Source organism: Diabrotica undecimpunctata, chromosome 9, assembly GCF_040954645.1.
Source record: "Diabrotica undecimpunctata isolate CICGRU chromosome 9, icDiaUnde3, whole genome shotgun sequence".
Classification (NCBI taxonomy): domain Eukaryota; kingdom Metazoa; phylum Arthropoda; class Insecta; order Coleoptera; family Chrysomelidae; genus Diabrotica; species Diabrotica undecimpunctata.
Genome location: NC_092811.1, coordinates 33,148,064 through 33,292,242, shown reverse-complemented (window position 1 = coordinate 33,292,242; position 144,179 = coordinate 33,148,064). Strand labels below are relative to the sequence as shown.

General features: G+C 33.6%; 1 protein-coding gene across 2 annotated transcripts; it reads left to right on the top strand.

Annotated features, from left to right (window-relative positions):
* The first annotated feature begins 50,138 nt into the window (after positions 1 to 50,138).
* Positions 50,139 to 120,138, top strand: LOC140449790 (probable multidrug resistance-associated protein lethal(2)03659). Of its 2 annotated transcripts, none has more exons than XM_072543143.1 (11): positions 50,139 to 50,306; positions 61,061 to 61,165; positions 78,175 to 78,405; positions 85,058 to 85,485; positions 94,574 to 94,730; positions 98,757 to 100,031; positions 102,980 to 103,394; positions 108,184 to 108,334; positions 115,103 to 115,333; positions 116,328 to 116,839; positions 119,454 to 120,138. In XM_072543143.1, exons 2-11 carry the CDS (start codon positions 61,080 to 61,082, stop codon positions 119,919 to 119,921), a joined length of 3,954 nt encoding a protein of 1,317 aa, XP_072399244.1. In that variant the 5' UTR covers positions 50,139 to 50,306; positions 61,061 to 61,079; the 3' UTR covers positions 119,922 to 120,138. The 2 variants fall into 2 exon arrangements, with proteins under 2 accessions (XP_072399244.1, XP_072399245.1); XM_072543144.1 differs by lacking the exon at positions 50,139 to 50,306 and adding an exon at positions 53,768 to 53,919.
* The last annotated feature ends 24,041 nt before the right edge of the window (positions 120,139 to 144,179 follow it).

The window sequence follows — 144,179 nt, the reverse complement described above, 5'->3', positions numbered from 1 at the left end:
TACATGGAAAAGACTGAGGGAAACCTATGTCCAGCAGTGGATAGATCCGGGTTGAATGATGATGATGATGATGATATCTTACGGTAAACTAATCGTGGGTCAAGACAATCCTAACATGCGAATTTCAGTTCAGATTCCTTCAATTCAGTTTCAATTCAACACCCCAGGGTGTTTCAAAAAGGTATGTCATAAATTTAATCACAAATTCCGGGGACAAAACTAAATTGATTGAATCCAACTTACCTCAGTACAAAAGTGTAAACAAAAAAGTTACAGCTCTTTGAAGTTACAAAATAAAAATTGTTTTTTTGCATTATCTCCTAAAATACTCTAAATTTTGTAATAAAAATGGACACGTTACTTTCTTGTTCTGAAAGCATTTCTCATACAAAAGAAGCAACAAAATCTAAGTGCACAGAAAATTTTTAGGGGGGGTTTGCAGCCGTAAATCTGCCCAAACTATTGAGTACGTTCAAATCAAATGAATTATGTGGCATCATTAGTTTAACACATTATTTTTAAAACTTTTTTGCTTCATTACTTTTTCGGAAAACTAGTTTTTTCCTAGTTGGCCATAAAATTACAATTAGTTTCTACAGATACACTAATTGCAAACAGTTGCATCAATAATAGTCAATAATTTGAAGCTACCATTTATTCTGTTAATAAGATTAATATTAAAAATTTTGATATTACAATGGCCTACACATTTCAGAAAATGGCAGATATGCATTTAACTTTGGGTAAGTTGGATCAGATTAAATTATGATTTCAATAAACTTTCGGGAATATCGTAGGTGAATATCAAGGAAATAGTGAAAATGAAATACACCCGATAGACGATTATTTCTGACCATTAATAGTCGTTTACGGGAAACAAGTACATTCAAACCGCAAGTTGCTGGCAATATTGGTTATCCAATAATGGATGCAACTGATGAAGACATTTTAGAAATCATTGAAGAAGTCCCTGGAACAAGTACAAGGGCAATAGCGGCTCAACTAAATGTTCCTCACGTAAGGGTTTGAGGGCGTTTGAAGGATCAGCTGCTGAAACCGTATCACTTACCAACGGTTCAAGAGTTATTGGTTGAAGATTATTCCAAAAGGATTGCATTTTGCGATTGGCTGTTAATGGAAAACACTCGAAATGTTCATTTTATTAGAAATATTTACCTTCAGTAGAAATGGAATAACAAACCATCATAACCAGCACATTTGGGTCGACGAAAATCCTCACGCCAAAAAAACGACTCATCACCAAAGGACTTCCAAAGTTAATGTTTGGGCAGGAATTGTGGATAACAATCTAATAGGCCCAGTATTTCTTCCCAACAATTTAAATGGTAATAATTATTTGCAGTTCTTGGCAAACGATTTACAAGAGTATTTGGAAGAAGTGAATATTGCAATAAGGCGAAATATGTGGTTTATACAAGATGGCGGGATATAAGGTTAGAACTACGCCTGAGAATGCTTCGATGTTACGTGTTCTCTACTCTACTTTATGGCTTGGAAGCGTGGACACTAAAACAAGGTCCATCTGAATAAGTTGGCCGCCTTTGAAATTTGGTGTTACCGAAAAATCCTACGAATATCATGGATTCAAAGTTCGAGTATGTCAAACGTGGAAGTAACTAGAAGGATAGGAAATTAGGCGGAAATAATATTAACTATCAAAAGACGAAAACTTGAGTACTTAGGACATGTGATGAGAGGGCAAAAATACGCATTATTACAACTTATTATGCAAGGCAAAATCCGAGGAAAGCGAAATGGCTTAACAACTTAAGGGAATGGTTTGAATGCAGTAGTGCAGAACTTTTTAGAGCGGCAGTCAACAGAGTCCGCATAGCTATGATGATTTCCAACCTTCGACAGAAGATGGAACTTAAAGAAGAAGAAGACAAGATGGCGCTCCAGCGCTTTACAGTAATAAAGTCCGGAAATACCTTTGCAGGCAGTTTCCTGGTCGGTGTATTGGAAGGGGTCGTGACGCACCTATTTCTTGGCCCCCCAGAAGTCCAGGTCTTAACCCCACGGTTTTTTGCTTTTGGGGGTTTATGAAAGAGAAAGTGTATTCTGTAACAATAGAGGACGAACAACAATTGAGGGTGAGAATAATTAAAGCTGCAAATCAATTTCGTCAGAAAAATATGATTTTTCAGCGCATTCGGTTTTCCTTATTCAAAGGATACCGAATGTGTATTGAAGAAAATGGGGGTCATTTTGAACATTTATTGTAATATCATATTTATAGAGGTAATAAACATGTTTTGTACTTGTTAAATTATTTAAGCCATTTATTTAGTTGCACGTAATTTTTTAAAGGATAATGAAGAGGGCCATAACTCAATAAAAACTGTTTTTTGAAAAAAGTGAAAAAAAAGATTTGAACGCACTCAAACGTTTGGGGGATTAAGGGCTGCACACCCCCCTTAAAATTTTTCTGTGCGCTTAGATTTTATTGTTTCTTTTGTATGAAAAATGCTTTCAGAACAAGAAAGTAACGTGTCCATTTTATTACAAAATGTCAAGTAGTTTAGGAGATAATGCAAAAGAACCATTTTTATTTTGTAACTTCAAAGGGCTGTAACTTTTTTGTGTACACTTTTGTACTAAGGTAAGTTGGATTCAATTAATTTATTTTTGTTCCCGGAATGCGTGATTTAATTTATGACATACCTTTTTGAAACACCCAGTATATAAAGAACCACCTTTATTTCAGTATATCCGCCTACAGTATCTTCAATGGGATTTATTTAAGATGGAAGAAAACGACTTCCAAATACAGCAAGAATTCAGAGGAAGAGACCTATTAGAAAACCAAGAAAGTGATGGGAGGATGATGTGGATGAGGACGCCAGAAATCTCCTTTCTAGTCGATCATGGAGGAGCATTTCGACAGACCTTAAAGAATGGAGAGGTTTGCTGTGGGACCTAGCACTCGAATTGGGCTCTAGAGCCAAAGGATGGATAAATAGAACAACAAAAGAAAGACTGTAGAACTGTTGCAAGACGAGTTGTGCTTAATCTTTGTGAACTTTGGACATAAAAGAAATCAGAATTATAAAAGCTACAAGTATCAGAAAGAAAATCGTTACGTACAATATATAAAAGAAAGATAATTGCCGATATATGAGGAAGAAGAACGAATACAGAGAGTATAGAATTGTACGATAGTCCATCAATAATATTACAAAAAAGCCCAAAAATAAGAAGGCTGGACATGTAAAAAAGACTTTCTGAAAAAAGAGCAATTAACAAAATTTTGAGAAGAGACCCAATTGGAAAAACTATAAAAGGATGACGTAGAAGATAATGGATAGATGCGCTAAAAGACGATTTAAAATAGCTTGAGATAAGAGACTCTAAAAAATTCGTATAGAGAAAATCTGAAGAGAAATTGTTGACCAATATTTGGTGTTTCGCGGTCCAACGAAAACGTTAATTATCATAATAGTTTTTCAACATAACAAGTTTAATTGTTTGAGTAAAGAAAATATTTGAAGCAAGTAAAGCGTTGTTTTAAATACCTAATGTTGAACTTTCCTATGAAAACAATTACTTTCATGTGTTTGTATTGGTATTTACTGATCGTTTTATTATTACAGCACTCAAACGGTAAACAACAATTTCCTATAATAACTAAACACAATTTCACTAATTAAAAGCTAAATAAAGGCTTGGAGTATAATATTTAGTAGCAAATAGGATATAGACATGTTTCAATTGTGTAGTGCTTTAAAAAGTGATGTATATTTCTTTAAAATGATAATTAAAATAGGAAAATATTGGGGACCTTTTCCTATTGGAGAAGAGTACTTTGAGAAAATATTCCATTTCACTATTATATTAGTATATTCTGTCGTTTCAGTTACAAGCATGGTTTTTCAGTTCACAGAAAATGTTTCGAATTTTAAATTGAATTTTAGTGATAGCTGTTTGGTCGCTTCAAACTTTTTCATGGTTAGTTTTTACCATTTATACTATACACACTATGGCAAATACCGACATAGAAACAACTGGAAATGTTTTTTCCAAAATATGGAAGTTCTAGAATCATTTTCGACTGACGTAAAGACATCTGTACATCTTTTAAAAATTGTTTCCATTCTTGCAATATTTTTTTTTCCATATCTTATAATGTTTGATACTGGTGATGTTATAAATTTTATGAAGTGGTATACAATAGTTGCCAATATATTTTGGAGCACATCCAATTTTCAGTACCTCTACTTTGTGGTATTTTGGTGGCAAACTAGCAGCATACTTTCTGCTAGATATAACTTACTTAAAGATTTTCTGACTGAAACTTATATAATTAAAATTGGGGATATAGTTTTGCGACAAAAAAGAATAAAAGAAATAATAAATACCTTGGTAACACTTCAAGAAAGCGTAACATTGCTAAACAAAGCAGCTGGATTTTTTATTCTAAGTTCTATTGTAATGTGTTTCGTAGGTCTTTTATCTTGTTTCAACTTTACTTTGTTATCATTAACATTTCTAAATATTTCAATTAGTCAATTATGGTGGTATTTTCTATCATGCTGTACGTATATGGTAAGTAAAGAAAAATCATATCGTTTATGTGTAATATTATATACAGGGTGCGGCCAATTAGAAATATCTCGAGAACGAAAAGTAACTGACTCATGAAAATTGGAATGAAGGGGTTTTGAAGAGTGACCTATTTAATGAAAATATTTTCATCTATTTGCTACTTCCAGTTATACCCTAATATGCTTATAACTTCGTTTTATTTAATGGGACACCCTGTATATTTTTAAATTTTAGAAATATTCACGTTATTCTGAACATTTTTTGTTAATATTTCCCTATTCCTATTGTTAACTGTTTTTATATTACCACTATACTGCCCTCCTAAGCCAAAAGGGCGTATCTCAAGTTTTTGTTATTTTCTGTTCTTTTCACTTTAGTGTTGCTATGTACTAACCAGAACTAAGCGAAAAAGCCGTATCTCAACTTGAAACAGGCTAAAAACGCTAAGAAAAAAAGGCACATCTCAATAAATTGTTCAGATCGTAAGCCAAAAAGTCATATCTCAAGTTACTTAGCGAAAAAGGTCTTTCTGTGAGTTGAGACTCTTTGTTTTAGAAACAAATAACCTGAAATGGCAACTTTCCTTAGCGAATACGACCTATCTCTGAGATATGCCTAATTCCCTAAGGATTGTAACACGTGCCAGATGGCGAGGTGAGCGCGAGAGTACCTAACTCAGCTGATTCATTTTTATTTGAGTTTGTGTTTTTTAGTTGGAGGTTATGTTTGGTTTTTGTGACAATTACTAACTTTTAGTTCCTTTGGTGCAGAATCAAGTCTATGTTCATCAATAGTTATGTTGTTAATTGTTTATTATTTAATTTTTTATTTGTAACTTACTAATCTCAGTTCCAAAAATTGCAATATTGAATGGTAAGTAGCAGAAAACTACAAATATACTTTCATTTTTGAATCAACCTAAGGTTGAATTGTTTTCGTATGATTGGCTTAAATGGTTGCTTCTAATCATATTTAGGTTACAGCTTTTAGGACAGTTTTTAACTAAACAGAAAAGTAATAATAAAGTTAAGTTAGGCCTAGGCCGACCTAACCATATCCTTTTGGTAGCAGTTTTGGCAAAGCCTTAACAATCTATTTATTTATTAAATTGAAATTTAATTTAGAGCCCTTAATAAGAACAAAAATTATTTACATAAAAAAATGTAGTGGTGGCATAACTGCACGTGAATATTTCAACGAATTTCGTTTGGCTGATCGCAATGCTCAAACAAAATGAATTTAGGACTAAATTTTTACTTATGTAGTCAATATAACTTATGTATGAAAGCTGACGGTTAACAGAGGTGACGGTTAATAGAGAGACGGATAATCGAGGTTCCACTGTATATAGTTTGGTTGTACTATGTTTAATTAACTCTGGAGGGATGTTACTTGGACTAGGTGCTTTGTTATTTTTTAGAGATCTACATACATCTTCCACTTCTTTTGTTGTTATTCGTATGGACGAAGTTAAAATATTTATATTTTGTGTTTCGTTGCTGTCTATAGATTGTGGTCTATCTTCCCTTAGAAGTTTCTCAAAATATTGGTCCCAGTCATTTATTGTTATTGTTGACACTATGTCTCTCTTCTTATTTTGTCGTAAAGATTTTAAGACTCTCCAACTTTCTGTGCTTCTTTGTCCTCCTAGATGTGAATTTATTATGTTACACTTTTGTTGCCATGCTTCATTTTTCTTCCGACATGTCATTTTTCGTACTTTAGTTTGAGACTCCTCGTAGATTATTTTATCCGTTATATTCTTTGTAGTCACAAATTTTTGATATTGGTCTCTTTTCTTCTTTATTTTTTGTTCTATTTCTTCATCAAACCAATATGGAAGTTTTCTTTGATTCTGGATTTGGTATCCAATGGCTTTTTGCTGCATCCTGGAGACACCTTTTTATGTGAGTATAATGTCCTTCATTATCATTAAATTGTTTATTTTCCAACTTTTGATTTAATCTATTTCTCTATAATTCTTTCGCGCTTTCTTGTTCTAAGCTGATTAGGTTATACCTTTTCTGTATTTCTTTCTTCCTTTTATTTCCTTCTTTTTCTTTTTTAGGTTTATTTACTCCAAATGTGATCTTAGCTTTTAATAAGTCATAATCGCGTCCACAGGTAGCTCCTCTCAATACTCTTACATCTTATACAATCATATTTGTCTTTTGTCGTATGATTGTGTAGTATATGATTGATTTTAACCCTCTCATATTTTACATCCATGTGTATTTGTGTATGTCTCTGTGTTGAAAAAATCCATTTGCAATTTTCATTTCATTTTGTTGTTCGCATCATGATATTAATCTGGTACCATTATTATTTACGTGGTCCTCTCCGAATTGATCCAAAAATGTGTTATGAGGTTTTTTCCAGTTCTGCTGTTGTCTCCCCGAGATGTGCCAACATATGCAACCTCTAAATTCAATTTCTCAAAAAAATCGTTTTTAATGTTCACTGGTGCGTCATCATTTACTGCATATACATACATCCAAGATTGTCCATTTGTGTGCTCTAATCGTAAGGTTCATTTTTATCATTTTCTCGTTTATGGCCTCCCAAGTAGTTATATATTCCTTAAATTATTACGTATTAATATGGCAACACCTTGTTGAGCTCTTTTCTCCTTTGGTACCCCGCTGTAGAAGTGATTATATTCTCCGATGTTTTCTGATCCTTGGCCCTTGTGTTTTGTTTCAGTGATTACTGTAATGTCCAATTTCAGCTTACTCATTTCATACATTATTTCATTTATTTTAGGTCTAAAACCTTGCACGTTTCAAGTTCCGAAATTCATACCCTTTTTTCGTAGCGTATATCGTCGTTTGTTGATCGATTCGTTCCGAGGTCTTTTGCTGTGTTTTTAACATTTTATTTTTTTTCTGAGTAACGGGAAGTTAGCCCGATGCCTCTACCGCCGACTTGGAGGGCCAGGATTAATTTTGGAGTTTTCCTTCTCCTAGACAATTTGTTTTCACTACAGATTAAGAGCATCATCTACCCTTCGTCTGTAATCCTAGACAAGAAGCCCTTACAGGGTGCTATCAACCGGGCCAGTTGAACCCTGGTTTTTGAAGTTATACTTCTATACGCGCGCTTCACGTTGGAAATTTGTATGGGAGTGAATCGGTGAAATCATTACAAATCTAAGATAATGAGTAAGAGAGAGACATAATATATATTTCTCTCTCTTCCTCTCTCGAGAATAAAAATGTTCCTTTTGTATATATATTTAATATTATATATTATATATATATATATATATATATATATATATATATATATATATTCTTATTTATGTGATATGTTTTGTATTTTTTATTAAATGTTCATAATTATTTTAGACTTTTGTATTTCAAAATAATAATTTCAATAAATCACTGTATGACCGAGAACTGTCAATTTTGAAATACGTTTGTGTCATGTCTAATTGTGAAATAATTCACGTGTTTGGTTCATACGCTGGTGTATGTGAGTTCGAATCCCAATATGAATTTCATTTTTTATTTTTGAATAATTTAAAAACCCCACAATAATTTTATTAAATATATGTAATATACGCAAAAATGCTAAATTTCAAAATAAAGTGAAAATTTACAACATAATCCGAGTTGTTGGCTTTTGAAGTTATACCACAGTATAGACAACAACCATTATTCCCACTCCGCTTTGGCGCGAAAGTTCGCTCAATTTTACTCGCGCAGACAGCAACGCCATTTTCTCTGGTGTCCGAAAAATTTGACGGCTCTCATTGGTCATTGGCCATTGTCATTTGTCATAGATAAATAATATAGAGGCCATTGTATTTGTTTACTTTTTGTGTATTTATAGATACAAATATTTTTGTGTGGATATTTAATGAAAAAATGTTTAAGAATTCCATAGTTGTGAAATATGTGGCAGATACTTAAAAAGTTTAACTAATTTGTGAGATATTATTGTATATTCGTATTTAACGGATATGAAAATAGAACTGGTGAGACATATGGTAATCTAAAAATGCCTACTGGTGATTTTGTTAACTTTATTAGTATACTTGACTGTCTCTTTCACAAGAATTTTGACATATTAGCTGTACAGCCGAATATTATTAAAACATATGTTTCTCTATTTAGTACCATAAATTTTAGCCACCCTTGTGAACACTTTCCACTAAAATATTGTAGAACTTTATTTAGCTGTGTACGTTTGTACTATTCATTAAAATTCATGAAGAGAAATTTCAAGACTGAAAAACATGAAAATATAACCAAAAGAAAAAATAATAAATTGATTATTTGGAAACATCAATAAAGCATTATTTACTTGTTTATGACAATATAAAAAGTCAAAATACTCTTTTTTTATTACAGTGATCAGATAATATCGATTAATAATTAATATACCTATTTAGGGGTTTTCTTCACATTATCTTATGTTTTTAGTGAGATGTAACTAAAATATCTGATCATATTCCATAAAAATGTATTAGAGTATTACTTCTAATTAATTAATAATTAATTATATTGACATTAATCAAGATCAAGTAAACAACAATGTAAAATATCATTCAAGATCACATTTGAACAAAAGCAATTGTTTATAGAATAATCCGTACTCCTAAATTGCTTTAGCTAATTTCTTTTCATATTCCTTTGGCATATTAATTGCAAAGCCGAATATTATTAAAATAAAATATTGTATAACTTTATTTAGCTGTGTATGTTTGTACTATTCATTAAAATTCATGAAGAGAAATTTCAAGACTGAAAAACATGAAAATATAACCAAAAGAAAAAATAATAAATTGATTATTTGGAAACATTAATAAAACAATATTTACTTGTTTATAACAATATAATAAGTCAAAACACTCTTTTTTATTACAATGAACAGATAATATCAATCAATAATTAATATACCCATTTAGGGGTTTTCTTCACATCCTCTTGTGTTTTTATTGAGATGTAACAAAAATATCTTATCATATTCCATAAAAATGTATTAGAGCGTTTCTTCTAATTAATTAATAACTAATTATATTGACACTAATCAAGATCAAGTAAACAACAATGTAAAATATCATTCAAAATCACATTTGAACAAAAGCAATTAATTATAGAATAATCCATACTCCTAAATTGCTTTAGCTAATTTCTTTTCATATTCCTTCCCGTTCACTTCTTTAGAATTTACATTTCCATATATCTCATCACAGAACTAATTATGGTTCAAATATAGGTATGATCTGACTTCTCATACATGCAAATCAGTGCTCATGAGATATAATTTGTTTAACTTCTGAAATTTTAAACTACAAAATGATACTTTGTAAACTTAATGTGTACTTGTTTTATACATTTATATTTGATTTTTATCTGTAATTGTATTTATCTACAATGTATTTTTGTCTAATTTTGACAGTAGGTCTGTCACCTTTGTTATTATTAAATAAATAAATGTAATATCTAATGCAACATGTAATAATAAATGAAGTTCATTTAAAAATTTATTTTTTATTTCCACAAATACATTCTTAACATTAACAGGATGACGCTACTTTTAGCACTTTGTACGATTCCATTAGACGTCTAATGTACATCAACAAGGATTGTAAGAAAAAACTCAAAGAAAAATTGTGCTATGAAGTACAGTTATAAAATTATGGAAGGAAAACCATTATTTAAATAAAAAATTCAGAAAACATTCTGTACATTCTACAGAAAAGAAATGTGTCGATAATGTGACAATTGAGACTACATGGCACTTACATCTAAATTTTGTCCTTCGTTAAATTTAGCTAATTTCATAAATGTTCAAATTTTCCAGTCTAGAAAAAAGGCAAGAGGTAGAAGATTAGTAATCAGTTTAAACAGGATGTCTCTTAATGTACTTCAAGGGGCCAAAAGTTTTACAAAAATGTTTTGTGTAGCAAATTTTGTTTACCCAGCCCTAATATATTATTTAAAAATAATATACCAGACAGCTACTCAAAAAGTGTAACTAATTTGTCGGCTAAAACTGTATATCAATATGTTAATGTATATAAAAATAGAACCGGTGACACATTTGGTAATCTAAAAATCCCTACTGGTGATTCTGTTGAATTTATAAGTAGGTATACTTGACATTCTCTTTCAAAAGAATTTTGACATATTAGTTGTAAAGCCGAATATTATTAAAACATGTTTCTCGACTTGGTACCATAACTTTTAGTCACCTTTTAAACAAAGTCCACTCAAATATTGTACAACTTTATTTAGCCGTGTACGTTTGTACTATTTATTAAAATTCAATAACAGAAATTTCAATACTCAAAAATATGAAAACAAAACTAAAAGAAAAAATAATAAAATGATTATTTGGAAACATCAATAACACATTATTTAATCGTTTATATCGAAATAACAAGACAAAATAGTCTATTACAATGACCAGGTAAGATCAATCACTAATCAATATACCTATTTAGGAGTTTTGTTCACATCCTCTTGTGTTTTTAGTGAGATATAATTAAAATATATTAAATGAAATCGTAGGCTTCCACGGCCAGAGTCAGAATTATAGTTTATTCGTCTTCCGGGTTTGGACCGTGTCATTTGTGAGTGACCCAAAAGTGGGTTCATCTCTCCTGAACCCACTTTTGGGTCACTCACAAATGACACGGTCCAAACCCGGAAGACGAATAAACTATAAAATATATTAACTGATTCCAAACTCTGTATTTGAATTTTGAAATGAAACTTTGCATTTTATTCTACTTTATAACCATACAGCTTTAAAACTAGCATATTTATTAAAAACTGTTGCATAACTCTCCATTTGATTTTTTTTTTTGATAGTGTATAAGACAGTTTTGTAACAAATAGTTGTTAAAGAACGTTAGAAAACAAAATCATAAATACAACGTAGTGAAACAAACAATTTTAGTTTTTTTTTTAATTTCTCGAAGAATGAAAGAGTAACAAAAAAAGTTTTGAAATTGGTTGAAATTAAAATCAATGTCGTTAAATAAATTTTCAAAATAAATCAAAGTCGGCTCTGTCGCGTCCATATGTGCAGTGCCAGTCCACGGTTTTCATCCAAACAATATGGCGTCAAGGTCACCGAATTTTGACTAAAAAGATCAAAGGTACTGCGGTAGAGTGAGAATACTGGTTGATATTTATACTGTGGTTATACTTCTAGACGCACGTTCGACTTTAAAAATTTGCATGGGAGTGAATCGGAAATTTGCACGGGAGTAACAAGCCTCGTTAGGCATGTTAAATTATAAATTAAAACTTGTAAATATCTCAAGAAAGTTCAAATGTGTACTTATATACACAACAAACAACAATTAAATATTGTATTTATCAATGTCAGATAAATTGACAGTTATATCACCAAACAATATTTTTTGACGTGACAACGTCTTAAATTAGGTTGTGGCTCGGAGTCATTCATGAAAAAGTGTAACGCCCGCTCACGTCTGTTACAGTGAGTCACCGAACGAGAGAGAGGCCCGCCGGACCGGCGAATGTCTTGCGTCTCTCTCCCACTCAAACATGATCGGTCCGCTGCGCGCGCAGCACTAGAGAATTAGGCGCGTTGAATCGGTGCGTGCTTCCGTGCTTGTGTCTCTGTCAGTGTTGTTCCGTCTACCGATTTTTCGGTAGATCTACCGAATTTGATTCCTATCTACCGATCTACCGAACTGCCCCTTGAATCTACCTAATTTTAAAACAAATATCACAATGACTTAAAAATAAATTCGGATAATACAATTTATCTTTTTATTTCTGTTACCATCAAAAAACTTTTCAGTGTAACCTAATACTTGGTATTTTTAATACGTTTGTATTAAAATTCATTTGATACTTCCCTATAGTGTTTAAAAATATATTTGCAAAGATGCAAAGAAAGCGAAATACCCCGAGATTCAAGTTCGTAATTTTATACCTAATAATAACATATTGTATAAACATCATTCCGTAATCATAATCATTCACACACGTCTCTTCAATTCTCAAAGAATCTCAAGTATCAAGTGATAAATTATTAGCTAAATGACGGTGTGTGTGCTGTCGGTTTTCTTTGACTGCCGACTTAATCCATTAGCAGATAATGGTTGTTACATCTATTTGAACCAGAACGTTTTAACTTTCTGTAAATATTATGACCTATAAATATTTCTCAAAATATTATTAAACCTTATTTGTATCATAATAGCTGATGTGAGCATTTGGTCCCAATAATTTGATTCTTTATGAACCATTAAGTCGCCACCATAATGGGAATCTTTTCTATTTTTAGTTTTATGGAAAAAAGTTATTCTTTCTAAAAAGTTCTGAATGATCTAAAACTTAGAATACAATCATCAGATATTAAATTTTTTTAGTAATATAGGCAGTTTATAAAAAAATATGAATTTTATGTTCATATTTTTTGACAAACCTCGTGTATATGGCTCAAAAAATTTAATTGATGATTGATTTTAGGTTTTAGGTCATAAAACTAAAAAAAAATTCCATTATGGTGTTCACTTAATTGGACGCACTGTATTATAATATATATATATATATATATATATATATATATATATATATATATATATATATATATTTATAAATAAATATATATATATATATATATACATATATATATATATATATATATATATATATATATATATATATATATATATATATATATATATAATTTACGGCATTGCATATAATCTACGGAAATCTACCGAATTTTGCCGAAGGCATCTCCCGATATTGGATAAGCTCCACGGAACATCACTGGTCTCTGTCTTTCTCGAGCGTTCTTGGCGTTCAAGACACATTACAGCAGAAACACTTCCTTTCATTTCATATTTCTCCTATCATCGTCCTATCCTCAACAAAATCACTCAAATAGAAATTAGTTAAGTTTAAGTTTACATGTACAATGTTTTAGTACACAAAATATATTTCTATAGCATAAAATTTGTGCAATTCTTATTTTCATTCAATTCATTGTTCCTATTGTGCAATTTAATAAAATTCATATCAATAAATATTCTACCGAGAAAAAGACGTTGTCACGTAAAATCTTCGCCCGTAAAACCGACTTTACAGGCAACCGATTTTTTTTATTAATATTGTTATCATGGTAAATTAAACATATGCGTAAGGAAGTTACGTATATTGTCATTTTGAAATACTTATGAAAATTTCATTTTAATTTGTATTAATAATATTATCATGGTAAATTAAACATATGGGTAAGTAAGTTATGTATACCTATTGTCATTTTTAAATACTGATGAATAGACTTCGGCAAATATGCATATTGCATATTTTGCATATTGTGCATATTTTATGCAAATATTTCATATTTTGGCATATTTGTATAAAAGTTTGCATAAAGTGCATAAAAGTTCAGATTTTTATACTGTATTTGAAAATTTTTAAACATACCAATTTATTTCAATTCTTGTATAAAATTTTGTAGTCATTTTAATCAAGAAATGATCTAAGTACGTAATCTCTACAGGTACAAAACATTTACAATTTCAAAGAAGATCAATTTAAGTAGCCCTCAACATTCTTAGAAAGTCTCGGTCACTGAGGCATTCAGTTATTGGATAATCGCTAAGGGTTCGCTCATTTGCATTTTATGATCTAATCCCCAAATATATCTAAAATTTATTGTATCTTAACAGCAGGTAAACGGCTAATAGTTTTGTTCCTAATTTAGGGATTTTCCAAAATTTCCCAGTTTATTGAATTAGGTACCTAAACATTTCTAATTTGATGCTCAGATTTGTAAATCATTTTTGTTTTGATATTCAAAGCGTAGACACTCGTTGTGCGTAACAAAAAGGAAGATTGTGATTTTATAATGCCTAAAACAACCAGTGCTTCAACTTGGATTAAACCTTATAAAGAGCTGTCTATGGGTATGGGAAAAATCTACTGTTCAGTCTGTGGCAAAATTGTAAGTATCTAATATTTTCTATTAAATATCTAATATTTCATACATACAGGGTGTTTCCAAATGACACTTACAACGTTTGACTGTAGATAATTCTCGAAAAATTGAACAAAACGATATAGTTAATGAGGGGTCAAACTTATTTACTTTTCGAGATACAGGGTGTTAAAATTAAAAAAAATTAAATTCTTTTAGTTAATAACAACAATAACTTTAAAACCAATAAACGTATTTACTTGAAATTTAGTACTCGTAGGTTGTTTTTAAATGAAAAATAACTTCCTTTAGTGAGAAAAAATTGTCCATGGTACAATACAATGGTGTGTATTTAGAAAAGTTTTTCACCTTTACTTTTTTTTATGAAGTCAGATATTCTAAAACACAATTATTTTTATTGTAATTGAATTAACAAAAAAAAAACTTTTGTTGAATTTTAAAATAAGTTATATGATGTACTAATGGTTAGTAACAAAAACTAATTTGTGGATTAATACTGCATTTAAAACACTTAGCGAGTGTTTTTTTTTTCCAAACCAGTTATTTGATTAACCAAAAACACCTTGTATATTTTTATATTTTAAAGGTTGGGTTAAAATAAAGGTTTTTATTTTTATTTATAGATAGCATGTGAGAAGAAATTTCAGATAGACCAACATGTGAGAACTGCTTCACACATTGCAAAAAAAGGAAAAATAGGAGGAAAACATCAAACTTCAATGGCTAAATGTTTCCAATCTACTTCAAAAAAATTAGATGAGCAAGAAACTTTTAATGAAGACTTGTGTCGCGCATTAGTGTCTGCAAACATACCGCTTTCAAAATTAGCAAATGTAAATTTTAGTTCGTTTCTAAAAAAATATTGCAAACTTAATGTTCCAAGTGATCGGTCTCTAAGAAGAAATAATGTAAACGGGCTATACTCGTCGGTGTTAATTAATATTAAGGAAGAAATTGCAGATAATTATTTTTACATATCTGTAGACAAAACCACTGATTCCTCAGGAAAGTATATTGCTCATTTATTGATTGGTGTTCTTAAAGAAGATACCTTACCAAAATCTCATCTTATTTCATGCCAGCAACTTGAGAAAACAAATGCTTAACAATTTCGCGTTTTATACAAGAAACTTAGCAACTTTTTTTCTTCCGACAACTATTCCTTCTAATAAATTACTGCTTATTTTATCGGATGCTGCTCCTTATATGGTGAAAGCAGGACAAAATTTAAAAATATTTTTCCCAGATTTAATACATGTTACTTGTGTAGCGCATGGATTAAACAGAGTTGCAGAAGAAATACGAAAAAAGTTTCCTCTTGTAAATACCATGATATCCAGTGTCAAAAAAGTATTTCTTAAATCTCCTATAAGAATTCAACTTTATAAAGAAATGCTACCTAACATTCCTCTTCCACCACAACCTATTTTAACGCGATGGGGAACATGGTTAGAAGCAGCTAATTTTTATGCAGATCATTTTGTTAAAATAAAGAACATAGTTGATACGTTAACAGATGAAAGTTCCCAATCTCTTTTGGATTCTAAACAAACTTTTCAGAGTAACTTGCTTCAACAAGAACTTTCATTTATAAAATCAAATTTTAGTTTTGTTCAAAAAACAATTACTCAGTTAGAATCACCAAAACTGTCATTGTTCGAAAGTACAGCATTAATAAAAGAATTTGCGTCATGTTGTCGGAACGTTAGAGGTAATATTGGAAAAGATATTTTAAAAAAATTTGAAGCTACTATGGAAAAAAATAAAGGTTACCATATTCTTTCTGAAGTAGTCAGTGTTTTAGCTGGAAATATTTCGGAAACAATTAATTTAGAACCAAATGTTTTGGTTAGTTTGAAAAATGCTCCCGTTACATCAGTTGATGTTGAACGAAGTTTTTCCATATATAAATATATGTAGTCAGACAGAAGCCACAAGTTTTTTTTTAGAAAATTTTGAACACCACTTGGTCATTTATTGTTACCATAATTCTAAATAAGTTTATTCATAGTTAAAAATGATGTAGTTACTTAAAATAAATGTAAATCTTAATGAATAGTAGGAAATATTTAGTTATGTACACTTTTTTTTTAAATAAAATTGTTACTATTTTACGATTTTTTTATTTATTTGTATGCATATTTTGTAAAATATTTGCATATTTTCGGGTAAACACGTGCATATTTATGCGCATATTTTCTACATTTTTATTTGCATATTTGCCGAAGTCTACTGATGAATATTATTTGTTTAATATCTTAGCATTTTTAGAATCGGAAACATTTATTTGTTATTATTTCCACTGATTGATTACTTTATTTTTAATTATCAGCGTACTTATTTATATAAAATGGTATATTAAATTAATATTAAGTACATTGTTTCTTTTGTAAACAACTGACCTATATTTGTTTTAATGGAAGCTTAGGTTAGAGTTTTAAAATATTCGGACTATAATCATATTACACATCGCCTTATTAGCCGTGATCGTCTAGTGGACTAGTTGTTCGGATCCCACGTTGTGGCCTTGGTAACCCAGGTTCGAATTCTAGTCACGGCAATGTGCAAACATGTCACGGTGAGGCAATTTTTTATTAAAAACTATTTAAAAAATATTAATCACTGTGTTTAAAACAATAAAATGTATTTTGATCAAATTTTTACAAACAGGTGTATATAAAAAATACTCTAACCCGCTCCAAAAAAAATTTGTTTTGAAAAAATTATTGTTGGAAACGAAAAATTCGATAATAGGGTAGGATTAAAAATGATACTTTTGTTTATCTATATAAAAATAACGATTTTACAAATTTTTAATGGATTTTAGAATAAAAATTTTACAACAGCGATTAATTACTCAATTTTTGAAGTTATATGCGTATATTAAACATATGCGTAAGTATGTTATGTATATTGTCATTTTTTAATACTTATGACTATTGCATTTTAATTTATATTGTATTATTATATTGAATTATGTTGCAGTGTATTGTATTGTATTTTTATATTAATAACAAAATAAACAATGAATTTTACTGCAGAGTATGTGTAAATTTTTTTTGCATTCAACTCCTTTCATACATATATGAAAATAAAAATATACATTTTCATTAAAATATTATTATATTTTGATGAAATCCCCCTATTACAAGTCAAATGTTGTTTATATACAGCAAACGATGCACCATATATCTATATACCTAATTGTGTTTTCTCTTTCTGCTCTCTCTTCCCTATAACATACTCCCATAAAAATTTGTAACGGCGAACGCGTGTATAGAATTATAACTTCTACCGGCAATCCTACTGGACTGCCACACCCGTTTTTTTATAGAGGTGTTACTTCTCTATCCCACCCCTTTTATCCGAGCATGGCACCGGCTGCATCGGTTATAGAGCTACTCAATTCATCCCACGTCAATACAGGCAGAGTTACCCCGTATAATATAATTTCTATAAATAATCACCTTCTAAATAAAATATTTCTTTACCTTTCTTTTTCCCTACAACCATATTCATTCCGGATATTACCATGACACTTAAAGCGAAAACAAATATTTTTCTTAAACATCCTAATCCAATATGACTAATTAAAACCTAAATAAAGAAATTGGGTGTGCTATATCCTGTGGTCACTCTGGCCAATATGTTTGAAATTTTTCGTGTAGTAAGAAGTGATGCACACGTCTTTAAATTTATCGTTAAAATTGGAAAATATTGGGGGCCCTTTCCCATAGAAGGAAATTTATTTGCAAAAACATGCTACTTTGCTATTGCACTAGTGTTTTCGGTTATATCAGTAATTAGTTTGATTTTTGAGTTCAAAAGAAGTACTTCCTTTTTCAATTTGGGAGCTTGTGATATTTTCATATTTTCCTGCAACTTCGTGACAGTTTTAATTCATTACTTATTTTGTACTTATGGAAAATATTTTAAAAGAAACAGCTGGACCGGTTTTTTTCAAAACATGGCAACTTTAGACAAATTTTCAAATGACAGAAATTTAACTTCATATTTAATGAAAATCATTGGTTTTTTGGTGATATATTTTTGTCCAAGCGGTGCAATGAAGGACTCTAAAGGAATTTTAGATTTTACAAACTGGTACAGTAAACTCTCTAATGCTTTTTGGACTCTATCGTCCTTGCAGTTGTTCTATATTGTCGTATTTTGGTGGGAAAGTTGCAATATACTTTCATCTAGATACAAATATATTACGAATACTGTTAGAGACATTTATAGTGAAGATACATGTGTGCGGCAAAAAAGTATGAAAGAAATTACAGATGTTATAGTCGTCCTTCACAAAACTGTCAAGTGTTTAAACAAAGCAGTTGGATTTTCTATTTTGGCTCTACTAGTAATATCTTTTCTGGCTTTACTATCTTGTTTTAATTTATTTTTGTTTATATGGAAATATGAGAATACCTTTAAGTTTCAAATAATTTGGTATTTTCTCTTCTGTGTCTCATTTATAGTAAGTATAATGATTTATTTAATTGTCTTTTACAAAAAAATTTAATGATTATTGTATTTTAATTTAATTTAATTTAAATTAAAGTATAATGATATTTTAATATATTAAATAATTTAAATTATTTAATATATATATATATATATATATATATATATATATATATATATATATATATATATATATATATATCGTCTGCTTACAGGTAAAACATGATAAATGCAGTTTTATACAAAATTCAGTTAGAAATGTAGTTATGTGTAATTTTTAAAGTAGTATCTACTCGTAAAGCCGAATAAGTGATACAATATACCGTTACAAAAATAATGCTGTTTGTAAAAGTTGTAAGTACATATATTTCAAAATAATAAACCAGTTAAAAATAATAAATTTACTTATTGCAGAATGTAGAAAATTGTGTACAGGCAAAAAATTATAAATATGACTATAACTTTTTACTTTTAGCATTAAGCAAAATATTGGGAAGTACTTTCAGAAAAAACATTATATAGGCATTTATTAATTTGAGCTTCGATATTATAAACATGAATAACGTAGTAAATACACTTAATCTATTTTTCTTTATTCATATTTCTACTCGTATTCAAAATTTTTGTTCAACGAAAACAAAATAAATGCATTTATTCGGTTTTGCTGGTAGGAATTTGCAGCAGTTGACGTAATTATTTGGCTTTGTCAATAAAAGCACGCCCTATAACCGTTAATAAAAGTGGTTTTACTGTGTATAATAAGTCTCTGAACTGTTTTGTTTTGTGTTAAACATGTTTTCAAGGGGAAGAAGATTAGTTGATATGGTAAACATGTCCAAATTATCCCAAGGTACGTAATTTATAATTACTATTGTTGCTGTTAGTATTGCTTTTTTGAGGTTAAGTGTTACTTAATTTTTAACAACTAACTGTTATTATAGAGTAATTAATGTAGATCGAAAACTTGAATTGTTTAGTAAAAAATCAATCAAGTTTATATTTTTCTAAAACCTTTTTTGTTAGTTTATAAATATGTAGAGTAAAAAGTTATACCTAATTTGGCCGCTAATTGTTTATTAATTGTTTCAACAATAAAAGCTGTTTTGTATAAACATTTTTTAAAAATATCGGGGAATTCATTATTTTACATTGATCAAAAATGTTTCTATTTTGTTGTTGATTATGCTGAATCCGAATTCGACTTTACACTTGGAAAATTATTTTTTTTAAGCCCTTATACAATATTCTGCGTAACTTGTTTATTATCAATTTTACGAAAAAAAGTTAGACTTCATAAAATGCTCTACATGGTCTAAAATCTACGATGAAACCATCAGATATACAATTTTATCCATTTTATACGAGGTATGTCAAAAAATATGAATTTCGCACGAGAGTAAAGTAAAGTAATTTTTATTATGAAACGTTGTTTAGAATTTAAAACTGTCAGAGACACTCAGTAGATTATTTTATTATTTATGGCTTAAGTCGAGTATTATTGCTTATTAAGTATAAGACGCACTTAAAGGATGTTTATTCTAAATATTAGGGCGACGTGGTTTTTATGTTTATATCTCACGTCGAGAATGTGTAATTAAATTTAACGACTTCCCGCCTTGATTATATTTTTATTTCGGAGAAGCCGTGGCATGTTTATATTAATTTAAAAAGATTGTAAAATCAGTACCTTTGTGAACTTACCACCGATATATTCTTTAGAATTATTTCATTTTAAAACTGCCTGTAATTTTTGAATAGAAGTTATTGTTGATAATTTTGGACTTTTATTCCATCGAACGATATTGATGTAGAACGGGTAGATTTACATTGATACAACCAACATTTGGCGACCGTGACAGGACGGGCAGTTTACGGGAATAATCGTTTTTGAGTATACCGGGTGTGCCGAAAGTGTAGTGATCTAACCGGACACACTTGACCGCACGTTTAATTTGTTGTTGTTCCTATAAACGTGTGTAGTTTGGTCAAGTGTGCATTGTGAATCATGGATCAAAACAAAAAGCACCGTAAAGTGCTTCGTACCACCTTTAATAAATCGGCGAAAGAGTTGGAAGAGCTGTTGTCGGCGCCGGAGGGAAAGGTACGTTTAATCGTGGTGACCTTAGAAATTTTGAAACAAAAATATGAGGATCTAAGGAAAGTTGACAGCGATATATACCAGTGTCTGTTGGAAAGTGATGAAAGTGAAGCAGACTTGTTGGCAGAGATAGATGGTAGCGAAGTTTATCTAAGGAAATTTACCGACCTGAACACACAGGCTGAGGATTTTCTACAGAAGCCGCGGGACGAGCCAGGTGAAGAGGTAGACTCCATGGCCTCGGAAAGTAGTGTAGGCAGCAGATCAGGTAGGCGTAAATTTTAATTACCTACTCTAGAACTTAAGAAGTTTGATGGAAATATCAGAAACTGGTTGCCCTTCTGGTCCCAGTTTCAAAAGATACATAATGATCCGGATATAGATTTAAATGATAAAGTGGAATATCTGGTCCAATGTACGTTAATGGGTAGTCGGGCAAGACAGTTAGTTGATAGTTTTCCAGCCACTGGGAACAATTATGGTAAAATGGTAGAGTTGCTAAAATTAGTAATTAATAACACCTCGTCTGGCAATAAAAGGGATCTATCTTTTTATCTATCTCGAAACTCAATTACGGGCGTTAGAGACACTTGGGATAAAATCAGATAATTACGCGGCGATGCTGTTTCCGTTAGTAGAATCGTGTTTACCATCGGAACTATTGAGAGTTTGGCAACGTATTCCCGAGGGACCCGAGGTCGCTGGATCACAAGCTTTTATAAATACGGTGGGCGTTTCTACTATAGAAAATCGACTTAACAATCTCATGCACTTTTTGAAAAAGGAAGTCGATAATGAACAGCACATTTCTTTAGCGGTGGAAGGTTTTGATCTACCTAGTGCAGCAAATAGAGATGTTAAACGGCCTAGTCAGAAATCGCGGATACCACAAGAAAACTTTTCTACGGCAATGGGTCTAATAAATTCAGAAGTGACAACGAAGTGCCTTTTTTGCCAAAATTCGCACGACAGTACTGGCTGCTTTAAAGCTCAGAAGTTGACCTACGAGCAAAAAAGAAATATTTTGGCACAAAAGGGTGCATACTTTCGATGCTTAAAAATTGGCCATCAAGCTCGAAAATGTCGAGGTCATTTAAGTTGCTTAGTTTGTAGTAGATCACATGTTTCTCTAATGTGTCCGACACTTTCATTTAATAGAACAAAGGCAAATAATTTGGAGCAAAAACAACAAGATGATACGGTAGCGAAAGTCGATCAGGCACTTGCGAATAGTTCTAATACGAACACACAGGTTTTTTTGCAGACGCTACGCGTAAAAATGACTCATTTAGGCAAATTGAGACATGTGCGAGCATTGATTGATACTGGATCGCAGAATCGCTTCATTTCTCTGCAAGCATTACACCAGCCCTACTCCAATATATAAGGAGAAATATGTATGACAGATTTGGTTACTGTTTAGCACAAGGAGGTAGAATATTTGAGCATTTAATTCATTAATCTGCTTTCCTAATTTTTATTTTTTGTTAGGTACCTTTTACGAAGTTTATAGGTTCTTAATTAGGTAGTATTTTTTATGTTTAAGTTTGGAAGAATTTTATTGTTTTTTTTTTTTATTTAAAAGTACAAACGATTCTTATTCTGATTTTTTTCTTCTTTCTTGTCTTATTGTTATAAGCTTTGTCCATAAAATTTGTATACTTTTCAGTGACAATAAGGCATATTACTTATTTATCTATTTGTATTGTTATTAAAGCTCAAAAATAACCAAAAAATTAGTTTTAGAGCATTATAATAAATATAATCTAGAGATGGGATTGCAATGAATCTTAACTCCTATGGTCAACAAAATAATGTCTTTATCTGTATAACATTACAATGTAAGGGTTTATATTCATATTGTACATCCTATTAATGTTTTTAACTTATTAAATGATTCAATTATATTTAGTTTTTTTTTATAAAGGATAATTTTTATGAATCCGAATAATAATCACATATCGGAGAAAGTTAAGGCTGAATTTTAAAGCTAAGGGTGAATTCCAAAATTTGACCAAAATCTATGCGTGTTGAGGATATACAGATCTTTATCGTGGTATAATTGATTATAGTAAATTTATGTAAGAATAATTGAATTTTTTATATTATATATACACCAATGCCCAAAATTAACGCACCACCTTAAATGTACCAAAAGTTTGAAGCTATTTTTCTTCTGAACGAATGATTAGATTTTGATGATGTTTTTTTCATATTATAGGTCTATTCCTAGTAAATCAATGTATTAATGTTTTCTGAAAAATATCAACGTTTTACCCGTATACGGGGTGTAAAAATAAAGTTGTGTTTTTTCATCGTTTTTTGCAACACCCTGTGGAATTTATTAGAAATAAACGCTACATCTTATTATTATTTTGAGATAAATTTTTTCTAAGATTTTCGTGAAAAAATTATCTCGATATCTCTTTCATCAAAGATTATACAGAACTTTAAATGTAACAAGTTTTTATCAACATTTAAAGCAAAGAAACCATTACTTACATAAACTTTATTGACATTTAATACAAATAAAGCTTAAGAAAATATAACCTTAATATTCTTTAACAATTGCCCTTTCCCAAAAACCGGCGGGCGAACTTTCGACACCAAATTGTCTTTGTACCTGGGGTAATCAAAGGGTCAAATTTTATTATAGGAAATTTCGACACCGCGGCGTAAAGCAGGTAGGTAGGTAATTAGCGGCGATGGAAATTTGCACCCAAGCAGGACAAGCGGGTTTTCCCAATATTTATTGTCACGGCGGGGGGCGTGGCACTTGTGTACTTGTGAATAAATTATTTCAGTTGTAATTTATTTCTTGTTTGACGTTGACTTGTGCACGTATACGGATATTTAAAAAATGAGTTTGAGAAAAAAAAAATTCCCGTGGTCGAGATTTATTAGTGGTGGAGCATCATTCGTTCTCGAAACAGAAAGTGTTAAAAAGCGGCGAGATATTTTGGCGCTGCATCCAAGGAAACACTAAGTGTTCCGCAAAATTGTTTACAATAGGCCGTGAGGACCTCACCATCACAAGAAGTGATTTGGTACATAATCATGAAGCCGATCCAAAAAAGCTTGAAGTAAAGATGGATGGTACATTTTCATACAGTACCAAATATTTTCTACAATTATTTACTATACATGGCTTGGAAAATGGACATTATGTTCCTTTAGCATACTGTTTGTTAAAGGACAAATTGTCAATGACATACAAATATTTATTTTCTTTATTAAGGTCTAAGATTTTTGAAACATTTCAATTATCATTAGAGCCAACTGAAATATTTGTGGACTTTGAAAAATCAATTCACTGTGCTTTATTGTATATGTGGCCCAATGCAAAAATTAGTAGATGCCGTTTTCACTTACACCAAAACTGGTTTAAAAAATTCAATCTTTGGGTTTGGTGCAAGAATATAAGGATACAAATTCAGAAATTGGAAAATGGTTAAGGCATACGTTTGGTTCAACTTATTTAAATCCAGCAGAAGTTGAAGAATGCTTTCTTTGTGATTTAATGTCATATAAACCTATAAACGCAACACTTGATATATATGCAGATTATTTACTGGAAAATTACATTTTCGATATCGCTCTATTTCCACTACACATATGGTCTAATCAGAATTCGTCTATTGCGAGGACCACAAATGCCTGTGAATCCTTTTATTCGAGATTTAATTCTTCTTTTTATTCAACACATTGTTCTATTTTTATTTTTATTAAAAAGTTAAAAGAATTTCAAGTAGACACTTATGTCAAAATAAATAGTTTACATATACCAGCAAAAATCAAAGATACTACTGTTAAGGCTAAATTGGCATTTTTGGAGAAAATGATGGATAAACTACGATCCCAACAAATACGTAGGTTAGATTTTATAAAAGCTGTATCTTATCATTCCTATAATAGCAAATAAATCATTGTATACAAGTATATTAACGGTTATAAAGAAATAAAATGCACATTACTTTTATTAAAATAAATAAATTAATTAATTATGGTATTTTATTTATGTCGCAGCTATATTTATTTGGTGTCGAATATACCTGTAAGATAAAAACGGGAATTGGGGCTGGTGTCGAAAATTGTCATTAAATTTTAGTCGCTACCTGCTTAGTGTCGAAATTTCCTACGCCCCCAAAAACACTTAATAACGAGTATTTCCACCACTACATTTAATTACTTCTTCACAGCGGCGAGGCATACTTAAAATCAAGCAGCGTATTTAGTCTTGATCAATTGGATCCCAAACTTCTCTCACCATAACTTCTGTGTCGTCAAGAAAGACATGAGACACAAATTCTCATTAAAAGAAAATTATTTCCTATGTAAGGAGCAAATGAAACTACATGGTTAGACAAAATGTCTAATATACCTTTCACCTGTTAAGAAATATCTTCGTAAAGCAACAAGGTCCGTTTGCGCTGTAAGAGATATTCATTTACCAATACCAAACCATTACAGATCCACCATCGAATAAAGTAATAGGTCGTATATTACACTGTGCGTAGCGTTCTCTTTGCCGTCGATTAACTCTAACACTGAGCTATATAAGCAAGTCCACGGTTCAGCAATGAACAACACGTACTTCCAGTCATCAACATTTCAGTCAAGGTGCTCTCTCGCAAATTGTAAACTACTTCTACAATGATTTACGTTTAAAGCTCCGACTGGTATCCTTATTTGCAGATCTTGTTCTACTCATTTGAATATTATGAACATTTGTCACTTGTATTTGTGAATGTTTCATTGTGACAAAACGTTCTCTTATAGCACAAAGCCTGATAAACTGATCTTGTCGTGGTGTTGTGAGTTTTTCTCTTTTTTATCCACGCCGTTTCGTATGGTCGTTTGTTTCTCGAAAACGTTGAGTGACTCGTGATATTGTAGTATGAAATACCTCTAACCTCAAGCCTATTTCATGATAACTTAAGCCTACATCAGCTAAAGTAATTGCCTGAACACATTAATCTTGGCTCAGATTTCTTGAAATTGAATGTTGAATTTTTACAATTCAATAAAGTGACGTTACGCTTTGAACGTACTTTTCTTTTTTGATAATAAAGATATCGATGATTTTTTTACGAAAATTATTTTAAAAGTATTAAGATTAAGATGTAGCATTTGCTTTAAGTAAATTCCACAGGGTGTTGCAAAATAATATGAAAAATCAAATTTATTTTTACACCCCCTATCTAGGTGAAATGTTAACACTTCCCAGAAAACAATAATACGATAATTACTTAGAAATAGGTATGCAATGAGCAAACAAATTTATTGAAATCCAATCCAGGATACACAAGAAAAATAGCTTAATAATTATGGTAGAGTTGAGGTCGGGCGTTAATTTTGGAGAGTAAAAAATCACGTAATGCTTTGAACATACTTTTCTTTTTTGATAAAAAAACGTATCGTAATGATTTTTTTACCATAATGTTAAGAAAGAATGAAGCGATCTTAAAATATTAATAACATGTAGCGTTTGTTTCTAATACATTCCACCGGGTGTTGCAAAATTAGACGAAAAAACACAACTTTATTTTTACATCCTGTATATAAGTAAAACGTTGACATTTTTTAAAAACATTAATATAGTCATTAACTAGAAATATACCTACAATGTGAAAAATAAATCATGAAAATTCAATTAAGGGTTCAGAAGAAATATAGTTTTAAAATCATGGTCCATTTTAGGTGGTGCGTTAATTTTGGAGAGTAGTATATAAATAACAATATTTAATTCAGTATTTAAAATTTTTAATTTAAATCTTATATTTCTTGTAGGTATTTTCTATCATCGTAATAATGTCTTGTGAAAAAGTGGAGAAAAAAGCATCGGAATTCATCCAAACTTGTATTTACATCCATGCCAGAACAGGAGATGAGCACGCTGCTACTTTAGTAAACTTAGCGAAAGAGCTAAGACCAAAATTTTCAGCAGCTGGATACTTTGATATCAACCAGCGGTTGATACCGATATTTTTTTCTAATCTGTCGACGTACTTGATTATTATCTTACAGTTTAAAATATCCTCTTTGTAATTGATTAGCTGTTATTAAAGTTTTAGTAACTATAAGTTAATAAATTTTTAAAAACCCAAATGTTGATAAATTTTTTATTTTAATGGGCAAAGCAATCTTTTGAATCCTTACATGCTCCTACAATTTAACTTACTAGGTTAATAAACCAATACATAACAACAAAAACTAACTAAATACTTAAAATTATTCTGTAGCTATTTTATTGTGGTATTTTAAAGTAGATACTATTTTATTGGGAATAAGCCACAATTGAAGGTTACAATAAGTTTATTGACGTTTCATTTTCAATTTAGCATAATAATTAGAGCCGCTTCTTTACTTTTTCTTTTTTTACCATTTGTTTCTTTTAGAACTATACTTGAATCATTCCATTGAACCCTATGTTCATTTTCCCATGAGTGTTTACTTATTTGAGATCTATCAAATTCTCTATTTTTAATATAAGATTGATGTTCACTTATTCTAACATTCAATGGCCTTGATGTTTCGCCTAAATAAAATTGATCTCATTCACAAGGAATTGTATAAATACAATTCTTTGTTCTTTCTTGTTTATTGAACTGTAATAAACGCCATCGATGCCAGCTCAAAAGAAGAAGAAATAATAACAAAAAAGAAAGATACAGGGACACAAGCATAGAACTAAAAGACCTGATCAGGGAAAAAACAGAAGAAGACGAAGAGCGTACCGAACAAGGACCCAAAAAGATAAAAGTATTGCAAACGAGCTAAACAGAGAAGTCAAAAGACAACGGCAAAACCATAATAACGAAAGCTGGGACACCTATATCCAGGAGTTAAATCCAACCAATTTCGCGTTCTGGAAGCTATATATGGTCCCATCACTCCACGGTGAAAACGTTATAGTATATACCGAACAAGACAAAGCAGAAGTTCCGAAGACGAAATAGAAAAAGCCTGCAAAAACAACGAACATCTCCACAAACACATTGATTTTACTGAAGAAGTTAAAAATATAGCCAGAAGATTAAAAAGGAAAAAGAGAAGAATATAACTAATACACACCTCCCCCGAAGAAATCAAAGATTTAATAAAGATGTCTAATGCGAAAAAAGCACCAGAACCGGACAACATCACGAACAGAGCCCTTAAAAACCTACCGGCGAAAGCAATAGTATATATTACCAACAATATAACCAGTATACTAAAGTTAAGATACTTCCCGGACAGATGGAAGGAAGCTCACGTGATTATGATAGCGAAACCGGGAAAAAACGGCACTTTTCTACAAAACTACCAACCTATTAGCTTACTATCATCAGTAAGCAAAATAGCATAAAGACTCATACTAACTAGACTCAAAAGAAAAAGAATCAAAAGTTTTGGGATCTATTCTAGAGGCTCAGTTCGGATTCAGGACCGAACACCCCTGCGAACTGCAGGTTTTAAGGCTGACAGAATTCATCACCAAAGGCTTTAACGAACAGTTGTACACAGCAACGGCGTTCCTCGACATAAGTAAAGCTTTTGATAGAATATAGCATCAAAGTCTGCTCTATAAAATGAGCAACCTAGGCTACAGTGAGGCGACGACATGTCTCCTTGCGTTATACCTAGCTAACAGAAGGTTCAGAGTTCGGATAGGATCAACTCTATCCGAGCTCGGAGCACTGGAGGCTAGTGTGCCTCAGGGAGCGGTACTATCGCCGTCTTCTTCTTCTTGTAGTTCCTTCTCTTATCGAAGGTTGGCTATCATCACAGCTATCCGTACCTTATTGGCGGCTGCTCTAAAAAGATCTACTGAGCTGCAACTATACCACTCTATTAGGTTTCTCAGCCAGGAAATTCTTCGTCTTCCTATGGATCTTTTACCCTTGATTTTACCTTACATTATGAGCCTTAATATCTCATATTTCGCACCTCTGGTAATGTGGCCTAAATATACTATCGCCGTACTTATACACAATATACACAGCTGACACTCCAACAGACCCCAGAACATTGGTTAGTCTGTACGCGGACGACACAGACTACGATGTAAGCACAAGAACGGTGCACAGACGGCCTTTCCGGCCTTTGCATTTCCGGATATGTCCGCCATAGTAAGAGTCCACTTTTATGAATTTTGGTCTCCTTTTCATAACGATTAGATTCCGTTTTGTCTTTTTGCTCGATACTCTTTGCTATCATAAGGGCGTCTGGGTGGGTACATCAGGGCACTTGTATATATACGCTCCAATTTTTTCATTGGTAAAACTAAAAGGTCATCCATAACCTCTCTACAAATTTTTAAAGGGATGCCTTATATTGGTATAAATTTATTTATTTGTAAATGTAAATTTATTGTATAAATTTACAAATGACTTCTTTTATTTTCAACTTATTTATTAGTTTTATTTTCGAATATTTCTACGTTTTGTTATTGCCAACATATACAGAACGGTTTTTAAAAGTCCTTTCCCCTTAACTTTTGAACGGAACAATACATAAATAAAATGTTTCTTTATATTTTAGTTTTATTTTATTCGATTTTATTTAAATATATAAACAAATGGTCTGTATCGCTAGCACATACTGTAGAATTAAAAACAAACTGCTTGTGTGACATAAATAAAAGGCATTTCTTAATTTCTATTTTATTTTAATTTAACCCAAGTATGTTGTAGTAAATATTATTTATGTTTGAGAAACACTGACAGAAGAAAGCCAGGCAGGGTCGTTAGTGGGCATTAGTAAAGGCGTTTGATAGTATCGAGATGTGGGTCATAGAACAAGCTATTAATATGTGTAGAATAGATTCGAGATATAGGCAACTAATACATAATATATACGAAAATGCAACTATGATAGTACAACTAGATGAAAATACAAATCCCATCCCCATTAAGAGAGGAGTGAGACAAGGAGACGTAATATCGCCTAAGCTTTTCAGCCCTAGAAGACGTCTTCAAAACTACAAATTGGTCAACCTATGGCATTATCATTAATGGCAACAAGTTAAACCACCTCAGATTAGCTGACGATATAGTGATTAAAGCGAGCACATTCGAGGAACTGCAAATTATGATGGGGGAACTAGCAGCCAGCTCCCAATACGTCGGCCTAAAAATGAATATGAAAAAAACAAAAATAATGACAAACACAGATGACCCCAGACGTATAACTATAAATGGTAGTGCGATAGAACAAATCTAGGAATATATCTACCTAAAAAAGTGCGGAAATTACTAGAAGAGCAAACTAGCATGGGTCTTCTTCTTCTTCGTTGGCGACGATTTGCGTTTTTAGTCTCCATGTTTCTACCCCGTACAATAGTTGCTACCAGACGTAACATTCAACAAACCTCAGTCTCAGCGCAGTATTCAGATTTTTGTCACAGAACAATTATTTGAATTTTAAGAACGCTGCCCTTGTCATTTCTATTCGTACCCGGATCTCTTGGTCTGGATCTAATTCTGTGTTGATGTAAGCTTCCAGATATTTAAATTTTGTCACTCTCTCTATTTGCTGTCCACCAGGAGTTAGTTGTTCATTATTTATTGGACTCCTTGATACTATCATAAATTTGGTCTTATCTGTGTTGATGTCAAGTCCCATTTGAATGCATTCAGTATTTATTGCATCTAGTAAAGTTTGTAGTTCTTCTATACTCTCACCCATAATTACAGTGTCATCTGCAAATCTCATGGTGTTTATGATTTCTCCACCAATTCTTATTCCCTCTTTTCTTTTCCATAAGGCTTTTCTGAATACGACCTGTGAGTACACGTTGAAAAGCGTCGGAGACAAGACGCATCCTTTCTCTGAAGTCTAACTGAGTTTCATCTATCTGCTCCTCACATTTCTTATAAATTCGGTTTTGAACAATTTTCAAGAGAATCTTTAAAGGGTGGCACATTAGGCTTATCAATCTATAGTCATTACATGATTTGGGATTGTTGTTTTTTGGTAGAGGTAAAAATATCGATTTAAGCCATTCTTCCGGGATGTTGCCCTCTACATATATGTGGTTGAAAATTCGGGTGAGTCTCTTTATATTACCGTCATCTAAGGCTTTTAACAGTTCAACTGGAATTTGATCAAGACCCGGTGCTTTTCCTTGTTTTGCATTCTGTAGGGCATTCTTTACTTTTGAGGGTAAAATTTGTAGGTATTGTTTTTCTTCACCTATATCTTGTTCATTTTCTCTCTCGTCATGGAACAGATGGATTATATGTTGTTCCCATACTTTCTTTATTTTGCTCTCTTCAGTAAGTATTTCTCCATTATTATCTCTTGTTATGAGTGTTCTTCTTTGACTGGTGTTGCCTGTAAGTTCTTTCATTTTTTTATGTAAGTTTGAGGTGTCATGTTTGTTGCTGAGTTCTTCCAATTCCTGGCATTTTTTGTTCATCCATCCCTCCTTAGTCTTTCTGATTTCATATTTGATTTTATTCTTGATGGTTTTATATTTATTTTCATCTTTATTTTTGTATTTTCTTTTTCAGTTATTAGCTCAACTATTTCCGGTGTCATCCAGTCTTTTTTAGTGGTTTTCTCTTCTTCGCCTAGGACCTCCTTTCACGCTTTTAGTATGGCTTTTTTCATATCTGCACATTCAACGCTTCCTTCAGTTAATTTATTTATCTCTGCGTTTAGTTGCTGTTGGCAGTTGTCGTCTTTTAGGTTTTTGATGTTAATTTTGGTGGTTTTAACTTTTTTCTCCGGTTTTCTGAGTTTAATGTTGACGTTTGCTAGTAATAGATTATGATCCGTATCTGCATCTGCGCTTGGATAGGTTTTTGCACTTTGTACTCCATTACGACACCATTTGTTAATCGTTATAAAATCTATTTGGTTTCTGATTATATTGTTGGTGTTATCTTTTGGAAAAGTTCACGTGTATAATCTTCGTAAAAGTAGGTCGTAGTATGTATTTGTTATGACTAATTCTTTCTCCTGGCAGTACTGGACTAGTCTGTCTCCTCTTTCGTTTCTTTTACCTAACCCAAAATTTCCTACTATATTTCCAGTTTTTCCTCAACCGACTTTAGCAATAAAGTCGGCCATAATTATTTTTACCTCCTGCTAGCATGGGTAGGATTTGGAAAACTTAGTTGGATACTTAAGAACCGCAAAATACCCCAATACTTGAGTTCAACCAATGCCTCCTTCTTATCATTACATATGGATGTCAAATCTGGAACCTAACCAAGGCAAACATGAATAAACTGGCCACAACAGAAAGAACAATGGAAAGAGCAATGTTAGATATACGACTGTCAGATAAAAAGAGGAACAACTGGGTAAGATCCAAAACAAAAGTCGAGGACATAGTAACAAAAATCGCAAAACTCAAATGGAGCTTCGCGGGCCACACTGCTAGACAAAAAGACCAACGTTGGAATACTACAATACAACATTGGAGACTTTACGAAAGTAAACGACCGAGAGGAAGACCACAGATAAGATGGGTTGATGACATTAAAAGAATAGCAGGAACAAATTGGAAATATGTTGCTCAGGAAAGAGACCGATGGAAGGAGCTGGGAGGGGCCTATGTTCAAACATGGACGACAGAAGGCTAAGAAGAAGAAGACTCAATAAAAGTCATTTATAAGTAGTAACACCCTAAACTCCAATATAAATTAGTATGTATCAATTGTAAATAATTTACACTAATATAGATAGTTGGATCTATGATGATCCATCCGCGCTTTAAGGTATTTTCGTAAAAAAAAACAAAAAAAATCGTTATTAGAGTAGACTTATAGTTTTGACTGTGTAATGTACCCGATAATTTACAAAATGTCATACAATTTTAAAGCTAATACAAGTATACAATATTTACTACACAGAGATGAATTTTGAAATTGGTTAAAATTGGAACGGCCGCGCTTCTAGTGTTCAGGGTCACCTTACGGTCTGGGAGACTAATTATCTGTTTATATGAATAGGTACACTGGATGCAATAGTGGCACATTTGAAATTTTTGCTGTTTTGAGTTTTAATACTTAAAATACCTAGGTTTTTGAAGCTCTACCTTCTAACAATACTGGCATATATAGCTCTCTCATTCCCCGGTAGATAGCGCAAATGACGTTATTGACTTTCCCGCATTTTTGCCACATCTAAGGAGCATCACCGGCTCAACAGTTTAGTACGACGACAACCCTCTAAAAGTGCACAAGGTGAGAGCGTGCAATATTGGCATATTGATTTAGTTGGGTAAGTTTTAATAATTATTATAATGTTATTGTGACAATAATGGCACTTTTAAAAGTGCCACTATTGCATGTGTATATTTATATTAATAAGGGTTTATTTTTGAAGCATCTTCAATAATTGTGCCAATAATGCTAATATTTTTAGAGACCTACTGTTTACTAAGTAGAAATTTATAAAATGTAAATAGTTTTAGTAAAATTTTAGTAACTTTGTTTGAGTAATAACTATTTAACCCTCCGTTAGTCGCTAGGAAAAACTGAGCATCAAGAGTCGCTACGGTGTCTGAGACCGACAATTAAAAAAAATAGTTATTGCTATAATATTCATACAAATATTTTATATTGTATAAAGATTGTCAAATTGTCAATATTTTTGAAAATATTTTATTGAAAAACAACAAATACAAAATGGAAAACACTAGTATAACAATATATTGTTATTATATCAGTGTTTCTAGCATCCCGATCACGAACGGGTATTTCTTTTTGTGTCTATCTGTTTGTTCGTTCTTTCCACAATCATTTCTAACATAGCGTGATTCACAAAATATTTCCAAATATTACTGGGAGTCTTCAAGTCACGTGTAGGTAATCTCGACATCGGCAAACATAGCTACGTAATTTTCTTGTCTTGTTCTAACATTTCGCGGTGGAACGGCCTTTTTTCATCTGTTAACTCCATCTTTTTCAATAAACTCTAAGGTATTACTTCCACTTTCTTCTTCCTCGCCTGTCATATCTTGTTCCGTTTCACTTCCTTCCTCAATTTGATCGATTTCGTTTTCACTTCCCTCATCGTCAAAATAATTTTCATCGTCGGTAGGAACCATTTCCCATAATTCTAACATGAGTTTTTGTTCGGCTTCAAAGGACATCTATAAATAAGAATTGACAAAACTTACCAATAAAATGCAATAATAAGATGCTAAATATTTACCTGATCTGCAAGTTATGCCAACAAGTAATAGCTACACCGTTAGTCTTTACAGAGTCTCGCACCGAAAATAACTATAAAACTCGCACAACTGTATCCAGGCAGATAAGAATGTACACTAACACGAGTTTGGTCGATAGGGAGAGGTACAGAAAGTAGCGATATAAAAATAACAGTTATTTGTAAATCCCGAATGAATAATTCTGTCGTCGGTGTGTGACACCGATAGCGACTAACGGAGTGTTAATACCTTCATTTTGCATAATATCTTACTTCCTACTGTAAACAAAATCGCACCTCAAAGCCAAACAGGGTGGTACTTTTTTCAACACCAATAAACTAAAATATTTCTCTTATTTTAGTGATTATCGCAAGCTATTTTTACTTTTGATGAATAATAAGTCATTTGAAAAAAGTAACGATATTCAGTTACAAACTGCTGTAATAATGGAAGTAAAAAATATGTTGTTGGAAGAAGTTGAAGGAATATAAGATCTGCACACATATCAAAAAGAAAATTCAATAGAAAACCCAATTTTCTCTTTGGTAAATGTAAACACCCCTTTCGAAGAAGATGAAGGTGCCGGTTTTTCAGAGAAAAGAGAAACCAAGCCAAAACTTTCGGCAAACCATATAAGACACTTAATAAAGGTAAACAAATAGCGGCCAGAAAAATCAAACCACCATGTGGAGAACATTACAGATTTAAGTGTGCGACTAAATTTTCTGGGGAAGAAAGAGAAGAACAGCTATTTAGCAAATTCTGGGGTTTGAGCAATATCGAGAAGCAAAGAGCGAACAAACAAAATCTGCGAACAAACAACACTGCGTCCCTGAATTTTAGAAACATAAAATTAGAATGTGCTTACGAAGCGCCTCTAGAGGTAACTCAATGAAAAAATGAAGACCTAGTGAAATTATTGCGGACCACTGCTATTAAAAAGTGCCATGCACATTTTTACAACAGTCTCAATAATCAACCGCAACAAACTTTGCGTTGTTTGTGTCTGTGGCGCACCCAAGGGGAAGGGGTTTTGGGGGTTAAAACCCCCCAAGGCATATAAAGTAAAAAATATATAAAGAATAGCAGGAAAATGTAACTTGTCTTTCACACACAATACAAAAAATCCAAAACGTTAATTGAATAATTAAATTACCACTTTAAATATGTGGAACACAATAAATATTGTATAAATACACGATAATTAATAATATTTTTCATTATATTTAGATATAGATATCTGGGCCGCCTTGTGGACTATCACGGGTTGTGTTCCTCTCCATCTACTGTTAGCAGTAGAAAAGAGACATCTCTATGAGAGAAGAGAACATTTGACAACAGCTATGAAAAATAGAAGAAAGGCAAAGATCAATGGAAATATGGCAACAAGAGTGGAACAACCAGGAAGATGTTGGCCAGTGGACCAAGATGCTGATCCCGAGCCTAAGAGACTGGGTAGATTGTTTGTTATAGGGCGTATCTTCATAGGTTCAGAAAGGCAGATACAGATAAATGCCTATACTACGAATATTCCGACATTGTTACTTACACAATGCTGAAGTGTAATATGTGCACAGTGGAGAGAAACATAATTTATAAAGATATGAATCCTGTGACTGTAAGAGAGATGATCGTGAAGATGACGGGAAGTACAAAGGGAATGAAATAGTGTTCACAATTACATCCGAGCAGTCAATAAAAAGAAAGAAGGAGAAGAGAAACACCAACCGGGCCAACGACAGAGATAAGATCTAATTACTATTTTAATGAGAATAAGCCGCAACTGAAGGAAAAAAATCAGTTTATTGACAGTTTGAATCTTTGATCTTTGATCTTGCACTGATAACTTGTTTATACTGCAACAATTAATAAAAAGAAGAATAGCGGTTGGTTCCGAAGTACATCTAGCCTTCATCGACCTAGAAAAGACGTATGATACAGTTCCAAGACTTAAATTGTGGCACGCTTTACAACAACTCGACATTAGTTCATACCTTTTAGGAATAATCACAGAAGTATACAGGGATAATACTACTTACCTAAAAATCGAAAATAGACTATCAGAGCCAATAAAAGTAACTAAAGGACTAAAACAAAGATGGAGTATGTCACCCTTACTGTTTAATTTATATATTGAGGCAGCCCTCCTAAATTGGAAAAACCACTGACAGGGAATGGGAATTCCCATAGGAAATGACGTACTGTTGTCCCTGAACTTTGCGGATGACCAAGTCGTCCTAGCTCAAGATTCTTATAATCTAGAATTTATGATAAAGCGTCTATACAGAGAATATGTAAAATGGGGGTTACAAGTCAGCATGAAGAAAACAGAATATTTAGTTACCAATTCAGATGCAAGGTTTGAAGTGTTGATAGACGAGGACGCAGAAATCAAACAAGTGGAAAAATTTAAATATTTAGGTGCACTCATTGCTAAGAACGGCTTGGGAGAAACCGTAATTAAACACCGAAATAATCAGGGACGTAAAATTATAGGATGTCTTATTATGGTGGGATCGCAACATTTCCAAAAGGAACAAAAAAAGAATAGGGCAAACCATGGTTGAGTCAGTTCTTTGTTAGGCTCTAAAGTATGGACAATTAATGCAGACCTGAAGAGAAGATTGTTGGAAGTTGAAATGGATTATTTGAGAAGAAGTGCTAGATAATCAAGGCAGGAAAGGAAGACCAACGAATCTATAAGAAATAACATGAATGCACACAAATTCTCAATTCACAAATGGAAGCCCCCTGGAAAAAGAGAAAGGGGTAGACCTCAACGCTCATGGAATGAAGGAATTAGAAGAGCGATGGAATCGAGAGGTTTGGAGGAGGAGCATGCTTGGACCGGAAGGATTGACAAAGGAGAACGGTAATACGGCGATAGCCGTCTCCAAAATGTATTGTATTTACAAGTTGGATTAATGTCAAACGTCAATAAACTTATTTTAACCTATAATTGTGGCTTACTCCCATTAAGATAGTAATTACTGTAAAATGCCACAAAAAATAGCTTTAGAACAATAGATAAGATCTAGATAAGAGAAGGGAGTGTTCCAAAAATGTCGTCAGCCTTACAGCGGCCACCCCACTTTCGGAGTACGTTACGTGCGACAGTCAACTCCGCACAAGTAAGAGAGGGTGGTTTTAGTCGGTAGGCAGAATAATAGATACCTGAATCTTTGGCACTGCTATCTTTAGTACTTTAAACTAAACGAAAACCCAAATTTTAGGGACTCAAAATTTAGGTAGCATAAAAAAATTTCAAAACCCCCCCTCAGATAAATTCTGGGTGCGCCACTGGTTTATGTTGAGATTTTTCCTATTTAAGCAGAAGAAGAATGCACTCTTTTTTATATGGTGTTTGTTTTATTACCTTAGTTTTTTGCAAACTATAATTTTAATGTATTGTCGCACACTTAAAAGCTGTAACAGTGTGTTCAAAGCAAGTTATTATTAACCCTGGTACATCACACTTATTTTTTAAGGCATGAACTTCACACTCGGGTCTCAGAAACCCAAAGCTGTTTTTTATCAAAAAAAAAAAAGAAAATCTGAATATTTGATGGATTTGGGAGAATATCTAATCTTAGTAGAAATGTGTAAAAAAAAATTTAACCATGGTGTGGTATTTCACAAAGAGATACAATGTACATTTGTTGAAATTAAAAAAAAAACATAAAATAATATTCAAATATAAAACATTGTTATTAAAACCAATAAACATTAAATTGAAATTATCATCTACAAAATACACCTGTATAACTATCCTTGTAACAAAAAAATAAACTCTTTTGGTAATATAAGTCTTAGTTATTCTTAGCCAGGTCTTCAGTTTCTTGGATCTTGATGTTCGCATTCACAGCATAGCTGGGCTCTATGTTCCATGCAATATGGTCTGCGACACTCAGAACACGCAAAACTGGTTTTTCTATCTTTTCCTTTTACACAAAAGCAGCATCTAACTTTTTTTGTTAAATGAACATCATGTTGTGGTGGGGGGACTTCAATTTCCAGAATTTCAGAAATTCTTTGCCGCAGTGTTTTTTGTAAAGTAGCCACGGTCAATCGTTTTTGTAGCCATGGTACAATTAGACTCATTCCTAACTGCTTTAGAAAAGATTTTCGATTATTGTTTCTACTTTCCTTCCAGTGGGGATTTGGGAAAGAAAACAAAACCATTACATTTATTCCACTAGCATCAAGTATATTGAAAAAAGTCGTAGCGGCCAACGTCTGGTCTTCCGTGAGGTAGTGTAAGAATGGCAGATCTGATCAAATGTATCTGTTCCTCCCTTCGTTTCATTATACGAATGTATAATATGGAGCTTACCCGTAATAGCATTAAGAGAGTCATCAGAATGCAATGTTGACAGCAAAAGAACAATTTTGTTTTGTTTAGGAGTATATGAAACAAGAGTTTTATTTCTATCAAAAGCAAATAGCGATGTACCTACTTGTTTTTTTTTTGAGGATTGTAGCAGGTATTTCTCTCTTATTTTTTCTAAAAGTACCTCGAAGAGTTAATTGATACTATTCTAACATTTGTCCAGATAAGGGAATTGACGTAAACCAATTATCAACAGTGAGGTTTCGGTTAGCATAACATAATAAGCCGGTACTGATTCATTGTTTTCTGTGGTTACTCTTCCAACGTATGGAATTGCATTGAGCATATAATATGTTTTTGAATCATTTAGCATCATTATTTTTATTCCATACTTATCAGGCTTACTAGCCATGTAGATTCCAAATGGACATTTTCCTCTATATCCTACAAGCTGTTCATCTACAGTACAGTATTCGTATGGTGTATAGTACGATTTACAGTTATTCACAAAAATATTTCCAAATATTACTGGGAGTCTTCAAGTCACGTGTAGGTAATCTCGACATCGGCAAACATAGCTACGTAATTTTCTTGTCTTGTTCTAACATTTCGCGGTGGAACGGCCTTTTTTCATCTGTTAACTCCATCTTTTTCAATAAACTCTAAGGTATTACTTCCACTTTCTTCTTCCTCGCCTGTCATATCTTGTTCCGTTTCACTTCCTTCCTCAATTTGATCGATTTCGTTTTCACTTCCCTCATCGTCAAAATAATTTTCATCGTCGGTAGGAACCATTTCCCATAATTCTAACATGAGTTTTTGTTCGGCTTCAAAGGACATCTATAAATAAGAATTGACAAAACTTACCAATAAAATGCAATAATAAGATGCTAAATATTTACCTGATCTGCAAGTTATGCCAACAAGTAATAGCTACACCGTTAGTCTTTACAGAGTCTCGCACCGAAAATAACTATAAAACTCGCACAACTGTATCCAGGCAGATAAGAATGTACACTAACACGAGTTTGGTCGATAGGGAGAGGTACAGAAAGTAGCGATATAAAAATAACAGTTATTTGTAAATCCCGAATGAATAATTCTGTCGTCGGTGTGTGACACCGATAGCGACTAACGGAGTGTTAATACCTTCATTTTGCATAATATCTTACTTCCTACTGTAAACAAAATCGCACCTCAAAGCCAAACAGGGTGGTACTTTTTTCAACACCAATAAACTAAAATATTTCTCTTATTTTAGTGATTATCGCAAGCTATTTTTACTTTTGATGAATAATAAGTCATTTGAAAAAAGTAACGATATTCAGTTACAAACTGCTGTAATAATGGAAGTAAAAAATATGTTGTTGGAAGAAGTTGAAGGAATATAAGATCTGCACACATATCAAAAAGAAAATTCAATAGAAAACCCAATTTTCTCTTTGGTAAATGTAAACACCCCTTTCGAAGAAGATGAAGGTGCCGGTTTTTCAGAGAAAAGAGAAACCAAGCCAAAACTTTCGGCAAACCATATAAGACACTTAATAAAGGTAAACAAATAGCGGCCAGAAAAATCAAACCACCATGTGGAGAACATTACAGATTTAAGTGTGCGACTAAATTTTCTGGGGAAGAAAGAGAAGAACAGCTATTTAGCAAATTCTGGGGTTTGAGCAATATCGAGAAGCAAAGAGCGAACAAACAAAATCTGCGAACAAACAACACTGCGTCCCTGAATTTTAGAAACATAAAATTAGAATGTGCTTACGAAGCGCCTCTAGAGGTAACTCAATGAAAAAATGAAGACCTAGTGAAATTATTGCGGACCACTGCTATTAAAAAGTGCCATGCACATTTTTACAACAGTCTCAATAATCAACCGCAACAAACTTTGCGTTGTTTGTGTCTGTGGCGCACCCAAGGGGAAGGGGTTTTGGGGGTTAAAACCCCCCAAGGCATATAAAGTAAAAAATATATAAAGAATAGCAGGAAAATGTAACTTGTCTTTCACACACAATACAAAAAATCCAAAACGTTAATTGAATAATTAAATTACCACTTTAAATATGTGGAACACAATAAATATTGTATAAATACACGATAATTAATAATATTTTTCATTATATTTAGATATAGATATCTGGGCCGCCTTGTGGACTATCACGGGTTGTGTTCCTCTCCATCTACTGTTAGCAGTAGAAAAGAGACATCTCTATGAGAGAAGAGAACATTTGACAACAGCTATGAAAAATAGAAGAAAGGCAAAGATCAATGGAAATATGGCAACAAGAGTGGAACAACCAGGAAGATGTTGGCCAGTGGACCAAGATGCTGATCCCGAGCCTAAGAGACTGGGTAGATTGTTTGTTATAGGGCGTATCTTCATAGGTTCAGAAAGGCAGATACAGATAAATGCCTATACTACGAATATTCCGACATTGTTACTTACACAATGCTGAAGTGTAATATGTGCACAGTGGAGAGAAACATAATTTATAAAGATATGAATCCTGTGACTGTAAGAGAGATGATCGTGAAGATGACGGGAAGTACAAAGGGAATGAAATAGTGTTCACAATTACATCCGAGCAGTCAATAAAAAGAAAGAAGGAGAAGAGAAACACCAACCGGGCCAACGACAGAGATAAGATCTAATTACTATTTTAATGAGAATAAGCCGCAACTGAAGGAAAAAAATCAGTTTATTGACAGTTTGAATCTTTGATCTTTGATCTTGCACTGATAACTTGTTTATACTGCAACAATTAATAAAAAGAAGAATAGCGGTTGGTTCCGAAGTACATCTAGCCTTCATCGACCTAGAAAAGACGTATGATACAGTTCCAAGACTTAAATTGTGGCACGCTTTACAACAACTCGACATTAGTTCATACCTTTTAGGAATAATCACAGAAGTATACAGGGATAATACTACTTACCTAAAAATCGAAAATAGACTATCAGAGCCAATAAAAGTAACTAAAGGACTAAAACAAAGATGGAGTATGTCACCCTTACTGTTTAATTTATATATTGAGGCAGCCCTCCTAAATTGGAAAAACCACTGACAGGGAATGGGAATTCCCATAGGAAATGACGTACTGTTGTCCCTGAACTTTGCGGATGACCAAGTCGTCCTAGCTCAAGATTCTTATAATCTAGAATTTATGATAAAGCGTCTATACAGAGAATATGTAAAATGGGGGTTACAAGTCAGCATGAAGAAAACAGAATATTTAGTTACCAATTCAGATGCAAGGTTTGAAGTGTTGATAGACGAGGACGCAGAAATCAAACAAGTGGAAAAATTTAAATATTTAGGTGCACTCATTGCTAAGAACGGCTTGGGAGAAACCGTAATTAAACACCGAAATAATCAGGGACGTAAAATTATAGGATGTCTTATTATGGTGGGATCGCAACATTTCCAAAAGGAACAAAAAAAGAATAGGGCAAACCATGGTTGAGTCAGTTCTTTGTTAGGCTCTAAAGTATGGACAATTAATGCAGACCTGAAGAGAAGATTGTTGGAAGTTGAAATGGATTATTTGAGAAGAAGTGCTAGATAATCAAGGCAGGAAAGGAAGACCAACGAATCTATAAGAAATAACATGAATGCACACAAATTCTCAATTCACAAATGGAAGCCCCCTGGAAAAAGAGAAAGGGGTAGACCTCAACGCTCATGGAATGAAGGAATTAGAAGAGCGATGGAATCGAGAGGTTTGGAGGAGGAGCATGCTTGGACCGGAAGGATTGACAAAGGAGAACGGTAATACGGCGATAGCCGTCTCCAAAATGTATTGTATTTACAAGTTGGATTAATGTCAAACGTCAATAAACTTATTTTAACCTATAATTGTGGCTTACTCCCATTAAGATAGTAATTACTGTAAAATGCCACAAAAAATAGCTTTAGAACAATAGATAAGATCTAGATAAGAGAAGGGAGTGTTCCAAAAATGTCGTCAGCCTTACAGCGGCCACCCCACTTTCGGAGTACGTTACGTGCGACAGTCAACTCCGCACAAGTAAGAGAGGGTGGTTTTAGTCGGTAGGCAGAATAATAGATACCTGAATCTTTGGCACTGCTATCTTTAGTACTTTAAACTAAACGAAAACCCAAATTTTAGGGACTCAAAATTTAGGTAGCATAAAAAAATTTCAAAACCCCCCCTCAGATAAATTCTGGGTGCGCCACTGGTTTATGTTGAGATTTTTCCTATTTAAGCAGAAGAAGAATGCACTCTTTTTTATATGGTGTTTGTTTTATTACCTTAGTTTTTTGCAAACTATAATTTTAATGTATTGTCGCACACTTAAAAGCTGTAACAGTGTGTTCAAAGCAAGTTATTATTAACCCTGGTACATCACACTTATTTTTTAAGGCATGAACTTCACACTCGGGTCTCAGAAACCCAAAGCTGTTTTTTATCAAAAAAAAAAAAGAAAATCTGAATATTTGATGGATTTGGGAGAATATCTAATCTTAGTAGAAATGTGTAAAAAAAAATTTAACCATGGTGTGGTATTTCACAAAGAGATACAATGTACATTTGTTGAAATTAAAAAAAAAACATAAAATAATATTCAAATATAAAACATTGTTATTAAAACCAATAAACATTAAATTGAAATTATCATCTACAAAATACACCTGTATAACTATCCTTGTAACAAAAAAATAAACTCTTTTGGTAATATAAGTCTTAGTTATTCTTAGCCAGGTCTTCAGTTTCTTGGATCTTGATGTTCGCATTCACAGCATAGCTGGGCTCTATGTTCCATGCAATATGGTCTGCGACACTCAGAACACGCAAAACTGGTTTTTCTATCTTTTCCTTTTACACAAAAGCAGCATCTAACTTTTTTTGTTAAATGAACATCATGTTGTGGTGGGGGGACTTCAATTTCCAGAATTTCAGAAATTCTTTGCCGCAGTGTTTTTTGTAAAGTAGCCACGGTCAATCGTTTTTGTAGCCATGGTACAATTAGACTCATTCCTAACTGCTTTAGAAAAGATTTTCGATTATTGTTTCTACTTTCCTTCCAGTGGGGATTTGGGAAAGAAAACAAAACCATTACATTTATTCCACTAGCATCAAGTATATTGAAAAAAGTCGTAGCGGCCAACGTCTGGTCTTCCGTGAGGTAGTGTAAGAATGGCAGATCTGATCAAATGTATCTGTTCCTCCCTTCGTTTCATTATACGAATGTATAATATGGAGCTTACCCGTAATGGCATTAAGAGAGTCATCAGAATGCAATGTTGACAGCAAAAGAACAATTTTGTTTTGTTTAGGAGTATATGAAACAAGAGTTTTATTTCTATCAAAAGCAAATAGCGATGTACCTACTTGTTTTTTTTTTGAGGATTGTAGCAGGTATTTCTCTCTTATTTTTTCTAAAAGTACCTCGAAGAGTTAATTGATACTATTCTAACATTTGTCCAGATAAGGGAATTGACGTAAACCAATTATCAACAGTGAGGTTTCGGTTAGCATAACATAATAAGCCGGTACTGATTCATTGTTTTCTGTGGTTACTCTTCCAACGTATGGAATTGCATTGAGCATATAATATGTTTTTGAATCATTTAGCATCATTATTTTTATTCCATACTTATCAGGCTTACTAGCCATGTAGATTCCAAATGGACATTTTCCTCTATATCCTACAAGCTGTTCATCTACAGTACAGTATTCGTATGGTGTATAGTACGATTTACAGTTATTCACAAAAATGTCGAATAATTCTCGTATAGGTGCAAATTTATCCACTAATTTTCTTTCTGCTCTACTGTCCTTACTATCAAACCTCAGACATAAGGCTATAAATTGGAATCGCTGCTGTGACATCGTCGCCCGAAATATTCCATTACCAAATTTTACTGACCAAAGTTCATCTAAGTTACAGTTAGATACTCGTAATGCACCTGCTAAAAATAACAGCCCAATGAAAGTCTTCACTTCTGTTCTAGTTACTGGTCTTGTGTAACTCTGCTGTCTAATATCATTGCATTTACGAATGACTTCTTCATTTGAGTGCAAAACAATAACATCTATCATTTGTTCGTTGAACAACAAATTCCAAGATTGTTCAGGAGATTGAACTGTGCTCGCTTCTCCTTTGGGCCAGGTAAATGTATTACAATCTTATCTCGTCTTATACGACCCTCTCTTGCTGGTGCTTGTGTGCTCCACCGATGACCATTTTTCCCCAGTATACTAGGAATATTTCTAACTGGTTCATCCACTATTTCGTCTTCATTGTCGCTTTGTTCACTGTTGCTGTCTGACAGTTGCTCTTCAAAGTAATCTTCATCAGACTCGTCCCCTCCAAACATATCGTCTACGATGTCGTTTTCACTCTCATTCTCCCATAAATTGTCTGCCTCTCTCTGTAATTCTACCTCAGTTAGAGGACGACGATTTTCTCTGCTAGTTTATGCCTTTACTCAACTTTTTTCTCTACTAGTTGACGCCGTTATACTAAAATAAATAAAAATAAGTTGAAACAAAATTATTACCGTAAACATCACCCTTGGGTCCGGGGTACCCATGCTTGTACTTCTGGAAATATCTTACCTCGTTGTTTTACTAAATGCACATGTCACATTGCAATGAATGACTCTCTGGGTTTCTGAGACCCAACAGTGCAGTTCCAGGGTTAAAAACATATTTTAAAGGGTTGACTTAGTTATACAAAAATATTATTAGGTAGTATTTTTCTTTTATGGTTATAGTTGTAGCTTTTTGTTTTAATTCACTATACTAGAAACTTATGCAGTCAGTTTTTTCAAAATGTTTAGGTTTTTTATTGTTAGAGTTTGTTTCTTTTCACTTTTCTAGAAATAGGGTATCTTTACAGAAACGAGTTGTAATATTTTGTCGAATAAAAAACCCATTAATAGCATTTTTTTTATTTAATTTTATATTCTTCGTCTTCAATTTGTTACTTATTTTAATAAATGTTTTAACCCTTAACTTGGCGCGCACATAACCGCTGTAAGAAAAGTGTTATTCTTCTTCTTCTTTAGGTTCAAATCCACTAATGGATGTTAGCGATCACATTTTCCATTAATTCTCTATTTCTTGCAATATGTATCAGAGATTGTATGTCGTTAATCCCTGTCCATTGCCTTATGTTTCGGAGCCAGGACATTTTCTTGCGTCCCATTCCTCTCTTGCCTTCAATTTTACCCTCGATTATAAGTTGGAGGAACTGGTATTTTTCATTTCGCATGATGTGACCTAGATACGCCGTTTTCCTTTTCTTGATGGTTTCGAAAAGTTGGCGTTCTTGGTTTATTCTTTTAAGAACATCTATATTTGTGATTTTCGCTGTCCATGGTATTTTTAGGATACGGCGATAGAGCCACATTTCGAAAGCTTCTAATCTGTTTATATCCCTCGTTTTGAGTGTCCAGCCCTCTACGCCATATAGCAGCACTGACCACTAGCACTTAGTAAACCTTAGTCTCAGTTGAAGATCGAACTCTGAACAAGTCAGTACCTTCTTGAATTTTACGAAAGCTTGTCGAGCTTGCTCAATGCGACATTTTACTTCCCTGTCCGATGCCCAGTCTTCAAAAAGCCACGATCCCAGGTATTTAAATTTATTCACTCTTTCAATGGACTTAGTATTCAGTGTTATGGTGGAGTTTTCAAGTGCATCCAAGTTTCTGGAGATGATCATAAATTTGGTTTTTTTGGTATTAATCTCTAATCCCATTCGCTTACTGTATTCTCCGATTATAGTGACAAGTTGTTGAAGATCGACTATGTTGTCACAAATTAAGACACCATCATCAGCATATCGTATGTTGCTGATCAGTACTCCATTCACTTTGATTCCCATCTTTGCATCCTCCAGAGACTCTTGAAATATGGCTTCCAAATAAATGTTAAATAAAAGAGGGGAAAGCAAACATTCCTGTCGAACGCCCCTTCTTATATGTATGGGTTTGGATATAGAATTGTCTATTTTTAACTGTGCCGTTTGATGCCAGTACAAGTTTTCAATGCATCTTATGTCGTTTTCGTCTATATCAACTTTCTTGAGGATCTGCATTAACTTGTGGTGTTGGACACGATCAAACGCTTTTTGGTAATCTAAAAAGCATAGGAACACATCCTTCTTCTGATCGTAACAATTTTGGACCAGCACCTGTGTTGCTACTATTGCTTCTCGTGTTCCTAAACCTTGCCTAAACCCGAACTGGGAGTCACTGATGTCCCATTCACATTTTTTGTATACTCTTTGATGTAGTATTTTTAAGAATATCTTTAAAGTGTGACTCATCAGGCTAATGAGTCTGTGATCCTCACATCTTTTTGCATTGACTTTCTTGGGCAGGGGAATAAAGGTAGAGCGTAACCACTGTTGAGGATAGCAGCCAGTTTCATAAATTAAGTTAAATATTTTGTGTAGTGCTGAAATTCCCCTTTCATCCAGTAATTTGAGTATTTCTGACGGGATTTCATCTGGTCCAGGTGCCTTATTGTTTTTTGAATTGAATATTGCCTTTTCTATCTCCTCTTTGGTGATTGAAGGGCCAGTCAGCTGGTCGTCTGTATAAACTTCACTCATGGGTCTTTCGTCATGGAAGAGCTCCTGGATATAATTTTCCCATATATCAATTTTTTCCTTTTCACCCAAAGTGTTATTGCTTACTGAATATTATCTTTAGAGGGCTCCATTTTCAGAGTCAATTACATTTTTGTTTCTATTTTAATTTTTTTGACATTATATTGACATTGTATCTCATAAAATACACTACTAGGCGTACCGTACATTACAATGTATCTCGCAAGACACATTGCCAGGAATACTATAAAACACGTACTGATGACCAATAGATACATTGCCAGGTTATTAGAAAAATACCTCCGTATCTAGAAACATACATTGCAAAGTTGCATATTTGTCGTTTGGACCAATATATTAAATATTATTGGGTCATTGAATTAAATGAAAATTATCAAATTTTCACAAAAATCGGTGTTCGGTGTACAGAAAAACAAAAAGTCTAACGCAGCAGTTTAAAATTCTAGATGAATCTGCGGCTTAGACTAGAATATGCTGGTGTCTGATCGGCCTATGATGGAGCAGTACGGGAAGAGATAAGGGCTTGCGGCTCGGTGATACTCCTCCATAGATCCCTACCGGACCGGGTATATATATATATATATATATATATATATATATATATATATATATATATATATATATATATATATATCAAATTTTCACAAAATATAATAAAAACATTAAAGAAATCTACAATTGTTTCTTTAGCATTTTCAAGACTTTTAGCAAAACAACTGTAGATTTGTTTAATGTTTTCATTACATTTTGTGATACTGTGTTTTACTTCAATTATTATGAACAGATACCATAAAGTAGGGGTTTAAACCATAAATATAATATTGGATCAATTAATATCAATCATTTACATTTAAAAATTATAAATAAACTACAAAGATGATCAAACATTTATTTTTACAGCTTAAATTCAAAACTTCAAATAAAACTTGGAACACTCAAAAAATAAAAGTAAAAAGTAATAATTATCAGTTGTTAAAAAATAAAAAAATTTAGTTATGAAAATCATAAAAACATTTACGGGATTCCACTAAACATAACCTCGCTTTACATTTTGAACAACTCATAGTTGTTTGTCCTTTGCAACAGTTTCGACATCGTCCTTTGGTTGTAAAAGTTGGAAAGTGTCCAAAAAGTTCTTTTCTAACATCTTCTCCAGGTATATTCTGGACGTGAGTACGAATCTTCTTTTTCGGTGTATTAATTCCGTCGGATCTGCTTTTTCTATTTTTCAATAGAAGGGAATCGACAAGTAATATTCTAAATTCCTTTAGACCCATACCATTTTCTTCGTCATCCAGGAAATTGTTATCTCTGCGATATAAAAGCTAAGCGTTATTGACACATATATCCAGTATTTGGGAAAAAATTGAAAGATACCATCTGTGGCTTTTAAAAGGTATTCGATAAAGCGCAACTAACATATCTGCCAAATCTACGCCACCCATATGTGCATTGTAATGCTTGATAATTATTGGACAGGGTATTTCAATTTTCTTATATAATATACCAAATGTTAATTAATATTTAAATGGGAATAAGCCACAATTAAAGGTTAAAATACATTTATTGACGTTTCAATTTCCACTTCGGAAATCGTTCTCAAAATACGTATTTTGAGAACGATTTCCGAAGTGGAAATTGAAACGTCAATAAATGTATTTTAACCTTTAATTGTGGCTTATTCCCATTTAAATATTAATTAATTTAAAATGCCACAAGAAAATAGCTTCAGAACAATATTAAGAATACCAAATGTTTTTATCACTTTTCTGTTAATCCTCTAATGGGCAAAGTATCTAATAAGATACATTTAGTATTGTTCCGTATACCTGGTAATGTATCCAAAAAGATACTTATTCTATTTTCGTCAGTACCTGCCAATGTATACCCCAGGATACTAACTAACTTTTTGCTTAACTGGCAATGTGTCTTAGGAGATACTACTTTTCAAAGTGATCCTATCTGTTTGTTTATAGACAAATCATGAATATTATTTTATACAATTATTTGCTGAAGACCCAATTAACTATAATTATAGTTTACCAATCCATACAATAACTAATAACATATAAAAAATTAATTTACTTACCGAATGACACAAATTTGCACTTTCTTTGGAAGTCATTTTGAGTACGTCTACACAAAACACTCTCTGATTGTGGCAAAACTCTGTATATGACATTCAAATTAATTTATTGGTTAGCCGAATGCTATAGGGAGAGGGTACGTTTAAAAGCTCGCTGCAAACTTAGTTTATGTAGAGGAAGTACATTTTAATAAATAACGTATCCTGGAGTACACACCGTCAAGTTAAGGGTTAAAGAAAATACAAATGTCAAGAATGGCACATTTTTAATAATTTTAATTTTTTTCTTAAAAATAAAGAAAAAATTTTTTTTTATCATTTTATATGTTTTTTTTTTATAAATAACAAAACTGAGAAAAATATTTAGAACTGACATAAAAATGTTCACGAAAATCTCAATTTACTATTTTTAAATTACAAAACTTGTATTTTCTAGAAAGTCTAATTTATTAGATGTGCCATTATTGCATCCAGTCAGCGAATTGGTTTTCCCTTTTCCTTTGGTTTTACATTCAAATTCTTCATTAGAGATTGAAAAATGTAAAAGAGTACAAAAATATTTATTTCTCAATTTTTTATGATAGTAATATTATCATTAAACATTAAACTGATTTATAACTAAAATAATGACATAGGTATCAGAGAGTATAATCATTTGCTTTTATTAAATTTTGTTTTGATTTTTTTAGTTGTACTTCACAAATACTTTAAACCTTCACTAATGCTTCTACTAATATTATTTGTTTACGTAAAATAAATATGATATAAATATACATTTTGGTAAGTAGATCTACTCATCTAAAAAAGTAAATTACATCATTCAACTCGCTTCTTAAGTAAAGAGCGATAAGGTGATACGTCAAAAGTAATGTGCAAATATAGATTCTTCAATTTATATATACTAAGAACCATAGGTCTTTTTGCTACATTTATTAATAATATCGACCATGTTCAGCGTCTCGAAGTACTTTCCATCCCACACATACATACATATACTTCACACGTCAATTATTTGTTAGTTTTAATAAGTGATTCAAAAACGTTTGCTGATTTATCTGAAGTAAGTAAAAGGATATTTAATAAATTATATTTTATATAGTGATACTGCGAAATTTTACCGATATATATATAATATATATATATATATATATATATATATATATATATATATATATATATATATATATATACAGATTGAACGAATTTAAAACGGAACATACGAAATCAATGTATTTCGGCTCAACTCAGCTCTAGGTGGTTGGCCAACAAAAGGTTGTCAAATAATTATATTATAAAAATCCAATACTTCAGCGGGCTGCTGGATTCTGAATTCATTCAAGAACAAGTCAAAACTCCACCCAAATAGGTTACCTAGAATCACTGAAAAAACTAGACTACACAAGCAGTTATTATGCTGTCAAACCACTTATCGCTTCCGTATAGTCCAAGAGATAGAGCCGAAATTTTGAACTGATTAGTAATATGACATTTCTCTATTGGAATATATTCATTGTAACTGGGTTAAGACTTTGCCTTACAGGCGGACGCCCCTCGTGGTACAGGGGGTAGCTATACAGGGATGAAGTTGTAATTTTTTTCGGAAAAATTAACGATCGATAATATGGCTGAAAATTTGCCCAGAGTAAGATCTTGGTATAACTAGACGAAATCCCAAAGGGCGGACGCGAGAGTGGATACGTAAGGGGTGGCGGACAGGGATGAAATTGCAATTTTTGGGGAAAAATTAACGATAAATAATATGTCCGCCATTTTCATGGCTCATTATTTAGCCCCTAAAAACTCTAAATCCAAAAGAGGGGACAGCTGGGTTGGTACAGAGAGCCATAAAACGGGGTCAAATGTACCACTTGCCTGCGCATTTTAGGTCTCGGTAACAATTTTCAAACTGATTTTATTATGATACTTTTATACCGATTGATTTGAAAATTTTTATGCTCACTTCTGTTACTATTCTAAAAAGCGTCAAGTAGAGTTTTCCTCAAAATTTTCCAAAAAAATTTCCGTAAATGAAAATTTTCGTAATTTTTTGAGGTAAAATCTAATTTGTAGAATCCTTTCGATTTTCTGTCAGTTATACCATGAATTTTTCCAAAAATTTTTTCATCATCGTTTTCAAACGATTTTTCCGATAAGAAAAAAAATTTAGAAAAACTTTAAAAATTTCGTCATTTTTCTCACTCTCACTGATGTCATCACATTCATCATCTTCGTCACTTTCACTTTCAATAATATCACATTCATTATATGCTTCATTTTCAATCACTACTTCTCGAATTGATTCTGGCATCTGAGGTCCACTAAACCATTTGAATTTATATGTTTCATCTTCAAACTTACAACCATGTTATTCAACAATCAATTCTGTTGGTACTTTTTTGTGAGTATTTGTCCAAATATTTGAAATATAATGGACTCGCAGTAGATGTTAGTGTAATTCATCTTGACATGGTGGTAAGCTTGAAGCATCGAAATTTTTTAGTTGTTTTTTTAAAAGGCTCGTTCATATCATGCAACTTATACTGCCGGTTAAATAGTGAAAATCTGACATCGTTTACTTTTCTTTTTGGAAGTGTTCTCGTCAGTCCTGTTCCATATAAGTGACATATGAAAGTTTCTAAGGTTTCAAAAACTTCATTACAATCGAAGTCAGTTTCACCAAGTTGGATAAAAGCATTTTGATACTTATTACATTTAGCGCATGCGTCTAGAATTACTGATCTAAATGGAACGCGCATCATTATTATTTTAATATTTTAAAATAATAATGATGCAAAATTAATGTCCAAACAGAATTTGTAAAATTATAATTAACTAATGAAAAAAAAATTCAATCAATTTGAAAGAAAAATATTGATAATATCTAAGTACAAAGTAAATTTCAAAACTTGATAATTGCACTATTAAATTGATTTTTATTAATAATTATTTGTAAAATGTTAAAGGAATTCTACAAATTGAATTTTACCTATTGATAAATAGAAATAATATATTTTGTATTTGATTATTAATGTAATAATAAATCAAATTTTTCTTATATCTGAACAGCCATTATTTATGCAATATAAATTTAAAAACCTTTTTATTGTAATAAAAAATAAGTAAAATTACTATGTGTATTGTTATACCAAAAATATTTAATAGTTAACATTATAAAATTTCTTTAATTTAATAAAATATCAAATATCAAACATTTATTCAATTAAAAATTAATTCGTAAAATATTTATATTTAAGAAAAAAATGTGATTTGTAAAGTAAATATGACTTTAGTTTGAAAAAAAACATTATCATAATATCATTTTAAAACTACAAAATATTCTATAAAAGATTCAGACGATGACGTAGAATTTTATCAACTGTTGTAGAAAAGTTTTTCTAATTTTTTTTTCTTATCGGAAAAATCGTTCGAAAATTTTTGGAAAAAAATCATGGTATAACTTACAGAAAATCGAAAGGATTCTATAAATTAGATTTTACCTCAAAAAATTACGAAAATTTTCATTTATGGAAATTTTTTTGGAAAATTTTGAGGAAAACTCTACTTGACGCTTCTCAGAATAGTAACAGAAGTGAGCATACAAATTTTCAAATCAATCGGTATAAAAATATCATAATAAAATCAGTTTGAAAATTGTTACCGAGACCTAAAATACATTTGACCCCGTTTTATGGCTCTCTGTACCAACCCAGCTGTCCGCCCTTTTGAATTTAGAGTTTTTAGGGGCTAAATAATGAGCCATGAAAATGGCGGACATATTACTTATCGTTAATTTTTCCCCAAAAAATTGCAATTTCACCCCTGTCCGCCACCCCTTATGTATCCACTCTCGCGTCCGCCCTTTGGGATTTCGTCTGGTTATACCAAGATCTTACTCTGGGCAAATTTTCAGTCATATTATCGATCGTTAATTTTTCTGAAAAAAATTACAACTTCATCCCTGTATAGCCACCCCCTGTACCACGAGGGGCGTCCGCCTGTAAGGCAAAGTCTTAACCCAGTTACAATGAATATATTCCAATAGAGAAATGTCATATTACTGATCAGTTCAAAATTTCGGCTCTATCTCTTGGACTATAAGGAAGCGATAAGTGGTTTGACAGCATAATAACTGCTTGTGTAGTCTAGTTTTCACAGTGATTCTAGGCAACCTATTTGGGTGGAGTTTTGACTTGTTCTTGAATGAATTCAGAATCCAGCAGCTTGCTGAAGTAATGGATTTTTATAATATAATTATTTGACAACCTTTTGTTGGCCAACCACCTAGAGCTGAGTTGAGCCGAAATACATTGATTTCGTATGTTCCGTTTTAAATTCGTTCAATCTGTATATATATATATATATATATATATATATATATATATATACATATATATACATATATATATATATATATATAATATATATATATATATATATATATATTATATATATATAAACTCGAGCGAATATCTTTGCAAATTTTAATAAAATTAAAATAAAACCTATGTGACTTAGCATCGAGACGGCAAGGTGAACAGACGTATTAATTCGAGTTGCTAAGCTATCAATTTTAAAAAAGTAAAACACATTAAGTATTTAGTTAATATTTATTCACTAAAAACAGTGTGATAATCAAGTTTATCTAAGTTCAACGGTTGAATCAGCAAAAATCAGTAAGTAAACAAAGTTTGTATACATATATTTAAGCATTTATTGTCAATCGAAAAACGCCCATCATTTTTCGAAGCCTTGATAAGTTGAAATATCAAAACAAGTTCTTCAGGTCAACAGGACCGCACTCACCCACAAGTTAAATTTTTAATGTGGCGTTCAAATAATGGATAACAAAAATCCGGTGGACCATGTCCCTAACCCTCCTCTGAACCTTCCCATACCTAGTAATCTAACACAATGCAATTCCCAATCATACGCATTAATTACAAAAAAAATCAAACATTACTTGGACAGTATTGTAAATCCTAAAGATATTATTTTCTCCTGACAAATTTCGCAAAATAGAATATGCATTTACTTCTCCTCAAAAGAACTGGTTTCTAACTCAAAGTCAAAAATCAAATTGTCACTGCCCGCAAATTAATCACTCCAATTTAAAGAATTGTTTTATCCATTGTATGTCCTAGTATAACACATTCTATTTTAGAATCAGAGCTAATAAAGCTAGGTCTCAATTTATTGTCTCCTATCAACTTTCTTTAAATAAACGCGTCTCGCTCAGAATTTAGTCATATTCTCAGTTTTCGTCGACAAACGTATATTACTCCAATAGAAAATACTGCAACATTACCAGCTTCTTTCATAATAAATTTCACAATAGATCATACAGAATTTTCTTAGCAACCAACAACCTCGAATGCTTTTCTTGTAAACAATCAGGTTACTTAGCTGCAGTATTCCCACTTCTACCACATAACAAGCCAATTTCATTAGATAAATTTGCCCAATGCACAGAAGCCGCCAACACTCTAGTGTCTAATGATGAATCTTATCAAAACATAAGCACATCTTCAGTTAATTAAAATGTCAATGTAAATTCCAAAAAACAAAATAAAGAGAATACGGAATTAAGGAAAACATCTGAAATGGTAGCCCAAGAAACTACACCGGTTTCCATTAAACGACAAATGCCATAATCTAAACCGTCGCCTAAAGACCTCTAAAAACAACCCACATTTTAAAAACCCTAAAAAAATAAAACCGGAAAAATACGTTCATAATAAAATGCAACCATTACAACAAATGTTTGAAGACAATAAAAACAATTTTACACTGAACTATAACCAGATTTTAAATTTCTTTGCATCGGCCCCACACAACGCAGACATATTGGATCTTCTTAAAACCTATACAGACAATGTACCAGGTTTCCTTAATGGTCTGGACAGTATGTACTCTCAAAGTTCAAAAAAGTTGAAAGCAAAAATCACAAACATTAAAAGAAAACTACACCATCAACTCTATCAATTCAGAACATCTGCAAAAATGAACAGCGAACTATTATTCTCTCAAGTAATCTTAAGTACTTAATATTCAGATCTATAATGCAATGGAACCTTAACGGGTACCACAGCCGTTGCGAATTGTTACAAAAGCAAATTGCTCAACAAACGCCATCAGTTACATACATATACAAGGATTTCCACAGTTTTCACTGTATTCCTTCACTCAACCGTTTTCTCCAATTTTTCCTGTTTAGCCAGTCCCCTTCCTGTAGGTTTCTTCTACTCATTGCTTCGTCCACCTCATCTCTGAAAGATCTTCGGGGTCTGCCTCTCTTTCTTCTTCCTATCGGGCTCCACTCTGTTATTCTATTTATCCACCGATTTTGGTCTGCTCTTCTGACATGTCCGTACCATGTTAATCTCTTCTGTTCGATGTAGTCTATTATGTCGGAGTTCATTCCCATTCTCCTCTTAATCTCCATGTTATTTATTCTGTCTCTTCTTGTTACTCTGCAGCTTCTCCTTAGGAATTCCATCTCTGTTGCTCTTATTTTGTTTTTGGTTTTCTTATTTATTGTCCAATTTTCACACCCATAAGTGAGGATACTTCTTGTCATGGTATTATATATTTTTTTCTTTGTTTTCATGCTGATGTTCTTATCCCATAGTACCGGGTTCAGTTTCGTATGCAGTCTCTTGTTTGTCCTAGTCTATTTTTTATCTCTTCCTCCGTTGTTCCTTTGTTTGATATTATGAAACCTAAATACTTATACTTGTCTGTTCCTTTGATTTGTTTACCTTCATTTATGGCTTACGCCATCAGTTATTTGCCTTCAAAAAATTAATTTCAAAGATTCTTACCATGCTAGGTTAAAAGGTTTTAAATGCTTTTATAAGAATAGGACTACTACAAATAAAGCAAGTAGTAGAGTAGCAATCTGTATCAACCAAATGTATGAAGCAGAACTAATAAGTTTAAATACATAGAAGCTGTTGCAATCAAAATTAATAGTGATATAAAAATCTCAATATGCAACATTTATTCCACCGAGTAAAATTTTTTCAACTGCCGTAATTGAGGAACTACTTCAACAGATCCCATCTCTCCGTATACCCTTGGGAGATTTTAATGTCGATCATTAAAAGGAAAGTGCTAGAATAATTATTTGACAGTAACAATATAAACATCTTGAATACAAGGGAACCTAAAAGATTTAATATACAAACAGGGGAATCCTCAGTTATCGACCTGAGGATATGCGATCCGATCCTACAAATATCTTTAAATTGGGAAGTTCATCCCTATTTGTAAGGTAGTGATTACTTTCTTCTTCCTATAACCTGTTCTTTTAAAACAGCCTTAACAACTTTTCTCTCAAAATGGAAATTAGACCAGGCAAATTGAACACTCTTCTCAGACAAAGTAGATCAAAAACTCCCATATCTCCTTGACCTTAGTACCTTAAATATATCTTCAACCTATGCACAATTCTCTGAGGTACTATTGGAAGCAGGGCACAAAGCAGTCAGAAAAATCACAACTCTAAAATCTGATACATCAGTACTGTGATAAAATGACAAATATGACAAACCCATCAAAAAATACAAGCGAGCTTTTAACAAATTCAGACGATGTCCTACTACACAAAATCAAATAAAATATAACAAACTAAGAGCTAAATCTCGATATAAGATTAAGCAAACAAAAAATAAAACTGGATATCTTTCGTGACATCCATCAAAATCTCTATCTGCATTATGGGAAAAAATTCGTCAACTATCTGAAAACCAGCAAAACGTCCAAATTAGTTTCTTAAAGCACAACACAAGCAATCACAGAAGTTTTTGCTGACCTTTATGAACAAAATTCCAGCACTAACAACTACTCTTCAAGTTTTCTTCAATTTAAATTTAGAAATGAAAAGAAGGAGATAATGATCACAGAGAACACGGATGACTCTAAAAATTTCACCAGATGAACTGGACGATGCATTGTTTGGTATAACAACTGTTCTTCGAGTCCAGATGATATACCAATAATTTTTGTCCAAAAAGTAAGCACAAAAGATAAAACATAGCCCCTTAATGTTTTGAACTAAATGTAAATACAGCACTACTTGCCAAAGTCTTGGTCATAATCATATATTATCCCCATCCCTAAACCTCAAAAATCGAAAACAGATCCCCAGTCCTATAGACCAATATTCATAACATCGTTTACCTGTAAGCTATTCGAAAAGATTATAAACCGTCGCCTTACACGGTTTCTGGAAGATAAAAAGACTAATTATTCAGGAGCAGAACGGCTTTCGTCAAAATAGATCAACGAAGGATAACCTAGTTGATCTTAAATCTGAAGTTTACGAAGCACTCATTAACAAATAACACTGTCAAGCTATTTTCTGCGACATAACAAAAGCCTACGATTGCACATGTAGATATGGTGTAATAAAAAAGCTTCACTCCTGCGGTATTAATAGACAATTCCTAAAATTTATTCAATTTTTTTTTAACGTAGAACATTTAAAGTACCAGCAAATGGAACACTATAATCAACTCAAATCCAGGAAAATAGAGTCCCCCAAGGATCGGTGTTAAGTGTTACTTTATTTCTTGTTGCAGTTAACGATATCTTGAAACAATGTCAACAACCAGTTAAAGAAAGACTGTACACAGACGATTTGGTTCTCGTACTAAGAGGAACAAGTCTAGAAATCCACCCAAATAATCCTTAAAAGCACGTTAGATAATCTCTAGAAATGGTCTGATAAAAGAGGACTCAGCTTCTCTAACCAAAAAAAAATAATTGCTCTTCTCAAAAAAGTGAAAGGAAACTAATCCAATTTTAACATTGAATGGTAACATAGAATCTGATCTTTGTAAAGGCAATAAAATTTCTCGGTCTTACATTTGACATAACATTGGTTTGGAAAAGTCACATTAAAATTCTAAAAGGTACTTGGTAGCAAAGCATTAATATTTTGAAGACACTCAAACATCACCTGGAGCAGCGATACAGCAACTCTTCTACGAATTTTCTCATCCTTAGTTCGATCAAAAGTTGACTACAGTGCTATTACACGACAGTAGCCGTTTCCTTTTAGGTATCTACTGTGCCATTGCGACCTATGCTTTGATTCCCATCAGGATTAGGAGCTAGCAGTTACTTAGTCTACTACTACCTTCTACAACCACAAGATTTTACGACTATGCAGAAGATTAGGGGACATGTTAAGAATATTATTTTTTTTTATTTAAAGAAACAAAGTTGCATCCACCCAAAGGTTATTAGCGACATTCCTGTAACATTTGTAATAATATTAAATTTAACATTTGTAACAATCAATCATTGTTACCATTAATTACAATTTGTGAACAATTGAACATTTGTAACAATTAAGTTAAATTTTGTGTAACATTTATATATTTTAAGTTACCTAATAAATTGTTCGGAACTAAACTTTTGTTGAGGAGTGCTTTCAGGTTATTTGGCAAATTGTAAGACTGTCTTTGATTTACATATTTAGGACAGTCTATCAAGAAGTGCTTTACACTGTCTACTGTATTACATGTTTCGCATTTTGGAGGTTCACTGTTTGAGAAGAGATAGGCATGAGTATACCTACAGTGTCCAAGTCGTAGACGTGTAATAATAGTTTGGCATCTTCTACTTTTGGCTGTGGACTTCCATGAAAAAATATCACTTTTGATGGTTCTGAGTTTCGAACTAGAGTCATTCCACTCCCGATTCCATGCTTTTAACACCTTATTTTTGAAATACACTTTTAGATCGCCTGCGATATTCCGACACTCCGTTTCTGATGCGTCACTGGTGATAGCGTTACGCGCGCTAGTATCTGCTTCTTCATTCCCTGCTATGCGTATATGAGATGGTATCCATAGGAAGTGGACTCTTCTGAAATTTTCTTGAGCTTTCATAATTCGACCCTGATAATTTTCTCAATGGGGTCTTTAGGGTATACATTTTGCATAGCTTTGACTGCGCTGAGGGAGTCAGAAAGGATTAGACAACAAGGGATGTTTTTAATATTTACTTACTTGATGGTTTTGAGCAAACCAAATAGTTCTGCAGTATAGATGCTGGAATTTAGAGGAAGTTTAAATTGAAAAATGTCATTTGGGGTTACCATAGCAAGGCGATGGAAAAAACCATCAATATTCCACTGAAGTAGAGACTTAAATTTAATGTTGGCTTAACTGAGACGTGTCACTTTCCGCTTCCGGTGCCTCACTGTTAAGATAATTATCGGTTTTTTTCCTTATGGACATGAATTTACGTTTTATGGATCTTTCCTTTAAATGGGGATAAACTTGACTGAGCATATGGGACAAACCTGGTAGGTCTGTGGTATATGCTTGAATTGTGTTTATAGGATCTGTTGACCCCGTGATATTCATTAGGAGCATGTTAAGTTGATCAACGTTTAGAGGGAAAAGTAGAGGGTGATTTTCTATAAAGTTTTTAGCAGGGTCAAGTAAGAGAGAAAATGAGAATTCAGAAGTGCTTGCTGAACTAATTTTAGCTTTTTTAGATTTTGCTTGGACTTTAGGTGGTGGAAAAATGTTACATTCTTTTGAAGATGGATCTGCTTCAGGTGAAATAATTTCATCAAAGTTTCTTTTTGGTTGATTAATTATGTGACTGTCCTTATTTGATGCATCTACTTTGTTCGGTATCTCCGGTATATTAGAAATAGACATTGGTTCACACTGAGAAAGGTTTGTGTCATTGGATGCTTGCAATGATATATTTGTTGCGCTGGATACCGATGCTTCATTGTTTTGGTTGGGGTTTAGTTGAGCTAGTGGTTCGGAGCACTGTGAAGCAATGTGTCCTGGCTTCTTGCATCTAAAGCAAACTAAACTGTCTTGAGAAATGAATATTCTCTATGCCGTGTTGTCAAAAACAAGAGTAAATGACTCTGGTAGTGTTAAATTGTGAGGACTGATATAGATTTGTCTTCGAAAACTAAGGATGTGATTGTACTCAGGCATAGAAGCACTTATTTTGAGGAAGGTCATGGGGGAGACAGGGACTATGCCGATTTTTTGTAACTCATTGATTAGCAAGTCGTGTGGTATTGAAGGACATACACCGGAGAGCACAAGTCGTTCCGCTGGTGTAACTAACCTTCTTGCTCTGACAATTTCACCTTGAATTTCTATTTGACCATAATTATTCATAAAATCGTCCACTATTTGTTTATTGGTTAAATACATACATATGCGATTATTAGATAATCTAGAAGAGAAGATTAAATTTTTCGGTTGAATTATATTTCCAAGTGGGAGAAGGTAGTCTTAAAGTTTGGTGTTTTCTAAGGCACTAAAGATAATTGCTTGATACTTTAAAGGAAATTGCACTCTCGACGCTGCCGAAGAGTATGACTGTGATGTGTTTTTTGATTTTGATGGTTTGATGGTCTTATATTGTAGAACTGTTGTGTGATTCCATGTTTGAATTCATTTCGATAAACGTTTGTGAAAAGTAAGTCCGACCCTGTACACCTGCTAAAACAGGTATATGGATCTTTACTAAAAGCGGTTATTTGCTGGTAAAACTGGATTTGTTTATTGATAACAATAACAAATAATTGCAATTTGCTGACTTGAGAACTGCTAATTTAACTGGATAATATGTAAAGAGTTTGTACACTTACAGTTTATTTCAATATATCACTAAGATTCACAAATTATAACTTACATTAAACTTGGTTAATGTTAAAAATATTCGGAGCCCACGTTGAATTAAGAGTATTATTATAGATAATGAAACTCTAAATAAATAAATAGTTACCTAAGAACACATTTTTTATGTAATCTGTATCTTTAGTTGCAGCTAAACCTATAAAATGGAGGAAGTTAAAAATGGTGAGGCTGCAGAGAAAAAGCTTAATCCAAAAGATAGGTCCAATTTTATCTCGAATTTATTATTCTGGTAAGTAAAAGTTAAAAAAAAAGATATTTAGCATTAAATTATTCGTGAAAATTTAGTCCCATTTAATAAATGAAACATGATATTCTTTTTTCTATTCTCTTTTTGTTACTGTTACTGTTACTGAAATTTTTCAATGTTCTTGCTTTGAGTCTTACAATGCTCGTTTCTTTTAATATAATGAACTTTCTTTACTTGTTCATTAAAAGTTATGAATTCCTATTTTTCTATTTGCACACAATACACATACAACACAATATACGTAAATTTCTTTTGCGTTTTATAACAGAGATATAAAGAATTCCTTTACTTACCTAATTACATTGCTAACGACTCAATCCTTATCATGTTAAGACAAACATCCAGGCCTCCAAAGGACGTATAAAACATACCAACTCGATAAGCAAATACAGTTATAGGAGGGAATCATATTTTACAGTATTGGCTGACGAGGACTTTTCGTATTTTTTCTTTTGTGGATCTCAACTTTTACTCTACTCTGTTATTTAAGAAGTATATTTAACAATTGCAGAGACCAGGCATCTTGGATCAATTTTCCGCGTCTCCCGAAAATGGCGTGTTTGTTTACTACCTATTAGGTTTGAATTAGTCTTGTACTTATTTAAATAGTGACTGTATCTTGTATATTATGTTCTACAATGCGATCTACAAGAGATTGAAATTCTGGTAGGATGTTGACCGCAATACCATCAGCGAAAAGGAAGTTTACCAAAAATGAGGGTAACAAAAAAACCATGGAGACGACTCCTACATTTACTCCTGCTATATCAAGGGTTTTAATTCAACAAATAAACACAAAATTCAATATCCTGATTTACCTTCTGCTAAACGATCTGTATGTCATGGACCAGAGATCATTATTTCTCCACCTTTTTTTTACACCATCCCCAATGGAAATCATCAGATAACAGTTAAGACTAAAAAACCGATGGAGACGAATTTAATCCTGAGATAAGCTAACCTCAAAAGTTTATCCAAGCTTAACTAAATGACTTAATGAGAGTCTTAAGCCTATCGAAGCGAAGGATGCGGCACAAATCTTAGGTGTAGGAGAAAGATGTAGCTGGTTCGATGATTTAAAAGTAAATATTTGAAAAATTATAGTTTCACCTTCCTTCATTTGGTAGATAAAAAAATAAATAAACCTCGAAGGACCAGCGACCCATAGGTCGCAAAATTGCGGATTAGTAATAATGTAGTGAGTAGTAAAATTAAAAATAGAATAACTAAAATAAGAATTAAGCTAGAAATATTTTTATTATATTATTGACAGAAATAAATAGAAGTAGCGGAATCGCCAACAAATCACCCTTTTATAATAATAAAACATAAATTTTTACATAAACTGTTTTTAAAACGTACAACTGTTTATATTAATTGTTCTTAAAGCTAAATATATGCGATTCATAGAACAAGAAAGTTTATTGTTTGTTGTATATCCGGCAACCCTGTACTTTGTCGGACCGGCATTTATGAAATGTTGGCTTAAAACTGTAGATTCTCTTCTGTATAAAAGAATAATTTCAGGTACTTACATATTACTTACATATAAGGCTGGCCTAGATATTAACCTCGCGAAAACAGAGTACCTATCTACAAGTGAAGAAGACATAGAAGATCTACAGATTGATGACAACGTAACAATCAAAGTAAAGGATAAATTCAAATACTTGGGGTTTATAATCACGAAAAAGGCAACAACAGAGGAAGAAATTACACAAAGATTAGGACAAACAAGAAAAGCAATCCGACAACTTAACTCAGTATGGTGGAATAGACACCTAAATATTAAGACAAAAACACATATTTATAAAACATTAGTGCGAAGTATTATGACATATGGGGCTGAAAATTGGATCATAAACAAGAAAAACAGCAGTAAGATAGTACCAACAGAGATGGAATGCCTGCGAAGATGCTGTAGAGTAACAAGAATGGATAGGAGAAGTAATGACGAAATAAAGCAAACAACATCAATAGAAATATACATACTAACATACATAGAACAAAAAAGATTAAAGTGGTATGGACATGTAAGAAGAACTAGTGACAGCAGATGGATAAAGAGAAGAACCGAATTGGACCCCATAGGAAGGAGGAAAAGAGGACGACCCCGAAAATCCTGCAGGAACGAAGTAGACGACGCCATGGCGAGAGATATTAGGCCATAAGATAGGCCTAAACGATGGAGAATGGAACAACAGAGAGATATGGCAACGGTTGAGCGAGGGAATGCAGTGGATACTGTAGAATCCCTGAATATATATACTTACATATGCCATGCACAGACACTGAATTTAATATAGTTAATTAACTATTTAATAAAATAAGTTATTTGAAAATTGCTTCTATTTGAGAAGCGTGAGAACTATAACTTGCTTCTATTTGAGAAGCTAAAAAATAATCTGGCTTGAGTGCTTCTATTTGAGAAGGCAAAAACGAAGTGGCGTTAAGAGTAGTTGGGTTTGAATATTTTGACTCTAAACTACTAACAGGCGCAGCTGATACGAAACAGCACGAAGAAGGAATGTCGTGCTGATCGCAGAGTCTCTAATTTCGTAAAATATATTATTGAGAATAATATTAATTATTAGAATAATTAACAATTTATTGTAGAAAGTATAATTATTGTTCTACTAGGATCACGACTGAAAGATAAAAATCTATTTTCTCTAGCTACCATATTGTCGTGGTATAGGAACCGTGAAAAAGAGATCGCGGAATATTTTTCTCAGGAGGGCTCACCAGTTTATTGTCATAATATTCCTGAAGTAGTCATGAAACTGGGAGCTAACAATTACGATTCCACATCATGGTGGTTATTTATTGATTCTTCTAATAGAAGTCTGAAGGGTGTCTTGTTGCACAATGGTAATACTTATGCCTCAGTGCCTGTTGCTCACTCCGTGCATCTCAAACATATGAGAATCTTAAGCTGTTGCTAAAAAAATAAAGTATAGCGCATATTGTTGGCAAATCTGTGGAGATCTCAAAATAATATCCATGCTTTTGGATCAGCAGTCTGGATTCACAAAGTGAACAAATTCCCCTCGTTGGCTCAGTGAAGATGTTCGTTCTGTTGTAATGGAAACACCAAATAATAGTAGCAGAGTTTATTGTTGAGACGTACACTATGGGTGTAGACCCGGGATTACTTTGAGTAGAGACTGATGAAGTTGATCGTTGAAGACTATATGTTCGTTGAGTGAATATTGATTGAATGCTTCTCTAGTCAAGAGATATTAGTTTTATATAAATTCTATTTGGGTCAATATTTTTCGCGTACCTAGCGTGATATGTGTATTTAATTTATGTAAATTGTTTAACTTTGTCAGTACTTTTGACTGATGTCCAAATTATTATTTATAATTGACCAAATGTGTATGTAACCTAATTAACTACGTGTGTGTATTTAATAACAAATAGATTCATTCGGTCTACTGGGTGATAAAATTATACTGTCCAATTTCGGATATGAATTATGAAGATTTGATATTGGACATACTGCGGAATCGGGCAATCTGGCCCAAGTGTCAATACTCAAAGTTTACATATAAGTATTACATAACATAGTAAAATTCAAACATGATAAATTATAAATAGTTTAAGAATAATCAAAATCTTCCAACCGTACCCTAGCTATCAATGTCCGACTCTATCTCTAGATTAAAATTAGGGCAATTGGATGAAAATGTGGAAAGTGGGATGTCAACTTGGGAAGTCGACCGTACATTGTTGTGCCGATTACTAACTAATACAGGTACTTCCTGTTCGTTAGTCTGAGTTTGTGGATTCCCTGAACGACATAGTCGTGCAACAGGACGGTACTTCCATAACGTGAGTATCCCAATTATTACCATTATAGTAATGATCCCGGTGGCCACAAAATAATGCCAATTAGATTCGTGAATCGATCGCCACTGCGTATGCGTCATTTCTTGTTCCAGACTCTCCTCCTCAAGTAACACATGACGTAGCTCTCCTCCTGGTATGTCAAGGTAGGTGTTTAGAGGCGTGTTAAACTTGCGGGGTGTCCTCGCCACCAGTTGGGCCACGGGAGTGATTGGCGACTTCAGGTAACTCGTCACTGCTCTGTCCACCCCACTGCTAGTGGGGAGTAATGTAATATTTTTCGTTTGGGCGATACATTTGGGTGAAAGCTTCAGGAATGTGACTCGTTCCAGTACTCTTTCGCTCCGATTTCCATCGCAAATAATGGATATGTGTATCGTGACTGGCGTGATAACTAGCCAGAGGTTGGGAGTACCCATCTTACTCCATTGAGCTGTCTGTATTGTCCTGGCTACCACTGGACATGTGCTATTCTTAGATCGCTCATAAATTTCTTCTAGTATGCAGTTTGGTTGGGTATCCATGTTTCTTATAGCCGTTGGTGAGCACGCTATCTGCGCCTTTGTCAACAGTAAGCACCTTTCTCTATCTTCCGTGGTCAATTCGAAGTAGTGCAGTGTGTTATAATCTACGACCAGTAGATTCCTTGGGGCGACAAATGTGCGCAACACCGACCCCTCAACGTTAAGTGGTATGGCCGTGACTTTGAGCATACTGTACTTATTTTTCCCTGTCACTATGAAGTAGCCGATGACTGTTATATATCTGTCGTCATGACTGACTTCTGTTTCTATAATGGGTTGTCGTCGTATTTCGACCCCTTGAGGCAGTATCTGCCCTGCTTTCCCTATTAATTTGGTTATTTCACCCGGTTTCACTATATCAATAAAGTGTCCGTGGTTATAGTGAAGGTTTAATATTCCCTCGTAAAATTGAGTATATTCGTTTATGAAGTCCATAACTTGTAATGCTATCGTTTGTATTCGTAACGTGCTATATTCGGTTTCTAGTTTTTGTGCTTTGTCTTCTACTTCGTTAAGTCCTTTAGATATTTCTTGTAGACCTGTGATTAGTGCTTTGTTAAACTTGTTCATTTGCTCGTTTATCCTGTTCTCTGTGTGATTGATTGATGTTATTGTTTCTAACATTATCTTCGCCTGGTGCTGTGATTCCTTTATTAGCTCCTTTTGGTTATTATCTAATGCTTCAATGTTACTGTAGGCTTCGTCATTGACTCCAAATACTGAGGTTAATATTGTTCCTAATATTCCTCTTCTTTCCCTTCCTTTTATTTCTACTGTCAGCCCCTCGCTTACTGACTCCGCCTTTCTTTGTCCTTCCTCCAATTTCTCTATTATATCCTTACAATTCACGATTTTTATCTCATGACACAGTTCTCGTACGCCTTGTATCATATTTCCTATTAGTTGGTGCTCTGTTCGAATTCTTCCTTTTTCGAGTAACACCTTTATTCGAAATGTTCCCCGGTCTATGACGACCTCTCCAAGGTCTTCTGTGAAAAATCCTGGTACCGGATTATATATTTTATACGGTTCTGCCTTTATGGGTTTTAACATCGTTAAAAACATTATAGCTACTAGTATTTTCTTCCATCTTAGTGCTGCTGCCTTTTTCGGCTTTTCCTGTTTCTCTTCTTCCAGTCGTATTAGCTTATGTATGGGTCTTTTAGTCAGTTTCCCGTTTGCCTTTCTCACTGTTACTACTCTGGTTAATCCCTCCGCTCCAGGGTGTGTTTCTGTTACCCTCGCTAATGGCCATCTGCCTGGAGGTGTATCCTCTTCTTTAATTATAACTATTTCTTCTTCTTTTATGTTAGGGTGCGCCTTATGCCATCTATTTCTCTGTTGTAATTGGTGCAGGTATTCCTGTTTCCAAATTTTCCAGACGTCTCTTTTTATTTTCTCCACTAATCTCCACCTCGTCGGCATCTTCAAATAAGTCGTAAGCTCTTCTTCCCGATTTGGTGATATAATTTCTCTCCCTATAAGGAAGTGAGCTGGTGTGAGGGCTATTTTCCCTTCTTCATTCCTTTTTACAGTCTGTCGATACAGTTCTTCACATTCTTGTTCTTCCACTGAGAAACTTGTATCCTAATTTACTTCTTCTAATTCCCAGAAGTTCTTTATTTGTACGTCCATTTCTTGTCTTGATATCATACAGCATACTTCTGCTTTTATATTCTCCCTTTCTCGTGCTATTCCCGAAACTATCCATCCTAGTTTGGTGTTTTGACTCAGGAGTCCATTACTTATTCTGTGCATCCCTTCTGTCAATATGTAACTGTATTCTTATACTCCTAGTAGTAAGTCTATCTTCCCTACCTTGTAATATCTTGGATCTGCCTGTATTGCATTTTTCTCGTTATAGTCCGGTAGAATTATATCCTTTTCCGGTAAATTCCTTGTTATCTTCGGTAGTACTAGTGCTTCTATTTCCATCTCGAAGTCACTTTCGTAATGAGTTTCGATTAAAAGTTTCATACTCCAGTTGGCTGTTTTTTCTCCTGACGAGCCTATCCCGGATATGGTCGCCTGTATGGGCTTCCTTGTTGTTCCTAGCGTCGTCGCAGCTTGTTCCGTTATAAATGCGCATTGTGACCCTTGGTCGATTAGTGCTCTCATTATGTGTGAATCTCCTTTCGCATCTCTTATGCGTACCACAGCTGTCGCTAGTAATGCTTCACCTTCCTTATGGCTTGCACAGTTTACTGAATTCTGCCCTCTTTGCTGGTCGTTGCTATTCCTAGGCCCATTGGTATCTTGTGTATTTTCTCGCCTTCCATTATTTTGTTCTCTGGCGTTGTATGGATTATTATTTCCTCCTCTGTACCTATCAGCTTGGTACCCGTTTCTTCTATTGTTTGAATCTCTTCCATTTCTTTCTTGTGTTTGTTCTCGTTTCGTTTCATTGGAGTTTCTTTTGTTGCTTGTGTTTCCTTTTTCATAATGCAACATATGGTGGTGGTCTCCGCCACAGTGTCTGCACCTATATTGTGAATAACATTGTTTTTCTTTTTTATGTGCTAGGCAGTTTGTACACAATCCTTTTTCTTTTATCATCCTGTTCCGGTCTCTTACATTGAGTTCCTGAAATTCTCTGCAGTTCGGTACTCCGTGATCTCCGTTGCATATCACGCAATGTGTTCTTGGATTCCTAAGAGATCCTCCTTGCTTCTCTTGTCTTTTTTCTGACTCCAGCAGTTCCAGTGTCTGAAATCTTCGCTGTAAGAATGTTTGTGTCGATTTGTACGTCGGTATCTCTCTACTGTCTCCAATGTGGTTTTCGTACAGCCTCCTAGTTTCATTGTCCCATTTCGTTATGATAATTCGGGCTATCAATGGGCTCCACGCTTCCGTGTCTGTTCCTAACCCTCCTATGGCTTCCAGACTTTCGTGGAAGGTGTCATGTAGTGATTTCAATGCTCTAGCAGAAGATTCCTTTACTTCCTGCGCTAGTAGCATCCTGTCTATTAATTTAAACAATATCATCCTTGGGTTCTCATACCTATCTTTAAGCATGTTCCAGGCCACTTCGTAGTTGGCCTCGGATATGTTTAAGTGTTGTATCATTCTGTTGGCTTCCCCTCTTACTTGAGTTTTTAGGTACTGCATTTTTTCTGCGTTTGATAACTGGTCGTTTTCATGTATTACTTTAGTAAACAGATCGTGGAAAGTTCTCCACGTTTCATATCTGCCTTCATACACAAGGATTTTTACCTGCGGCAATGTCACACCGTCCCTCCTCTGTGTGCTTTCTGGCCGTTGCATTCCTGGCCTTATTTTCTTTAAAACTTCCCTGACTTTCCTCTTTAGATGATTTATTCTCTCTACTTCTCCAATATCTGTAGCGTCCAGTTCCTCATTTACTGCTGCTTCAATCATTAGTGTATTCACCTTTTCCATGTATTCTCTTAACTCTGACTGCAATTCTTCATCCTCCTGCAAGTCTTGTTCATTTTCTGGCCGTAATAATTCCTCGATTCTTTGTTTTCTTATCTGTATCTCCTTTACTTTCGGTGCTTTTCCTCTTTTCAGCACCCTTCCATATTCTTCCAACAGGGTTTTCCCCTCAATGTATGTCCTAAATACCTGATCATAGTATTTTGTTTCAAAATATTTTTCTTTCGTTATACCCCCTTCTAGCAGCTTTTCGTGGTTATTTAAAAATTTTGCCCAATATTCTTCTAATTTTTCCTGTCTATCCCGGATGTATTGTTGATTTTTCCGAGATTGGGAATCCTTTTTTGTATTTGAAACGAGTTTCACTATTTCTGTTCCTATTTCCGCTTGCTTAACGTATAGACTCTCCATGATTATTTTAAAAATTTTTACATTCAGCGGTAAATATATTAGACAATACTAAATGTACGTTATGTATTAAATAAGTATACCTGTATTATAACACTTTCTTTTCTATCGGAATGTGCAATTTAGCGAAATATGAGTTTGACCTTGCCTGCTGTGCTATTCTTTGCATTGAGGTAGGTCAAGATGTAATCCACACACTCTTATAATGATATATATACATATATATATATATATATATATATATATATATATATATATATATATATATATATATATATATATATATATATATATATATTGTTATCAAAATAAATGAAATTATTTGCTACGTAATTATTTTAATTTTTCGAATTAAAATATTTAATTGTAATTAAAAGCAAGCTATATGTATGAACGTTTCTTTTTTCAAATTGTCATACAAAATTACTGTTTAGTTAATTATAGTTGTGAATGACGTTTATTTTTGTTTTATCAATTCTCTGTATTATTTAAATGGTATGCATTCTAAAGTACATTATTATACGATTGATAGAGTGGAGATTGTTGTTCTAAATTGTTAAATTGTAATAAAAAAAACTTGTTAAATTGTAAGATTGTAAAAGTTGGAAGATTTTGTAATTATTCAAAAACTTACGGTTTTTTGTGTTCTTAGACGTTGAGGATCCCTCGCTTCTGGTGGGTTCTGCAATCGGTCCTGTCCTTTGGCTGCTCTGCGGCTCTAGTATGGCTCTCGGCTTTGGTACTGCTCTCGGCTCTAATATGGCTCTCGGCTTTGGTACTGCTCTCGGCATAGATTTCATTTTTATGCAATTAAAATGGGAAAATTTTTAAATAGTTTACCTTAAATGATATTTTATAAGGCTTCAAGCTAACTGCAGCCTGCCAGATGACTTTAGCTTTTATATCATAATTTTTACTATTATTGTTTTTACATAATTACATGCTCTACCACATGCAAAAACTTTATTTGCCAGTACTAGATTTTTCCCTTTATTTTCCGTTTGGGGTTGAAAAGATAAAGTTGATGAATTTTTAGAAACCCAGTTTTTAATACTAAATTTACTTTGTACATAAACTAAAAAAATTTAATATGTAATTTAGATATGTTTAACCTCAAATTGGGAGGTCCAAAACTGTCAGATGAAGGCGGTAGATGTCGCGTCAGTCACGCACGGAGCGAATAGGACACCTATTATACTTAAAACGCCTTTTCATGAAAAAAAAAAAAAAAAAAAAAAAAAAAAAATAGTAAACATCGTCATCATCGTTATCATGTAAATCTACAACCTTGGGTTGGTCTTAGCTGACTGGATTATTTTTTCGATTAGCTTGGTCTTTCCTCAATCTGTAGTAAAGTAGAATGTTTATTTTTTGAAGATCTGATTCTATGTGGGTATCTCCACCGAATTAGGGGACGTCCAAATAGCCTTTTTCGTTAGTTTTTAATCTTATAGACACAATCATTATGTTTATGGGGGACTAAGCCACAATTATTGATTATAATGGAAATTATATTTTTAAATAACTCATGTTTGAAGTTTCGATTTCCACTCCGGAAATCGTTTTCAAAAGGACTATTTTAAAAATTCATATACGAAAATGTACAACACAGATGTTATTATCATTAATAATAATAATAATAAATGTCTATAATAACAAATTAATTTTCCTTTACAATAAAATATTATTCAGTAGGACGAGATTCAGTTTGTATACCACTGTGTAAGAGCGGCATACAACTGCTCTTCCACCTAACTTCTCGAAGATAGGATAAATAGGCTATATTTAAATAATGAAATATGTGTTTTACAATAGATTAGAAAAATATTACATAATAAATTTATACATTATTTAACTATTTTTTTAATTCTTAAATTTTTAAATTACTGTTCAGGTAACAACTGCTCATCAATTAATATCTTAAACTTAACATTATTATATAGACAATAGACCAATTTCTAATATTGTAGAACAAGCTGTTTATATCGCAAACAATTGAATACGAAAATAACTGTCTAAACAAATATGTTGTATGTTTAGGTAAAGTGAGGGTATTCTAGTGTCTAAGATTAAGATTATGAACGTCAGTCCTATAAGTTATCCGATTGTACAGGTATGGTGGAACTCTCCCTTGAATGGTTTTATGGTAAAAACATAAAGCATGTAGTTTTCGACGATTTTTCATATTTAGCCACTTGACCAGGGTGAACACATGACTTATCCTTTGAAAATCAAACGCAAACAAGAATTTTGCAATTTCTGTATTTTCCATGAATCAAATTCAGTGAGACATGCATTGTAAAGCACGTCACAATAATTTAATTTTCATAAAATCAGAGCGTTATCTAATAATGACTTGGTGGCTCTACTTAATAAATGACGGCTTCGATACAGTAATTTTAAAACTGCGTAAGCTCTTTGTAAACAAATACTTACGTGATATATAAACCTTAAATCTTCGTCGAACCAAACCTCTAGGCTTTTAATGTTTTTGCTAAAAATTAAATTTTCATTTCGTAAGATAACTCGATTGAGAATTAGGAATTAAGAAATATTTTGATTAATTTTTTCTTCTAAATGTGTCTATCTTCTAGAGGTGTTGGAGACCACATTTACCCATCTTATTCTATTCATAGCAGCTCGAAATAGATCAGTTGGCGTTAGACCAGCCTACTTCCTAAGATTGGCCAGCCAGGATATACGTCTACATCCAAGGCCTCTCCTACGCTCAATCTCGCCCTGTAGAATCAACTGTAGAAGTCGGTATTTATCATTACGCATGATGTGGCTGAAGTAAGCCAATTTTCTATTGTTTACGGTGTTATTAATTTCTTTGTCTTTCCTTAGCCTCTGAAGAATAGTTATATTATTTGTGTGGTGGATATATGAGACCCTCAACATACGTCGGTAGCACCACATTTCAAATGCCTCCAATCGTTTTAAGGCATCTTCTGTAAGGTTCTAGCTTTCTAGTCCATCGAGGAGCACATTAAAGACGTAACATCTAAGAATTCTTATGCGTGTATTGATACTTAAAGATAAGTTGCAGAGAATCTTCTTAAGGCTGTTGAAAGAGCTTCTGGCTTTTTCAATACGAGTTTTTATTTCGTAGCTGTACTCCCAAGTATCCTTAATATTGCAGCACAAATAGCATATTGCTTCCACTTTTTCTAACGGTTAATTGCCTATTGTAATTTAGGCGTTTATGTTTGTGTTCTTACTTCTTCTTCTTCAAGTGCCCTCTCCGCTACGTAGTTTGGCAATCATCATTGCTATTCGTATCTTTGAATCTGTTGCTCTAAATAATTGGTTAGATGTGCACTGGAACCAGTCTCTTAAATTGCGGAGCCAAGATATACGTCGTCTCCCCACGCTTAGTTTGCCCTGAATCTTTCCTTGAATAATTAACTGGAGCAATCGGTACTTTTTCCCTCTCATCACATGACCAAAATATTCCAACTTTCTTCTCTTGATGGTGATCAACAGCTCCCGTTCTTTTTTTATTCTTAGAAGAACTTCACTATTTGTTACTTTGTCTGTCCAAGGAATTTTCAAAATTCTTCTGCATATCCACATTTCGAAGGCCTCTAGTTTATCAATATTGCTCTTGTTTGAAGTCCAAGTCTCTACTCCTTACAGCAGTATCGAGAAGATGTAGCATCTAACCAATTGTATTTTCAGGTTTAAGTTAATGTCATGATTTCTTACTAGTGATCATTATTTTGGCCTTCTTGAAATTTAGTTTCAGGCAGTATTTTTTACATGCTTCTACAACGGTATCCATCATCCTTTGGAGCCCCTGCGCACTATCTGCCAGCAACACTGTATCGTCTGCATATCTAATGTTCTTTATAAGTTGGCCATTTACAGCAATCCCATCCTTTGATTCGTCCAAAGTCTCTCTTAAGATGTTTTGAGAGTATATGTTAAATAATGCCGGTGACAATACGCCGGTGACTATAAGTTTGAGATCAGTCTTATATCCTTACCATCGAGTCCTGATGTTTTCAGGAGATCGATTAGCTTCCCATGTGGACTTTATCAAATGCCTTCTCGAAATCAATGGAAAATGAATACACATCTCAGTTGACAACCCTGGCTCTTTGTATTAGAACTTGCAAACTAAAAAGCGCTTCCCTCGTTCCGAGTCCTGCTCTGAATCTAAATTGAATCCTAATTATTCTATGTTCTTCACTTTTCTAGCCTTGGCTTTTTTAGGAAGTGAAATGAATATTGATAGTAGCCAGTCTTTTGGTAAGTAACCAGTCTCGTAGATGTTGTTGAATAGCTTCGCAAGAGCTGTGATTTGGTATACCTCTAATAGCTTTAAAATTTCACCATGCATCTCATCAGGCCCTGTTAATTTCCTATCTTTAATCCGCTTATTGGCCATAGTTACTTCTTCGTTTGGTATTTCTGGGCCGTAGGGATTGTTTATTTCAGTCGGACTTTTCGAATAATTCTTGCATATATTCTTTCTATGTTTGTAATTTATCTTCAATGGTATTCAAAATCTGGCCTTCAATGTCTACAACTATGTCTGTGTTGTGTTGTTTTCTGGTGTTCTGTACCTCTTTCATTTTTTTGTGCATATGGAAATTGTCATGTTTGCGTTGTAGTGTGTCAATTTGCATACATTTCTCCGTGAGCCAGGCTTATTTTGCTCCTTTTATCTCCTACAGTATAGTCTTATGCAACTTTTGTATTCGTTGTCATTTCTATCTTTTAATTTTCTTCGCTCTTCCATCATCTGCAATATTCTATCTATCATCCATTCTTGCTTTTTTTTTATTTTAGATATTGCAAACATGCAAAATTGTGGTAATAGATGTCTTCATTTCATTCTATAGTTCTTCTATGCCTCTAATAGTGTTTTTAACTATTTTCGCAAAATTCTTATTAATCTCTGTTTTTACTTTTTTCTGAATATCATTTTCTTTTAGTAGTCTTATATCTATCTTAGGACTCATTTACTTATACAATATATTAAGTCGTATGTTGCTATTTACAACCAATAGGCTATGATCTGAGAAGATATCTGCGCCTGGATATGTTTTTGTTGAGGTGGGTGTCGCTGGAGTATCACCGGGTGATTTTCATGTATAAAGCCTTCTTGGGTATAATTTAAAAAGTGTATTCGTTAACAACCAGGAATTGATCAAATTTGCAGTGAGCTTTACAAGAATGGTGGCGATGTCCTACTACAGACACTGCATGAGCTTTTACTTCTTGTTTGGCATAATGAGACCATGCGTTGTGAATGGTCTCAAGGCGTGATATGCACGTTACATAAAAAAGGTAACCAGCTCCAGTGTGACAACTATAGAGGTATAAACCTGTTAACAACTGTTTACAAAATACTAGCAAATATTCTGTACGAAAGGCTGCAAGTTTACACAGTGGGCATAGTTGGTAAATATCAAGCTGGATTCACTCCAGAAAAATCAACAATTGACCAGATTCATTCAATAAGACAGATTCTCGAGAAAACATTAGAATTCAATATTAAAATCCATCACCTATTCGTCGACTTCAAGGCCGCATACGACAGTGTCAAGAGAACAGTGCTATACCAATCAATGCATGAGTTTGGTATACCAGAGAAACTTATCCGACTAACGAGAATGACAATGTCTGACTCAGACAAGGGGATGCTCTGGCTTGCCTCCTATTTAATATTGCCTTGGAAAAGGCAGTCCGAGATACACGAATTAGGGACGGCGGTACTATTTACAATAGATCGATACAAGTTTTAGCATATGCTGATGGCATTGACATAATAGGGCGTAGCAAGCGAGATGTTGAGCAATATCTCCTAGAATTGGAAACAGCGGCGAAACAGGTCGGTCTACTCATCAATGAAGACAAAACCAAGTACATGTTGGTTACAAAGGATCCGATAGCAAATGAGGAACGAGAAACAGTCTTTGGAAGTCATACCTTTGGACGTGTTGACAACTTCACATACCTTGGGTCGCTATTGACTGCTACCAATAAAACAAGCGAAGAAATCAAAAGACGAATAAATCTTACAAATAGGGCATACTATGGACTCCAAAAGCATTTCCACTCAAGAAACATTCAAAAAAGAACTAAAATTATTATATACAAAGCATTGCTGAGACCGGTCCTCACATATGGAGCAGAAACATGGACTCTAACGCAGAAAGATGAAAGATATTTGGGAACATTTGAGCGTAAAATACTCCGAAAAATATTTGAAACTATAAACGACTAAGGGCAGTGGCGCAGAAGATATAATTTTGAATTGTATCAGCTCTTTGATGAGCCAGATGTCATAACGTTCATTAAAACACAGCGACTTAGATGGGCTGGACACATAATACGAATGCCAGAAAATACGATTGCTAAAAAGCTAACCACAGGAATACCCGTAGGAAGAAGAAGTAAAGGCCGACCGCGAATTAGGTGGTTAGATGGAGTTGAAACCGACTTACGGATATTAAAAATCAGAAGATGGCAACATGTTGCCAAAAACCGAACACAATGGCGACGAATCTTAGAGCAGGCCAAGATCCACAGAGGATTGTCGAGCCAAAGATGTTGATGATTCGTTAACAAGCATATCCGTCTCCTGGCAGAATTGTATCCGTCCTTCTCCTCTTTTGTTTCGTATGCCAAGACCATATAACCCCACTACATTCTCGACTGTACCTTGTCCTATTTTGGCGATGAAATCGTCCATCATCATCCAGCCTTTATTTATTACGTCCACTGCTGGATATATGCTTTCCTTAAACTACTCCATTCTTCGGATCGCCCATGATAATAGTAAATTCATGTTTTTTGGTCAGTTTTAGAGAGTCTTCTAGAATCTGATAGAAATTTTCTATTTCTTTTTCAGTGGATTCTGATGTCGGTGCGTAGACCTAAATAATGTTTATATTAGAGGGACTTGAGTTAATTTTCAATACCGCAACTCTGTCTGATATGGGCGTAAATCATGTTACTGCTTTAGCTATTTCCCTTTTTACTATTATCGCTACGCCATTTCTGTTTCTTGTTTTGTCGTCCCCAGAATAATAAATATGGTGTTCATCTATAATTCTTATTCCAGAATTTGGCCATCGAACTTTACTGCATCCTAAAATATCTATGTTCAGGCGAGTCATGTCTTAAATACTATTTACTGCTTTGACTGCTTCGTGCATGCCACGTACCGATCCTTTTAACTTTTGGGACATTATTGGCCGACCGGAGGATTCTTAGCCCTCTCTCCCCACTCAAGGGGTGCCCGGGACCGAGGGCCGTTTGTTTTGGATTTTCAGCCACTGTGATGTCCTGGGGATATCCTTATGGATCTTTAATGTGGTAGTTATCCCGTGGCTTTCCACACCACAATGCCGTTGGCTAATTTAGCTCTTCCGCCTTTGGAGTCAATTTCTCAGCTCCAGGGCAATGAAGTGCCCTACCACATGTCAGTGCTTCCACCCGTAGCTGTTGACCAACAAATGGGGAATTACTTTTACCGGTAATCGTTCGGTTACTTCGCAGTATCACAACCGGTTAAATCATAATTACCGCCTGTGATTATTCAGTATCATACGAGTAAAGAGATTTTTCTCTACCACTTCGATCCTCTAATGACATAGCTGCTGCCGTATGCCATGCTCTCAGTTGATCCGCGGGTGACAAACCCTTATTGACAAAGCCTTATTGACAAAGCCTTATTTCACAAAGCCTTATTCACACCTATCCCACATATCTGTAGGATCTGTAGGACGTTCTCTATCAGCCATTGGGACGCGCCGTGTTGAGGTTGAGAACTACTTCCCCCGAGTGTGTTTTCCAAGAAGTACTGAAGAGCCCCTACTCAATTTAAAAACTCTCCTTCTTGGAAACTACACCGCTACGGTACTATTATTAATTATGTTTTACTGCTTGACATCTATTAGAAAGATAGGATTTCATTAGATCAACTGCTCTCGTTTATAGACCAGTATACTTTAAAATAGAGAATAACATATTCTGCTTAATTGTATCAAAAGCTTTTGAGTAGTCTAGAAGAATTAGGATTGATATTTTGTTTTGGTTATAGGATCTAAAAAAGCATCTGTAATATTTAATAAAGCAGAAAGACAACTTTATCTGGACCTAAAACCAAAAAAAAAGCATTTTTAACTCAATATCGATTACCTTTTCAAAATTTTAGATAATGTAGACAGCACAATTACTGGTTTTAAGCTTATGCTTCCTATAATGTTAGTCTTTGTTAAAGGAATAACATGTGCCCGTTTCTATTTAGTGGAAAAAATTGAATTTGTTAAGCAAAAGGTAATGATATGTGTGATATAAGGTAAAGGAAATGGAATACACAGTTGCAGCGTTAACTTTAGGTTATGTCTTTTCAAAATTGATGGATTCACATACCTGGCCTCGATCTTGTATGCAACAGCATGCTTTTGGTTGAAAAAATTTTAGGCTGGTTGGTTAAACTTTTTTTAAACCTAGAACACCAGTAGCAAACTTGTACTCATTACGTAGATGCCAGAGAGGTGCAGCTCTCTAGTATCTTTATATTTCACGCTGATATTACTGGAACTACTTCGAGGAAGAGAACCTTGTTCGTAATTATTACATTCTTTGTTAATAGGCCTAACGACGAATAGTTCCAATAAATGTCATACATAACAATATGTTTTTTATACTCTTACTAAACATTAATTCAAATTTAGTTGAAACTCAAATTAACTTGTTTGGTTATTATTATCTTTTTTATTGGCGATCTTATTTAATTGACACTGATATTTTATTTAAGTATTCACATTAAAATTATTTTTTGTGTTACAGTTGGTTACTTCCTTATTTTATCAAAGGTTACAAACGAGAATTAACCGAAGATGACATGTATAGACATCGAAGTGTGCACGATTCTAGTAAGCTGGGCCAAAAGCTGGAAGATCGATGGATAAAACATGTAGCTAAGAATAAGAATCCTGCATATTGGAAAGTACTAATGGGAACGTTTATTTGGGAAATATTCGTTCTGAACATTCTTGCTATAACAATAGAAGCAGTAAGGTAAGTAAAGTTCTTACAAAACAAATTAAAATTATTAAAATTGGACAAGAAAGAGCTTCTAAAATCAGTGATTTGGATTCATAGTTTACACAATCTCACTGACTCGAAAAGCATTCATAAAATAACGTGAGCTCAAATGAGTAGCTAGTAATATCAACAGTGCGCATAGTATGGAGAGAGCAGAAAGTGACTCGGATACTTCTTGGTAAGAACTAAGATGAGAATAAAGCTAAGTACGAGGTGGACAAAACAGAACTGACAAGGCAACCAGTGGGATATACGAAATCTCTAATAACATGAGAAAAAAAAAACAATTGCGAATACAAAATAGATTCCAGACGCTGGACGAAGAGATACCAAATGTAGAACTGAAAGTAAATAAAAAATGGCAAAATATAAGAAAAACCATAGAAACGGTAGCAACAGAATGCATAGGAAAAACGAAAAAAGGCAAAAAAAGCGGTTCGACGAGAAATGTGAACAAAGTTTAAAGCTAAAAGCCGACAAAAGAATGAAGGTTCTAAAAACACCAACAGATTAGAATAGAGAAGATTACCATATAGCCCAGTCTGGGCTATATGGTAATATGATATCTGAAGCTTTTAAGACATAGGTGGGGGTTATTAGATGACGAATAAATGAAAAAATACTCGTATTTTTACCTTACGTTTTTTTTTAAACAGTAATTTATGGTTACAATTTGATTTTTTGTCTATAAGTTTTTTCAATTATATTTTACGTAAACAATATTTATATCATTTTTTTATATCATGAATATCTTTATTTTCTCATTTTTTAAATTAAAATTGATTAATAATTTACAGAGATATTGCAAAAAAAAACAATTTTTTGCATTAATTTATAAATTTTATAAATTTTTTTATTAACAAAATAAAATGTTATTAATACATTTGAACATCGAGGAATTACCGTCTTTTAAATTTTTTCGAAATTTCCCTCCGGCCGGTTAAATAGTTTAAAAGTTATTTAATTTATTTTTCCCTGAGGCTAAATATTTAAACTATTGAACTTGCTCTATTAATGATGCTAGACACATTTAGCAAATTTCATAGGATTCTTTAAGACTTAAACTATCTCAGAATTTAAATGCATATTGCGTTTTCATCGAAATTATTTACAAAATAAACGTTTAAAAAAGGGGTATGTTTTTTACTTATAAACAATTGTAATAACTTCTATATTTTTCAAGCTACAGACTTGTACGTACAACCATTAGATAGCTGGTAAAAAAACTCACATTAAAAAAATCCTTCTTTGGCCAATAGAAATGAAGTTAGGGACTATTTTTTAAAAAATCTTATCTTCATTGTTTATAAACATTAAAAAGTAAAATTTGCACAAATTTTGAATAAAAATTTAAACTTTATATTAAAACTTCCAATTGTTCGAAACTTACAGCCCTTCGAAACGAAGGTACTTTCGAAAGATCAGGTAATTCTTTACACATTATATTATTATATTCCTTATATTGATTATATGTTGATTTTCCGGGATTTTTCGAGATTTTCGGCAGGGGCTGAAAATTAGTCATCATTATTAATACTGCGATAGACTCTTACAGCCCAATTAAAAAAAAGTAAGTTTTTATGGTGAATTTCAAATGGACTCAATTTTTCCGAGGTTTCCCATATTTCCCGACCAGTGAAAACTATGTAGTTATTCATATTTCGACGAGCTACCGCAGATTGAAAAAAGAGGCTTCTAGCTGCAATGGAAGCCGAGATAATGTAAATTTATCCTACGTGTTTCAATTTGAAGTTCCGATCACAAAAAAAAACGGAGCTAAAATAGTTATCCCCTCCACTTTCCTATGTCGATCTTTCGAAAGTACCTTCGTTTCGAAGGGCTGTGAGATTTGAAAAATTGGACGAATTTTATAGATATAAGTTTTAATATAAAGTTTAGATTTTTATTCAAAATTTGTGCAAATTTTACTTCTTAATGTTTATGAACAATGGAGATATGATTTTTTAAAAAATAGTCCCTAACTTCGTTCCTAGTGGCCAAAGAAGGTTTTTTTTTTAATGTGACTTTTTTACCAGCTATCCAATGGTTGTACGTACTAGTTTGTAGCTTCAAAAATATAGAAGTTATTACAATTGTTTATAAGTAAAAAACATACCCCTCTTTCAAACGTTTATTTTGTAAATAATTTCGATGAAAACGCAATATGCATTTAACTTCTGAGATAGTTTAAGTCTTAAAGAATCCCACGAAATTTGCTAAATGTGTCTAGCATCATTAATAGAGCAAGTTCAATAGTTTAAATATTTAGCCCCAGGGATATACAAATTATAAATTTTTAAACTATTTGACCGACCGCGGGGAAATTTCGCAAAAATTTAAAAGACGGTAATTACTCGATGTTCAAATGTATTAATCACATTTTATTTAAGTTAATAAAAAAATCAATAAAATTTATAAATTGGTGCAAAAAACTGCTTTTTTGCAAATATCTCCGTAAATTATTTATCAATTTTAATTTAAAAAAACGGGAAAATAAAGATATTCTTGATATAAAAAAATGATATAAATGTTGTTTATGTAAACTATAAGGGAAAAAACTTATAGACAAAAAATCAAATTGTGACCATAAATTATTGTTTAAAAAAAATGCAAGGTAAAATACGAGTACTTTTTCATCTATTCGTCATCTAGTAACCCCCACCTATGTCTTAAAAGCTTCAGAATTCTACGAAAAACTTTTTGACCTTTTTTTTAACCTTTTTTTTTAATATAATTAGAACACAAAACAAGAAAAGTGTTAATAAGAAAGGATTCATAAACGATGGTAGAGGACAATTTCTTACGGATAATATGGATATGCGCTGATAATATAGAAAGAGTTAAGAGTTTATTTATTTAACTACAAAATATATACAAATACTGTTTGTAGCAAGTCAAAAAAAATACGTAGTATATCAAAAAGGAACGTAACTTAAGTATATCATAAACAGGAACACTTATTAAACAGAAAAAGAATTATGGCAAAGTTACGGTAAGCAGTTCAGTGGATGTTCTGCAATGAGTCATAATATATTCTTCTGAGCAGTAAAAGCAATGTTTCAGAAGATATTTTTTTTATAACTTTTTCGAAACTATTACAGTTTAGTTGTTTTACTTTTTGGTAAAATATTGTAATACATAATTATAATTAAGACAATTTTTATCTGAAAGACGTAATCTACAGCTTTGTTCGTAGGTAGTGACAGTTTCGCATAAAATATCAACAGAGTAGGTAGCGGCATTGTTTAAGGTCCTATTTAAACAATGGTAGCGGCTTAATTTTGAATTTGATAAAGAAACGTCGGCAGTGTTCTAAATACCTAATCCCTGCTAAAACACTGATAGCTTTCTTTTGCATTCTAAAAATTTAAAGTTGATTAATGTAATTGATTAAACCATAGTTTAGGTGAGAGTGGAAAAAAGAAAAATATGTCATTTTTAATGTTTCAAAGTTGACAACCCTTGCTAGTTGGCGAATTACAAACAATGAAATTGATAGCTTTTTCTTTAGTTGTGAGATATGAGCCGACCAGTTCGGTCGATTATCTCTGGATATTCCCAATAGTATAACAGTCTCTTTGTTAACTGGATCATTGTGTAAATAATTTGCAGATATAACCAAATTTTGTTTTGTTTTATCAGAGTTAAGTTTTAGTTTGTTTGCAACAAACCATTTGCTAGATTTAGTAGAAACTTCTTTATACGACATTTTTAAATTCCATAGTAATTTAGTTTGAGGATCAAAATGCCGTGTAAAACGCAGTCAAAAGCCTTCGACAAGTCGCAAAGAGAAATTGCTATGCGATTGCCGCGTTCAAGCACCTCAATCACCTCGCTCACAACATTAATTACCGCGTTCGTACCAGAACTAGCACTTCTGAATCCATATTGTGAGTTGCTAAAGTAATTATTTGACTCAATAGGAATAAAATTGTTGTTTAATAACCTTTTTAATCACTTTTCCAAAAGTAGAAACAATGCTTATGGGTCTATAATCGTCAGTTTTTGAGGAATCACCTTTTTGTAGACTTCTGAGTATTTTAGTACTTCTGAAAATACTCCAGTTGATAGAATTAAATTGTAATTAAATTAAAGTGAACGTCCCTACAATTAGAATTACTAAGAGACTTTATTATTTAAGAGACCTCTTCTTCCACAACGGCACGAATAAAGGGACTTGCTCGGAGAAAGATAATTTCTATAATTAAAGACGACATCGGCATTAATAGTAGGAAGAGATATATTCTCTGTAATTGTAGTAAAAAATTGATTTATTTGGTCTGGAGGTAGATCTAAAACCGGACCTTCTGAGACTTTATATTTTAAGGATAATCGGAGAGATGACTTTAGACACTACCGCCTGGTGTTTGCCATATAGATAAGAAGTTATAAGCTTAAGAGGGATACATCTGATTTCATGGTAACATAATTTGTGGAGCAAAATGTCATGTAAAATGTATTCAAAAACCTTCGACAAGACGCAGAGAGAAATTGCTACGCGATTGCCGCATTCAAGCCTCGCTTACAACATTAAATACCGCTTTCGTAGTAGAACTAGCACTTCTGAATCCTTATTGCGAGCTGCTAAAGTAATTATTTGACTCAAAATATAAATAAAATTGTTGTTTAATAACCTTTTCAATCACTTTCCCAAACCTAGAAACAACACTTATGGGTCTGTAATTGTCAGTTTTTCAAGAATCACTTTTTTGTAGATAGGTAGCACTTTTAAGTATTCTAGCACTTCTGGAAATACTCCAGTTGATAGAATTAAATAAATAAGATGAGTTAAAGTTAATTTGTTAATTTTTTTCTAAATTTTGCTATTAATTTTGTAAACGTCCCTAGAATTAGAATTACTAAGAAACTTTATTAGTTGAGAGACAGACCTCTTCTTCCACAACGGGACAAAAAACAGGTCTTGCTAGGAGAAGGATAATTTCTATAACTGAAGAAAATATCGAGTAGGAAGAGATTTAATTATGTTCTCTGCAATTGTAGTAAAAAATTGATTTATTTCGTCTGTAGGTAGATCAGGTTGTACCGAACTGGATCTTTTTTTGTTGTTTATGTACTTTGAACAAATCGGGATCCTTAGTGGTATCTCCAATGTGTTTAATAAAAGAAATATTAGATCTGTAAGATCCTAATTAATTATTAAACCATTGCACGGGTGTTTTTCAGTCGTACTTTTTTAGTGGAAAATGCTTTAATATTAAGCATTATTAAGCATTAAGCAAGTTATAATATTCAGTAAGAAAGACCGTCAAAAAATCAGGATCATTATTATTATCACAGAAAAAGTCCATTTTTGTACTAGCTAGCGCACGTTTAAGCTTCTGTAAACCAGAGGAAGTAATAAACCGTTGAAATATTTGATTATTGTCAACAACTTTATGCTCAGAGTCAATAAATGAAAATTGAACTCGATGGCCAGCAAAATAAGGTTTAAACACGCGCACTCTGTAGATATTTTCAGAAAAATTTTTCATAATGTTGTCGATGCAACTAATATACTGTGATGTGATTCTACTATAATCATTTATACTTACTTTTAGACCAAATAATGTTTTTTATAATAATAGATTTTAAATATTAAAAGAAGGGTCAGATTTAGTTTTAAAATATATATTAAATTCACCAAGTATGATCAGTTTGTCTACTTTACTAAGTAAGGACGTTATGACATTCCCAAAATTCACCAAAAACAAGTCAAAGTCACTCTTACCTGATCCATATCTGATCTGTATACAGTTAAAATATTGGCTTTTATTTAAGGTAAATAAATTGCACAATACTCTGAACTTTGCTCTACATAATATTCATTTAGATTATGAAAAGAATACATTTTCAATACAGACACAGAAAGTACAAGATTTTCTATTACATAAATTGTAACTCCATCTTGTTTCTTTTTTAACCTACAAAAGAAATTAGCTAATGAAAAGCCGGAGATGCTAATTAATTTAAAATTTTCTTCACTTTGCCAGTGCTCCGAAAAACATATAATGTCATATAAATCGACTTTATTTGAAATACACTGCAAATGAACATGAAACATGCTTACCGTACCTTGTCGAATCAGTTTATTTTGATAAAAGTTTATAGAAGCTTCTAGGTTTCTTCCTCCGCCTTCTTTATGTGCTGTATATTTCTTTTGAAGTTAAATCTTCAAACTGCAACTTCTTTGGGCAAAATATTAGATCTTCGTCAATTTTAAGGAAAGGGAAAGATACCTTATAGATATACCTGCTAAAGTAAATTTCGTGTTATCTTCTGTCTAAGATCTATAGAATTTTAGAGTCGCACAAGCACCCATAACATGACCTAAGGACTACTTACGTAGCCAAGCAGACCGACAGTTTTACGTGCCCTCTCACGGCTCCAACCTGCTGTTTAGTCAACATTAAAAATGTACTAACAATAGCGAGTCCTATCTGCTATTAACTCTTTAACTTAGTACATTTTCATTGCTGACTTTTTCACATTATCTACTTATTTTAACATTTCATTCAATAGTTATATAAAGAAGTTTTAAATTTACACCAGTTTATTATATTTGTTTATTTCTTTTTCTTAAGTAAATACTCAATTTTTAGCGCTAAATAGTTTTATTTTTTTTTAGAATGGCTCAACCGTTTATAATATCGAAACTACTAGTGATTTATGAAAAAGATCCCAAAGAAAATATCACCGATGTTTATTTGTACTCAGGCCTAATAGTAGCGACGTCATTTGTCAATGTGGTTCTTGTACATAGATTTTGTTTTGCAATGATGCAAGTTGGTATGAAGATGAGAGTAGCGTCATGTTCTCTAATATACAGGAAAGCTTTAAGGCTCAGCAAATCTGCTTTAGCCGAGACTACCATAGGCCAGATGGTTAATTTACTATCTAATGATGTAGGTAGATTTGACCTAGCTATAGTTCATATTCCTGACTTATATATTGCTCCTATACAAGCACTTATTGTGATGGTATTTTTGTATGTAATTGTGGGATGGACAGGACTTCTTGGAACAATCTTTTTGCTAATGTCTATACCGCTACAGTGTAAGTATCAATATTTCCTTATAACAATATAAAAAAATACTTCAGACCAAAAATGGAAAAGTTAAACAGATTGCTCTAAAACTTTTGAAGCTTATAGTACCTACGATTCCCATTTAGATTTTAGTATAACTAGTGGGTATTTAAAAATATAGCTTTCGAGAGAGAAACTTATCTTTGAAAGTCCATCATTAAATGCATTGGTGGTTTTAGTTTATAATTTCGTATTTCGGTTTTTGAATTTTAGCATACTTAAATGCCCTTATGATATTTTTTGAAACAAACCATTTAATATTAACTTTAATATATGAGAGGACAAAATTTAAAGGCAACACAGACAGAGCTTCTTTATAGTCTCGTTATTCGCTGGTTGCATTTCACCGGCGCTTACCGCACATACAGCGCAGGAGTATGTAACGGCTGGGATCCCGCAGGAATTCGTCTTGGGTCCGACGCTGTGGAGCCTGGCATATGACAAGGTCTTAAACTGCGAATATGGGGAGGGTGTTATCCCCTTCGCATTCGTAGACGACCTTGCTATGCTAGTAGCGGCACGGGATAGGGAGGAACTCTTGCTTAGGATTACGCGTGCGCGTGTCTTCGTTGAGGATTAAATGAGCGAGCATAATCTTTCTCTCGCGGAGGATAAGACGAAGGCTGTAGTACTCACAGGCTACAGAAAGAAAGATAGTGTTGTATTTATGTGCGCCGGAGCGAGAATGATGCCCAAAAAGTACGTCAAATATCTGGGAGTTACACTCCATCGGGGCGGTAGTTGGGGGGAACATTTGAGGGGATCAACCGCAGAGCTATTCAAAAAATGACTGCGCTGGGTAGGATAATGCCCAATATCGGTGGACCCAAATCCGAAAGAAGAAAGGCGCTCTACCGTGTTGTGCAGTCTGTCGTCCTCTAAACAGCCCCAGTCTGGAGTGAGGTGGTAGAAATACCAACTTACAAGAGGCTCATGGTACCCGTCGACAGAACTAGTCTGCTGCGGGTAGCACGTGCCTACAGGACTGTGTCAGCTGCCGCTCTGTGGGTGGTCACCGACTGTGTTCCTTTACATGTAGGCAGGTAAAAGAGCCAGGATTCATAGTCGTAGGGCGAAACATTGGATAGCGGGAGATGACTAAGATAAGACTGACCGAGAGATTTGTTTCAATTGGTCAGTGGCAGCAAGAGTAGGAGGCAACACGTGATGTGGCGGAGTGGACGAAGTCATTAATCCCGAACCTTCGAAGCTGGGTGGACTGTGGGCATAGGCAGCTGAATTATTATTATGTGATGCAAATGCTCACAGGCCATGGCTGCTTCTGCATCTACCTTTTCAGATTTAGGAGGGCACAATCCAATTACTGCCTTTACTGTGGTCTCTCGGATACTGTGAGTGGTGGTGGACGCGAATCCACAAATTTATCAGAGAGCTGCTCTCTTCAAAAGAACGAGAAAAGAGGGAACTCAAGACAGAATTTTAAAACGAGCGAGTAGCACCTCGGTGGGGTTCGAACTGTCGCAGGCCAAAATAGAAGCGAATCAGAGAATTACCACGCGAGAGAGATGACAGCCCCGCTAAAGCAGGGGGTTGAAAATATTTAATGGTTCGTATGGGTGTGATTTTCCCAAAGACTGTGTGAAAAAAAGAATGGTAATCGGGTGACAGCAGGGTATCGGGAGAGATATTTGGCCTTAACCAGCCCTTGCATCCAGGAGAGGTTTTTAGTTGGTCGCCGACCACCTCGGAGTCGTGACGGGACGAAGTGTTAAAGGTCTAACTCACTCGGGCATCTCGTCCTGGCACAATTTCGTTAGGGTATTAGAATCCCGGGTGAGTCACAGGTGTCTGTATGCAGGTTTTCCTTCTTTTATTTAAATATGTAAACAGAAGTCAGGTTATCTAGTTCATCACGCCAAGATGAGGCAAGTACTAAAAGAAGAAGTAATAAACAACCAAGATCTGAAAATAACAAAACCCCAACTGGAATCAAACTGCAAATCTCGAATTGAAGCTGAATAAATTGAATATGTAAACTTCGTGCGTATGGTGAGGCAAGTGGTGGACGCTAAGGACACTTCGATGCATTTATTAAGTCTTAAATGGAAGTTTTCCAATAAAATCCTTTATAAAAAGGTATATAAAAAACCCACTCGGGCTATGTTAAAAAGACAAAACGTTTTCGGAATAAGTATTCCATCATCAGTGTCAATATATTACATGAATGTAGCCCCTAAATATGAGGGTAAAAACCCTTTAAAAATTAATATGTGAAGTTTAGTTTACATTATGTCGTGTTTACAAATAGGATGGTAAAGTTACCGTTGTATTGGTAACATGGTGACATATGACTCTACATTAAGTTGCAAGTCCTGAGACGGTATGTCTACGAGGACTTTATTAAAGCCTTTAATTTATTATCGAGGCTTTATTAAGCTTTAATAAAGTCCTCGTAGACATACCGTCTCAGGACTGGCAACTTAATGTAGAGTCATATGTCACCATGTTACTAATCCAACGGTAACTTTACCATCCTATTTGTAAACACGACATAATGTAAACTAAACTTCACATATTAATTTTTAAAGGGTTTTTACCCTCATATTTAGTGGCTACATTCATATAATATATTGACACTGATGATGGAATACTTATTTCGAAAACGTTTTGTCTTTTTAACATAGCCCGACGGCGTTTTTTATATACCTTTTTATAAAGGATTTTATTGGAACATTTTTTATTATATGGTATACAGCCAACTACAGGAACTTAGTTTCCTTGTGGATTTTAAATGGAAGTATTAAACTAATCTGTGGAAATAAGACTATCTGCTAAAATAGTCCTAAACTATTAAAAAATAATATTAGATTATATTTGGCCACATTTTTGTTAATTTAAACCAACACTGAGTACAATAGAATACTACTTACTTATTGATAAAGGTTAATTTAACTTCGTTATTATTTATAGTATTATTACTAAAATAACAAATAACAGATAAAGGAAACATCATTTCATAATGTTATATTATGTTATTTATTTTCATAATCAGATTAACTCTTAAGTAATTACATCTATGCGACATTTATTTTCCAAGTTCTTATTTTCGACCTTGACAATATTTACACACTTTCTTCAAGTTATCTAGAGTCCTTTGGCAAATTTCCGTTCAAACAGTTTTATGGCTCCCAAAGTAAACTAAAATTTTGTTTTGCAATTCCATTTTTTATTTGCACCTAAATCATTTTTATGTAGGGATTACGGTTATTAAAAAATTCCGGTTTTGGTTATACCATTCTTTTTTTTTTAATTTACGGTGTAACCTGGCGATTATAACGGTCTAAAAAATCAGTTATTCTAACTACTTCCACGAATAGAATATTAGTATCGAGCAGATATCAGTCAAAAGAACGCACACATATAGTACAAAAGCTGATATAAGTTGTCCAGTAGTTGTGGATGATTAAAATCGTCATATGGGTGGGATAGATTATGCTGATCAACTTCGTATCACCTATGGTATGAATCGTATATAAAAAAAATGGGCATCGTTTATTTTGAGGATTCTTGATATTGCATTTGCTAATTCATACATTATACAGTGTGACCTTATTCAAAAGATGAGCACGTTTGAGTTTCGAAGGTCAGTCTCTCAAGGATTACTGAATATGAACAAATGTGAATCAAAGAAGAGAAACTCAATTTGAAACCGTCACAAAAGCGTCGAAAGTACAACTTCAGTGTTTACAACTGGGTCAAATACGAAGGTATTAGAGGCCAGTGTGAGTATTGTAGTGCCCAAGATATCCAGTCACATCCTCACAATAAATGCAGCACATGTGGGGTGTTTCTGTGTTGCAATAAAAAAAATTGTTTTGCGATAAATTTGTAACATCATGTTAATTACATCATATTTAATTACTTTTTAAGAGTAATGTGTACCTTAAGATACTTTAGAACTATTTTGCATACAAAACAATTAAATTTAAAAATATGCAAATAAAATACAATGCCCTATATTTATTTAGGTATTTCCTGATGGTACCCAGAAGATTTTTATTTTTTTTTGTAAATATCACACACACACACACATACACACACATGTGATCAACACTGCCCCTAAGGAACATGTGTATACCATTGTTAAAGTGGGATCCACATATGCGAAGATCAAACTGGTCACACTTCGCTATTGAAGTGGTACCTATCTGACCCCCAGGCTTTTTCTCCACCCCTCCTCAGCGTGTAACTTAGGTGAGGAGGCTTATGATCTAAAAATTACTTTGGGTGCCCTGGGTAATGGGATACCCTCTGTTTTATTGACTGTGGTTAAGCCACCTAACTGTAGGGGTAGCACACATATCGACTTTTCTCCCTATTTACTTTACTGACCCTATAGAATTAACTCTACCTTGACATCGGGACTGGTGTCCCTAAAAGAAAAGTGTGTGTTCTGAACAGAGAGCCACCAGCCTGGGCTGATGACTCTCTGTCCGAAAAGAGTGTGTGTTCGTACGCTCAGCCGCCGATTTGGCAAAATAAAATTTGTTCTCCTCGTCGGCTGGGCATCCGAGTAGGGTCCGGCCACCGAGCCCATGTATGCCGCACATGACCTCGGTGCTCGGAATTCGCGTTTAGATTTGCGTTTTTGGACAAATTAGTATAAAACTTTCGATGTTTTGTAGAGGACATGGTTTTGTTTAGACAGTGAGCGATTTTTTTTCTTTTTTATCCTAACTACTACTAATAATCTAACTTAACTAAGGAGTGTGCATTCCTAAGTGTATACTGCTCTCACACACTCCGTGTATATATTTATTGGGTTTTAAATTTTTCTCCATCTAAACTACTACTATGTGTGCCTGTGTTGGGGTGTGCATTCCAATGTGTATATTGCCCTCATACATCCCGCTGTATATTGTTCTTATATACTATCGTTTTAGTCTTGCCAGATTGAGACTGAGTTGCTACAACCATCCACTTCCTGATTTCTCAGGAAAGGATCCGCTTCACGTTTCTCTCATCATAGGTGCAGGGTCCGTTTCTGTCTGACCTTGGTTGTAAAACAAGGCCTTACAGTGTCATCCCTGCCGACACCATGCGAGTAACCCGATTCTTCGTTTCGTAAAGTTGAACTACGTTTCCGAGAGAAGCCTATAAAGGCAACTTCTCTGCGGTTTAACAATTGGCGACGTGCAAGTACTTGGATGTGATACGAGAAACGATCGTGCGCGAGTAGCGGAGAAATCTTGCATTTTTTACTGCAGATTTCATAGATTTCATAAATTCATATTGTCAATTGTCAAATTGTCATATTTCATATTCGTTTGTTTATTTACACCTTCTGTCACTGAAGAAAATCGGATTTAGTAAATGCTGTGTTATAAGTTATAAAAATACAACAAAAAATTGTCAATTTAAGTTGTATTCGTTTCCAACTTCGAAGCACAAATTACTACAAAGAGAAAAGTGGATTTATATCATAAAAAAGCATAAGTAACATAACCTAAATTATGCATTATTCTTGCGCCCGATTTTTAAGTCAGTTTGAAATAAATAATAAATAAAAGTTCACTTTTAAGTGTAAATTTTAGTTTCATAACACTCACTTAGAGTTCACTTTAACCCAAAAATCAAGTTTAATGTTTAAATGTTATTTTTTTGAAGTTTACAAAAATGCATCAAGTTCAAGTTTTTCTGAAGATGCATTAAGATATATTCGCTGTCCAAAAGTTTACAGGGAAAGAATTAATTGTTCAAACCAATATGATGATATCATGGGCTTAACCTGCTAATTTATGCATTATTTTTAAGCTTTGTTCGTTTATGTGAGGAATAAATAAGTTAAGTTTACTCAGCTAAGTAACAAGACAATTACTCAATAATTACACTATAATCTGATTGTGACTGGCTGAATGATTAACAGCTATGCCATTAAAAAAAGATCAAATAACTTTTTTAAAATATCTTCAAATGTCAAATTTGTTATATCTACACAAATGTATATCTTGGTTTTTTCTATTTGCTAAAACAAAAATTTACAGAAAGTTTTTTGTCTCCCCTGAAAAAATTTATTGCATCCATATTAACAGTAATGCTGTAATTTAATAATATAATAATTTATTTGAAAAAGACAGAAAAGATTTTATTTCACGTTCAAAGCGTCTATGTATCTATTGATACGTATTTCGCTTTAATAAAGCTCATCAGAATAGTTATTCATAGCCGTTCTTAACGTGAAAAATAAAATTCTCTGTCTTATTAGAAGTAACAATAACATGACTTCGTTATGGACGCAATAGCGACATCTGATAGAAAAATCGGTAAGATAGTTTCGAAACAAATCCAGATTTCTGCTTTAATCTGGAGCCTTCTAAAAATTGCAAGACATGACCAGACGATGATAAAGATGTTAAAGAAGACATGGGGAATCTAAAATTTGCATTCCACGACATGTCTATTCATCTAGGCAGAAATCCTAACGAATTTGTTTCTCGTACTCATACAGAGTAGATCCGAAGAAAATGAAAAAGACAGAAAAGATTTTATTTCACGTTCAAAGCGTCTATGTATCTATTGATACGTATTTCGCTTTAATAAAGCTCATCAGAATAGTTATTCATAGCCGTTCTTAACGTGAAAAATAAAATTCTCTGTCTTATTAGAAGTAACAATAACATGACTTCGTTATGGACGCAATAGCGACATCTGATAGAAAAATCGGTAAGATAGTTTCGAAACAAATCCAGATTTCTGCTTTAATCTGGAGCCTTCTAAAAATTGCAAGACATGACCAGACGATGATAAAGATGTTAAAGAAGACATGGGGAATCTAAAATTTGCATTCCACGACATGTCTATTCATCTAGGCAGAAATCCTAACGAATTTGTTTCTCGTACTCATACAGAGTAGATCCGAAGAAAATGAAAAAGACAGAAAAGATTTTATTTCACGTTCAAAGCGTCTATGTATCTATTGATACGTATTTCGCTTTAATAAAGCTCATCAGAATAGTTATTCATAGCCGTTCTTAACGTGAAAAATAAAATTCTCTGTCTTATTAGAAGTAACAATAACATGACTTCGTTATGGACGCAATAGCGACATCTGATAGAAAAATCGGTAAGATAGTTTCGAAACAAATCCAGATTTCTGCTTTAATCTGGAGCCTTCTAAAAATTGCAAGACATGACCAGACGATGATAAAGATGTTAAAGAAGACATGGGGAATCTAAAATTTGCATTCCACGACATGTCTATTCATCTAGGCAGAAATCCTAACGAATTTGTTTCTCGTACTCATACAGAGTAGATCCGAAGAAAATGAAAAAGACAGAAAAGATTTTATTTCACGTTCAAAGCGTCTATGTATCTATTGATACGTATTTCGCTTTAATAAAGCTCATCAGAATAGTTATTCATAGCCGTTCTTAACGTGAAAAATAAAATTCTCTGTCTTATTAGAAGTAACAATAACATGACTTCGTTATGGACGCAATAGCGACATCTGATAGAAAAATCGGTAAGATAGTTTCGAAACAAATCCAGATTTCTGCTTTAATCTGGAGCCTTCTAAAAATTGCAAGACATGACCAGACGATGATAAAGATGTTAAAGAAGACATGGGGAATCTAAAATTTGCATTCCACGACATGTCTATTCATCTAGGCAGAAATCCTAACGAATTTGTTTCTCGTACTCATACAGAGTAGATCCGAAGAAAATGAAAAAGACAGAAAAGATTTTATTTCACGTTCAAAGCGTCTATGTATCTATTGATACGTATTTCGCTTTAATAAAGCTCATCAGAATAGTTATTCATAGCCGTTCTTAACGTGAAAAATAAAATTCTCTGTCTTATTAGAAGTAACAATAACATGACTTCGTTATGGACGCAATAGCGACATCTGATAGAAAAATCGGTAAGATAGTTTCGAAACAAATCCAGATTTCTGCTTTAATCTGGAGCCTTCTAAAAATTGCAAGACATGACCAGACGATGATAAAGATGTTAAAGAAGACATGGGGAATCTAAAATTTGCATTCCACGACATGTCTATTCATCTAGGCAGAAATCCTAACGAATTTGTTTCTCGTACTCATACAGAGTAGATCCGAAGAAAATGAAAAAGACAGAAAAGATTTTATTTCACGTTCAAAGCGTCTATGTATCTATTGATACGTATTTCGCTTTAATAAAGCTCATCAGAATAGTTATTCATAGCCGTTCTTAACGTGAAAAATAAAATTCTCTGTCTTATTAGAAGTAACAATAACATGACTTCGTTATGGACGCAATAGCGACATCTGATAGAAAAATCGGTAAGATAGTTTCGAAACAAATCCAGATTTCTGCTTTAATCTGGAGCCTTCTAAAAATTGCAAGACATGACCAGACGATGATAAAGATGTTAAAATAATTTATTTATTTGTATTTACACTTGCTTTTAATAACATACCGACATAACCTCAATCTTACTTTTTCTTCTTATTCTTTTTTGGGGCTACGTCTATAACTTTTTTCCGGTAACCTAGATCTAACATGAAAGCGCAGTAAATTTTGCTGATTTACGACACCAGGTGTCGCTCTTCCGAACTTGCACGGTCCGAATAGCCAACCTCACATAAACTCTTCTCTTTGGTTGAAAACAAAACGCCAAGTTTGCGCGGCCGTAGCCTCTTAGTACTAATAAGTACTGTTAACCTTGGCGGTTGCTTCTCCCAAAGCGCGCCTGCACGTCCTCACTGTTCGGATGCTCGGGTCGAACTTTGTAAATGTCAATTATTGTTAACAACAACAAATGTTTTTCATTTTACATGTTTTTATATTTTTTGCTTGCCCGGTTTAAAGTGACCTAAAAATTCTATTGCGAGGCGAACCAGTTCTCCGCTCCAGTGTGTAACTTATTTGTTAGAGGCATCAGCCACACTAGAGGTACCTGCCAGAGGTATCTGGAATGTTTATACAAACACTCTATTTCGATTAAAATCGAAACGATTTTACAAATACATTGAGTTAAAACATTATGAGATACACAGTCATATTCCCGTCTTATCAGCATATACACTTCTATTTACTCAAGAGTTTTTTTTAGCATGGTTGGGTAAAAAGACTTCGCAGTTTAGGCTGACAACTGCCACTCGAACCGATGAAAGGGTTAGGCTTATGAATGAAATTATATCTGGAATTCAAGTAATCAAAATGTACACTTGGGAATACCCATTTGCCAAGTTAGTGGAGTATGTGAGAGGGTAAGAAGATCAAGTTTATATTTGGTTCCAAAGCTATTATTAGTATAAATTGCTATAGTTTTTTGGGAATGAGTCACAAATGTACTTATATTTTATGTACTGTATTGATTTGAAACTCAAAAAGTGCTTTTTACAACATAAAAACTTTGTCAAAATACTTCTGTAGAAAATTCCTAAAAATATAATTAAAAAGTTTTTATTTATAGTACCTAATATCAGTAGAATAGTCAGTGGCTTTTAAAACTAACTGATATTAAACATATTAATGTAGAATTTTTTTTATTTACCGCAAATTTACATTCTATTTCTCAAAATATAAAAAGTAATAAGTAAATGTGTTAAAACTTGTTGTCTAGTAATTATCTAGTAAGATCTTCTGGCTAGTTTTTCCCTTTTTCCTTTCTCTGATGGTTGGATTATTCATGTCCTAATTGGTTTTTATGGTATTTTTTTTATAGCCCCTTTTCTATCCGAATTGTCGAATAAAGGCCTCTCCCATTTCTCGCCATTCATCTCTGTTGTGTGCTAGGTGTTTCCACATTGGTCCTGCGACTCTTTTGATATCGTCGCTCCAGCGCATTTGAGGCCTTCCTCTTGGTCTCTTCGCATCGTACGGTCGCCAGTTTCCAACTTCTTTGTTCCATCTACCATCTTCGAGACGTTCCTTGTGTCCAGCCCATTTCCATTTTAATTTAGCTGCTTGTTTCGCGGCGTCCTTTATTTTTGTTTTGTTCCGGATTGCTTCGTTCGTTTGCCGATCTATTAGTGAGATACCAAGCATCTGTCGTTCCATGGCTCGCTGAGTTTTTCGAATCTTGTCCATGTTCGTTTTTGTGAATGTCCAGGTTTGAGCTCCGTAGGTGAGAACGGGAAGGATACAAGAATCGAACACTTTGGTTCGAAGGTTTTGGGGTATCTTTTTGTCTTTCAGTATGTATAAGAGTTTTCCAAATGCGGCCCATCCCATTCTTACTCGTCTACTTATTTCGGTAGTTTGGTTTTCTTTGTTTACCTTGATATTCTGACCCAGATATATGTATACTTCTACATGTTCCACTTTTGTTCCTTGGATGGTTATCGTCGATTGATCATCTTTATTCGACATTAGCTTAGTTTTACTCAGATTTATTTTCAGTCCTTTTTTTATGGATTCCGTATGAAGCTCATCGATCATCGTCTTCAGTTCTTTCCAGCTGTCGGCTATTAGTACTACGTCATCTGCATATCTTAGATGGTTTAAATACTTTCAGTTTATTGATAGTCCCTTTTTATGGTATAAGAACCTATTTTTGTACAATTCTACTCTTGATCTAATTTTATTATTAATGAATTATTTTTTCCATGTATGGTGAAGTTGAAGATGAACCAGGGTGCGGTTATCCTAATGCGTAGTGTTTTAAACAGAAATATTTGTAGTATATTGGCATTAAACTGCCTGTTGTATGTATAGAGTTTAATATCTTATTTTCGCATTGGGTTTAAAATAGGCGTATATATTTTTCTAGGAATTGACAATGGTGACTCTCGTGTAATAAGCCAATTTATTTGTATAGTTTTTGGGACCAGTTGCTGTTCTTTCGCAAAGTATGTTCTTAAAATAAGTTTTCAAGTTTTCCTTCAAATAAGTAAAGTTCTAGATAATTTACTTTTTGTTTTATGTATTGAAATTGTAGTGTTAAAAGTGACAGTGAAGTTGAGTACATTTGTTGTCCCTTATAGTAAATGTTATTTAAGAAGACTTAAGTAGATATTCGTTTAGTACAGGCAAAGTCTAAAAAATGAGCCATTTTGTTTGGACTGTTTGCCAGTAAGTCACTCAAATGATAATTAATATTATACTGTTGTATAACTTCAGTCTATATTTTTAGAATTCCAATCCCCTACTGTTTTAAATGGGGACCTCAGTGAAAAAAGATATTCTTCATACTTTTCAAACGAAATTGTATGTTATGGTGGGGTAGATTACAGCATTACCGCTACTATTAGCGGTCAGTTGTTTAGCTTTAGACCTACAGCAATAATGTGTATGTTGGCATAAATTTCCGAAATAAATTAAGAAATTATCTATTTTATTTGTGACCAAAAACAACTTTATTTCTTGCATGTGGTAAGCTTGATAAGTCATAAGATTTACCACATTTGGCGCATTTAAATGGTATTGAACAGTACGTCCTAGAGTGCCAGTAATTTTGGCAGCTTTTGCTTCCACGCTTCCATATCCTTTGCAATTCTCATCCACTGCTTTCCAGCTACAGCTGTTATATCGTCGATCCATCTCTTTTTGGGTCTTCCCACGCTTCTTTTTGTTTCTCGAGGTCTTCAGAATGTCACTTTATAAGACCATCTGTTGGTGTCTTGTCTTGCTACATGTGCTATCCATTGCCATCTCGTTATCCTTCGTGATGTTTTCTAGGCTGCTGCTTAATATCTTTGTTTTGACGAGATTGTAGCATCTACTAGATCTAGATCGGATCTACTCTGTATAAGTACGAGAAACAAATTCGTTAGGATTTCTGACTAGATGAATAGACATGTCGTGGAATGCAAATTTTAGATTCCCCATGTCTCTTTTTAATATCTTTATCATCGTCTGGCCATGTCTTGCAATTTTTAGAAGGCTCCAGATTAAAGCAGAAATCTGAATTTGTTTCGAAACTATGTTACCGATTTTACTCTAGAAATGTTGATACTAATAACATTGACGAAGAGTCTAGTCAGTTAAAGAGGACTATAAAGTACATTGAACCAATTTGTGTCATGTCAGAATCTTACCACTAGCGGCCATAGCTGTGTCTTCCAATAATCCTGTTCATGTCACATGTGGATTGAACGTAGTCGGAAAAGAAGGTTTTGGTTCCACAGTACTCTGTTTTAAATGTAAAACGGAAGAAAACATACTATTTCAGAGAAATGAGGCCCACAAAATTTTAAAACGTGCAGCTGAAAAAAAGGTTGAGAACACAGCAAAAAAACTGACACCTCTACTTATTGGCAGTAGTGTCCTGATAAGTGTACAGAAAGTGGATCGTGGACATTTGGACACCATAAATATCAATCGAAAAATTGTGGATTTTAGAAATGGAGTTTATAAAATACAGGAAATATTAAAAATTGATTTGTGTGACATGAATTGCACTTGTCAATGGAAAGCTATGATGATGAAATTTTAGATACTCCGATATCTTTGCGAGAAGCTGTGACCATAGAACCAAAGTTTGTGATGCAAGATTTTCAAAAATAATCGTGTAAACCAGCACAAAAACAATGCCGTACCATGGTATGTGCTTGCTTCAAGAAAAAAGTTCTTTGTGGATCTAAATGTGATAGCAGTTTAAGTTGTGTCAATAAATGATTTAAATGTAGCATGAAAATTATTAATAAACTCATGTGTGAACTAAATAACATAATTTTATAAGTAAGACATTATAAGCTAGCCCTTCCATTGTTCAATCAAATGGAAGGGCTAGTCGTGCAACTAGATGACTATCTCAATTAGCTGTTTGAATACAATGGCGTTGTTCAATCAAAGGGCTAGCTGTTTTATCGAACGGCTAATTTAACTATCTGTCTGCGATATATACACCATTTTTGAAGTAATCGTCAATGGTTGATGCGTATGCATTGAGAGAGTGGATTGAATCTTCTTTCTTGTTTATCATTTGATAGAATTTGATGATTATTGATTGGTTCTGAAATATTTAAATGCTGCTGAGTGGACAATCGTTTGATTATGGACCATAAATCTGCATTGCTGGGTTTATCATTGCCATCAAAATGGTTAGATTGTTCAAAATTAGTTGGTTCGATTGTATAACCGTTTAATTTGCATAGATTGACTACATTTGTTGTATGTTATTTGTGGTTATAAATCAAATTATACATAGCGCTTACCACAAGTGCCACACACTACAAAAATACGCTAAGCTCGTCAGTGGGTTTTAAACAGAATGATGCCATTTATAGTAGTTTTCGATATTCTTATTTTAGAATTTTAATACTATATATTATTATTATTTAATGTTTTAGAAATGAAATCAAATTCATCAGGAAAACATCCATTATCCGTGCAATTCTAATGTCCATGGCCATGACTTTAAACGACGTAGCTGTTGCGATATGTTTGGTTACATTTGTTTTGACAGGAAATCCTCTAACAGCTTCCTATGCATTTACGGTTACTTCCTATTATCGTCTCTTGAGCACGCTTACTTACTTCTTGCCCGTGGCCGTTTCTAAATTCTCCGAAATGTGGATATCGATGAAGAGAATCCAGAAATTTTTGCAGTATGATGAACTCAAGTTTGAGATGCTTGAAAATTCACTGAATGGTAAACAAAACGGCAAACAATATTTAAAGGAATTAACTGGTTCTGATAAAGGAAGCATTCATATCAAAAACGCGTCTGCTAAATGGTTGAAGTCACGGTTTGAGAATAATTTAGAAAAGATTAACATGGACGTAACACCTGGTAACTTAGCAGCTGTTGTTGGATCTGTAGGAAGTGGAAAGACAACCTTATTGCACGTAATTATGAAAGAGCTTGAGTTAGAAAGTGGGTCTGTTAATGTAACTGGAAAAGTTTCGTATGCTTCTCAAGAGCCTTGGTTATTTGGAGGTAGTATAAGACAAAATATTCTGTTTGGAGAAACATATGATGACATCAAATACAAAGAAGTAGTACGAGTATGTGCACTGCAAAGAGACTTCACTCTATTCCCATACGGTGATCGAACTTTAGCAGGTGAACGAGGTGTTACTTTAAGTGGAGGTCAAAGGGCTCGAATAAACTTAGCTAGGGCTATTTACAAAGACGCTGATATTTACTTACTAGATGATCCTCTATCCGCTGTTGATACTCATGTTGGCAAACATATATTTGAAGAATGTATTTGTGGCTATCTTGGAAACAAATGCGTCGTCTTGGTCACACATCAACTACAATATTTAAAGAATATAAAGAATATATATTTATTAAAGAATGGAATAGTAGCCGTTTCGGGGTCCTATAATAATATAAGAGATTCTAACACAGATTATAGTAAACTATTGGCTAATTTAGAAGAGGAAGAAGAAGAAATAAGAAGGAAGTCTAAAGTTGTTCAGACAAAAGAGGAAAAAACTAAAGAAGAAGTAGTGCCTGTATTACAAAGAGAAGGTAAAAGTACTGGTAATATTTCTGGACGTGTTTATAGAAAGTATGCTCAAGCTGGTGGACATATCCTTAAGGCTTTTTGTTTATTGATCCTCTTTATACTTAGCCAAGCTTTGTTAAGTATATGCCAGTATTTCGTTACTTTCTGGTAAGTACTTTTAGTAATTATGATAAAATAATCTCTCTTGCCGTTATAGTGAAATACTAAAATATTATACAGTCGTAACTTTTATCGGGAAAAATCTAAAGCAGATTTTTTTATGATGCATTATGCAGTTAATAAAATACTAATCACAGATATTTTCTCAAAAGTACCATTATTCTCTACTTCTACATTTGTTTTTAGACGCCAAGTCGGAAGCATCTGTTCTCTTCTACTCACTCTGTAATTTTTTCTCTCTGAACTGCAGTTGTTACTATCATCACTGTACATTTCTGCTCCCGAAACATCCTCCGTTTTTGATCCACCTGTGTACTAGTTGTGGCCATCAAACTTTGGATCTCTCTTCTGATTAGGTCTATCTGGAAATGAGTTTTGATTCTATATCTAAGGGCAATATGGTCTGGTTGGATCTCCCATATTAGTACAATCGGGATAGCATTTGAGCTTGCATGGTAAGCTGCCCCAAATTTTATTGTAGTATTTAATTATAGTATCTTTACGTCATTTTATTCTTTAATCACGACTGAATTACGCCATCTTGATGTTAAAGAAGAACTTTTTGCTGAACATCTCCATTTTTAAATTTTCGACAAAAATGCAATAGACTAAAATTTTCTACAATTTCTTGTTTACTAATTTTTTCGTGCGAATAATATTTTCCCAGTTAAGGTAAAAATAATGGAAGTAGGGTAACCATACTTATGCCATATAAACAAAAGGTTTAGAAATTCTATCACATCAACAAAAATATATCCAGGCACAGGTGTCTTCTCAGATCATAGTCTTTTGGTTGAAATATCAACATTCGACTTAAAAAAATTATACATTATAAAATGAGGCCCAAGATAGATATAAGACTACTAAAATAAAATGACCAGAAAAAACTAAAAACAGATATTAATAAGAATTTTTGCGCAAATAGTTAAAGACACTACTAGAGACAAAGAAGAACAGTGGAACGAAATGAAGATATCTATTACCACAACTTCGCATGAATATCTAAAATCAAAAAGAGAAAAAAAGCAAGAATGGATGACAGATAAAATATAACAGATGATGGAAGAGCGAGGAAGATTAAAAGGAAAAAATGACAACGAATATAAAAAGTTGCGTAAGACTATACTAAAGAAGATAAAAGGAGCAAAAGAAGCATGGCTGACGGAGAAATGTACGGATTTGAAATACTATAATGCAAACATGGCGATTTTCATATGCACAAAAAAATTAAAGAGGTACAGAACACCAGAAAACAACGCAATACAGACATAGTTGTAGACATTGAAGGCCAGATTTTGACTACCATTAAAGATAATTTCCGAAGATGGAAATAATATATGCAAGAATTAAACGAAGAAGTAACTATGGCCATTAAGCGGATGATAGATAATCACCAGGATCTGATGAGGTACATGGAAAATTTTTAAAGTTATTAGAGGTACATCAAATCACAGCTCTTACGAAGCTATTACACAACATCTACGAGACTGGTTACTTAACAAAAGACTGGCTACTATCAATATTCATTCCAATTCCTAAAAAAGCCAACGCTAGAAAATGTGAAGAACATAGATTAATTAGTTTGATGAGCCATGTACATCCGAGTGAAGTTCAATTTGGATTCAGAGCGGGACTCGGAACGAGGGAAGCACTTTTTAGTTTGCAAGTTCTAATAGAGAGAGCCAGGGATGTCAACTGCGATGTGTATGCATGTTGTATTCATTTCGAGAAGGCATTTGATAAAGTCCCACATGGGAAACTAATCGATATCCTGTAAGGATTATAAGATTGACAAAAAGAGAAATCAAACGATTTCTACCTAGCGAAACCGAATTCAAATTTTTACCACTGTATTTCCTAAAACTTGCGAAACAAACAGCTCGATAAATTACTCGGCAAGGGAATCTAAAATTGAATTCCACATGCCGTTCATCCTGGTCAAAATTCGTAGTGAATTCAGTTTCTGGTACCCCAAACGAAGTAAGTAATAAAACATAATGACGGTATTAGATTTTTATGCCGCTTATACGTATTTCGACCTCTTTAGGTCTCCCCAGAACGGTATAGCCAGTGCTCTGAACCAAAACAAAAATCTCTCCCGTCCTAGACAATAGTTATCAAAATAACTATATACGGACGTAACTACGCCATCTAAAAACAAAAAGAGAAATCAAACGATTTCTACCTAGCGAAACCGAATTCAAATTTTTACCACTGTGTTTCCTAAAACACATTGAATTCGGTTTCGCTAGGTAGAAATCGGTATCATCTCTAGAAGATAGGCACATTTAAAAGAGGAAGACGGGCATCCACTGGCAACTTGTTCCAATATGGTTTCATCTGAGAGTGTTAAATGGATCATGTGACTCTTAAGTATGCACTCTATACTCTATTCTCCTGCAGCTTACTTCGTCTATTTTTTTCAGACAAACGGTTTTTGGAATTACTATAAATAGCATATTGCTGAACGCTCCTTCCACATAGAGGAAGGCTCTCACCACCACCTCCTTATTTTCCAGAACGTACTATACTCTTTGTAGTAGATGTTACAGTACTATATTTCTGTTTATACTTCTGATCTATATCCCTATTGGACATGGTGTATCTGTCTCTCAACAAGTATTTTATCTCTTATATATCTGTCGATATATTTTTGTAATGTCTTCAGTACCAAAAAAATTAGGCGTACTGCTATATGAGACTTTGCCAACACCTGACCCGTTTTGCCAGGTTTTGGTATAAATGCTACCCTTGTTGAACTTCATGCTTTTTATTGCCCCTCACTAATCATCTGAGGCCAGATTAGTATCAAATAATATTAATATCAACACAAATGTCTACCTAACCCTAAAACCTGACACTATTACCTTTATTGATTCTGATGCGTATATCCGAATTACTAATTTATTTAAATATTTATTCTGATTGGTTTATAGGGTCAATATTCAGCAATGGAAATCTTCACAAACTTTACCATCCTATAAGGAAACTGTACTTTTAGAAAATGTTACCACACCGATAGATTTTACCACTCTTTCGCCTTCTACAAATGACACTACAGGCTTTGCTGATTGGTGGTTAACTCCAGTTTTTTTAAGTGAAAACACTGCAATCTACTTCATTGCTCTAAACGTCCTTATGGTAGTTATTATGAATATCAGATCATCTTCGTTTTACGCATGGTCTATAACAGCATCAACAAAAATGCACAACAAAATGTTTGAGAACATAGTTTATAGTCCAATGAGGTTTTTCAATATAAATCCTTCTGGAAGAATTCTTAATAGGTTTTCTAAAGACATCGGTGCTTTAGATGAAGTTTTGCCAATGACTTTCATGGATACTCTTCAAGTAAGTATAGAAATCTTGATTAATCTATATGTAGAAAATAAAATCACAAAAGTATGATATTTACACTATTCATTAGTCGGTGGACAAAAGCAAATAAGTAAAAATGTGCTTTTTACAGGAGAGGTAAAAAATTAAACAAAATTGAAATTTTTTTTTATTTAAATTAATGTGTCTCGGCTGCAAAGACCGTTGACACAAACAATATTGTGTACAATAATTACAAAAAGCACATGTTACTAATTGCTACAGTTAATCTATAAACTTAGAACCTATGACTAAATAATACAACAGTTTTATCACTAAGTTATAAGTTAAAGGTAAAGTACATGGAAAACAAGGGGTCATATTCTGTTCAACAACTGAATGTCTTTCAAGAAACCAATTACGTTAAAGACTTGATCTTCTTCTTCTTCAGATGCAAATCCACTAATGGATGTTAGCGATCACATTTTCCATTAATTCTCTATTTCTTGCAATATGTATCAGAGATTGTATGTCGTTAATCCCTGTCCATTGCCTTATGTTTCGGAGCCAGGACATTTTCTTGCGTCCCATTCCTCTCTTGCCTTCAATTTTACCCTCGATTATAAGTTGGAGGAACTGGTATTTTTCATTTCGCATGATGTGACCTAGATACGCCGTTTTCCTTTTCTTGATGGTTTCGAAAAGTTGGCGTTCTTGGTTTATTCTTTTAAGGACATCTATATTTGTGATTTTCGCTGTCCATGGTATTTTTAGGATACGGCGATAGAGCCACATTTCGAAAGCTTCTAATCTGTTTATATCCCTCGTTTTGAGTGTCTAGCCCTCTACGCCATATAGCAGTACTGACCACACGTAGCACTTAGTAAACCTTAGTCTTAGTTGAAGATCGAATTCGGAACAAGTCAGTACCTTCTTGAATTTTACGAAAGCTTGTCGAGCTTGCTCAATTCGACATTTTACTTCCCTGTCCGATGCCCAGTCTTCAAAAAGCCCCGATCCCAGGTATTTAAATTTACTCACTCTTTCAATGGACTTAGTATTCAGTGTTATGGTGGAGTTTTCCAGTGCATCCAAGTTTCTGGAGATGATCATAAATTTGGTTTTTTTGGTATTAATCTCTAATCCCATTCGCTTACTGTATTCTCCGATTATAGTGACAAGTTGTTGAAGATCGACTCTGTTGTCACAAATTAAGACACCATCATCAGCATATCGTATGTTGTTAATCAATACTACATTCACTTTGATTCCCATCTTTGCATCCTTCAAAGACTCTCGAAATATGGCTTCCGAATAAATGTTAAATAAAAGAGGGAAAAGCACACATCCCTGTCGAATGCCCCTTCTTATATGTATGGGTTTGGATATAGAATTGTCTATTTTTAACTGTGCCGTTTGATGCCAGTACAAGTTTTCAATGCATCTTATGTGTTTTTGGTCTATATCAACTTTCTTGAGGATCTGCATTAACTTGTGGTGTTGGACACGATCAAACGCTTTTGGTAATCTAAAAAGCATAGGAACACATCCTTGTGTTCCTTGAACACATCCAAAGGAACACATCCTTGAAAACATCCAAAGACTTAATCGGGTGAGTTTAAACCGTCTTTGATATTTGACTTAAGTTTATGTTGCATTCTGTATTTTGCGTACCGGGGACACTCGATCAGGATGTGTTTCACAGTTAATACACTTGAGCAGATTTGGCAATTGGGCTTCGGCTCGGACTTCATTAAGTATTAAGTATGTGAGACGGGTATGTCATATTCTTAATCTTCGGATGACAGCTTTTTCTTTTCTAGAGATTGTTGGAAGTTCAAATTTTTCAACAGTCTGCCGAATCCCATGTAATGCACTCTTGATTGTGTTGCAGTGGGTTTGCCAGGTATGATACTGTTGTTGCTTGAATATTTGCTTTAAGTCATTACGGATTTGAATATGTTGGGCTTTTAAGGATTGACTGTTTACACAAGAAGCTTGTTTGGCTGCTTGGTCTGCTTTTTCATTACCGGGGATGCCGATATGGGATGGTAGCAAGACGATAGTGACATTTACACCTTGAAAAGTGAGTGCACTGTAAATACTATGGATTTCTTGAACTAAGGTATGCTGAGAGTATAGACTTTTTATCGATTGTAGTGACGACAGGGAGTGTGTGCATATTGCTTGGTGTTTATCATCTGTTTTTAGTTTTTTAAAAGCTTTTAGTATCGCATAAAGTTGTCCAGTGTATACGCTGCATAAATTCGGTAAAAAAGATGATTTTATTATTTCATCATATGTGGTAACGGCACATCCAACGCCTGCTTCGCTTTTGGAGGCATCTGTTTACAGAATTTTTTGGAATTGGTTCTTGCTTATTATTTCTTCGAAATGTTGCCGTATAATAAGATTTGAGGTTTCATGTTTACTGTATTTTAATAGAGAAGAGATTGAATGTAAGATTGGTCTATTCCAAGGCGGAGTATCCAGGATTGGGAAGGAATGTGTATTAGTAAGGTCGATGGTTTTTCTTAGAGTTAATTTCTGGATATCTATTATTGATTGAATCCTTTGCGAGGTCTCCATAGGCGATGTTGAAGTAATGAAATGGTAGACTGGATTGGATGGATTTGCGGACACGGAAGCAAAGTAAGATTGAAGAAGATACTATCGTCGAATACAGAGAGTCGAGAATAGATTCGAGATATAGGCAACTAATACATAATATATAAGAAAATGCAACTATGATAGTACAACTAGACGAAAATACAAATCCCATCCCCATTAAGAGGGGAGTGAGACAAGGAGAAGTAATATCGCCAAAACTTTTCAACCTAGTCCTAGAAGACGTCGTCAAAACTACAAATTGGTCAACCTATGGCATTAACGTTAATGGCGACAAGTTAAACCACCTCAGATTTGCTGACGACATAGTGATTATAGCGAGCACATTCGAGGAACTGCAAATTATGAGCCAGCCAGCTCCCAATACGTCGGCCTAAAAATGAATATAAAAAAAAACAAAAATAATGACAAACCCAGATGACCCCAGAGGTATAACTATAAATGGCAGTGAGATAGAACAAATCCAGAAATATATCTGCCTAGGCCAAATCCTGACGCTTGACAAAGAGAACCAAAGTGCGGAAATTACTAGAAGAGCAAGACTAGCATGGGCAGGATTTGGAAAACGTAGTTGGATACTTAAGAACCGCAAAATACCCCAATACTTGAGGAGCAAAGTGTTCAACCAATGCATCCTTCCTATCATGACATATGGATGTCAAACCTGGACCTAAACAAGGCAAACATGAATAAACTAGCCTCAACAGAAAGAACAATTGAAAGAGCAGTGTTAGGTATACGACTGTCAGATAAAAACAAAAGTCGAGGACATAGCAATAAAAATTACCAAACTTAAATGGAGCTTCGTGGGCCACACTGCTAGACAAAAAGACCAACGTTGGAATACTACAATACAACATTGGAGACCTTACGAAAGTAAACGACAAAGAGGAAGACCACAGATGAGATGGGTTGATGACATTAAAAGAATAGCCGGAAGAAATTGGAAATATGTTGCTCAGGATAGAGACCAATGAAAGGAGTTGGGAGAGCCCTATGTCAAAATATAGACGACAGAAGGCTAAGAAGAAGAAGAAGAACGTAGCCACCTAGTTTCCAGCTATTTAAAAGGATTTCTTTCAGTATCCTTAGTTCTTAAAACCAAAGGTCCTTCTAATAAAGAAGAGAAACTGAAAAAATCTTTTTATTTCATTTCATAAACTGTAAAGTTTTTGCTGCTAGAGCGGACCAACTGCATCCAGTCATGTGGATGGAAAATCTCCAGTTCAGTCCCTTTCTTTTTTTTTTTTCAACAATGCCATGATCCATATCTTCCTTTAGATGACTGTGTCCTGGTATTGTGAACTTGTGGACTTTAAATTTCAAATTGATTGAATCTTTCATAGTCAGTGTAAACAATGATGTCACATTGATGGGAGTTGTGATGATGGGAGTTTGCGAAACCACTTTCTCAGGTTCTTCAACCAGGAAACCGTCTTCTTCCTACGCTTCTCCTATCCTCTACTTTTCCATGAATTATGAGTCTAAAGATGTTGTATCTTTCGCCTCTCATCACATGTCCGAGATATTGCAATATCCTTTCTTTTATTGTATTTTTCATTGCCCTCTCTCTGCCTATTCTCCTTAAAACTTCTGTATTCCTGATTCTATCTATCAATGGAATCTTTAATAATCTTCTAAATGTCCACATTTCAAACGCGTTAAGTCAATTTATTGTATTCCGGTTTAATGTCCATGATTCAGCTTCATAGTACAATTGAAAAAAGGAGTACCTAATTATAATTAAGTTTTTTAAATATTTCAATTATTATTTAGTTAGTTTTCGTATAACCGTACAAGAAACACAATGTCTATGAATAATTCATAATAATTAGGTACATATTCTGTTTTCATTTTTTTTTTAGTTTTATTATATAAAGGTTTTTCTAAAGGTTTAATAAATAAAATAATCTAATTAAAAAATAACATATCTTGCGTATCCAAAATCGTGTAGATTTTTTATTCGTTATTTAAACTCTTGCTATTGATCTTAATTATATTATGTATTTATATTGTCTTTAACTATTTTGTTAATATTGTCAAGCTATTTTAAGTGGCATCTTCCATTCCTCTGGAATAAAAGGATTTAGTTTTAAATTTTAGGATATCTTCGGATAGGTTTATAAAGCTTCTCGTGTTTTGTGGTATTAATTTATAATGGGGAATTGATGTTAGTATATCATGTATCTGTTTTTAGATTGGCCTCGAGGTAGGTGCGATCTGTTTCGTAATAGGCAGTTTAACCTACTGGATCATGATACCCACTATCTGTATAGGGATACTGTTCTATGTAATGAAGGTCGTATTTTTAAAAACTAGTCGAGATGTTAAGCGAGTGGAATCAGTAAGTAAGTATAAAAACTAGGTAAAATATAATAGAGGTTAGGTTAGTTTAAAGTATACAGGGTGTTTCAAAAAGTTATGTCATAAATTAAATTACGCATTCCGGGTACAAAAATAAATTGATTGAAACCAAGTACCCTAGTACAAAAGTGTACACAAAAAAAGTTATAGCTCTTTGAAGTTACAGAAAAAAACTGTATTGTTTTAATAAGGAAAACCAAATACGCTGAAAAATCATATTTTTTTGACGAAATTTCGTCAGAGGTTATTCTAACCCTCAATTGTTGTTCGTCCTCTATTGTTACAGAATACACTTTCTCTTTCATAAACCCCCAAAAGCAAAAGTCTATGGTGTTAAGACCTGGAATTTTGGGTGGCCAAGAAATAGGTGCGTCACGACCACTTCCAATCCACCGACCAGGATACTGCCTACAAAGGTATGCTCGGACATCATTACTGTAATGCGGTGGAGCGCCATCTTGTAGAAACCACATATTTTGCCTTATTGCAGTATTCACTTTTTCCAAATACTCTTGTAAATCGTTTGCCAAGAACTGCAAAAAATTATCACCATTTAAATTGTTGGAAAGAAATACTGGGCCTATTAGATTGTTATCCACAATTCCTGCCCAAACATTAACTTTAAAAGTCCTTTGGCGATGAGTCGTTTTTTTTTTTCGTGAGGATTTTCGTCGGCCCAAATTTGCTCGTTATGATCGTTTGTTATTCCATTTCTACTGAAGGTAGCCTCGTCGGCAAACAAAATATTTCTAATAAAATTAACATTTCGAGTGTTTTCCATTAACAACCAATCACAAAATCCAATCCTTTTAGGATATTCTTCAACCAATAACTCTTGAACCGTTGTTAAGTGATAGGGTTTAAGCAGCTGATCCTTCAAACGCCTTCAAACCTTACGCGAGGAACATTTAGTTGAGCAGCTATTACCCTTGTACTTATTCCAGAGACTTCTTCAATGACTTCTTAAATGTCTTCATCAGTTGCATCCATTATTGGACGACCACTATTGCCAGCAACTTGCGGTTGGAATATACCCGTTTCCCTTAAACGACGATCAATGGTCAGAAATAATCATCTATCGAGTGTATTTCGATTGGGGTATTTTACTGCATAACGCCTTGCGGCTGCTGCACTATTTCCTTGACATTCACCTACCATATTCCCGATAGTTTATTGAAATCATAATTTAATCTGATCCAACTTACCCAAAGTTAAATGCATATCTGCCATTTCCTAAAATGTGTAGGCCATTGTAATATCAAAATTTTTAATATTAATCTTATTCACACAATAAATGATAGCTTCAAATTATTGACTATTATTGATGGAACTGTTTGTAATTATTGTATCCGTAGAATCTAATTGTAATTTTATGGCCAACTAGGAAAAAACTAGATTTTCGAAAAAGTGATAACAGGCAAAAAAGTTTTAAAAATAATATGTTAAACTAATGATGCCACAAAATTCATTTGATTTGAACCTACTGAAAAATTTGGGGGGATTTAGGACAGCACACCCCCTTAAAATTTTTCTGTGAGCTTAGATTTTGTTGTTTCTTTTGTATAAAAAATTATTTTTGTATACAAAATGTCAAGTAGTTTAGGAGATAATTCAAAAAAACAAGTTTTATTTTGTAACTTCAAAGGGCTGTAACTTTTTTTGTGTACACTTTTGTACTAGGGTAAGTTGGATTCAATCAATTTTTGTCCCCGGAATGCGTGATTTACTTTATAACATACCTTTTTGAAACACCCTGTGGAGTACATAGCAAAACTGAAATATTGATGGGATTTTTTTGCTTGTTTCTGTATATCTGTTCTTTTTTTTGTGATTTAAGTGAAATTATTTTAAGACCAAACCTTGGAGAAAATTTATAGCGGAGACTTTATCAGTTTTAAATAAAAGTAAATAAAAAATTAATTGTCAAATTATTTCGCAAATAAAAAAAAAATAAAACAGAATTTGATTTTAGAACTTGTATAATCCTTTTATTTGTGAAGTTAATTTAAGTCTGTTTTAATTTTTTAAATCATCATTCAATTCTTTATCAACGGCAGTCTTTTAATATATCATTTGACTATTTTTATTCAGGCATTCGGAACTTTGGTAGATCTGCTGTATATAAGTTCTTTACCAATGTCCGATAGACCTTTTATTTTGTCATTGTAAACTCAGAGCTCCTGTATCAAAGCTATATCAAATCATTTCATAGCAACAGTAAGTTCTGTCGAAGCTGTCTCGCTATGCTAAAATTTGCATACAGTACTCTGATTGGAGCGATCGAGACCTCTGATAATTTTGAAGGATACATTTCCAACCCTCTTATTTAGGAGGCCTCTTTAATCGTGTTTGCGAGGATTTGTGCATCCTCCCAGTTTTTCCGTTTTTCCAACAACCAGTATTACGACTTAGGGTTTTGATTTTGCTTCCATAGACGAACCCTGATATTTTTGATTTTGTTCAATCCATAAGACGTTTGGGCTTCTTCTTCTGGTGCTAAATCCACTTATGAATATTCGCTGTAACCATTACAAGTTCATCTCTATCTTCTGCTTTTCTTATAAGCGTCTGTGTGTTTAGCCCGGTCTAGTCGCGAATGTTTTTCAGTCAGCATATTTGTCATCTACCAAGACCCTTTTTTTCTACGATTTTACCCTTCATAATCAGCTGCAACATCTCATACTTCTCATTTCTAAGTAAGTGCCCTAAATATGATATATTTCTTCTTTGAATGGTGGTCAAAAGTTCTCTATCTCTTCCCATTCTGTGCAACACCACTTAGTTCGTAATATGATCGGTCACTGGTATTTTTAAAATTCTTCTAAAAGACCATATCTCAAAAGTTTCCAGTTTTCTCATCAAGTCAACATCAAGCTGCGGCACCATAAAGTGGATATAGTGGATATAACATTTTACAGACTTTTATATTCAGTAATCCAGGTAATATGGTTTTACCACTTATTAATAACCATGGTTTTTGTTTTCTTTGTGTTTATTGTTAAACCAAAATGTTCCCCAGTATCACAAATTTTGTTTAGTAGCGTGTGCAGGTCTCTCTCACTTTCAGATAATGACTGTATCGTCGGCATAACGAATGATATTTATATTTTCACCATATATCTTGATTCCTTCTGTACAGCTCTTAAGTGCTTGTGTGAATAACTTGTCGGAGTATCTATTAAATTGCAATGGTGAAAGTACACAGCCTTATCTCACACCTCTACTAATCTGGTTGCATCTGTGCTATTTCCATCTAATGGTACCACAGCCTGTTGGTTCCAGTAGAGATTTCTTACTATGTTAATACCATTTTTGTCGAGTTCTTTTCGATTTAGAAATTCCATGAGAATGTTATGTTTAACTTAGCTTAATTCAAAAGCTTTGTCGTAGTCTATGAATGCGACGGAAAGATCTTATTGTTTTTCTCGACATTTTGAGCAAAAGTTGTAAAACTATACAAAGCTTGTACTGTTCCGAAGCCATTACATAAAACAAATTGTCTATTATTTATATTCGCTTCACACTTTCTGAATATTTTTGCATGTATAACCTGTAAAAATGTTTTCAATAATTGTGATATTAAGCCGATTAATCTATAGTCACTACAGTGTTTGGGATTCTTGTTTTTGGTAGCGGAACTAATATGGATAGTACCCATTCCGCAGGTATCTCGCCAGATTTATATATGTTGTTAAAGAGGATAGTTATTGCGCTTAAATTGTCTTCATTTATTAGTATAATCAGCTCGATGTGAACTTTATTTTGCCCAGAGGCTCTGCCAAATTTTGAGTTGTTTATAGTACGATAAACTTTAATTTTAATATTATTGGAGCTTCCTCGCTATCAATTTGTGATGGTTCCTTTCTTGTGTCCATGAAAAGATCTTCAATATATTTAGTCCATACTTTTTTATTGAAATTCTGTTACTAGTAGGTTAATTGTTTTTGTCGATTAAGTGGTTAGGTGTGTTTGTTCGTAATTTTCCAGATAATTCTCTGTTTTTTTTATGTATGTTTTTTTTGCGATTCCTCTATTTCATTGCATGTTTACATCATTAACTTTTGTTTCTATATTGTTTTCTTTGTTCCACGATTTCCAGTATTTTTTGAGTCATCCAAGGTTTTCGGCTTTCTTCATTCTTTTGTAGAGTTTCGTTCTGTGTCTTTATAATAGAATCTTTGATTTTGCTTCACATAATGTTCACATTCTCAATGTTTTTCATTTCTTATGTTAATCTTCTCATTTCTTGATTTAGAAAAGTTCAAGCGTTACCACTGGTCATTTGACGCAAGATAAAACACCTGTAAATCAATACTAAAACTTTAATACAATAACTTATTTTTCTTCTTCTTCTTTCTTCTTGTATGTATTTAACGATTTCAAAGATAGATGATAAATGTTAATTTATCATCTATCTTTGTTGCCCTGTATTCGATTATATAAGTAGATGTTTTCGATGGTTTGTATAATATTGATTGGTTTGTTTCTTTCATACAGTACCTCTAAGACATCTTCGACTTGGATGCGTTCGAAAGCCTTTGTAAGGTCTATAAAACATTGATATGCTGGTTTATTGTACTCGATGGCCTTTTCTGTAATTTATCTTAGTATAAATACAGCGCGCGGGGTCTACGCAGGATCTTCCGGATCTGAATCTTTGTTGTTCATCTCCATGTGCGTTGACATGGTTTTCATTAAATCTTTGTTTTACTCCTGGAACTATTTCATTTCCGGTTCGTGCATTAAAGTCACCCATAAGAATTAAGGGTTCTTCATGAGGTATGTCATCCAGGATGGTTTGCAGTTGTTCGTAGAATGCCTCTTGTTCCTTCTTAGGTTTGCAGTCCTCGGGGATATAGATAGATATGACATTTAATTTTTGGTAGTCCATTGTGATGTTGATATGTATTATTCTTTCGGAGATATATGGGCACTTATTTATGTTGTCTTTTTGTATGTTAAACATTTTTATGGACAAGTATACCTACGATTGATCGTGTTCGTTCTACTTTCTTTACTCCACTGTATGCTAGAAAATATTAGTTTTAATCTCTTTGGCTTTAACCTTTCTTCTGGGATTAACTTCTTTCTTCTGGGATCTAACTGGATTGCACAAATGTTTAGGTTTTAATTTATCAACTCTTCTATTATCTCTTGGTCTTTGTTGTTAAAAGAAATAATGTTCCATGTTGCTTGTCTGATTGTGGGATTATTTTTTTTTCGTTTTCCTTTTCTTTGCGTGGTTCGTCATCTTGGGTTCTATCTGGTTCCGACGATTTATATCGGTTGTTTGAGTCTTGTTTTCTTTTACAATGGGTAGGATGCTAACCTGGCCTATCAACCCTCCTCTTACCACCAAGCCTTTGCGCTCGTAACCTCCAGGCAGAGTTTAATACAATAATACAATAACAACCTTAGAAACTATGCCGCCAATTCTTATCGGTACACAAAGCATGGGGTTCAAATTAACGGTTGCAAAAAAATTGGTGTTAATACTGATTCAAAACTTTGTGTATGAATGCCATACTGTACGAACTGCCATACAAAAAAAAAGTTCTTCTTACCTGTGACTCACACATTGTGACTGTGTTTTATATTTTATTCGTTCTGGGTCATATAACATATTAAAAATCTCCCATGGGCTTGTAGACTATTAGAAATTTTTAATTTTATTATCTTTTTTTACCATCAGTTTCATTTTTAAGAAAATGAGGTTATAGTATAATGAGACATCTGCTCCAGGGTAAGTTTTAAAGCCTAGAATGGAACTTCTATATCTTAGATTGGTTAGTATAAAGCCGTCTTCTTCTTCCTCCTTATAAGCAATTCTTCTTGTTCATTGGCGGACTAATACCTCTATGGAAAGTTGTCAATCCATCTTTTGCGCAGTCGTGCGATACTTCTTCTGCCGATTGGTGACTTATCTCTTGCTATTTTGACGATACGGATCTCCCCCCTATACGTTACATTTTCTTCTAATGTCTTCCGATCTTCTGAATCTTTCGATTTCACAGCGTATTTCCTGCATAGTATATAAGCGTATTTCCTATAGTATAAAGTCGATTGGGCATAATGTTATATTCAACTACATTTAAGTGTGCTCCCTCGCAAAGGGCTTCCATAGTCCTCACTATATTACTAGTCCATTCTTTGTGTACTCATTAGCACAGTTCACAGTCTTATGGAACTGCAGAAGTTAGTGCTGACTTGTTTACTCAAAAATCATCATGTTGTGCATCAGGATGGTGATTCATTGTCATTCTGAATACTTTTATGACAGTGCTATAAGACCTGCTTGTTCTTGATTTTTTAGCAACTTTTAGTTGAGAAGGGATGACGGTAATTATCTTGAGGTCCCCTTCCTACCTTGGAATTTTGTTTGTACTTCCACATTGGTTTTATGTAGATTTGCACATTTTCGCTTATTTTGTCATCCTTTTCATCATTTGAGCAGAGTTTGTTTCTCTCGGAACACCTTCTGGCCTAGTATTTGCTCTCTATACAAAATTAGCAACTGGAGTTGCTTCTATGACCGTTACAATTGCCTGGGTTCTATTTTGTTTTATTTTTTTATCTCACTGTCCATACTTGTTCCTACGTGTTGGGCAGAAATACTGTCAGTACGGATAATAAATTAATTTTGTACTCCTATTGCTGATATTAGGAGATGCAAGCTAATTGCAAGTCATGATAAATAAAAAATATTCTATTTGGTTGGTAGATTCATATTTTAAGTTATGCTCTGTTTTTAGCTCGAAGTCCCATTTACACTCATCTAACAGCTACACTTCAAGGACTGACTACTATACGAGCATTCAAAGCTGAAGAAATACTCAAACATGAATTTGACAGTTATCAAAATCATCATAGCGCCGCATTTTTTATGTATCTTGCAGCCACTAGAACATTTGGTTTTTGGCTGGACTTTATATGTGTAATATATATTGCTATGGTTATATTGTCGCTGATTTTCGTCGAAAGCGGTAAGTAAATAAAAACACTGAAACAGATTAGTTTTTAAAGAGTTTTATTAGTATTATTTTATTTTATTTTATTTTATTTTATTTTATTTTATTTTATTTTATTTTATTTTATTTTATTTTATTTTATTTTATTTTATTTTATTTTATTTTATTTTATTTTATTTTATTTTATTTTATTTTATTTTATTTTATTTTATTTTATTTTATTTTATTTTATTTTATTTTATTTTATTTTATTTTATTTTATTTTATTTTATTTTAATTTTATTTTATTTTATTTTATTTTATTTTATTTTATTTTATTTTATTTTATTTTATTTTATTTTATTTTATTTTATTTTATTTTATTTTATTTTATTTTATTTTATTTTATTTTATTTTATTTTATTTTATTTTATTTTATTTTATTTTATTTTATTTTATTTTATTTTATTTTATTTTATTTTATTTTATTTTATTTTATTTTATTTCATTTTAGTTTATTTTATTTTATTTTATTTTATTTTATTTTATTTTATATTTTATTTTATTTTATTTTATTTTATTTTATTTTATTTTATTTTATTTTATTTTATTTTATTTTATTTTATTTTATTTTATTTTATTTTATTTTATTTTATTTTATTTTATTTTATTTTATTTTATTTTATTTTATTTTATTTTATTTTATTTTATTTTATTTTATTTTATTTTATTTTATTTTATTTTATTTTATTTTATTTTATTTTATTTTATTTTATTTTATTTTATTTCATTTCATTTCATTTTATTTTATTTTATTTTATTTTATTTTATTTTATTATATTATATTATATTATATTATATTATATTTTATTTTATTTTATTTTATTTTATTCGTATTAGATTCGATTCGATAATTGATTCGACTAGTTATTTGATTCGATTCGATTTGGTAAGTGATTTTACTCGATTGTTTGTAGTTTTTTAAATTAAAAATTTTTGTATAGGTACAGCAAAAAAATATTATTTTTAGAAACATTTGGAGGAAATATGGGTCTTGCCCTCACTCAAACGTTAGCTTTGACGGGGATGTTTCAGTGGGGGATGCGACAATGGTCTGAACTCGAAAACCAAATGACTTCAGTGGAAAGAGTTCAAGAATACGCTGACTTAAAACACGAAGAAGATAATTATACTGTAGAAGTAAATGAGACATGGCCAGAGCTAGGCCAAATAGAATTTAAAGATATGACACTTCAGTATTCGCTTGATGATCCTCCAGTTCTTAAGAATCTCAGTTTTGTTATTAAACCTTCGGAGAAGGTGGGTATAGTGGGAAGAACAGGTGCAGGAAAATCTTCGTTGATTCAAGCTCTTTTCCGGTTGACTCATATCGAAGGTAGCATACTTATTGATGAAATAGACACAAAATCTGTGGCACTAAAGAAACTCAGATCTAAAATTTCCATAATTCCTCAAGAACCCGTTCTATTCTCTGGAACATTGAGGAATAATTTGGATCCTTTCGATGAGTACAAAGATGAAGTAAGTAAATATTATGTTCAGAAAAATATTTAATTAGTACAGCGGTACATATTAGTAAATTTGATATATTTTGTTTACTATACAACTATATATTTATCACTATATTGGTATTATTATCAGTAGGTATATTAGTATCAGTTCGTATATTAAAATATATCAAAATAATGGGATCAAAAAACATATTGAAATTGCTAGGTCCATTTTCATAAAAATGAAGAAACCGTTTAATAATAGTGATATCAATCTCTCTCTAAGAATAAGACTGTTAAGCACACATGTGTTTAGTACCCTGTTGTACGGTGTGGAAGCAAGGACTCTTAAAAAGAACTTAATAAAAAGCATTGAGAGTTTCGAGATGTGGGGCTTTCTACGAATATTAAGATAAGTTGGTTTGACCGTATTACAAATGAAGAACGGATTTATGGCGAATGGACAAAAAGGCCTGAAGTGAATAGATCTATATCTATATATATATATATATATATATATATATATATATATATATATATATATATATATATATATATATATATATATACTTGTATTACGATCACTACATTGCGCTACCCAGCCTACTCAGACACTTGGGCTGATACAAATTCAAACTCGGAAAGTTCAACGAATATCTCCTAAAGCTTCACCACTGCAGTGGTTAGAACACAGAGGCGACACCTGCTTTGGCTGCCAAGAACGAAAAATATATAATAATATCGTTTTATGTCCTCTGGGCTATGCGAAATGTTTAAAAGATTAAAATCTTTTTATGTGCAATAAAAACAACTTGGTTCTTCCGACGTTCAAATCACAGTAATCTTCCTTTTCCCGAGCAAAACATGACTTCCGTCACTTCAACCCCTTCTCCTTTTCACCAATGAGATACACACATCCTACATACCACGTAGTCCCTTTCAACCAATCAAATTCTGTGACTTGTCAAACACAAGTTCAATGCTGTTACGATATCACATAACCTTGGTATTTCCAAATTTTACATAAATAAGACCTATTCTTTGTTTCCAAGTTTCTAGAGACAATACAGCTATTACTACTACGGTTATTGTATAGTTATCCCTGTCCACAAAACTTTCTAATTCTTTGTCCAATTTCTTTGTAAACAAAAGACATAAACCTTATATTCTAAAATTATCTCTGGAGGAGTATCACCGAGACTCTAGCCGTTATCACTTGCCGTACTACTCCACCTTAGGCAGCTCAGACCGCCTGACCCGCTCGATAATCTGACCTACAATACTTACCCTAAAAAAGGAAAAATTGGAATATCCGGGCCATTTAATGTGAGAACAAATATACACTTTTCTACAAAATATAATGCAGGGAAAGGACCAAGGAATCAGGGCGGCAGAAGATTATCGTGGATGAGAAATCTAAGAGATTGATTGCACCACAAACGAACTAGAGCTGTAAACAAAATTAGAAGACCCTTGATAATATTTAATCTCTGATAGGAGAGAAACGGAAAGAAGAGGATGCACTATAATAAATATTTAGAGTTTGAAAAAAAGGAAAAGACAGTTAAGATTTGATTTTAAGTACAGGGAGCTTGCGCATTCGTTTATACGTATTTTGACCCAATAGGCCTTATCAGAACGGCTTTCGCAAACGCTCTGAACGTGAAATAAATCTTTTCTGTCTTAGGAAGCAACTCTAACATAGCTTCGTATAGACGCAATGTAGCGACATCTGATAATAAAATCGTAGACTAATTTTCAAAACCAAATTCAAGAATTCCGCTTTAATCTGTGCCTTCTAAGAATTGCAAGGCAAAACAGACGTTGATAAATATGTTAAGAGAGACATGGGGAATCTAAAATTGCATTCCACAACATATCTCCTTAACTAAGCAAAATTCTTAGCGAATTGGTTTCTAGTACTCGTACAGAGTATATCGAAATAAAAAGGAAAAGACAGGTAAGATTTAATTTCACGTACAGGGAGCTTGCGCATCCGTTTATACGTATTTCGGCCCAATAGGCCTCATCAGAGCGGCTTTCGCAAACGCTCTGAACGTGAAATAAATCTTTTCTATCTTAGGATACAACTCTAACATGGCTTCGTATAGACGCAATGTAGCGACATCTGATAATAAAATCGTAGACTAATTTTCGAAACCAAATTTAAGAATTCCGCTTTAATCTGTGCCTTCTAAGAATTGCAAGGCAAAACAGACGTTGATAAAGATGTTAAGAGAGACATGGGGAATCTAAAATTGCATTCCACAACATATCTCCTCAATTAAGCAAAATTCTTAGCGAATTGGTTTCTAGTACCCGTACAGAGTATATCGAAATAAAAAGGAAAAGACAGTTAAGATTTAATTTCACGTACAGGGAGCTTGCGCATCCGTTTATACGTATTTCGGCCCAATAGGCCTCATCAGAACGGCTTTCGCAAAAGCTCTGGTTTCGATTTGGTTTCGAAAATTAGTCTACGATTTTATTTAGAGTTTGTTTTAAAACTGCGTGTATAAATAAATAAAGGGTCCAAACAACTATGAGTAATTAAATTATTAGATAAGAACGTCTTACTTATATGAAAATTCCAAAGCCAGTCTTTATACTGATTTATTTTAACTTTAATACCATTTATTTTTTAGGTTTTATGGAATGCTTTAGAACAAGTAGAGCTCAAGAGTGCAGTAGATGACTTACCAGCCGGTCTGGACAGCAAAATGGCAGAAGGAGGTTCTAACTTCAGTGTAGGTCAAAGGCAATTAGTCTGCTTAGCGAGAGCAGTAATCAGAAATAACAAAATACTAGTCTTAGACGAAGCCACAGCCAACGTTGATCCATATACTGATGGTTTGATTCAAAAAACAATAAGGAAAAATTTCAACAAGTGCACAGTATTAACCATAGCTCATAGAATAAACACAATTATGGATTCGGACAAAGTTCTAGTCATGGATGCTGGAAGAGTAGTAGAATTCGATCATCCATATAAACTTTTACAAATAGAAAATGGTGTTTTCTATTCCTTAGTTATGCAGACCGGAAAGGCTACAGCTAGAACTTTAGTGGCGATTGCCGAAGAAAATCAAACAATGAAAGACAAAAAGGAATGATATTAAAAATTGTAATATTTAAGATTTGCAGAATGCCAAGCAGAACAATTTTTACACTTATGTCTCAATATTTATATACTGATTGAATGAACATTTCCAAAGAATATTTCTACTTTAACACAGTATTTAAATTTTATTTTTTATTTAAAATTAACTTTAAGTTTAAATTAATTTTAAGTATTGAAACAAACAAAACAATAAAGTTTTTGTAAACCTTTTATTTTTATTACAAAAAATACTGAATAAAACACAACATAATATAGATTTGGGTAGTGGATAAAGTCTTAGAGAAATAGGGAGATAAAGATAGAGAGAGAAATAGAGAGAAAGATAAAGATATAATTCCAGAGAGTAAAATGTAATGGCATGTCTCGCAAAACAGAAAACCAAAAAGGGTATATTGATGGAAGGCAACCGTATATACGAATTTCTGACTTTTGGTTGTCTTCAGTATGGTGCAGCCCAGTATGGTGCAGCCAAGTTAGAAAAGTAGCATGTTATCTTGGGAAAGGATCATTACAGGAGCAATGCAATCAATTTGTGGCGTTAGAGTTAGATGATTTCTAGGGCAACGACTTTAGTTTCTTCATCTGTCAGTCTTTGGGATCGTATCATCAGGGTTATAATGATTTAATGTAGTTGTGCAAGTTATTGATGTGAATCGGCATGTAGGTATCTGTTGGTATGTGTGGGTTTTCGGTATACTGTTTGTCCTATGTGCCCGACTTCCTTCTTTATTATTAACATACCTAAAAATGTTACCATTATCCTACACAAGAAAGGGGATAAAACAGATATAAAAAACTACCGTCCTATAACACTCCTCATACTCCTCAATGTAATGTATAAACTCCTAACAAAAATTTTAACCAATAGATTGACTACAAAATTCGACGTATACCAGTCGCAACAACAAGCTGGTTTTACAAAGGGATTCAGCACAAGTGACCATTTAGTAAGTATGAAAATACTTATAGAACGAGCAAATGAATCCCAATTCCTCTGTATATGGCGTTCATAGATTTCGAAAAGGCTTCCGACAGTGTCGAATATTGGGTAGTGAAAAGTCCGAACAGATATACGGAACTAATAGCCAATATATATATATATATATATATATATATATATATATATATATATATATATATATATATATATATATATATATATATAAGGAAGCCAAAACTACAATTAAAGTATATGAACGAACAAAAGCAATACAAATAAATAGAGGCGTGAGACAGGGTGACACAATATCACCGAAGCTTTTCAATCAGGCTCCGGAAGATATTTTTAAAAGATTAGAATGTGAAGATAAGGGTATAAAAATTTGTGGACAACGCTTGAACCATCTAAGGTACGCTGATGACATCGCATTGATAACCGATAAAAAAGAAGAATTATTTGAAATGATGAAAGAACTGGACGTAGAAGCTGGAAAGATAGGCCTTAATATGAATTACAGCAAGACCAAAATCATAACAAATACAGATGAAGACATCACAATGAGGATCGGACAAGATGAAATAGAACAAGTTCAGGATTATATATATCTGGGTCAAACTATAAAACTTAACAAAGAAAACCAAACGGCAGAGATAAAAAGACGAGTTTGACTGATATGGGCGGCATTTGGTAAACTAAGGTATATTATTAAAAATAAAAGATATCCATAGCATCTTAAGACCAAAGTATACAATCAATGCGTACTCCCTGTTCTCATTTATGGTTCCCAAACATGGACATTTAAAAAGCAAATATTTACAAAATCATAAAAATCCAAAGAGCAATGAAAAGACAAATGTTTCACATAAGACTAATGGATAAAAAGAGAAACGAGTGGATAAGAGAGAAAACAAAAGTGAGGGATGTTAGACAAGAAGTTGCAAAATTGAAATGGAGATTTGTCGGATACAGTATAAGACAAAAAGAAGACCGATGGAACAAAATTCTTATAAGTTGGAGATCGTGGGAATATAAACGAAGCAGAGGAAGGTCCCAAATGAGATGGTAGATGATATCAAGAAGCACGTGGGCTCTAGGTGGATGACTGTAGCGACAGACAGAGAACAATGGAAGGGGATTGGGGAGGCCTATGTCCAAAGATGGACTAAAGAAGGCTAATTAGGCTAATTAATGGTAGTCTTCCTGGACTTTCTAATTATAAGAGAAGTATTGAGTATTTGAATATTTCTAATTAACACTATCAAACTTATCCAAGGTTTCTTGATGTCTTCATGACCTCGCCCAACTTGCCACCATTGCAATCGTTGCATGATCATGAAACACATCCTCATCGACTTGAAAACATTCACCAACCTCACCACCACCACCAAGCATTGGACTTGAATCCTACCTTTAAGAAAATGCTCAACAATATTACAGAGATTACAAAAACTATACAGTTTGTAAAAACTGCTCAGCTCTACCATTAACAACAAGATTTAGCCAGGTAGACATTGGTTATATAATTAATATTTGTTTTCTTTATTTAATACATATATACCTTTCTATTGAGAGTGTTCCTGTGTCATTGGCCTTAACTGTCGGAGTACTTTATGTAAATAAATAAAATAAAACCTAAATACAAAATGTCTAGTTATTTGGAAAAAAACGAAATTTTTATTAATGATAATGGGGAGATATTCAGATACACACATAGTTATACCGGACCATGTCCTATTTATGAAGAGAATTGCTTAACATTTTTTACCGGTAAGTTAATTGCTTTAAGAGTTGGTGATATTGTTCTTTTGACATTTCCTGAATTGGACTTAAAATTACAAGCGGTAATTAGAGATATTAATTTCTGATTTCAGACAGAACATTGAGAATTTTGAACAGTTTATAAAATAAAACATAAAATATTATAATAGACATTGTAACTTTAAAGTTGCAAACGTTTGGCGAATAAGACGTAAAGAGAAAATTATTGAAAACTTTTGAAAATATTAGTAGTCAAATAGTTTAGTAATAATTTAAAAGACCTTCATATGTCTAACGATATATAATTTATTTTCTTATAATTAATGAACCTTTTAGCAAATAGTTTATGCATTGTGTTGAAAATAAGTTCTGTAAAATTTTCAAAGGACATTTGATAATAATCGATTATTTCCAGGCCCGAATTGACCCGCCAGCCTACAGGCTGGTGCGTCTTTGTGAGCTATATATTGTAACGAAATATTTTGCCTACCACATAGGGCATTATTATAAGGGGTAGAAAATTGGGGACAGAAATTATTGGGGTCGAGATAGGGCAAGCAAAATAAACGAAACTGTGCGAACGGCACTCAGGGTTTATTTGGAGTAGCTGGGTCGTGGATAAGTGAATGAAACATTGGAATTGAATTGGGGCAACCACAAAAAAATTAAACAAAGGGGTACTTAAATGAATCTCCTGGACAAATGGGCAAACAAAACAACAAAAAGGACCTCTAGCTATTTAAAATGAAACGCCGCTTTGAGGAAACTTCCTGCTGGAAGAAAGAAAAGGTTCTTCCGTCCTAAATAACACAAAATAGAGGTTAGGAGACTTTTCTAAATAAATAAACAAAATGTTTAAGAGAAATAAGTTAAACATTTATTGTTGTCTCACCACAAACGGTTACAAATATAAATAGCACAAAAATACTATACACGCAACTGTGTCTAAACATTTATAAAATATTAACAGACTTTGTAGTAGTTGTGATTCTCCCCGTATATCAAGATTATAGCTTACAACCCGTACAAAAATACATCTGTGTTAAAAACTAATTTACAAGACCAGATATCTGGGAAATCACACCATAGGGGATGCATTCCATACACAATAATAGTCGAATTTTATCTTCGAACCAATACATATGTGTGTGTGTGTGTGTGTGTGTGTGTATGTGGGTTAAAGTTAAAGGTACCTGAGACACTTGGCATCGGTCCTCTGACCGAGAAAGTCGTTTTATGCAGTTGCGTTATGAATTTTGTGGTTCCTGTTGTTCGTCGGTGAACACATCTTTTGCGATAGCCGGGGTGCTATCTTTTCATTGGGTAAGGAACCATTAATCTATGTTGCTGCATATATCAAGTACGTGCATTTGGTATATTTATTTGGTATTTGTTTGGAACTTTATCGCATTTGTGCCGCGATCGCGATTGAACGTTGTCAATTTGACATTTTGAATTTGTTTTGTTTTATGTACTATTTACTGTATTCTTATTTTTTTGTATTTTGTCATTACCGATTATACTTTGAATTGAGTTTATTAATATTTGTATTTACGTTTAATATAATTCATATATGTTATTTTTGATTGCATTTTGTGTAACTTTATTAACAAGGTTTGTTCATTTTACCACGGATTAAGTACATTATTATATGTGCGCATATTTTTCACTCGTTAACGTCTAATATCAATTTATGCCTTATTTCTAATCATACTCAATCATACCAATCGAAATCTTAAATTTCTTTGTTGTTAATGTGTTTTTAAAACCTATTCATCGACATCTTTGTTTTGGTTTGTAAAGGGTTATCTTTTTGGTATTGTTTCATATTAACTAATATTTAAGTTTATATCCTTCTTTAGTTTATAATTGTATATTGGCTTATGTTTATTTATGTTTAATTTCTCCTCTTTTTAAAAATAGAGTTTTATACAGTCCACTGGCCTTCATTTTTTTTTTCTTTATTTGAATATACATACCCAATCCGAAAGGGGGAAACCAGCGAGTTCTAGATTGAACAGAATATCATTCCCTCCCCCTTCAGGATGACCCCAATTGTTATATTGAGGTCATCGTATGTGCAGAACGCAACAATTCTGTAGGCCCATAACTCGAAGGCTTCTAATCTGTCCGAAACATATTTCTTTAATGTCCAAGCCTCCAACCCATAAAATAATACGGAGAACACGTAGCATCTCAGAAGTCTTATCTTTAAAGAAATTGAATTGTCTCTGCTGCAAAGAACTTTTTTCAGTTTGTTGAAAGAATTTCTTGCCTGTCCTATTCTTGCCTTAATCTCTTCTGTGTACTCATTATTTTCGTTAATTATTGTACCCAGATATTTATATTTTTCAACTTTTTTAATTTGTTGTCCATGTATTGTTATGTTTTCTTGGCGCTGTTGGGCTTTTGTAATTACCATAAATTGTGTTTTTTTTTGTGTTTAGGGACAGTCCGTTTTCTTCACTGACTTCTTCCACTCTGTCAACCATTTGTTGTAAATCCTGAAGACCTTCCGCTAATAAAATAGTGTCGTCGGCAAACCGTATATTATTGATTGGTCGGCCACTTACTTTTATTCTTATAGTTAGTTCTTCTAGTGCTTCCTGGATTATTTCCTTTGAATACAAATTGAACAAAGTAGGAGTCAGGACAGAGCCCTGCCTGACGCCCCTCTTAATCTGTATTTCATTTGAAAAGACGTTTTTTACTTTTACCACAGCGATCTGATTATAATAGATAGCGCTAATGATCCTGATGTCTCTGATATCTAAGTTTTTCTTTTCAAGTAATTCGATAAGAAGGTTATGTCGAACCTTATCGAAGACTTTGTTATAATCCAAGAAACACATATATACTGGCTGATTAACATCCATGCACCTTTGCACAAGTACATTCACAGCGAACAGGGCTTCCCTCGTTCCCAGTGCATTTCTAAATCCAAATTGTGTGTCACTTATGTCCTGCTCAAGTTTGTTGTGTATTCTCGGTGTATAATTTTTAAAAATATTTTGAGCGTATGACTCATTAAACTTATTATCCGGTGGTCTTGGCATTCTTTTGCATTTGTTTTTTTTGATAATGTTATGAATGCTGACATCAGCCAATCTGTGGGAATGATTCCTGTACTGTATATTGTATTGAATAAGTCGACCAATATTCCAATTTGCTGTTCTTCTATTAACCGTATTATGTCTACAGGTATTTCGTCAGGACCTGTTGCCTCGTTGTTCTTTATTCGCTTTATTGCCTCTAATACCTCATCTTTTGTTATGTCTGGACCGTTGTTGAACTTTTACTGCTCTAGTACTATCTCAGTCCGTTCGTCTTTAAATAGTTCTTGAATATATTCCTGCCATCTTTTAAGCCTTTTACCGACGTCTATAATTATTTTGTCGTTTTTATCCAGCAGTATGTTTGATTTTTTCTTAATATTAGTACCTGTTATTTCCCTAATTTTTTTATGAAGCTTTAAGTTATCATGTTTCTCTACCAACTGTTCAATCTCTTCGCATCTGTCACTATACCATTTTTCCTTTGCATTTCTAATCTTTCTCTTTATTTCTGTGTATAATATTATACATGTTTTTGTCTTTGGTTTTATAAGATTTCCTTGCTTCCATGAGATCCAGAATCTCATCGGTCATCCATTCATATTTGTTCTTGATTAGCTTAGGTGTTAGTGTTGTCTCACATGTGCGTATAAGAGCACCTTTTAACCTATGTCATTTCCTGTTCGTATCTTCAGTAGAAAGAATTTCTATTTTGGTTAGCTCTTCTTTAATTTTTAGTGTTACAATTGTTACTGGGCTATAAATTGTAGCGGAAATAAATCATTACAAATAAAGAAATATCTTTAAGTAAAACTATCCATAGAGGTTAACATTTTTCTAAAAAAATAAAACAAACTAATGCCAAAAAATAAAACTAACTGTCAGATGTCAATACTTGAATTTTAAAACTGAGAATAATTATGACAGCTATGACCACGCCCTAACACATATAATTTTAATTATTACAATTTCTTTAAATTATGAAAGCAATTATTAGGAAAAAAATGTCTATCTTTTTCTTTTACAAATCAACACAAACGTTACTTGGATTGCACTAAAGTTACTTTAAATTTTCTGGGGTTAGGAACTGAAATTTAAACTATACTCTCTGCCACGCGAAAAAATTCATCTCCATACTGTGAAAGATGCTCTGAGACGGCTGCTTAGGACATTGAAATCTGAGGTTGAAACTGGCACATTGGACACATCCTGGAAACGGCTTCTTAAAAAAACTGGAACCATCCTGGTTATGTTTACAAGTTGTTGTAAGTGACACAAATATCTTAGATACTTAGAGACATAGAAATAGTGACTACTCTTCCAAAACTGACACTTTATATAAAGTATAATTTACTTTTACCAACGAATTTGCTGGCTTCTTGACCGACTCAAATAAACATGTGTGCTTATTTTGGCCACCCTTTCAAACCTCACTTTTGACCTTCGATCTAATACCGGCCGGCTTCCAGTCTTGCGTCCCACCTCTCCTACCGCGTTCTCGCCGAGGAACAGGCCAAAAATCTTCATGCTTTGTCAAACATGCTTTAAATTATATCGTAAAATAACCTTGAATAATTCCCATTGCCAGATATTCCCAGATAAAATCTTAAAACTAACGCATACAAATAAATCTAACCATATTTAACGTCGTATAAACCATATTTAACCTTTTCAATAAATGTATGTGTGGAGACCAGGAAATTCCTAAAGATTGGAATAAATCTTATATAAGCTCCATATATAAGAGAGGGAATAAAAGGGACTGTTCCAATTATAGAGGTATTAGTGTGACGAGCTCACTTTCGTCAGCGAAAATAACAAAGCGGCTTTCGTACCGGGAGATCCTGCCTTGATAATATATTTATCCTACGACAAATAATTGAAAAGCGTATCGAAAGAAGTAGAGAGACCCATTTGGTATTTATAGACCTTGAGAAAGTATATGATAGTGTCCCGTTAAAGAAAATGTTTGAGGTCCTCGAAAGGTCCGGATTGGATTCGACGTATATCCGAGCGATATATAAATTGTACGAAAATGCAGTTAGTTGTGTAAAAATTGGAACCAGAACCTCAAATGAATTTAAAGCACTAAAGGCCTAAAGCAAGGATGCTGTTTGTCACCGACACTCTTTAAAATATACGTCCAAGAAGCATTGAGGAATTGGAGAAATAAATGTAGATTTATGGGCATCGAAGTGGGACAAGAAACTCTGTATACATTGTTATTTGCAGATGATCAGGTGGTGGTTGCAACCGATGAGGAAGATATAAATTATATGAATCGAAAATTATTTAAGGAATATGCCAAATGGGGGCTTACTGTAAACATAAGCAAAACAAAATATTTAAAAATTGGAGGAAATACCACAGATCTGAGGCTTGAAAACGCAGTTATAAATGGCTGCAACCAGTATAAATATCTAGGAAGCATCATATCAGCAGATGGCAGAGTTAAGATAGATGTACAAAACCGAATAACCCAAGCGAAAAAATGCATCCAAATAATGAATTCATTACTGTGGTATAATAAAATAAAGATGCATACCAAACTTCGCGTATACAGAGCAATTGTAGAACCAATTATCACATATGGTGCTGAATGTTGGACGATGACAAAGAATAAACGAGATAAAGTAGACGTTGTGGAAATGGATTATCTTAGAAGGTCATGTCGAGTTTTGACAATGGAAAGAATCAGGAATGAGGAAATACGAAACCGTACAGGAATTAGAGATACTCTTTCAGATAGAATACAAGGAAGGCAATTACAATGGTATGGTCACGTGATGAGAATGGAGGAGGAGCGGTGGCCAAAGAAAGCCTTAATGTATGTTCCGCTAGAAAGAAGGAAAAGGGGAAGACCACTTAATTCCTGGAGAAGAGAAATTACAAAAACAATGCAATCTAGAGGCTTAGAAGAGGGAGATTGGAGAGATAGGAAAAGATGGAGGCTGAAATGCGGGAAGCGGCAATCGCCGTAGGACCCCCGTTATATGATGATGATTTAACGTCGTAGTTACAAACTGGAATTTGCAATTTTTTCCTTTATATCCAACGTAAACAGAGAATTGGGGAAATATTTATACTCGGGCCAGGGACGTACTAGAAAATTTTTATACCTTAAATATTAAATAGTTTAAGGGATTTTCTGCATGGCACAATCTAAATATATACATATATTATACATCCATACATCTAACAATTTTTGAACCTTGACCCATAGATGGCGCAGCTACTAATCCCCTAAATTTTCCCGGTTTCGCCGTTTGATTAATTCATTGTTGCAAATATCAGTTGAGTGCGCTGTTTGCAAATTATAACTCGTATCAAGTATTAGATAATTAAAGGCTAGCGTACATAGCTCGAAAATGCACCCAAGCTTCTAAGTTAATAGTTTTACTGGCCTGAACCCTCGGGAATGAGGGAAGGTGATGCAGTTGCACTATCCATAGCTGAAATGGATCGGAGCAGAGGTATGCCCACAAAGCTAGAGGGAAATACCTTTTTAAATAAATGCAAATAAATGTTTACTAAAACTAAGAATCTGCAAATAAAGTGTTAATTAGTCTTAAAACTAAGAATCTGTAAGAGAAAGTTATTAGTTTTCACACCAAGACTAATTAATGAAAAAAAAAAATGAAAAAAAGTGAAATTTCTACCAAGTCGATTTCGTCCAAAATGTGATAGAAGTGTTAGTTGTGGTGACTTTGGGACGAATCTACAAACACATGTAACGAAATATCAACACAAAGCAAGTTATTGGAAATTTTCGACTATCGGAAATTTCTTAAGTTGATGAGACCTAAAATGTAGAAAAATATTCCAAGTTACTTTTTATACCAAAATATTTCAAAGTCAATAAAGAAAAATAAAATACTACAAATATTTCAAAGTCCCTAAAAGAGAAATAAAATATTAGAAATATTTCAAAGTCCCTAAAGGAAAAGAAATAATTTGTCAGAAATTATCTTAAGATATATTATAAAATTCTTCTAGACGGCCCTGACAGTAGCATGATTATACCACGTTTTAAACCCCCTTGTTATTTTTCAATTTTTTAATGTAAAATACGGAACAAAAATTTGATATCCTTAAATACCATCAACAAACAATAGTGCAGTGTTAATGCCAATCGACTCAACCCGACGTGAGTAACAAAAAACCTTTATATAAGATAATACAATAGTAAATATAACCTATACAATTCGAATCAAGTTCAACCTATTGGTTTTATCTACTGGTTTTTTGGAACCGTTCGGAACTGATCCACGCCGGTTCTTTGGCCGGTGACAGGACCGGACCTGCGACAACGCGGGAAACAAAATAAAAATGACTTCAATTAACAACATGACTACTTCTACTTCAAATACACCAAAAAATACTTATTCCAATGTAGTAAATACGTTCAAACACCCAACAGAGGACCAAGCAGTAGTACTCTCCAGTATCGAAGGCATCAAAATCCACAATTACATCGTAGCAATTGGAGCACTGGTTGGTCCACGTAACGTCTTGTTTGCATCTAGAATTCCAAATAACAGAATATGTATCTACCTCTCTACCAAAAACATAGTCGATATGCTTCTTCATTCCTACAAATATATTAATATAAATGAGTCAGAAATAGAGATAAGAAGATTAATCACACCAGCACAACGACTTGTAATTTCTAACGCATGTCCTTTAATTCCAAACAATATCATTGAAGCAGAATTACAAAAATTAGGCATCACTGCAGTTTCCAAGATGACTTTCCTAAGAGCGGGTATAGCAGAAACCGAATATAGCCACGTCCTAAGCTTCAGACGGCAAGTATTTATTTCGCCCCTCCATTCTTGACTCCTTCAATGTATTCCACAATAAAACTTATCGTTTATTCCTCTCTATTGATGGACTAAACTGCTCTAAGTGCAAGACTATTGGACATAACGATACTGATTGTCCCATCAAAACAACTGCTAACTCCTCAAGCGTACCCTCAGAAACCTCTCCAAATACGACACCTGAAATAGATGATAAAGATCCTAAAACACAACAAAACATGGAAACGAACGCCAGCATAACTGAAACTATAGAAAACGCAAGTCAACCCTCCTTACCAAAAGAAACAATATCATCAAATCTAAATAATATTAATAATCCTGCTGAAACTGTAACTCTGCAACCTTCAGTTAATATTAATAAACAACTTACTCAAGTATCTACTCAAGTTAAAAGACAAATCTCATTATCACCTGATATCGACCAAAATAACCCAGAAACAGACTCACAAATCTTTATTCCTCCTATCACACATAAACTAAAAAAACCTAAAAAACAAACTAAAACCTCTAACGACGACATTATTTGTTCTCTAGAACTGATAAAAGACAAAATTGAAAACCGATCACCCCCATTCATATTAAATTTTAATGAAATATGCAACTTTCTAGTTAATACTCTTCATGCTAAACATCCTGAAACTATCTCAAAGAACTACTTAAATGAACCTTCCGAATTAACCAATATCCTTAACTTTATTCATTGTTACTCTCACAACTCTAAATTAAAAACAAGATTACCAGATTAAAGGAAAAACTTAACCCCACTCACACATCTTCAACGGAAGAGACTGAAAAATCCGTTGGATAAATCACTAATCCTTCAATGGAACCCAAATGGGTATTTCGCTCACCTCGAATCACTCAAACTATTAATTCAAAAATATTCTCCACTAATACTGTGTATACAAGAAACTCACTTCAAAGAGAATTCTATAACAAACCTAAAAAATTATACTCCTGAACCTGAACAAATTAAAAGATGTCATAGAAATTGTCGGCACCACCTTACCACTCCCACTCAAACGTTGTGAACAAATGATAATAACTCGACTACGATTAGGACATACTATACCAACCTATATTCACTTAATAAATAAAGAAGCCATCCCTTTCTGCCACAACTGCAAGACACAAATCACTATCACTGTGAAACATATTCTGTTAGAATGCAAAACATACACCCAAGAAAGAAGAAAAATAACCTCTCTACCAACATGAAGGATCTACTAAGCTGCCAGTTCAACGAAGTGCTGAAATATTTGAAAGACATTAAATTTTACAATATTTAATAGAATATATTTAAGTTATGAGATTAACATTTTCACAACCAGAGGGCACAAGAAGCAGAGGACGACCACAAATGAGATGGATTGATGATGTGGAAGAAGACCTACAGATTCTAGGGGTTAGAAGATGGAGGGAAGTTGCCAGGAATCGACAGGAGTGGCGACTTCTTTGTGAGCAGGCCAAGATCCACAACGGATTGTCGAGCCACTTATGATGATGATGATGATATTTAAGTTATATATACATTGTAAGAAATTGTATACTTGTAATTTGTGTTTGTACCCCCTGCTAATAACTCTTAGCAGTTGATGCAGGGTCATTTTTGTTTAAATAAAAAAAAAAATTCTTTCAAGTTCCGTTCAGAAACTTAGATAATCTGAAAGAGAAATAATTTTACAAAATTATCCTAAGTCTAAATTCGTCGAAAAATACCAAATAAATAAATATGAAAAATGATTCTAAGTTTGTTTATAAAGTTACAAAAAAATTTGAAAGAGAAATTAAAATAACAATAATTTACGAAATTATGCTAAGTTAAAATTCCCTGAAAATATCGAATAAATCAAATAAGAAACTATTCTAGTTCGTTTAAGAACTTAGAAAAAACTTAAGAAAAATCCTGAAAGAAATAACCACATAATTCAAATTATCCTAAGTTATTTAAATCAGAAATAAATATCTTACCAAAATTTTCCAAGTCGAAAATACCCTGAAAATAGAAGAAAAATATGAAATCGTACGAAACGACGATTTAATTCAAAATAAAATATTTCAAGAGAAATATCCTAAAAAATAAAAGTCAAAAAAGCTGAAATAAATACAATTTAAATATAAATTAGACTAAGTCTCGCTAGAGAACTTAGAAAAATCCTGAAATAAAAGGATAGTGGTTAAGTGCAATAAAAGCTGAGTTTCTGGGAACTAAATCAACCATAAGGTCTCTAATGCCAAGAAGGCTGGTTTTGCGGAGCCCTGTCCAGACCAGAACGAATTTTTGGCCATCATCATTATCATCCAATGTTCATTCTCGATAGGATAGGATAGGGATTTTTATTTCGATAGGAGAGAATGTTTGTTGTACCCGTTTAGGGTCGGTTGATCCTCTTCAGGCTTGAGTTTGAATTTGATTTTTAATGGTATACTCAGCAAACAGTCCCAAAAACCGCCGGTGTTTTACCACTTTTCTTCTTCTTCTGTGGGGTTGTCGTCGCTATTGTCAGCCAGTGAACCAGGGGCGAAAGGGTTTGTCTGGATTGATGTTCTTTCCAGATTGAATGTGTTGGTTTTCGAGCTAGATACGACTAGGCCAGGTCTCTAGTGACCATTGGTCCTGTGCAGTCTAATTTTTGTGCGCCTTTACTTATATGAAATTAAGTAGGTCAAGTGCTTCATGGCGCTCTGCCATTGGAGCTTGCACGACAGCCAATGCTCAATTTCGGGCAATACCATTGGCTGCAATTATCGTTGCAATTCGACCAATCGTAAAGCCGGAATTGAGTTTCAAGTTCGGGCAATACTATTGGCTGCAATAATGGGTGCAATTTGACCAATCGTAAAGCCGGAATTGAGCTATTGGCGACAATAGCTTAGATGTTACATGCGGTGCCCTCAAAAAACATTTCAACATTTCGGGTGCCGGAAGTACCATCATCTGGATTTTTTATAATATAGGAGTGTTTCATCCCATAATCGTACTAAAATATACAGGTTCAATTTTCTATGCTCGCTAACTTCATTAGACATATAGGAGTGGGTCAGGACTGTTGAACCGCAGAATCTAACGTAATAGGCCAATTAAGTTAGTTTTTTACTCGACACAACTTGATAGATGGGTTTTTCAGTTAAAATGTGTACTCGTAGTATGAGATATTAGAGAGTTTTTAGGGCCTCTACTTTGTAATGTACGGTAAATATAAAACGTTATACTTGTCATGCGCATTAAGTAGGAAATAGGAGATAACGCTTTTACTTAAAATCTGCATTTGACAAACGTAACCTATAATATAAAAGTTCTATAACCTATTTTATTTGAATTATTTGCCATATTGGAAGAATATATTGAAAATATATATTGAAAATATATTATAACGACGAAAAACGGAGAACTAATAGATCACAATTTGATAACAGGGGAACACGTAATAGAATAGTCTTTAACAAGTTGATCGTAGATCATACTAAGCGTTTCTTTGAATAGAAATTATAAACTGCTCTTCTAATTACCTCAGCATCTTTTTCATTTACTGCTTTATATATAGAAAAGTCACTTTGCTTTTTACGAGGTTGAATTCTATCTGTAACAATTTTCCATAGTGTTTTATATGGCATCCTTGTCAATCGAGATGTTGCCTTGATGAGAAATTTGCCGTCTTCTGGATTTGGATTATCTTCCTTTACTGTTTGATAAACATTCCTAATTATTTTTTTGGCATCATCAGAATGTAAACGTGTTTCACACTTAGCACTAGCTTCATCGATTCCTAACATTTTACTTGAATAGTCATAACCTAACCATCGAACTAAATGCAAGAATGTACAAATGTCAAACTTAAATATGTTTGCCCCCTTTCATAATGTTTTATAAATTACGTTTTCTAGATAAATTAATGATAATTAATTATACCTAAATACCTATCATTATTTTGGCTTTACAACCCTATGTGGGTCCTAGCCTCCCCAAGAATTTTTCTCCAGTCGTCCCTATCCATCGCCTTCCTCCGCCAAGCACGTATTTCCATATTTCTCATGTCTTCATCGATGTTATCTAGGAATCTTGTTCTGGGTCTTCCTCTTCTTCTTTGACCAATAGGTCTATCAAGGAGCGTTTTTCTAGCTGGGTCGGTTTGCTCCATCCGCATAACATGGCCTACCCACCTCAGATGTCCTATCTTTATGTGTTTTACGATATCTGGTTCCTGGTATATCCTATAGAGTCCGAAGTTGTATCGTCTTCTCCAGACACCATTTTCATTTACCGCTCCATAGATGCGCCTTAGTATTTTTCTTTCGAAACATACTAACATGTTTTCATTGCTTTTTGTTAAAGTTCAGGTTTCTGAACCATATGTTAGGACTGGGCGTATTATTGTTTTGTAGAGTTTTACTTTTGTATTTCATGATATAACTGTAGATTTAAAAAGGAGATTAAGCCCAAAATATCATCTATTAGCCGTGCAAATTCTGCGGTTTATCTCTGCGGTAGTGTCATTTTCAGTATTGACGAGCGTTCCCAGGTATACAAATTCGTTAACTGCTTCGATGACGTCATTTTCTATAACAAGTGGCCGTAGTGTTTGTGGTTGCGTACCTATTTTCATGTATTTTGTTTTGTTGGTGTTTATTATTAAACCCATTTTTGTAGCCGCTTCCTTTAATTTTTTCGTTTTCCGTTCTCCCAAAAATATTGATATCATCAGCATATGCTAAGATTTGCACAGATTTGTTATATATTGAACCGGTATTTGTGATTTGTGACGTACGTATTACTTTTTCCAGAGCTAGATTGAATAGTATACAGGAGAGTGGGTCTCCCTGACGTAGCCCGTTATTTGTTTTAAAAGGTTCAGAGAGTTCCCCCTGGATTCGTACTTTGCATTCAACTTTTTCAAGGGTTAGTTTGGTTAAACTTACCAACTGATTTGGTACTCCTAGGTCTATCATTGCTCTAAACAATTCTCTTCTATTTACAGAGTCGTAGGCTGCCTTGTAGTCTATAAATATGTGGTGCGTGTCTACACCGTATTCCAGTGTTTTCTCTAGAATTTGTCTTAGGGTTGAAATCTGATGAATTGTTGATTTACCACCTCTGAAACCAGCCTGGTATTGTCCTATTATTCGCTCTGCATATGGTGCCATACGATGGCATAGTATATTGGAGAATATTTTATACGCTGCATTTAGGAGCGTAATTCCTCGATAGTTAGAGCATTCAAAGATATCACCCTTTTTGTGTATGATGCAAAGTATTCCAATATTCCAATCATTGGGAAGGGACTTCTGTATCCATATTTCTTTTATAAGCTGCTGTAGGGCTATTATGATATCGTGGCCACCTTCTTTATATAATTCCGCTGGGAGATTATCTATTCCGGGTGATTTGTTTCTGGCTAGTTTGTTTACAGCGTCTTTAACTTCCAGGATCGTTGGTGGATCCTCCTCCCTCTCGTCTGCTCCGCTTACCTCGCAGCTTTCGTCTTCCGGGTTTTCTTCTTCCTCTATATTAAGTATCTGGTTAAAATATTCCGTCCATCGGTTTAGTACGTCTGTTCTTGTTGTTAAGAGATCGCCATTTAAACTTCTACATTGATTTGTGTTTGCCTTAAATTCTTTTCTGTTGATGTTAACTTTCTTATAGAATGTTCTGAATTCTTTCTCTCTGTTGAGGTTTTCTATATATTGAAGTTCCTTTTTTAAGTGGTTTCGTTTCTTCATTCTGTGTATTTTCTTTTCTTCTCTTCTCTTTGTCTGGTAATTCTCTATACTTGTTCTAGTTCGGCGGGTAAGCATTTTTGCATAGGCTTCATTTTTTTTCTGTGTTGCGTCTTTGCATTCATCGTCAAACCAGTGATTTTTTCGGGTACAAGTTTCTGTTCCTATTTCATCTTGTGCTGCTGACTCAATATCTTCCCTTATCCTGTTCCAGAATGAGTCTATATCTCTCTGGTCTTCTTCGCCTAGACTTTGATTCCTTAACCTATTGGTAACATTTTCCCAGTACTGTTTTGCAACAGTTGCATCTCTCAGCTTCTGTACATTCCATTTCTTTCTATTTATTTCTTTTTCTTTGTTGGAGTTTGAAATTCTAGCCCTTAGTGTTGAGATCACTAAACAATGGTCTGAGTCTATGTTTGCGCCTCTATAACTTCTGCAGTTTATTATGTCCGTTCCGTGTCTTGAATCTATTAAGATGTGATCAATCTGACTAGTTGTTCTTAAATCAGGGGAGGTCCAGGTTACCTTGTGTATATTCTTGTGTTCAAAATAGGTGCTAGCGACGGTCATGTTCAGTGCTGCTGCTAAGTTTATCAGTCGTAATCCATTATCGCTACTTATGTTGTGTAGGCTATGCCTTCCTATAGTCGGCATAAAAACATGCTCTCGTCCTATTCTTGCATTCATGTCACCTAGCACTATTTTAATGTCAGTTTTGGGGCATCTTCTGTAGGCTTGTTCTAGGTCTTCGAAAAACTGTTCTTTAATGTCTTCTAGTTTGTCGTCGGTCGGGGCATGTGCATTAATTAAACTGTAATTAAAGAATTTACCTTTTAAGCGTAAATAGCACATTCTTTGACTATAGGCTTTAAAATCAATAACTAGGCCTTTTGTTCTTTGGTTTACTATAAATCCCACTCCATCTATGTGTTGGTTTTCATTGCAGCTGTAATATATGGAGTGGGTTCTCTTATCAAGAATGCCTGTTCCCGTCCATCGCATTTCCTGCAGTGCCAAAACATCTACTCTGTACATGTTCACTATGTCTAGTAGAGATGCGAGTGCTCCAGCTCGGTACAGGGTTCGGGTGTTCCATGTTCCTAATCTTAATTCCATTTTTCGTTTGCAGTGTCGTCGTCGTAAGTTCCGTCCGGCTAATAGTCCTTGAGGTTCCGTAACATATGATTTTTACAGGAAGAGGTTGTTAGCCTCTAGCCTAACCCCCAACCTGGAGGGCCAGGGACTCTGTTGGGTTGCCATGCCAGTCTGTTTTGGTTCACGGGTGGTATTGGTACCTAAATACCTATTACCACGAGAATTATAATGTGTAAAGCTATAGAATAATAATAAGAGGTATACTTTATCTTTAACTAATATACTTGCTAATGATTTTTTAATTTTTTTTATTTAAAGGTAGAAAGCTTCATTACCGAAAGTAAATTTTATTTAAAGTGAAAACGGCATAGAACTAATAATATTCTAACTCCATATAATTGTAGGAATGAGCCCGTTAAACACGAAAATTGTTGGTGATCGTTAATAATAATTGATTCCAAGCAACTTAATTTCAGATAAGTAAATCAGATTAGTAAGCAAAGATGACTAATTCGTGTACAGCAAAATTTTTTTAATACGAAGCATTGTGTAGAAATTTTAATTTTAACAATATATTTGCACTATGATAGGTAACGAGTCAGTTCTGTAAATAATATAAATTCCGGTCCTAGTAAGCTGTTATAAAATTATTGCTACCCGTGGCAAAGACAATTGAGGGATTAGTAACATCAATAGGTGTTGTTCCTTATTATAATACTGCGGTCGACTGGGGCTTCCCACCAGCCTCAGGCCAAATTTCTTATATCTTGAACCAAACTATACCTATTACATTGTCATCGAATGCCATAGTCTGTGGGCTAGTGCGCATTTCGATGCGCATCGCCCCGCCTCGAATTTTCCCATTGGCTCTTGACCTGGAAATCCCTATTTATCGCCCAAACGGTACATATAAATATTGGCGATTTTCAGGTCAGCCCCTCACGGGCCCTCCGAGAACTTAGTGCTCTTGAGGCGCTGCTTCCTGCTGTTCCAATTATACTCTGTGGCTGAGATATTATTCAACTACAATCTGATGTTTTATTTCGACCTATATTTTTGTCATGTAAGAAATATCTTGTCTTTTTCAAGACAAGCCTTCAGAAGACCACGACCTGATGCTTTATTTCGACTTGGTGTACCTTTGTCATGTAAGAAATATCTTGTCTTTTTCAAGACAAGCCATCAGAAGACCATACCCAGTAAATGGACTTGGGTAGAGGAGCTCTCAACTGCGATATTCGAAGCCCTCTACAGAGCAACCGGAGATAACAGAAGGTGTATAGACCCGTATTTGTTCCCCCGAGGTGACAACATCAACACACTGTAAATATTATTTTATATTTAATTATATATTTTTTTATAAATTGTTTATTTACTTATTAATCACTATATTTAAAGAATTTTTTAAGCTGCTTCAAATGTAGTTATACTATGCTTTAAATGTTGACGCACGGGTAAAAAGAACCATGTACTCAACTGTGTATTTTTTTTAGATTATTTCTATGTACAACTAACAAAGGCGCACCTGTTAGCGGGCCAGTGGCTAAATGGTCAGTCCAACCCTGGAATAAACCAATTACTATAAATGCACTTTTAAAATTTTACAGACCTTACCTAATATTTTCAACATAATGCACAAGACATTCGGTCAATTCATTATAATAAAAGAGAGAAATACTTCATGGTTAGACATATGAAGGCCTTTTAATATAAAATAGACATAAATGAATGTCTTAAATCTATTATATAAATATGGGGACATTTTTGGTCCATTTCCCTACAAAAACAATGTTTCTAAAATCTTTTACTTGATATTATGGATAATACTATGCACATCATTTTTATACGATCAGTATGCCGATTTTGGGACATTCCGATTGGTTACGTTTACGGAATATACACACCTTGTGTTCAGAAGTATGCACGTTAGTACCTTTCTGACATTTAATATCTGTTACGTATATGATAAAATACGATATCAAAGTATGTGGGAAAAGTTTATGGAAAATTTGAACGAACTTCATAGAAACGACACACGTAAGAGTATTTTAAGCTACTGTATCCAGTTTTGTTCTATTAGCTTGCCACTAATAGCAAACCATGGAATGGATCTTCAATCGACTGTCTTTGTCTTTTCGAGAAAAAGTATATGTGGACAAATTGTATCATTTATAACAGATTTGCAATTTTTATATTTTTCGGTTGTTGTTTGGGAAATTTCTTACATATTTTCAGAGATTTGTGAGGACTTAATCTACACAATCATAGACAGCTTTCGTAGTCAAATTTTGTATCGAAACATATTTTTAGAAGATATGAAGTTGATTAAAACACAGCTGATAATCTTTCACAGGGAAATTGTGCGATTCAACAGACTTACTGATTTTATCTTTCTATTTATTGTCTTTTTTTATCTATGTATCCTAGATTCATTTTTAACAATATTTCTTTTTGCAAGTGACCAAAACAGTATGCATATTAACAAGAGCTATACAGTTATCAACATGTTTTTGACAATAGTAAGTAATTCTTTAAATAATTTAAAAATTTAAAAGGACCGTTTCACCAGATCCAGATTTCTAATCAAAAAATCTAAAAAAGAGAGCTGGATCAATTGTCTCATCAATAAATTAATCTACACCAATAAGTGATATTTGGCAGAAAATAAGGAAAATAAAAGGCTCAACCAAAATTAATCATATCGACACCATTGCTACTCTCTCTCTCTCTCTCTCTCTCTCTCTCTCTCTCTCTCTCTCTCTCTCTCTCTCTCTCTCTCTCTCTCTCTCTCTCTCTCCAATGGCGCTACAGCCCAAATCGGGCCTTAGCCTCCTCCAAACTATGCCTCCAACCTTGTCGGTCCCGCGCCGGTCTTCTCGAAGTTCTCACGTTTAGCCAATTTTGCGCGTCCGCTGCCACTTCATTCTCCCATCTTTTCCGGGGCCTTTCTTTTGGTCTTGCGCCCTGAATTTTACTATCTAGGGCTCTTTTTGGCATATTTCTGTCTCCATTCTTACTACATGACCAGCCCAGCGAAGTCTCTGACGTTTAACGAATTCTGAAATCGGTGTCTCTTTGAACAGTTGGTAGAGTTCATGGTTATACCTGGATTTCCATATTCCGTTTTCGTTAATAGGTCCAAATATCTTTCTTAGGACTTTTCATTCGAAGACTTACAGTTTTCTTTTTGTCTCTTCTGTCATCACCCATGTCTCGCATCCATAACATACTACTGGTCTGATAATAGTTTTGTAGACCCTGATTTTCGATCTCCAGTGTGTGTTTTTGGAGCGAAAAACACATGATCTAGTGAAAAATAAGCTTTGTTTTCCTTTACTTTGTTATTCTTCTTTGGATTTCTGGTTCTTCTGTTCCATCCGTGTTTAATGTAACTCCTAAATATGTGAAACTTTCGACCGTTTCAATATCGTCCTCTAATTCAACTGTGCGTCTGTTTCCCCTAGCTCTTGCCTGTGTTAACTTTTTTGTCTTTTGAATATTTATTTCTAGTCCGGTCTCTTTTGCTTTTGATTTTAATTGTGAATATATTTCTGCCGCCTCTTCTGTTCTGCGAGACATGATGCTGATATCATCAGCATAGGCAACAATCTCTATTGATTTATTTGTTAGGAGATTACCTCTTCTTATATTCAGCTGTCTTATCACATATTCCAAGGTCAGGTTGAATAGTATCGGTGCCAGCCCGTCTCCTTGCTTTAATCCTTGGGCTATCGTAAAGTTTTCAGTGAGCTCATTTTGGACTCTGACAGTTGCTATTGACGAATCCATTGTTGTTTTTACCAGTCGGGTGTATTTTTGGGAGATATTAAAGGTCTGTAATATTTGATATAACTTGTTATATATATACTTGTTATATACTTGTTAATTGAGTCGTAGGCTTGTTTGAAATCTATGAATATGTTGTGGACGTCAATGTCGTATTCCCACGATTTGTTTAAGATTGGTTTCACTGTGAATAGTTGGTCAGTTGTAGATCTTCCTTGTCGGAAACTGGTTTGATATTCCCCGACAATATTTTCAGTTAGTTGTTGGAGTCGTTTGTTTAGTATGTAAGTAAAAATTTTTGTCCGCCGTGCACAAAAGGGTTATGCCGCGATAATTTTCGCATTTCAATTTATCCCCTTTTTTATAGATTCGGCATATAATCCCGGTTTTCCAATTATTAGGGATCTTTTCATCATTCCAAATCTTGTTCATGAGCACATGCATTTGTCCTACTAGGTGATCGCCACCTAATTTATATAGTTCAGGGGGGACGTTGTCAATACCTGGAGACTTATTGTTCTTTTGTGCTCGTATTGCCTGTTTTACCTCTTCCATCGTTGGGGGTTCTATATTTTCTGTGTCTCTCTCATTGTGATGCATGTCTATATGCACCACGATGACTTTTCCAGACTGATTTTATTTCTTTTGGATCACTGGTTATTTGCCCTTCTTGATTTCTGCATAGATTTGTTCGGGATTTGTATCCTACTCTTAAACTGCGTAGATATCTGTACGCCTGTCTTATATTGTTGCTTTGAAGATTTTCTTCCATTTTCTGTATATTGCCGTTTTCGTATTTTCTTTTCTCTCATCGGCATATTTTATCTGCCCTCCGTCTTGCATCTTGGTAACTTGCCCTTCTTTCTCTGGTTCTTCTTTTCATATATTTTTTAAACAACACTTCATTTCTTTTCTATATGGCCTTATTACACTCGTCATTGAACCATTCCCTTTTTGTAGTTTTCTTTTTCTTGCCTATGATTTTTCTTGCTGCGTCAATAACTTTTGTTTTGATTTCTTCCCAATGTTCTTCGGAGCCTAGACTGCCTGTGTCTGTCAGTGTTTGTGATTTTCTCTTTCATAGTTCTGTTTGATATCTTGTTTCAATTTTTGTATATCTAGCTGTTCTGTTCTTTGTTCCTGTCTTTCCCTAGTGTTTCTCTGAATTCTGCATCTGTATTTTATCTGTACTAGGAGATGGTCAGATCCGCAGCATGCTCCTCTTCGGCTTTTCACATCTTGTATGCTTGTTGCGGCCCGTTTGTTTATCCAGACATGATCAATTTGGTTAGCGGTTGTTCCTCCAGGCATAATCCATGTCGCTTTGTATATGTCGGGGTTTGGGAAAAAAGTCGATTTTATGATCATGTTTTTTCTACTGGCAAAGTTGATAAGTAATTCTCCATTTTCATTGGTATTTTGATGGAGTGAATGTTTACCAATGGTTCCTAAAAAAAGATTCCACCATTGCTACAGATAACTTAATTACTTCGGATAAAGTAGAAATTGTAGAAATCTTAGCTGATCGCTATCAACTATATTTGATCAATGATCAATACAACTTTACATTCTTAAAACACAAAGAAAAAACCGAATTGTCACAAATCAAAATAGAAGATATTTTATGCCCTTTCAATATACCGATTACACTAGAGAAGTTAAACGAAAGCCTAGGCAATGCTAAAAAAACTTCTTCAGGACCTGATGATATTTCAACAATATTTATTGAGAAACTACCTGAAAGAGTAAAAATATTTTAGTTGACTTTAACAATATTTACACATATAAAACGTTTCCTTCAATATGGCGTCAAGCAATAATAATATTTCCTTTTTTAAAAATGAATAAGCCAAAAAACTTACCATCCTCCTATCGTCCAATATCTCTCACCAGTAACATTTGCAAAGCAATGGAGAGAATATAAAGTAAAAAAAAGAAATGGCACTTGGAAAAGAAAAAACTTTTTACTCCAGTACAAGGCGGATACCGTTCAGACAGATCGACAGCTAATAACATTGTTGCATTATGGATTCTTGTCAACATCGAAATCACTCCATAATGGAATTACTGAAGGATCGGCCACCATTATTCTTAATCGCAATAAATAATATTATAACAAACCACATAAAGGTTCCCCTAAAAGCTAAACTTTTTGCTGATGATCTAGTAATATATGTTAAAAGTAAAAATATAGAACTCGCTAAGCAAATTTTACAAAGAACATTAAACAGCTTAGAAATGTGGTCTTTAGAGACTGGTTTAACTTTTTCAACTGAGAAGGGTAAAGTAATAATATTTGACAAAAGAATAGCTAAATACAACTTAAACTTGTATCTAAATGGTCATTCTCTAAAACAAGCCTGCGAAATAAAATTTTTGGGTGTAATATGTGACTCACAACTCACATGGACTTCACATATCAACAATTTGACATCAATATCAACATCAATCAATTTGAATATCAACAAATCCTGTCAATAAAGAATAAACTTACTAAGAGTTTTATCCAATCATAGATGGGTTCAGATACTAAAATTCTTCTAAATTTATATCAGACATTAATAAGAAGCAAACGCGACTACGGATGCATCTGTTATAAAACAGCAAATAAAAATCAACTAAAAAAACTGGATATTCAAACCAAATCTCTACAACTAATCTTTGGAGCCTTTAGTACTACTACAATAAGAAGCCTTCAAGTACTAGAAGGAGAAATGCCACTATACCTCAGAAGACAATATCACTAGGCTACGCATCAAAAATTCTAAGCGGAAAGGATCATACCTTTCTCGTAAGTTTAGTATCGGAAGAATCACCAGAACAATACACAAATTACACCCCCAAGATGTACCATTTTACGAACGAGTTAAAAGACTACAGTATTATATCAATCAAATCACCTTGGCATCCATAACAATATACCAGACACCTCCCTGGACAGTTGCTTCACCAAAAGTGGACCTCTCCTTACTTAATTATGATAAGCATTAATACATTCTGCATTCTGCTGAGGTCAGGCTTCAGTATCATGCAAATTTACTCAAATATTCCACTTACAAATTGCTCTTCACTGATGC

Excerpts from the sequence above, each read along its gene's own strand:
- LOC140449790 (XM_072543143.1), top strand. The coding sequence starts at position 61,080 with ATGGAGGAAGTTAAAAATGGTGAGGCTGCAGAGAAAAAGCTTAATCCA. Across the intron at positions 85,486-94,573 it reads AATGTCTATACCGCTACAGT|CATGGTTGGGTAAAAAGACT; the intron begins GTAAGTATCAAT and ends AGTTTTTTTTAG. Across the intron at positions 115,334-116,327 it reads GCTGATTTTCGTCGAAAGCG|AAACATTTGGAGGAAATATG; the intron begins GTAAGTAAATAA and ends TATTATTTTTAG.